This window comes from Lissotriton vulgaris, chromosome 7 (genome assembly GCF_964263255.1).
Source record: "Lissotriton vulgaris chromosome 7, aLisVul1.2, whole genome shotgun sequence".
NCBI classification, from domain to species: Eukaryota; Metazoa; Chordata; class Amphibia; order Caudata; family Salamandridae; genus Lissotriton; species Lissotriton vulgaris.
The window spans coordinates 1,012,114,835-1,012,259,013 of NC_141695.1; the positions used below are offsets into that span (position 1 = coordinate 1,012,114,835).

Genomic DNA, 144,179 nt, shown 5'->3' on the forward strand with positions numbered 1-144,179 from the left:
ACACATTCCTAATGGCACCTCTGGGTGCCTCTCCTCGCTTCAGCCGCCACTCCAGCCTCAGACCGTGCGTGTATTTCCAATGCTTAGGTAACATCCTCGGGCAGCTGCTGCTTGTTAACTTCTTGTGTCCTGTACATTTATAACTATTGTATATAATAACATGGTTCATACATTTATACATTTGTATTTTGTTCAGAAAATAAGGCTTTACTCTTGTGTTAAAGAATCTTCATTCAATTAAAAAAAAACATTCACATCTTAAATATGAAGCAAATTATTTTTTGTTGTTGCATAAATTGAGACAGTAAAATATAATTTACTGTGTTGTGGTGTTCACCAGGTAATTTTAATTATTAACATTACATTGATATAAAACAAGTTCTAGTTGATCATCTTCTCTGCTCCCCTGTACCTCTCACCTTCCCGGGAAGTGTTCCACTGAGATCACAGAACACTGAGAAGGCGGTATGGGCTACACATACTATGATTGACTACAAGCTCCTGTTAACACAAACTTGCTTTCATCTACTGAAGGCAACATACATGCATGTTCTAAATCAGTGGGAGCATGCCAGGGGACAGTTCCTCGAGTTGATTATACACTGTGCACTTCGTAGCAAGTTACATGATAGCTCATTGGAGCAACAACTGCCTGCCAAGGTTAAATGATTTCTTTTCATTGTGAAATCCAAAAATGAGACTTCACGTGAAATGTCTCTTCCCCCCCCCCCGTAACCCCTCCCACACCCACCTTGACTTCTGCCCCACCCCGGCCTGGAATTACAGTGGCTGCCTGTACATGCCCACCAAACCTCTGAGCAACCCACTTTTTTTTAAAAGTCATGATTGTCCCCAAATGGGAAACTGGCTAATGCCCAAATTGGTTTTCCAAAAGCCAAAATGTTCCAAATTCCTATAAAATACTGAACCACTTCTTAGTGATTTCTCCTACTAAGGCGCAGGTTTGCAGGGAAAAAGCCAAGTACACGCATGCATTTTTATGTTGCCGCACGACTTACACTGCTGCACGCATCACTCAGTACCACTGAATGCCACAGCACCCCTCAACGCTCCACAGCACCCTTCAACGCCACAGCACCAATCAATTCCACAGCACCACTCAATGCCACAGTATCCCTCAGCGCCACAGCATCACTCAACGCCACAGCATCACTCAACGCCACAGCATCACTCAGCGCCACAGCATCACTCAGCGCCACAGCATCACTCAGTGCCACAGCACCACTCAATACCACAGCACCACTCAATACCACAGCACCACTCAACACCACAGCACCACTCAACGCCACAGCATCACTCAATGCCACAGCATCACTCAAAGCCACAGCATCACTCAGCACCACTCAACACCATAGCACCCCTCAACGCCACAGCACCACTCAATGCCACAGCACCACTCAACGCCACAGCACCACTCAACGCTACAGCACCATTCAACGCCACAGCACCACTCAACGCCACAGCACCACTCAACGCCTCAGCACCACTCAACGCCACAGCACCACTCAATGTCACAGCATCACTCAACGTCACAGCATCACTCAACATCACAGCATCACTCAACGTCACAGCATTCCTCAACACCACAGCATCACTCAATACCACAGCATCAGTCAACGCCACAGCATCACTCAGCACCACTCAATGCCACAGCACCACTGAATACCACAGCATCACTCAGCACCACTGAATACCACAGCATCACTCAGCACCACTGAATGCCACAGCATCACTCTGCACCACTGAAGGCCACAGCATCACTCAGCACCACTGAAGGCCACGGCATCACTCAGCACCACTGAAGGCCACAGCATCACTCAGCACCACTGAACGCCACAGCATCACTCAGCACCACTGAACGCCACAGCATCACTCAGCACCACTGAACGCCACAGCATCACTCTGTGCAACCATTCAACAACAACTGGTTCTAATATGTTCTCTCAATGTTTCAAGCTTTATTACAAATGTCACAAAAAGATGTTAATATTTCACTGCTGTTCTTGGATTTTCATCACAATAAAATACACTGAACATAATCTTCCCTAAAGTTATTTTCAAAAGTTTAAGCTATTGCCATTATAAATTACAATAACTTTTATTTAAGTATTAATTATTTTAAAAAATCAAAGCCATTGTTATTTGTAATATTAATACATCTAAGTCATGTAAATACAACACATATTGCATTACAACTGCTATAGGTGTCACGTTCGCGAAAGTTAAAACCATTGTAAATGACAAAGCTATTAATTTCGCTATTTTCAAAACCAACACATAAATAAAATATTTGTCATTTACAATACCAATAGCTCAAACTTTCCTAATGCGAGACCTATTGCATTGCAAATGCTTGTTAAGTATTGTGCTTGTCCCCCGGGTGCTACTAGAACAGAGGGAAAAAGTTAACAGCAACACCACTCTTTTTGAGATTACAAAGACTATAAGCATTCTTGCATCTAGCAAGACTCCAGGCACAGAGAGGTTTCCTGAATTTTGTAAAAAAGAAGCTTCCCTCCTCGCCCCATGCTCGAAGACACTATACGACGAGACTGTGTCGGCTGCTTGTCTTCCACCCTCACCTCGCAAAGCTCTTCCTATCCCTATCCCTAAACCTGGGAGAGATCCCACTGCATTGGAGTCTTATCGACCACTTGCAGTCATCAATGCAAATTACCCAATTCTCACTAAGATCCTAGCAGATCGTACGCCCCCTCCCACCCCTAGTCCCAAAGCTGGTCCATCCAGATCAAAATGAGTTTGTGCTGGCCAGAAATTCTTCCCTCAACTTGTGCAGGTTCTTTCGCCTACTGGAGTGTGCCTCCGCAGTCTGGCACCAGGCAGGTTCCATAGTATGAGATTTAGAAAAAGCCTTTGCTTCACTGGCGTGGACCTACTTGTTTGAGGGGCTTCTGAAATATGGTCTGGGAGCCCGCTTCATTCTCCAATAAAACTCTTTTATATCCAACCTTCTGTTAGGGTAAAAATGGGCTGTCTCATTTCTGGCCCTAAATCGATTAACAGTGGCACCCGTCAGGCTTGTCCACTGTCCCCATTAAATTTTTCTTTAGCAATCGAACCTTTGGTTCATGCCCTCCTTATGCAGGGACAACAATGGGGCATTATGTTAGATAATGGAACTCATTCAGCCTCACTCTACATGAACAATATTCTTCTATACCTTAGGGAGATCCATGACTCTCCATCAGACATAGAGCTAACACTCAGTAAGTTTGCATTTGTATTGGGTCTCAAAGTGAAATGAGCTAATCATACTTCTTCGCATTGTCCACTTTTCTGGCCCTTAAAATAAATGGTGCCCTCTTATGCTAGCAACCTGTCACTTTCCGCTAGTTATGTATAAGAATATATCAGAGCCCTACGGACCTCCTGTATGGTAATATTACATGGGCAGTGACCTCACTGAGGGCACAGATTACTTTCTGGTGCACCCTACCGATTTAAGTGGCATGCCGCATAGCCCTCAAGAAAATGGTGATGTTACTGTGCCTACTGTATTTTGCTGCTAATCTCCCTCTTTATGTCACTAAGCCATTCTTTCGCTCACTCCAACAATTGACAGGGTATCTTATCTGGCATGGTACACAACATAGGGTTGCACTCACTACGCTTTACCTTCCGACTGATCAGATGGATTTAGGAATCCCAAAGTTTGAGCTCTACTATCTGGCCTCTCAGCTGCAGTGGGTGGCCAGATGGTTATCAGGCTGCAAGCTAGATGGCACAGCAACAGCCTCCCCCATGGGAATGAACACGTCTACCACACCTTTTTCATCTCTTTTCCAAAACAGTATTGCCCTGTTCCCGTTTCATGCTGGTTGCATGTTGCTGAGTCCAAAGAAGCCTTTTTCTTACCCGTGTTGTGATGCTGTATGTATGTTCCGACGCTCCGGCTGCTTGGTGCACATAGAGGTAGCTTGGGGCCATATGTATCAAGCCTTTTGTGAATCGCAAAGGCCTTTTTGCATGTTTTAGGATGTATGAAACATTCGCAAAATAAGGAATAGCAAAGTTTTGCGATTCCTTATTTTGCCATAGCATTTAAGGAATCGCAATTTTGCGATTCCTTAAATGCTATGTATGAAGCTTTTAAGAATTGCGATTTCAGGTTTAGAAATCGCAAATTATCACCAACTTGTAGTTGGTGGTAATTTGCGATTTCTTGTAAATATGCACAATTGTGCATGTGTGAGGGTGGCATTTGATGCACATACATGCCCTTTGGGCATGTATGTGCGCCATATGCACACACATGTAATTTACAGGGGTGCAGCAGGGTGTCCTTGAGACACCCCTGCACCCTTGCAATAATTCTCAAATTGCGATTAGCAAATTGCGAATTCGCAATTTGAGAATTATTTGGAAATCATTCCTATGGGCCTCCTGGCCCATAGGAATGCATTGGAAATTATTCCTTAATAGCGAATTCGCAAAATGCGATTTCGCAGTTAAGGAAGCTTAAGAAATCGCTAATGAAAAGCGATTTTCTTCATACATACCATTTTGCGATTCCTAAATAGCGATTCCTTAAAAATCGCTATTTAGGAATCACAAAATGGAACTATGATACATATGACCCTTGGTCACTTCCATAGGAGAGGTGAGCCTTTGGCATGAAGTGGGACTCCATACCCTTGGTGATCTTTATAAGGAAGGCGTTCTCCTTCCAATGAAAGAACTTATCACAGTTGCGGCCTTCATCCAGGTCAACTTCTACTATACAATTCATTTACTTGGGTGTTGGGGTGCACTGGGGTGCAATTCATCAGAACCACTTGATGCATCTAGTGATTCAATATTTGCATGTCATGGGTTTGGGCTGTCATCTAACAAAATGGTTTGTTAGCTCTTTACATCCCTTTGCCACCATTGGGACCGTGAGCTGGGTCGTTCCTGTTCAGGCAAAAAGTGACAGAGCATCCTGGCATACCCTGACTTGGTGTCCCACAACGCTTGTTTCAAATTAATTCATTAGTACATAATACATAGGGCCTACCTCACTCCAGACAAAATCAACCACTATATTTACTGTATAGATGCTGTTTGCCCCTGATGCCTCTTGGCAGAAGCTGATTTCCTGTATATGTTCTGGATGTGCCCCGCACCCTCCTAGTACTGGCTGGGTATCTCAGCTCTCTTAGCCGCTGTCCGGGGAAACCCTCGCCATACCAAAAAGAGCAAAGTATCTGAGCAGTTCTTGGACCTGGCTATTTTACTAGCTAAGCGTTTCATTACTCGCAGCTGGGAATCGCCCACCCCCCTACACTCTCTGCCTGGGCGCACTCCATGGATGCCTGTGCTGGGGCTGAGAGCACCACCCTACACCGGGAGGATATTAGGGGCCTGAGTAAATACCCCATCTCTGCCAGCTGGGACGCCCTGCTGTTTGATCTATGGTCTTCTTTGAAGGATGATACTCTCGCTCATTGATGTCCCTAGCCCTATGCCCAACCGCGGTTCTTCATTTTTCCAGATTGCCGCATTCATTTCTGAGTGATGATGTCTGAAGGAAGCTATAGCATGTCACCTTTAACTTTTTATTGACAATCATATTTCAATAATGATATTTTAAGGCTGCTTTTAACTATTATTGTTGTGCATTTAATGTGCTTTTATGATTTTCACACAAGAAATCGAATTAAGCTTTATTGAATTGAATTGACTTGAATTGAGTGATGTTGTCCACCCCTCCAGTACAATTAACATGTATTTCCATGCTCTGATATTGTACCGGCGGATGTATGACGTTACAACGCGAAATATTACGCGCACTCTGTTACAACACATTTTTTACAACGCAGGATCCATTACATCGCATGGCTTTACAACGCATGACATTACATAGCAGATGCTATTACAACGCATGCCATTACAATGTAAGTATAGGTAAGTATATTATTTTTTTAAAAAATTTAATTAATTTAAATTTAATTATTTTAATAAATTAAATTATTTTTAAATAATTATTTTGTACATATATTACTTTAAGTTTATTTTAAAAAGAACTATTAATAATAAAGAACTATTTTTTAATAAATAATAAAATTATTAAAATTAATTTTTAAAATTATAATAAAAGATTTATTTTAAAACTAAACCCTAAAAATACCCCTGTACCCCAAAACCCAAACCCAGCCATGAAACCTAAAAATACCCCTGTACCCCAAAACCCAAACCCAGCCCTGAAACCTAAAAATACCCCTGTACCCCAAAACCCAAACCCAACCCTGAAAGCTAAAAATACCCCTGTACCCCAAAACCCAAACCCAGCCCTAAAACCTAAAAATACCCATGAACCCCAAAACCCAAACCCAGCCCTGAAACCTAAAAATACCCCTGTACCCCAAAACCCAAACCCAGCCCTGAACCCTAAAAATACCCCTGTACCCCAAAACCCAAACCCAGCCCTGAACCCTAAAAATACCCCTGTACCCCAAAACCCAAACCCAGCCCTAAAACCTTAAAATACCCCTGTACCTCAAAACCCAAACCCAGCCCTGAAACCTAAAAATACCCCTGTACCCCAAAACCCAAACCCAACCCTGAAACCTAAAAATACCCCTGTACCCCAAAACACAAACCCAGCACTGAAACCTAAAAATACCCCTGTACCCCAAAACCCAAACCCAGCCCTGAAGCCTAAAAATACCCCTGTACCCCAAAACCCAAACCCAGCCCTGAACCCTAAAAATACCCCTGTACCCCAAAACCCAAACCCAGCCCTAAAACCTAAAAATACCCCTGTACCCCAAAACCCAAACCCAACCCTGAAACCTAAAAATACCCCTGTACCCCAAAACCCAAACCCAACCCTGAAACCTAAAAATACCCCTGTACCCCAAAACCCAAATCCAGCCCTGAAACCTAAAAATACCCCTGTACCCCAAAACCCAAACCCAGCCCTGAAACCTAAAAATACCCCTGTACCCCAAAACCCAAACCCAACCCTGAAACCTCAAAATACCCCTGTACCCCAAAACTCAAACCCAGCCCTGAAACCTAAAAATACCCCTGTACCCCAAACCCAGCCCTGAAACCTAAAAATACCCAAACACCCCAAAACATATACCTCAGTACCCCAAAACATATACTCCTATACTCATACTTATTTTTTAAAATTACTTAAATTAATATATTTTATTTATAATATAAAAAACATAAATTAATATATTTATTCATTATTAATAATAATTACATTAATTAAATAATGTAAAATAAAAATAAAAAAAATGATATACTTACCTATACTTACATTGTAATGGCATGCGTTGTAATAGCATCTGCTATGTAATGTCATGCGTTGTAAAGGCATGCGATGTAATGGATCCAGCGTTGTAAAAGTTGCGTTGTAATAGAAGTGCGTTGTAAAAGTTGCGATGTAACGGTTGTTTCCCGTACCGGCTCTCCTTGTACACTGTGTAGGTGGGGGCTCGTTCTTTTATTTGGAGTGAAGATATGTTCTGTCTTTTTAGTTCTCTAGTAACCTTATGCCTTTTCCAGTCTGACGCTGGAGTCTGCGCATTCTATTAACCCTGTTCTACAGACCTCTGTAATTCCTGCTATGTCATTAACAGGTGCGTATTGATTAACGGCACGGATAACATCATCTTACATTTTCAGATTACATTCTACGCTGTACGTATAAAACTACAAATAAGCTAATTAAAAATATGTTTTTTCAATACTCAGAATAGATTGGGCAAGTCAGAATCCCCCACTACCAGACAGGGACGGCCGCTCGACAGGAAGCAAGCTGCACAATTGGAACCTTATGCAAGGTACCGAATAGAGTAAGATTCAGACATTTTAAAAAAGATTCATCATATCCAATCCTATGATACTGATAGGAATATCTATAAATACAGCGCACTCTTTCTAGAAACCACAAGGGGCCAACATTGTGCACATGATAATGGTTAATAGGCTTGAAGACAAATGTTATTTAGCTGGGATAAATTAAAAGCAGCAGGTCTAAGATTTCATTCTGCTCACATTTTGCCCAGGAGGACCATAATTATTCAGGAGGTTTTAGAGAATTAAAAAAGCAGTGAGAGGGAAACAAATCTCGCATAACCTAATGGTGAAATCCAGGTTTTGGATAGATGTCAACAGAAAAGACAATAAAAAGGTAATGCAAAGTCGGTGATGAACAACAGGAGCATGGAATCAAGTAGGCAACTGACAGGTGAACTGTCTAACAAACAGTAAATGGAAGTGCTAAAAGGCTGATCAGTTGTAAGGGATGGATTAACTGGGTTGTATGTGCATAAGTGCTCGACAAATGGTGGAGGAAGTGGGGGCGGGGGGTCAGATGCTGATTGTTAGATTTAAAAAAAATACATTGTTGTGATCCTTGCGACCGATGGTGTATCCTGGAGGGCACTTTTCAGACAGGGAGGAAAACAGGCAAACAGTGAAAGGCCGAATATTTATGGCTTTTACGGTAATCGGTTAACATTAAAAAAAATCTTACCAGTTATAGTCAAAAATTCTATTTAGCTGTCATACACATGTAGTGACAGGCAACAGCAATCATTATGCGGTGAAGCAAAGACAGCAAAATATGATTTGTCGATACATATTTTTATATCCTCCCATGTTATGTAGCACTAAAATGCAGATGAATAAAGCAAATCGGAAATGCATACACTAAATCAACAATTAAGTTGATATAACCTATCATCTTGGAAAATGTAAACATGAAACACATCTACTCATCCTTTTAAAAGCAGGAGCATAGCACTGGTCGCTGCCATTGTGAATGAGTAAGGCAGCAATGCAAGAAAGATGTTCATTGTTTCTTCCTTACCATTTTACAGGCACACATAACGAGATATAAAGGTGAAGCTTATGCAGAGTGGACTACCAAACAACTCAAGGTTGATCATTTGTAGCACTGTGAAAACAGCAACTAGTATGTACCAGTACATATGCTTTAAACAGCTAGTGGTGCCACCGACACACAGCTTTACATTTGGCATACAATTTGCCTTTTGTTGTTACAATACGTGTCTTGAATGTGTCTCCTGATGTGAAAAAGAGTTTTTTTCGCGGATTCTAGTCCTGCAAATGAAAACTCCACCAAAAACCGCTCATAAGGGATTTGTTACATGTATAACCGTACATGGGAGATAGCAGATACAGAACATCAACCTGTCTATTAAATCACCACATTCTATCTGCTTGAAGGGCTTCCTTCATCACTGTGAACGTTTTTTTTGTTCTAGCGAGAGGTGAAGAAAATGTCTTCCAATTAGAGAATCAAGAAACCCATATTATCACAGGCTCCACTATGAGAATAAATATGTGTCGTGCATAATTGTCTTTGACGGCTGCCAGGTAAGTCTCAAAGTACATTGAAGCACTTGAACAGTGCTTTTATGGCTTTCTACAGCAAAACTCTAAAATATATGAAGATTACGATGTTGGCTTTATCAACCAGTTTGATCAATGTGCTATTAAGATGCACATTTGATAAACATATTCAGATTTAGGTAGGTCAGAAAATATAAACATATTTCTCCAGGATAGTCATTGCAAAGCGGTCCTAAGATAAATAATAGGTGTAAGAAAAGGAATTGAGCTTTACAAATATGAATGGAATGCAATGCTATACCGTACTCAGACTAGCCAACTTTTGTAGATGACCACTGAAAGTGGAAAAGATAATTCTAGTTAGGTTAGAAGTCAGTGCTTAGTATTTGAAAGAATAAGCCAAAAGACTCGATTCGAAGCCCGTGCCAGTCCTATTAAATGTTGGCGCCAAATACCAAGGCTGCGCAGTCTTGAACCACATCATGACTCTTAACGCACTACACTCCCTGCCCTTTTAACTCACTCTGCCAGGTTCCTGCTTTCTTCATTTGTGACAATTTTTCCATCTTTCTCTTCCTCCATCTTTCTTTCTCTTTTAGTTTTCCCTCTCGTGCTCTCGAAATTGTCTAAAGAGGAAAAATAAGTGCCAGTCCACAAAAATGAGCGCCGGTGGAACCCCACTGGCAAGCACCAGCTGAAATTAAGCACTGGTAATCATAGTTAGTAAAAAGAAGGATTGAGTTCGGCTATGACTAAATTAATTCGATAATATAAAATGGCTATACACTACCCCCCATAGTGAGACCAAAATACACTACAAAGTGGTGTCAGATATCTATTCTCAATTTTACTAACAGTATTTGCCATTCCTATTGAAGCACCATTTGTCATGAAATAAACTTGATATGGTCAATTTGGGGGTAGAAAACAGCTTCTTTGCAATGTGTGCTCATGATATCTTATTTTCACCGACACCTCTTGGCACAGTCTAAGATGTCTTGAACTTCATGGCATTCATTCCATGAAAGAGACAGTCCCAAAAGAATGAGACTGATTATGAGATAGGCCAACATATTCAGACATGCAGGGTGCACCTCTTAGTTTGTCCTTTTTGCGTCTTGGATTCAGCCAGGTTAAAAGACACGATGGCTAAGCATGAATGTATGTTTCTTGTATATGCCAACATTTTCAATAAAAAGATTTAATACTGAAATGAGCTCTAGGCGGGTATAAATGCATACAAATGTTAACGCAGATTTGATAATACTGGAACAAAATCTGGAACTGGATCAGGAGGCCAAATCATTAAACAGCAAGGTATCTCGTAATCATAATGGTGCTACATACATGTATGTAAATAAAGATGAGTAGGCCACACTAGACAGATCTGATTGGTTAGACTTCATTATTAACTGATCAAATTAATTGTATCATGAATGATTAGACAATGTACTAAGTATATCTTAATTTTTATTGTTGCTGCATCACCTTCTTCGGATATTGCTTAATTATGTCTTTCAGCTCCAAAGTCTTTTTCTCATAGTGATCACTTTTTGAAGTTCTTATTCTTCCCTTGCAAGGAAACATAATACATGAAATAGATATGAAATGCAAATCTGAACTCTAGCTTTTGATTTAAATTACCATCCTGACGGGACATTTAAAGTTCCCCCATCCCACTCATAGGTACCACTGTTGAATGACCCAACCAATGGTGGAGCCACCCTGGCCGTCGATCAAAGACTGCAGCCAATCCTTCACATGCTTTGCGTTTTACATGCTTTGGATTTTTCTCGCAGGCCTGGCCAAATCTGGCAGGTAAAACAAATAATGCCACCTCGGCATTGGAGGGAGCTCCCTGCACACCAGGACCATTGTTTTTTTTTATTTTTCCAAAGAAAACCCCTACTTTGGCATATGTCTCTGTAAATTAAAAGAAATGACACAAAGACCATAAAAATGGCACGGTGATTGGCATTCATCTTTTCTGAAAGTACTTCCACCACATTAGCCAATGCACTTATAGCAAAGGAATCCCTGCCAGGAAGGTATACACATCTCAAAACAATAGGCTACATTCTACACCAGGGAGTCAGACTGCACGGTCTCCTCTAATTAATCATATTGGCATGACGCCTAAATTCCCTCTTGAACTTAATTTCTTTTTTGAGGCTGATACCATTCCACTTATATTGTGCTATAAGTCATAATACCCTTCATACCTTTCCTTTTGGGATATTTTATATGGCAGGTAGTCGCCGATGTCCCCTGAAGAGACCCAAAGGACCCCACCCCAGCATACCTACTTGAATGACAAGAGGCACAGTCAAGCTCTCTTTTGGGATAGGGATTATAAGACCCCCGGCCGTCTTTATTAAACATTTAGACAAAACACAATTTCAAACATTATTGCACAGTAACCCACATTAATTACATCTTGTTCACAGAATTATGACCTAGCCTTAACAGAGACTCCAGTAGATGGGATTTACCTAACCATTACTAGGTTTGTTCCTATGCAACAAGAAAAAATCGAAAGCATTCCGAGTGAGATCATGACTGGTTAGGGACCCTTCATCTTAAAACTCCTCATCCATAAAGGACAATGAATTGGTCCCTCTCTTTGTATTTTTAGAAACCTCTGTGACTGTTTTTTAATTTTCTTTGCTGTTCTAACTCACAGCAGTGTTGTGTTCCAATTGGCCAATTTCCACCAATCGGAATCGTGCCTGGGAGGAGCCCGTTTTCCACCCCCAGGTACTTCATGTGCCTATCCGTGCCTGGACGTCACCAAGAGCCAGGCACTCTGCCTGATTGCCCCCCATAGGTTAGTTTACTCGTGCAAGACTCTGCTCACCCTGCAAAGTGACGTCCCCTGCGTGGGAACCATTGCTGGTCTCCTACCGCCTGTCACCCACACTGTATTCAATGCAACTTCAGGGTCAACAACTGCTCGCACCCCTCCTTGTGCACAAAGGAGTACAAAATCAGCAGATTAAACTGTATTTCCTTGGCCAAACACCATGCAAAAGTGTTTGGCCAAGGAGCCGAACAGTCCCTGGATGTTCTATTCTCGACAGAGACATGGCTCTCTCAGGACTCTGCTGCTCTCCCTGCCCTGGCCATGCCCACAGGATACGCCATGAGAAATGTAAATAGAGGGACGGGGAGAGGCAGGGGCATTGCAGTGATATTTAAAACTATCCATGCATGTAGTCTCACTCAAGAAACCCTTCAGAACTGTGAAAGTGCTAACTTTATAATTGCCTAACAGACAATTTCACGCTTTCAGGACACTAATTTACCAACCTCCAGGTCCATCCAAATCTTTCAGAAAAGCAGTAGTGAATGCTGCTACCACACTGGTGCTTAAGACAGCCAGCTTTACAATCACTGGAGATCTGAATCTCCACCTGGAGTCCCAAAGCGGCCCGATATCCACAATTTCTTACGTGATATGGCAGTGTGCCAATTGTCACAGTGGGTTCCAGGGTCTACTCATGAGGCTGGCCATTTCCTTGACCCCGTTTTTTCCAACATCCCATCCCTGGAGGTCCTGACCCCATTAGCCATGGCATGGACTGACCATTCTCTGGTCCATTTCTCCTTACACCTAGCAGGCTCCAAATCACATCCCCACCGTAATCCTCTAAACAAGCGCCCATGGCACAAACTAGTGCCATCTACCTTCTGAGACACTCTTGGCACTCTAAAACCATCACTTCCCCCAATATCAAGATGGCCAATGACTGCTTCAGGGGGTGGGTCAATCAGGCACTGGACAAGTGCATCCCGGCCAAATGGACCTATCCCAAGAAAGCATGGGCCAACGTTTGGTTGGACAAAGCACTCTCAGCAGCCAAAACGAACTGTTAGGTTTTGGAACGTGTCTGTAGGTGCTTATATGACCACCACAGCCAAAACTCAATATAGAACTGCTATTAAAGCCTACCATAAACTGGGTTTGGAATTCCCGCATTGCTTACTTTGCCGAGAAAAGTAATACAAGCAACAACCCCTCTAATATGATCCTTTCTCTTTTAAAGGATATGGTGAAATCCCCTTTGGCCTCTGAAAACACCATATCGTCCAACTCTCAATGTAAGGTACTGTCATAGTGTATCTATGACAGCCCCTGCCTGAGAGGACTGTCCTTCACCCTCTCGAAGGCCACCATATAAGTATTGAGAATTACTCACTTTCAGCCTTCCCTTTGATTACCACCGAAGGCCTCCAGGACCTGTTCACTAACATAAAGTCTGGATCTCCAGACAACCCTCTAAAACTTGACCTCTTTATAAAGTTCCAAGACTGTCTCGTACCCAGCTGCCTGGAACTCTAATAATAATCTATCCCTATACTTAGAACCGCCTCCGCAATCCTGGAAGTATGCTAATGTTATCCCCCTACTGAAAAATCCATCTCTAGATGCCTCTAGACAAGAGAATTTCCGCTTGATTTCTCTGCTCCCTTTCTTAGCTAAAATTACAGAATCTCATGTGAACACCATCCTTACTCGGTACCTGGAATCTCATTCCGTACAAGACCCTTCACAAAATGGCTTCAGACCCCGCCACAGTACTGAGTCAGCTTTGTTGGTGGTTACTGAGCAACTCAAAGCCTCCCTGGATGAGGGCAGAACCTTGGCACTGATTCTACTCTATCTCAGTGCCGGTCTCCCATACCATCCTGCTTTATCGGCTGCGGGAGATCGGTATCATTGACAAAGGCCTCACCTGGGTCACATCGTTTTTTACTTATAGGACCTTTCAAGACATTGCTCCACCCTTCCACTCCCCTACCCATTCTCTATGCTGCAGCGTCCCCCAGGGTTCAGCACTGAGCCCTACCCTGTTAAATGTTTACATCCGGCCACTGGCTCTGTTGGCCAGAGCTCTAAATATTTCCTTGGTGTCATATGCTAATGACAGGCAGCTGGTGCTTTCTTTTACCAATGATCCCAGTCAAGATGCCGCAAAATTTCAGGAGGACCTGACCACAATCTCTGCCTTGATGGCGGATAATTATCTTCAACTAAACTCCACTAAATCTGAGATTCTTCTTCTGGACAGAGGGCCTCTTCTCTGGGGCAGCAATTGGTGGCACCAGGAGCTTGGCACACCCCCTCAGCCGAAAACCGTTGTAAAAAATCTAGGCATCTGAGTCGATAGCGCCCTCACCTTTGAAGACTAGGCCAAATCTGTAGCAGGTACTTGTATTGGCCTGCTCTGGTCCTAAAACTCATACTGGGCTTTTTTGACCCACATACTCGCCAGCTGATTGTTCAAGCCACTGTCCTAGCCAGGCTGGACTATTACAATGCACTGTTCCTCTGGTCCAATAAGTCTGTGACCAAAAGACTACAGTGCACTCAGAACGCCGTAGCCCCCACACTTTTTGCCCTCTCCAGGCACTGCTCGGTTGGTATCCTATAGAGCAGAGATTCCAATTTAAGGAGCATTGCTTCACCCACAAGATTCTCTCTGGCTCGGGCCCAGTGATTTTGAGTGATCTCTGTCTTCCTTACATCCTGACGCATGATCTATACTCGGCTGATTTCAATCTGGCGCGGGTTCCTCGGTTTCACAGAACCAGAACCGAAGGGCGTTCATTTAAGGTGCTCGCGCTGGCCCTCTGGAATTTCCTGCCTCTGTCCATCAGAAGCATCTCCAACCACCTGACCTTCAGAAGTGTGGTGAAGACCTGGTTCTTTCGCTGACCATTGGTTTCTTCCCTCTCCCTCCTCTCTCTACCCCCAGTGATGGGACAACCCATTGACAGCCCAGCTATGCACTTTACACATTTTATAACAGAATATAACCAACCACCCTCCTATACTAGTAGTTCCTGTGCAGGGGGCCTGGCTGCCCTTAGGTCACGCCCTTAACCCACATTCCTTGTCCCCCAAGGGCCTGTGCCAGCTTGTGCCAACTGAAACTGTGCGGGTGGTTGGCAGGTCAGCAACTGCCCGCAACCCCCCGGGCCACTGCAACCTCCTTTCGACTTGCTGCTAGCACCCCTTGGAGAGTCCTGTGACGCTGTTGTTAACTTTGGTCTAAAGTGATGCCGTCCATAGACCCAAAATGTCCCCACCAATCAGGACCTCACCCGCCAATCACATAATTATGACATACCATTACAATGTGTAAGAGGAAAAAAGGTGTTAAATATGACATCCAACAAGCACAATGACTCCTGTAAAAAAGCAAAGGTTAATCACCTTATAACTAAACATCAGTTCAAGCATGCTTCCTCCTCATCCTTAGCGCAGCCCCGCGATCCTTGTTTTGGGGATGGTGGGTGGGAAAACATATCTCAAGCCTGTGCAGCTCCCAGGATGCCCTTGGGCTGTGCAGGAGCTGTGGCGCAGAGTTGCTGCAGTGCAAAGCGTGTAAGCCTGGGCAGAGTGCTTTAGATACATGCAGTTCTCTGTGATTTTTTTAGTGCCGGGTGCTTGTCTGCACTGTGCAATCAGCACGAACAGCATCATGCACAGCGCAAGCGGACGCTGCTTCCTTTCTGCCGCTCAAGTAGATTTTTACTTGAGTGGCAGCTTTCTCAACATGAACAGATGGTCTCTCAATGCGAGCAGTCACGAGCATACGCGACCACTTGCAATAAGAGCTCTGACCACCCACGTTGAGAAATCTCACCAGGAGGTTGATTTTCCACACTCGCGCTCACTAACTTGATGTTGACAATTGCGAACAAGGAAAAATCTCGCCGGGAGGTGGATTTTCCTCACTCGTGCTCGCCAACTTGACGTTGACGAACGCAAGTTTTACAGAACACCGCAAGCTTTTCTTAACACACAGTGTGGAAGACTCAGCAAACTCTGCGATTGGAGCGGAATGGAGTTCAGCGCCAAAACTTAGAAACGTGCAGATTCAGGTGTGCCTGAGTATGGAGTGAGGAGGACTCCTGCGTTGCCAGCTTGCCATGCGTGCCACCTTTTAAGGGGCAGGCCGACGTTGCTAGGTGGTCCCGACCCCGGAAGCACTTTAGTGCTTCCGTACGGAGTGCACTACAGGCCAATCGCACCTGAACGGCCCGAAACACCACTGCACTTTGATGCCGCATTCCGGGTTTGGAACCCGGCTCCCCACCATACATGAGGCTCCCTTGAGTTGGGGGAGCCTCTGCCATATGGCAGGTAGTCACTAAAGTCCCCTGAAAAGCCACAAATCCACATCTACCCCAACATACCCACTTCAATGAGGTGTACTCATAGATGAGAACCTTTCTATGAAACAGCACGCCAACCAAATCTCTAGTACATGTTTTGTTCTTATGACTCAGGAAAGTCTTTCTTTGGATCCTTCGCAGACCAGGGAAACACTTGTCCAAGCACTGGTAGTGAGTCGACTGGACTACGGAAATGCTCACCTGGTCGCAATGACTGAAGGCCTCTTTGCCAAACTCCAAGTTATTCAGAGTGCAACTGCCCACCTGGTCTGCAACCTTGCTCATAGGTCTCCATCAGAACCTATATTACAATCCCTTCATTGGCTTCCCATAAACAGTGTGCCCTCTTTAAACTGCTCTGTCTGGTTTTTAATCTTTACATGGGTGTGGCCGACACTGCCTGAAAAACAAGCTGCAGCCATAGACTCCGGATCACCACCTTTGAGCCAGGGAATTATTTATTTTATGTTCTAGGCATATTTGTACAGCCAGGCATGAGGGCCACTTCTTCTTTTTCTTGACCCCTCAACACTGGAGCAGCTACCCCTGCAGCGACGCTCTTGTTTGGAACTACCTTCATTTAAGAAATCCTTAAAAAACATGGCTGTTTGATCTCTAATGTTATCATAAACTGTGACCTGTGTTGGCTGCTCAAGTACTGTGAGATGTCCCCAGGGATGATTTGTGCGCTTAACAAATTCATATATCATAACATAACAATGACAAAAGGCCTAGTCCAGCTCTCTTTTCGGATCGGAGTCATGAGACCCCCAGGTCGTATTTACTAAACCTATACTCAAAGCACAATTTCAAACATTATTGTACAGTAACCCACATTAATTACATCTTGTTTACAGAATTGAGACATAGCCTTAGAAGAGACTGTAGTACATGGGAGTTATGTAAGCTTTGTTCCTGTGCAACCAAGAGAAAACATAAGCATTCTGAGGGCGATCATGACTGGTTTAGGGACCCTTCCATGTAAAACCCCTCATCCATAAAGGACAATGGATTGGTCCCTCCTTGAGGGAGAACCCCACCTACCACATACATGTGGGTGTAGGGGTGCCTGAGGTAGATATCCTAAGGGCAGCCAGACCCCCTGCACAGGAACTCTTGGTATAGGAATAGTAAGAGTTCCTGTGCAGGGGATCTGGCTTCCCATAGGATATCTACCTCACACACCTCTACACCTACATTCCTTGTGCCCCAAGGGGCTGTGCCAGCTTGTGCCAACTGTGCCTGCTCGGGTGGTTGCCAGGTAAGGACCGCGTATTAGTGACCGCCCCCAACTCCCACACCACTGCAACCTCCTTTTGACTTGCTACCAGCACCCCTTGGAGGGTCCCGTAATGCTGCTGTTAGCTTTTGGTCTAAAAGGATGCCATCCATGGACCCTAAATGTCCCCACCAATCATGACCTCACCCAACACAGGCCAGCATAGGTCACCTACTATCTGGCCCTCCACCATACCGTGGACATTGCGCTAACCATGCCAAAAAATGTTTGTGAAACATTGCATTACCTTCCTTAAACAAGTGGCCTCCATCCTACAAGAAGAAAGTTTCTCATTTGATGCACCCAGGTGGTATAAATGACAACCAAACTGTCCTGAGTAACTTATCAACCTTCCTGTTCAACCGCTTAACAGTCATTGAGGACTCTGACAGACTTACCAACCCCTATAGTTCAACCGGGGAACCATGTGGGACAATACGATCATGGTCACGTTTTGGTGAGCCAACCAATCTCAGAAATAACTAGTTCAAACAAGTCCTTCCTCCCAAGTTATTCCTGCGTTTTGCCTCCAAGGTGCACAATTATAATCACTGGGAGTGTAAGTTCCAGGGCAGGAGTCTGTTAAATGTCATCCTAAGTTGGCTAAGCGTAGTCCTCTTGGACCACACAAGTCAGCTGATATTCTGCTTACTTTGCCCTGGCTGCTTAGTCACCTGTAAAATTGAAAACTTGCATGCCTCACATATGAGTGGCCCAGCACCAACACTTCTGTAACACTCCTCGCTGCCACGGTGACATGAGGCAATAAATGATTCAGTGGTTGCATCACTCCTCACAACTTCCAGCTGTGGCAACAGGAGTAGGCAGAAAAGGAAGGAGAGATTAGTGGTATAACACCTACGAGATGTTCAATGTCATGTAGCGCTTGTAGCAGTCAGACTTCCGCCTGCCAATTCTTTCGACTGCTGGCCCCTCTCACCCCATTCTAACCACAACGGAGACTGCCCAATCCTAAATGAATGCGAGCTGTACTCCACCGGGTCCAAACCTGCAGCCCTCAGGGCACTGATAAGCACTCTTGAAAACTGAAACCTAGTGAATGATGTCCCGTCCTCATGCATTAAAAGGGGGCTAATAGTCCCTTTTGACCGGTGGGCCAGAAAAACCTCCAAATTCAGTAGGGTACAACACACATTCTCAAGGCTTTGTGAAATAAAGCATGGTTGCCCCTACCCATCTGAACAGTTGCTCCCGCCAGAGAGCCATTTAGTCACTGAATAGCTGCCACTGAAGACCACCACTTTTGACCCCTTTTTTCGTGGCCACTATCTCCCCCACCCAAAATGCCAGTGAAATGCTAGGGAAAAAGTTGCTTCGAAAGGTCAGACCTCGTCTTGTGACCTACAAATGCCATCCAAGCTGGCCATGATGGCAGTTAACTTTATTGCATCTGTCAGGTGCCTGGAGTCTGACTTGCTTTCCTCCAAATGCTGCCAACCCTTTAGCGCCGTCTGCAATAGGCGTGTACTGCAGATTCCTCACAAAGATGGATACTGCACCAAAATGGTGCTTGACATAGGAAACCATTTACCCCTCTTCCCTCAAGGACTCCAGAAGCACTATTACCAACTTGGGTGAAAACCACTCCGGAACCCGAGCACACTCATGAAAATTTCTGCATGTGCAATATGCCCCATCATAGGCACACCTCGTTCTGGGAGCTAAGCTGGCAGCCACAAGGTCTGGTAAACTTGGGCACCTGGCCACAAAAGATGCTCCAGGAATGGTGCTGCAAACTCCGCTGTTTCTGGGTTGTGGAACCTGAAGGCCTGCAACTTAAAATGAGACAAAGCATCTGTTGCATTGTTCCATACACCTGACATGTGCTTGACTTTAAAAATGACATTCTATTTCCAACACAGAAATACGATCTTTTTCCGTAGCCTTAGGATCATCCTGCACTTGGCTTCCTGTTGATTAATGCATTCAACCACTTTTATGGTATCCGATCAGAATATTGCGGGCTGATAGCGGAACTGCCCTGGCCAAATCATGAGGGCCACCAGAATGGGAAAGAGTTCAAGAAAACCAATGTTTGCCACAAACCCAGACTCCACCCACTCCTTTGGCCAACTTTGAGCACACCAGGAGATACCCAAAATGGTACTGTCACCCACGCTGCCTGCAGAGTCTGAAAACAAGCCTATCTTCTCAGTAGTCTTGGTTGGGCTTGGCCACACCACTGTACCATTGAAATCCCTCAAAAACACTTCCCTGATTCTCATCCTAGTGGACCTCACACGATATCCTACTATGGTGGTGTCTCATCTTCAGGCCAGACATGGCCTGGGCAATAGACTGGGAAAAAGCTGACCCATGGGAATGATGCAGAGAGCAAAATTCAACTGCCCCACCATAACCTGTAATTGAAGCAAAATCACATTTCTGACTAAAAGGCAGTCCTCCAGCGCCCGTGAAAAGGCCCTGATTTTTCTTGGGTGAAGCTAGAGATTCCCGCCAGAGACCTCAATTCAATCGCCAGGAACTCAATTTTCCTAGCTGGGCCAAGGCTTTTTTGTGCACCAAGGGTAATCCAAAAATCCCCATAAATTCATGGAAAGACTGTAAGGCCCTTCACACTCTGCTGTACTGAGTGAACCCACAAAAAGGAAGTCATCCAAATAATGTAGTAGCTACCGGTTCCCCGACCACTGTCTGAATGCCCACTCCAGGAAGGCGCTGAACTTCTCAAAATAAGAACAGGAGACAGAGCAACCCTCAAATTGGAAACTCAGTGGATGGAAATCATCTGGTTGTACAGGTAGCAGCGAAAGGGGGCTTCTATGTGTGCCTTCGCTAGCAATGTCACAGGTCCCAATTCCTGCAGCATCCCGCTTGCCCAATCCAGAGAGGCATATTTGACTGAGCATAGTGCTCCTCAATAGCCTCGTTCTCAGATTGACCCCAACTTGCAGATAGTTTGTGGATCAAGCAACAGTCTCCTGGGTCCTTCTTCGGGACCACCTCAATGGGGAACAGACAACGTTCTCAAGCAGGACTGACTTAAAAGGACCAGCCACCCTCCCTAGGTTCCTCTCCTTCCATATCTTCTTAGCCCTAGCAATGCTATGGTTGACCCTAAGTGATTGTTGTTTTTTGCAGTATGGGACCACCATACATCCTGCCACCAGGATCCTGAATCCATGTTTTAAACACTTATACAAGGGCTGTGCAGCTGCTGAGTTGTTATAGACATTGAACCATGGCATCTTGCCTGTGAGTTAATCGGGGGAGGGCCTTCACCAGGAAGGAGTGACCATTTCTGTATTTTGGGATGTCTATCATTTGACTTTTTGATACACTTCGACTCTGGGTGGGACGACAGGCCAGAGACAGAACAACAATTGTTGAACTTTCACATTCCAGGGGGTCTGGAACAGGATCTATTTGAAATACCAAAAGGACCCCTTCTTTGTCCAAACTCCCGGACTACTAATTGCCCCTGCCCACCCAAAGGGCTCACTAGGAGTAGCCTCCAGCCTATGTGGCTTTCAGAAAGCACAGCCAGTCATTAATATCAATCTGATCCCATGCCACTGTAGGCCTACTTGCCTTCATTCCCCTGAAATCCTTGTCATAATCTGTCCCCGCTTTGCCGCCAAATTCATCGTGGGCATATACTATCGTTTTCTGGTAGCATGCCAATTGCGCCCCTAAGGTCGAGAAACGTTCTGTCATGATTGCTTGAAAAATCATCAAGCCTTTAAACCAATTCAACAATGTCTCCTCAACCCTCTTTTTGTACGGGTCTATCTGCGCTCAGCTCGCACATATCAGTATAACTACCTTTCCAAATCTTTTCTGTCACCTCCATCGGCATGTGCCTGGACAACTGATCGTGTTCAGAATGTACTTTCCCCAATCCAATGCTCTGCAATAGCACCACTGTACCAATAAATGCTGTCTCCTGAGGAGGGGCTGCACACCGCATGCGAATGAGGTACTACACACTGTTGACTCCTGTGTCATTTGACCAGCTGGTACCATCCCACTGGCCACCCCCACGCATGCTCCAGCAGTTTGTGCTTGAATGAATACCCTGTCCCCTACACCTTCAATGCCACCAATTTGCAGTCAGAACTTACCCTGCATTGTGACACCGCCAAACAGCAAGTAAACAAGCCACTCACTAAATTCCTTGGACTGTGCAATCAGCAGAGATACCCACCCAAAAACACTGCAAACAATTCCTTTGATAATTAAAAAGCCCTAAGAAACTACTGGCTCCTACCCTGTGGTACAACAACATCCTAAGCTGGTAATGAAAAGCCAGGCTGACAGGAACAACTGGATAATATAGTGGAAGGTCACAACTGCCCAAAACACAACGGCTCACTAGAATAAACACAAGAAAACACCAAATAAGCCCCAATCAGCCCCCCAGCACCGCTCTACTATTGATGCCAAACAGCCTGCTTCCAATTAGCCCACAACTACTTACAATAAATGGCAGCCAAAGCAAAACAACTGAAAAATGGACCGAACGGCACCCCCTGCACCCTACTTAACTCAATAGCCCTGCTAATGGCCCAACGCACCTACCGGAGCCATCACCGCGTATTTAAAATGCAGGGGCCAGGTGGGACAGATCCTAAGCCTGGCGGCCCCTGGGACACATTTGCGCTATGCAGGGGCTGTAGTGCACATTTACTATACTACGAAACATTGTGCGGGTGGGGCGGGGAGTGAGGAGGACTCCTGCGAGGCTTCTCAGGTGGCGAGTGGGAACCAAATAGGCCTGCTCGCAATGTGTACTGACTTTTAAGGGATGGGCCATCCGTGCCAGTTGTTTACGAACCAGGAAGCACTTTAGTTTGCAAAGTACCGGTCTGCTCTGCCAATCACACCTGGCTTTCCCGCAAGAACGCAGCGCTTTGCTCCCCACCATTCTTGAGGCTACCCTGGGTTGGGGGAGCCTCTGCCGTTTACATCACAAGGGCTGAGGAAGAACCTCAATAGATACACCGAAGATTCCAAAGAATATGCACACAGCAAAAGAAAAGATTGGTTAACTTACCCTGGTATCTTAGGTGTGGTAACTTAACAATTCAATTTCTCTTTCGAATATGCGTTTCTGTGGTTTATTTTGCATTAAAGTTGACTGTCAAACATTTGGGTAAAATGTGTTGTATTCCTCTGCACAATCCCTCTGAAACATTTACTTCACATGCACATTGTAACTCTTCTCTTTAATCACTCTCTTGATAAGCTATTATTATTAGGAATCAAAATTACTCCCAGATATTTGGAACTTTCTCTTTAAAATGGACACCATGTTTGCCTTAAAGCACCCATTTTCCTCTGAAACTGCCCTGAGCAGTTCATAAAACATTGACTTCAGCAACTCAGGACTAAGAGCATATTTTTCCTGAGGGGCTCATGGTCCAATCCTTTCGGTTCAGGAATTTTCACTTGTACTCATTACCTTCAGATGGCTACTTAATCTCTTTCTGCAAAGTAATTGTCCACTGAATGATGTTTTGAAAATGCTTCTCACATTGATTATTTCTTGCTAGAAGACGGTCATATGTGAATATTGATGAGAAGGTGCCATTTAGAATTTCCATTTTTATCTTCTACTCCTTCTGATGCTTTCCTCCACCCTTCCTGCTTTTGAAAACATCCGTGAAACACATAATGACTTCTTCCTTCCAATCCCTTGGCAATACTTTCTTTGCTTAATCGCTTACCTTCTCATATAAAATTCACTTAAACATGACAGAAGCATATTCAAAGCTCCCCTCTGCTCCATCGTGTGACAAGGCGATCTTAGACTAAAAATATATGGAAACCAGTGCATGTTGTGAAGTGTTTGACACCACACTTAAAAAGCCTATTTTAAAGAAATTATAATTTTTTTGTCACCCCATTGTTTTGTGGATGATCAATTTTTGATACATGCTCTTGGTGTTTAAAAATCTCTTTAAAAGTCTGACCTTCTGGCAGGTGTCAACAGCCTTTAAATAGTTTGTTATAATATTGTTGGTTATGTTAGACATGTTTTAAATATTTTAGGTTTCTAAAATCATGGACTACAATTCCATCAATGCTGCTGCTAACAGAGAAAATCTTTTGCTAAGGTGGTGTTTCCCGTCTGACTGTTCATCCCTGTATCCGGTGTTATGGAACAAGAAATACATACACCTCTAAAAGTCCCATATTTGATATTAAAAGTAATATGACTTACCTGGGCAATATTAAATTTCTTTGCTGAGACAATTACCAAATAGCCAGAAAACTGAAAATAATCTAAGGAACAGGTGCAGCCATCTTCCCAACGTTATAAAAGCAATAACATGTATTCACTTTGAGACTTAGAACGGGCAGTCTTTACATTATTGGAATTAATCTTTTCTGCTGTTAGCTGAACTTGAAAGTATATATGTATGAACAGTTTTATTTCATAATACTCCAGTATCTTTTACATACTGAGTACTAATCATCCATACTTCCTTGGAATACATTGTAAGAGAATGTTCATGTACTTACTCAATTAGATTAAATCAGACCTCAAAACGAACTAAAATATATTGAACTAGAAAGTATAAAAAGATTTGGAAATTGTAAACATACGCCATATTTCAGACTTGATTCTTGAAAGCCCAAATAATTATGTAGTGATTATCCCACCTGATAAAATCTGATACGACGGTCTTTCATACTTATGGCTGGTTACGTGTTTAGCACCTTAAAAATGAGGCATAACGTGGATTTGATACTTTCCGTTCCAAAGTCTCTATGTCCAGATATTTACCAGGCCTTTTTCAACTGTTACATTTCAGCTTGTTTGACCTGCTAAGTCTATAGGGAACTATTAAAGGGAGATCTCCACAGCTGATGGTCTAGTACTTAGAGGCTGCTGTAAACCTTTTGTAATTAAGATTCCTCTGCTAACAGTTCAGGAGATGTAAAACTTTGGGGCACTAGTAACCATGGCCTTAAGGGATAAAGTCATCATATATATTTAGGACATAATGGTTAATTTCTTAACTTCATGTTCCTAAACTTCTTGAATTCTTAGATATTTCCTCTAAAAGAGAGCACAATTATGGCATTCATTTGGAAAAAGGGTTTCAATCAATACAAAATAGTTAACCGCCCCAAATGTACAAAATAAAAGCCAAGCAAAACGTGAACTCTGTAACTGAGATTGATAATTGAATAATGGTTTGGATTTCATTTCAAGCACTAATCAATATACAATGGCATAGAGCTCAGTAGATAATTATTAACAAATACTTCTAGAAGGCAAATATTTCACTGCATTAGGTAAAGCATTTTTTGGACTTTAGGAAGCTGGTTAAAGCAAGACTAACAAACACGGGCAATTTAGGCATTGTAATTCTTAAAGACGTCGGGGCAGATTTATGCGCCAGTTATTGTGCGCCGCAGCTCCGCCACCCATGGTGCGCCGCATTTACAATGCGGCGCACCATGGGGCAAACACGGCACAGATGCGTGACGTATCTGTGCCGTAAAGGCGGCACATTGCTCCAGCAAGGCTCGTGGGTGACCTATCTGTCCAATGCTGCATCAAGCCTGCGACGCAGCATTGGCCTAAAAGTGACTGAGTGAAATCTTGTAGATTTCACTCAGCCACTTTTGCGAGGTGCACCTGCCCCGGAACGCCCACCCTGCGCCGGAACGCCCACATGTGGCGCAGGGCTTTACAACGTGACGCATCCCATTGTAAATGCCTCGCAGGCCTTGCGTGACGCAAAAGCGGCATAAACGTGGTGCAAAGGGCTTGTAAATCTGCCCCGTCGTTTTATATCAAATACCAGGGTAAGTCAGTTCAAGAAAGATTGTTCAGAATATTAAGCTATGCTGATCTTAATTATGTGTTGCTTAACATCCTGTATATTAAAATATAACTAATAAACTTTAGACTTGTCTTCATGTACATAAAATAATACTTGAGAACTATCCAATTCAGATATTGCAATTGATGTGCCTCATGCAGGAGGAACACAGGCGGTATGAGAAAATATGAGCTGACTGAGAAGCAGAATCTTAAATTATCAGAATGGAGTCTAAAATCACGATAGGTTTCCAAAATTAATCACACGGATTAAGCACTCTCGCATCTAATTCTAAATCAATTAATTTCAGAATGCATTTAACTTTCGCATAGGCGTGAATCGGACTCGTTTTAAAATGTCACATCATGGAGGCGCAGGTAGGTGTGCTATTAGGCACATAGACGTAACCCTAGACAAATTAACAATTTACCTCACCGTTCTCACACTTCCTATAGCACTTACACCTCGGTCATTTGGGTGTAGGCTTATCAATGTAAGCGGTAAAAGTGCTACAAATATTTGTGAATAGCAAAAAGATAATGACCTTGTGGATATTCGCCTCATGTGCATTTTATTTTGGTAAATTCACATTATACTTTTTATGTGAAATTTCTGAAATTACGCCTTTAAGCCACTTCATATAAGTTTGCAACATTCACTATAAACGTTTTCTGTTGATGCTTAGGAGAAAAATGATTCTGACAGCTGTTGTTCGTGCTCCTTTTGTTTTAATCTTATTTTAGTGCTAATTGCGTCTTCTCATCTAGAATTAACACAAGGATGCGTTTAGCACAAAACAATAGTGCAAAATAACAAAATGGGAATTTTTATAATCAAAATGTAATTCGGTATATTTTGGCAACATTTCGCATAATTATGCAAAGCAAATTATTTACATTTCTCCCTTCCTCTAGGTACTCTCACTAAGAACCCTCTAGCTGTAAATTATAAATGTAGAATAATCAGCATGCTTTATGTAACTTCCTCACTTGAAAATAAACATCTCTACCAATAAAAATCTTATGATTCAGGTTTTGTTTACCAGTACCAGTTCTGAGTTTTGAATGGATGTACCACTTTCCCAGCATAAATCACACGTACACCTGGAACAGTATGGGGAATTAACCCCTATTTATTAGATATATTGTTTTTCTTTTTATCAAGTCTGGGTTTCTTACACTAGCTTCCACCATTCAGCTCAAGGAGCATTGTCAAATTAAAAAAAATCATCATAGTTCAATTTAAAACATTTATGACACGTTCTACACTTTACAAGATTTTAACTGGATTATGCGTAGATATTCTTAAATAAAGATTTAAGCAACTTCAAGGTTACTCCACCAAATTGTAGTACGTCAGACATATTGTATTTAGTGCATCATTTAGAATTTGGTGTAGTGGTAGTCTCTCTAAACTTGCAGTTTGTCTGTCTCATTTAGAGGTTGGCAAACCGCAGAGTTACCACCGACTGAGCCACAACCAGCTCAGCAGGTAACACCTATTTAGCAGGTCTCTGGTCTGCCACTGGGCTAACAAGTCATATAGACGGATGCTCCACTCTATTTAGGATGGGGTGACTAAGGGGCAGATGTATCAAGATTCCAATTTGCGATTTCTAAATAGCGATTTTTAAGGAATCGCTATTTAGAAATCGCAAAATGGAATGTATGTAGAAAATCGCTCATAGGAATGATTGTGAAAATATTCTCAATTTGCTTATCGCAAATTGAGAATAATTTCAAGGGTGCAGGGGTGTCTCAAAGACACCCTGCTGCACCCCTGAAATCTACATGTGTGTGCATATGGCGCACATACATGCCCTATGGGCATGTGTGTACGTCACATGCCACCTTCAAAAATGCCAAATTGTGCATTTTTAAAAGAATTCGCAAATTAACATCAACTACAAGTTAGTGGTAATTTGCGATTTCTCAACCAAAATTCGCAATTGTAAAATGCTATACATAGCATTTAAGGAAGCACACATTTTTGCGATTCCTTAAATTGCGAATTTTTGATGCATTTCAAAACATGCAAATAGACCGTTTGCGATTCGCAAAAGGCTTGATACATCTAGGCCTAGATTTATCTGCCCGTGGCTGCCATGTGTGGTGTGGTAGTCCTAAACAAGAAAATTGATCATTGGCCCCCATGAACAGAAGGAAACTCTGTACGTCAGAGGAATCAATTTGTTTTTTAAGAACAAACTACTGCTGTAGGGGTTTTACTCTTCAGAAAAATTCATCAATCAAGATCAACAAGCATAGCTCCCACTTGGCAAATTCTTCAGCCTTCATAGGAACATTCAAAGCTGTGGTTAGTCAGACGTCCTAGAGATTCTTACCATGCAGGCAGGGTTTTCTAAATAGGGTGGGTGGCCCCTCAACATGGAAGCATCTGCTCATCTGGCATGCTGCTGGGATGCCCACCAGGACTTTAATGACCCCGTTGGTCATAAAGTGTTGACTGGAGCATCAATGACATCTGGGTATGATACAATTCAAGGCAGAACATTGAGATAAGAATTAATCAATTTCTATTTGGGGGAATATTTGCTGTATCTTAGAAAAGGATAGTTTGTGATTCATATACTGTGTAATATCAGAAATAATGTTACATTCGTATTATCTGCTCATCTGTCCAATCATACATTACAACTGAACATTGTTGTGTTTAAAATGGATACCAGTGACATCATATTAAAATATTCTGATCACTTAAAACAAGATGTGTGCAAGACACAGAAGGCTTGGGCCAGCCTCAAGCAAGATGTTAGGTCCAGGCTTCACTCAGGGTCCTTTAGACCCTCAACACCGAAATGAGCGGAACCTTCATGTGGCTTCTGCCTGCCACCTACACTCTAACCTCATACACTAAGAATTAAATACAAATAATGAGCTTTTGAGATAAAACAAGGGAAAAAGATCCCTATCTTGTGGCTTAATTACACATTGTGAAACAAAAGAGTTACAGCTTCGCTGGCTTGATATTTGTCAATTATTTTATTTCATCATGCCTTTTTTTTCTTTATTTTTACATGAGTTCAAAGTGCCTGCTGTAAAAAATCTCTCCAGTGATTGGTTGAAAAGACTATAATGTTTCTCCTTGCATGATAACTGCCTATGTCACATAGATGATACATATGACTACTAACTTACTTCTTAGTTTACTAATGGTATATTCACCACAGTGGGGCAGGATAGAGCATGAATGTTTCTCAATTATGTTTAAAACCTACCAATTCTCATAAATGCTGGGTAATGCTGTGATGTATTTTGATGCATTTAGGTAATATGTTTCCTCATGTCAAAGAAATACATTTTGAAAGGGCTTTCTAATAACTTTACACAATGTTTGATGTACTATGTACATGAGAACATGTTTATGGCCCAGAAAATGTTCCTTTTAACCTCTATCTTTTCCTCTAGAGTTTTTTATGAGAATTTGTGGCAATTATTCCTTAATTCACTACACAATTTCTAATCATATTAACACATCCAGAGTCTTCAGCCTTAGGTTCCTGATACTGTCTTTTGCTCTAAATATTTACCCTTTCCTGTGGTTTAGTTTGAACTATCTGGTTCTGGTAGGATTATTCACTTTTAGTGCTAATGGATACTCAATGTACCAAGTCTATGTTAGAACTCTAGACTTGTCGATAGCCTGAACCGGGTCAAAGGGCCTCTTGCACCCTTTGTGGGCGATGCCTAGAAAGCCTACAGAACGCTGTAGAGCTCAATTCACAATGGTATTTCCATTCACAAACCTATATATATGGCAAGAAATACCTACACTATACCAAGCAGGAATTCTTAAAACTATTCTTGCCATTCATAAATGTATTTAGTACTGAGGATTACTCCTCCACGAGTGCAGAGGAATCTGCAGTATTAAATCCCATATCAAGAGTGGGAAATCAGTGTTACAAGGAATGGTTTACCTTGAAAGCTTGGCAATGCTCACAAACTGATGTTATCTGGTGTTACCAAACTTGTTTTCAACTCCTTAACTTAATTTAACTTGCCAGAAAGGCACTCTCGCATAGGAAAAGGAATGTATCACACATGCTCCAGCAGAGAGGTTTTGGGCCATTTTTTTCCCCGCCAACTACAATCTATTCAGGGAGTTTGAGGAATAAAGGAGTTAGGTTTCAATTCAAATCAAACAATACAGTGCACCCATTTGGCTACACAGTAGTGCTCCAAGTCAGGAAGTCAGGTTAAACATAGATTTATAACAAATTCAAAGCAAACGTATATAAATCAGTCTCAGAAATATTGCATAGAAATACAGAATTATTAAAGACTTCCAACTCTGCAAACAAAATTAAATCTCAATAGTAAATAACCAATGAGAACCTCAGTAGTGATGTTACATAGTAAAAGGAACACAGCAGAATGAGAAGATTGAATAGTCTGATCCTCCTGCCTATGATGCATTAAGGTTTATAATTTCCCAATTAAACAACTCTAAAAATGCTAAACTAAACTTTAATTAGATCCAAAAAATTAAGAGAAAGATGTCAGTGTAAAACTTCAGTAGCAGTTTCTAAAAAAATATTACATAACATGAAGTCATGCAACGAGAATAAAGCCTAAAATGCAAGGCACAGAGGTCTAAACCTCTCCTATCCTAAAGAAGTCTCAGTGTAATGTGCATTCAAAGCCACTGAACAGTGAATACTTATACTCTCAAAGACCCTCCTAAATTATCGTCATGGGCCCAATTAAAGACCACCTTCAAACAATACTTTTGACAAAACAGTCATAATTTCTTCTTTTTTGATGTATGTTTCACACCTTAAATTTCTGCCATCCTTCCACACAGAAAGCCTTCCATCTAGTTTTAATTTCTTTTGCCCTTGACTCCCTTCTCGGTTCCTTATCTGTTTCACGCAAAAGAGCCTTTCATCCATTCATTAGGTCATCGTACCAAGGCACTTGGCAAGGAGAGAAAAACACTCCATCTGAGAAAACATTCACATTGACAGTTAGACTATGCAAACCCCAAATGATTAAGACCTTTGGTCAAGTTAACAAATTCAGAACTTCAATGCACTTTATAACTAAATACATTCTAATACATAAACATTCATGTAATAAGAGTAAAATAATTTTTTCAAGAATGCACATTCCATTATACAGCAAAAATGCGAAACATCTTCTTATAAATACATACAAACTATATCTTGTTATTACTGAAAACAAATTATTAGCGAACACATACATTTATAAATGTCATGATTACCTAGCACGTGCACTTTGTATGTGGCTTTAAGTGCACTTTTCTCTTGCAGGTTACATTATATCTCATGAATACATAAGGCCTCAATACACATATGTGGCCAAATTAATAATAATGAGGGTAGAGGCAATTATCTGCTGCTCCAACACACAGGTTTGATTGCGATGAAGGAAAAGGATTTTATCAATGGGGAAAGGTGTTGTCTCCATGTAGCAAACAAACTAACATGAAAACATGTGCATCTGCCAGCAGGCTGCGTTCCACCAGTGCTTTTATCCATGCTATATTGATTTCTGTACGAGGGAAATCAGACTCAGAGACAGAGGTCGGATCACATTCCCATTAGTACACCTGGAACAGCTACACCTGGGGTAGCCTTCCAGTCATGCCTTTGGGAATGTTAGTGAATTAAAAACATTTAAAATTACGTTCAGGTGTAGATGTAAATCTCCACAGTTACATTTATCTTTTGTGTGACACTGGTGTTTTAGTTTGCTATTAATATTAGCCTGCACCAAATACCAGTTAGTCAGATCTATCTTGGACTGCTCCGGGACATTACGTAGCCTGCTTTCACATGGAGGTGTCAATATGAGTTGGGTGGGCCTTTCTCCCCAAAATACAGATCTTTTTGTACTTAATGAGAGCATCTCATGCTTCTGTTTTTATTCCAGTCTGATGGGGAAAAGCAAACTCTTGTTCCTGTTACAAATGTGATGCTTCCGCCATTGATGTTGCCCCTTCTTCTGAAAAGGGTGTGTCTGATTCACACACTAATGTTGCATCCAAGAGCTTAATAACGTTTCTTCAAAAGACAGTCATTCAGCATTTTATTGGAAGAGACTGATACTTTCTAAAGACACTCTGTTTGAGACTTGCTCTTTTATCCAGTAATAGAAAAACCCATTTATTCTTTCAGCACTACTCTCAAGAATGGATATAAACTGACATTTAAACAAGCAGTGATTTTTAGTGTGCTCGTTCCAAACACGTAATACCGCTGTTGTGCTTTGCATTAAGCAAACAAGAGATGTTTTTTTTAAAGAAAATGAAAAAGAAATGCACATGAGCACATTGGGAGTGTAAATGTCATAGTTATTCTATCCACATTACCCAAAAACAACCATGAGAGGCAGTTACTGCACTAAAAACAAAACAAGGAAAAGTTACCAGCAAACTGTGCTGCCTCACATCAGCTGGGAGGGTAGGGCAGAGTGAGTTACCTTTCAGTCGGGTATACTCAAATGCTTTCAGTCTTGCCTTTGGTCTCCATGATACTCTTTTGAGGGTCTATGATTACAGCTTCAAGATCGAGACAGCTCCATGATCGAGGCAGCCCCCTGTGAATGTGATTGTGAACTCCTGTTCATGCAGGGATGTTGAGCCAAATGGCCCATCCTAGCTAAGTAAACAGTGCTTCCCCAAACAACTGCCTTTCTGGCTTAAGAAGTTGCTGTTTTGTTTCCTTGCAGCACAATTGCTACAAATTGTGTTTCTGGTACTGGTGTAACGAAACTTGTGGGGGCCCCCCTGCAAAGTGTTTGGAGGGTAGCCCCCCACCGTCCGGACCGAGTTACAGCTCTCAGGCCCACCCGTTCACAGTGCTAGAGGTGCTTCCCTGCAGCTCAGGCCTCCCTGTACCACTAGGGCTGCAGGTGGTATTGCTACACCACTGGTTTTTGGTTGTCTATGGCATTCACCTAAGCCAGGCAGAACCAACTACTTTAATCAGTGCAAGTAATTTACACACCAAAGATAACCTGTACTCACCCTCTGGTAGCTTGGTGCAGAGGAGGCAGGCTTATAATCAGAGCCAATTTGTAAAGCATTTGCACATTGCGCTCATACGCAATGAATACATTGCAAAAGAGACTTCCCTCAAGATTAAATCAAAATATATGTAGTGTAATACATCAGGCTCGTGCTAAAAGCTGTAGATATTAGTTGCCCTCCTGACAGATCTTATATGCGGTGTGCCAGTGTCAACAACACTACAGGTCTAACGTGCATTCAACAAAATCCTTCTTTGTATTTGTATATGTAAATGTATGACCACCGTATATGTTAACGTTTCCTTTTCTTTCTTTAGGTTTGCTACGCTAGTGAGTCTAGTGATTCAATTGGCATTTTTTCTTTATCATAATCAGAAACTTGTACTTGGAGAATTGCATTTATTGTCTTTCATGCTTCTTTGCTCCTTATTGTATTGTCTTGTGCTTTTCATTTCTATTCTAAAATAAAAATGATTTGAAATAAAAAAAATATATGTAGTGTAAATTATACATAAAACATAGATCAAAATTACATGAAACATACATATTTTACACACTATGCAAATACTGAGTAGTATTTGTTTTCCTGACAATGCAAGGATCCAAACGACATACATGATGACAACAGTGAAAGAATGCAGCAGTTAGGTAAGGGGGGAAACACATAAATTATCAGTTATCACCATAAGTACTTTGCGTGGTAGGTCCCCCAAAGGCAGGTAACGCAAAAGTATTTTCCAAGGTATGCATTTTAACATTGGGTTAAACATTATGTAGATACCACTTCACATGCATTTGCTATTAAGGGAAATTTTTGGGAAAAAGAGCTAAGGTCATCTCATAAATTACAGTGGACACTCCGCTCCGCTCCTATACCACTTTATACAGTACAGGGGCGGCCTTGGGCATGTGCAAGCTGTGCACCTGCACAGGGCCACCAAACCCCAGGGGGCACCACATCAATATATATCCTTAATATAATAATCCTCTGAGGATGGATACATATTTGCGTGGCGGCTCCTGGCAGGGATTTGGTGGCCTCCGGCTCTGTTCCACTTCCAAACACCCTGACCACCCCCCTATTCACTGGCCTCCTTGCTTCGCCCGCCTGGACCCCATCTTCTGGGGCCCCCTACCTACGCTCCCTGCCCAGGGCCACCATGAGACTAGAGCCGCCCCTGTACAGTATCAGTGGTAAGACAATGAGGTTCTTTGGGATAACTGCGGGTTTTAGAGTTCAGCATCTCTGCAGCATGTAAAGTCAGAAGCCTTGTGCTTCTTTTAGACTTATTACGGTAGCCTCTCCATATACTTCTGAGGTGATGAGCCCTTCGGGAAGCACAACATGGCTAAGGACATACCCGCTTCACTGGAGCTCCACTGTATCTCTAGCAGCAATCCCCGTCGGACCAACCACTGGACCTCCTCACACCCCAAGCTATGGCCCCAAACACGGGGGGCACAAAACAGCATGGGCTGCCACACAGGCTACCTTCACCCCCACCTCCAGGGTGTCATCACCCGAGTTTGGGTGGGGCACAAGGATAGTAATATCGGCAGGGGCTCCAGTGGCACTGTGGCGCTGAAGCACAGAGAAATGCCAACTTTTTAAAAGTTTTACAAAAAGGAATCATCCGGCCACCTTTTTAATGTTGCTGCTATTTTATGTAAGCAGACTACGAGCCAGCATCTTTATTTTACTTGTTCCCGGTTATTTCTTTACTCTTCTTTAGGCAATTTTTACATTAATTTTTACATGTTATATACAAGCCTGAAACTCAATGATACACTATTCAATTCAAAATGAATTATAAACAACACACAAAATAATAAACAAAAAGATCAAACAGTGCTAAAATCATTAACAAGTGATTTGAAATCAATCAATTGGCGCTTGAATAATGACAATCATGTCAATTACACCGAAAAATTTGGAGTTAACCTGCAAAAATGGCCAGGTCCAACAACAACTTTTGACACCTAGTTATAATGTTAGTTAAAGCCACTGAGAGGAAGGCAGACCAGCAGATCTGGTTCAATTCTGCTTGCTTTCGGGCACGAAATTCTCTTTTAAAATTAAACTTTTCCACCACGGATACAAAAAATACATTTTAAAAACTGAATTAAAGAGGTGTGGCCAAGATGGCGGAAGTGTGAGATGCGTTTTTCGGTCTCTCCAGCCCCATTGCCTCCCCAGGAACCCACGTAAAGCATTGTACCGCCCCCCCTGGGGGCCATCACTAAGCGGGGGTGACCAGGAGGAGTTTTCTCACTGCCTGAAACTACCCACGGTGTCCAGCAATCAGTGGCTTTTGGCTTTTGCAGGTGCGCTTGAGACTAAGAACGTTGGCCTCCTGTACCAGCCCAGTGGTCGGCCAGCGGAGCCGTTGAAAGACAAGAGAAGCCTCAGAGCTGCGTAGTCATGAGATGCAGAAAAACAAGTGATGTCGACAGCGAGAAAGGTGTGGAAAAGCTGCTGGATATGGGGACATCTCCCCCTCAAAGCCTTGGGACGTGGGGTAGGCCTGGCTTGATCGCACAGACCCCAAGGGTCTCATCAGCCCTTGTGGGCCCTGCGGCGCCCCGCCCCAGCGGGAAACCACTGCAAGCAGAAGGATGCCCTAGAGCTGCAGGTCCACGAGGGGCTGAGCCTATCATCCAGCGAAGCCAGTTGAAGCAGAGGGAATCCCGGGAGCTGTGCGGCAGTGAGAGGCTGAGCTGAGCGGCCATCCTTGGCGAGAAGGGCGGGAAGGAACCGACGGATTGGGAGACGTTTCTCCTGCAACGCTTTGTACCGCAGGGCAGGCCCGGCCTGACTGCCTGTGCCCTCATAGCTTCACTGGCCCCTATGGGCCCTGCAGTGCCTGCCCACAGAAATTGTACAGCAAAGCCGCCGAACATATAAGGATGCCCTGGAGCTGCTCGGCAGTGAGTGTCTAGTCGACCCTACATTGATGTCGGAAAAAAGGTGAGGGGGAGCCCCCATATTGGGAAAGTCACTTCCGCAATGCATTGTGCTGCAGGACATGGCCAACCTGATTGTCTAGCCCACTTGAGATTCTCCAGCCCTATCGAAGGCCCAGATAGGCCTAGGTGAGCAGGGGTACAACCGGACCTGCGCGACCAGGGAGTGTGGGTGCGGCGGCTGGAGCATCACCATGCAAGTTGATACACAGCTCCTGTGCCGAGAGGTGTCCCTCTCGCAATACTTCCAGCTACAAGGCAGACTGACCTGAACAAGTGGGCCTCCCACCAACGAGGCGACCTACACAGCACTTTGATCCCAAAGTGAGAATGCTGCCATCGCACCATCACCTATCTCCTTTCCACGATCAGAAGCAGTCGGGAGACTGAGGAGCCGCCGTATTTGGGAGACGTCTCTTCCGCATCGCTGTAAGTCACAGGGCCTGACTAGACTGAGTGGCTGGGCCCCCTCTATAAACTGCGATTACCGAGCTGAGGCCCACAGTTTAATTGTTGTCCAAGGCTCTTCAAACCATCCTCTACACTTACCTCTGGAGGCCTGATCACAAAGTGCTTCCAGCGGACATCCCCTGGGGCTCTGACTACTTGTTGCACTGCCAGAAATGCACGCCAACTGCGTCCTGTGAGGAGGGAGATGCCCGCTTGTCCGGACTGGGAGGTGGTTGGGGCGCTAACGAGGAACACCGCCTCTGGACTGTCCGGTGAGAAATCACTGCACCTATACCCACCACCATCACCACTGATCTGCAGAACATACACTAGCCCTATCGTCTCCTGGCGATTGCAAATATGGGCAAGGCTCTGCAGACTGACGCAGTGCAAGTCATATAATGGTACTGGTTGTGGTACCAGAGGTTAGTGATGCATGGAAATTTGAGTGATGCAGGTGGCCACATAGCTACCCCCGAGAGTCAAGAAAATCACAGACCTCCGCAATCGACTATACCTTAAGGGGAGGCCCCACATAGCTTAATAGTGTCAAGGTGAAGAAATTTGGCAGGTTTGCAGAGGCCCGTGCGAACCAAGCACCCTTCCCACTCCTGACACACCTTCAGGTTGGCACAAATGGTTTGTGGAAGAACAAAGAGAGGGGGTTCAATCAAGGACATGCTTACCCACCTCCCTGAAGGGGCTAGTAAAAGGGCCACAAGTCGCACCACATTGTTAACAGAAGATGCCGAAGCCCCGGTCACACGTCTGTACCTAGAAGTGCTTTCTCCACCTTGAGAGATGACCTCATGTCAGTAAAGAAAGACTTCACATCCGAGCTCCAGTCAGTCCGTAAGTAAGTAACTGACATTGGGGACAGAGTCGATTACCTGGAACGCTGAGAATCCTCAGTTAATGAGGAAATAGAACAGATGCAAAAAGAGATTATCCACCTCTCCAAGCAGCACCTGGATCTCCAGGCCTATGCAGAAAATCACTCTAGGCATAACAATATTAGAATACGGGGAGTACCCCTGGGATGCAGAAGGAGAGGACATAGAGGTGTATGTCCAGGAACATTTTGCACAAACACTGGGGGACACCCCTGCTGTGGACATTTGCTTGGAACGCACACACAGGGTTGGCAGATGGACCTCAGGAGCCCCCCATCACTAGACATTCTGGCTTGTCTCCTACAGTTTTCCTCTCAAAGAAAAGATCTTAAGGCAGCCACTGCTTTGACCTTGGTGGTCTTCCGAGGACACACTCTCCACTTATATCAGGATCTGGCGGTCTCAATCCTACAGAAACAGCAGGAATTCCGCCCAGTCATGAACCCCCTAAGAGACAAGAAAATCACCTACTCTTGGGGCCACCCCTTCAGACTAATTTTTCACTGGCAAGAGAGGCTCTATCAAATGCATTCTCTAAAAGAGGCCTGTGACCTGCTACAAATAGAGCCACAAGATGAGGACAACTCGTTGTCAACAATTCCACACACGCAGGCCGGAGGACGGCCTGCAATGGTGACAAATACCAACGGGACGTAGATCCACTAGGCCTGATACAGCCACAATCGCCTCAGAGAGGAAGGCTCTGCTGGACAAGCTGGTGGAGGGTACCACATCTAATGATCCTGCTGAGGGACAACAGATTTGCTGTGGGTTTGTTGGGGGGGCTGGGCAGCTGGGGTGGGGGAGAGATCGATACTTCGAAGTCGTCCACTACCCTAGTCAGAGACCTCACCGCTGGTAAGTGATTAGACTTTCTGTCTCTTTCCACTCCAGGGACTTTTGATGTTATTTGTTTATGTTTTGGTTTTCTTAGGGGGTGCCAGCAATTTCAGTAAAATCTATGACTATCAACAAGTAGTGTCCAAATGCACAGATATAATGTAGCATTGCTATGCTTATGGGGCATCCGTGCTCGGGGCCAGCAGGATGGGTGAGGGTGAGTGGGCATGGCGACCAGAATGACGCCCCTGAGAGTAATAACTCTTAACTTGAAGGGATTAAATAACCCTGTAAAGAGGAATGCAATCTTATCATATTTAGAACATTCTCAGGCTGATATATGCTTGTTACAGGAGACACACTTACTACATAAGGACTGGCCAAGATTGCACTCACTAGCCTTTCCTCAGCAAATCTGTGTGTCTCCTTCACACAAATTAGCGTTGAGTGGTGCTCTTATTCTCCCTCACCTTTCAAGGGAAAGTAGGGACTACGGTGGCAGGGATCAAGGGCTGCCTCTTAGGTTACAGTAGTCACATAGGTCCCCTCTCTATCATCATAGGGTCAGTTTACGCACCTAACGAGGCCCAGGAAAAAATTCCTAAAGGGAGGGGTGGCAGATGCCATGTCCACTCAGGACCGATGGGTTGTTCTGGGAGGAGAGCTCAACCTAGTATTTCACAATGAACTAGATAGTTCAAAACAGAGACATTGGACAGCAGGAGCACTTGAGCCAGCAGGGACTCAATGGCTACAGGAGCTGGGTTTAAAAGACATTTAGCGTGCCTCCTTTCCCACGGCTAGGGGGTATACATTTTACTCTCATGCCCACAAATCCTATGCAAGACTTGATTATTTTTTAGGTTCTCATTAGGTGAAGGTTGCAACCAGTTCCATAGAGATAGATCCCCGTTCTCTTTTGGATCACTCAGTGGTCCTGCTGGACTGCGACATCCCACCTTGGTGCCAGGTCCCCCGCTCGTGGCGGATGAGAGAGACGTTGCTTCATAGGCCAGAAGTCATCTTGCAGAAAGATAAGGCCATTAGACATTACTTAGAAGCTAATGATAATGCTGAGACACCCATCTCTATAATTTGGGATGCCCTGAAGGCAGTGATAAGGGGAGAGTTTCTTGCTTACTCAGCAGCAGACAATAAGGTGAGAAGTGAGAAGCGCACTCAACTCTGACAACAAGTTGGAGAACTTGAACAAATACACCACCGCACAAGGGTCTCCAAAGGTTGGCGCCAAGCAGGTCTTTTATGTTGGTGGCAATAAATGCGGGAGAATGCTCGCTAACAAACACTGTAGATACTCGCTTATCTCTCTCCACCCAGCCTCCCTGGTGCCTGATCGTCCATGTGCTTCTTCCTCATCCACTCCATGTTCCTCACTCCCCTGTGTTTTCACCACTCCTTGCCCTCTGTGTGGCTTGTAGCCCTCACAGCCTACTGTGCTGCTTCAGCCCCATGTTGCTTCCCCCTACCCACTTAAAAAAATGCTTTAGCACATTTTCTTTTTATTTTAAGTCACCAAGCCAACTCAAATTGATAACTAAACAGAAAAAAAAGACAGGCTTCATTTTGTAGGTGTGCATTCATGGTGCCCGAACACATAAAATGACATGAGCAGCAATGTCAAAGGCTTTTGTTTTCAATCCTTTAGCTGTGATGCACAACATGAGGATTGATGTGCAGCATAGGTAAAGACCATTGGCAAAACCAGAATCAGAATCATATTACATGTCATTGTTTAGTTAGTTGAAACCATAACAATATACCAGTACGACATTAAACCATTAAAATATACATTAAAATATACATATTAAAAGTTTTAGTTTGCATCAGAGCCATAAACACAGTCAATGTATACCGCGTAAAAAGTTATACAGTTCATAAGATGCCGGAAAGAAGACGTGGAAGTAGTCTCTAAAGTGCCAGAAAGAAGACGTGAACGTAGTCTCTAAAGTGCCATTGTTCTTCGCCACTATCCGTGTTTTAATACTTTCTCATATTTGATTAAAATCGTTACTAAGTGACGGTTAAGCTGTGGCTCATTGGCAAAACCAATTGGTTTCAGAGGTAAGACTTATTGGCTTTTCCTCTGCTTGTCTCTCAATGCAGCCATCCAGAAAGTAATAGTGTTCCCTGTAGTTATACATTTTAGTCATACATGTGGGAGTTGTAAATATACACCATGGCCTACATATGACATTTAATGTCGATGCAACTGATGTCTTCCTGCTCGAATTTGCAATGGCCATACAAGAAAGTCAAGTAGCCAATTAGGTATAAGCTTATATTTGAAAGGGTAGAGCACATGCACTGTAACATTGAATGTCAATGTCCGGTGCACAGAACCAAATCCCAGCAAAAACTAGTCTGTAAGAAGCAAATAATCTGTTCCGAGTTTGAGAAATTCCAAACTGCTTCAATATCTCTCGGAGCAAGTCAGTGCCACAGGTTATACATGGTTTGGGATTTTGGTGTCTTTTATTTTTTAAGCACTGCACAACTCTAAGCAGTGGTGGCTCCTCGAGGGAGTGCTGCTAGGCGGGGCCGGGGGATAGTAAACTCCAGAATTGGGCCAAACGGAGTTGAGTAAAGAAATAAATAAATAAAACGAATTACATTGCGTGCACTGCAACGCCAAATTGGTGATACATCGCGCATTGTAATTTGTTTTATGTATTTATTTCTTAACTCAACTCCATACGGCCCTATTCCGGAGTTTACTACCCCGCACCCTGCCCCTCCCCGCCCCGCAGCACTCCCTCGTGGAGCCGCCACTGTCTAGCAGGCCAGCATGTGGGTTCCCTGTCAAAGCAACAGGTACAGCAGAAGTGCATCACTTTTTCCCAGTATTGGCCCGCGGATTTAGTTCCATGGGGCGGAAAGGCGGGGCGGATGATTGGAGGTAATTAAATAATTAAATAAATAAAACTAATTTCGTTGTGCGCGCTGCATTGCAAAATGGGATTCAGCCTGCGCTACGAAATTTGTTTTATTTATTTGATTGTTTACTTACCTCTGTTGTTTACTTACCTCTGATCATCCATATTCCGGTGTTTACTACCCCCCCCGCCCGCCCCGCTTTTCTGCCCAACGGAACTCCACGGGCTGCTCCTGTTTTTTCTCACTGTTCCAAGCACAGGCGCTCTTCCTCACGAGGGAAACAAGCTGTGCATCAGCAGAATCCCTTGTGCACAGCAGAGAACACACATGTATGAGACGCCTTGTACCACTCTCTTTCCAATAGACATTAGCCTTTCTGTCATCATCTCTCCTCCTCCCACTTCCTGATTCCTGACCCCAGCTTTTGCGTTATAAACACTTTTTTAGAACCATATGTCAACATCAACCTTTTACCATACATCCTTTCCTCAATAATCCCCCAATTTGACGGAAGAATAAGGAAAGTGCAAATTTGCAAAGTATTTCCATTTCTTGGAAGTTACCTGTATATTAGCGCATGTAAAGTGTAAATCACTAGATTAAATCTGAAATAAGGGCAAACACAATTAACCTTGTCTGATTTATTTTAAAACCAATAAAATAAGTACAGCCAAGAAGGTTTTTTTTATTCCTATGTAAATAGAAACTTGAAGTTAAACAGTTATGAGAAACATTTTTGAGAAAAAAAATCTGAATATAATTTCTTCGAAATCAGTACAAGTTAGGGTAGTTTTTCTGAACGGAAAGCACGAAGAAATGCCGGCTAATCTTCACCATCATGATAATTGAAACCCCACAGATTAGCATAAAGGTGGGCCAAATCAAGGACCACAGCAACGCCGTCCAGCTATAAAGTTTGGTGAGGATAACAGTTTCAGGGTTCAATGCTCGATTATAATAGCAAGGGAATCGCTGATACCTTCTGAAATTTTTTGCAATGTCGTCCACTTTCTCCTGTACCTCTGTATAGTTCTGCGAGCATTCGGGGATGTAGGAACACTGCAAGAGAGTGCGAGGGGGTGGGTTAAAATAAAATATTGCGAAAAGTAAGGAATTATGCACACATTTAATAAAGCAGTCCGTTAGCAAATTGTGGCCAGTTCATAGCAAAACACATCAACTTAATGTAGGATAAAATGTAGAATAAATGCTCAGTATTATGCCTGTATCTATTTAGCCACTTTAGAGCTTGCAATGCTCCATATTCATTTATCATTAAACTCTAAGCTGAAACAAACTATTTCCTACAAACCTGTTTGGAACTTTAACCTCCAATCCCCTATTCACTGCCTCTGTTCCCTCCCAGTTAAAAAAAAAACTGTTATAGGAAAAGAAAACCTGGTCCGACCCCTGCCAACTTTTATCTAAGTTGTCTGCTGCAGTATAAAAGCAGAGTGTTCGGGATATCAAGAACCTTTTCCAAAAACTAACACCAGTTTTGACCAACAAAGGTTATACTGTAGTAGGCTGTTATCCAAATATTATTTTAGATTAAGAATAGGCAAGGTCAATAGGTCTTGCATATGTGAGATCTATTGGCTTTGGTGGAGCGGCGTGGAATAGTGTGGTGTGCAGTGCAGTGGCATTATGTGGCATGGAGTTGGGAGGAATTGTGTGGCATGGAATGGAGTGGAGTGGTATTGCGTAGGGTTGAATGGAGTGGCAAGGTGGTGCATGAAGTGTCCTTTAGTGGCGTGGAGTGGAGTGGAGTGGCATTGTGTAGGGTTGAATGGAGTGGCAAGGTGGTGCATGAAGTGTCCTTTAGTGGCGTGGAGTGGAGTGGCATTGTGTAGGGTTGAATGGAGTGGCAAGGTGGTGCATGAAGTGTCCTTTAGTGGCGTGGAGTGGAGTGGCATTGTGTAGGGTTGAATGGAGTGGCAAGGTGGTGCATGAAGTGTCCTTTAGTGGAGTGGAGTGGCATTGTGTAGGGTTGAATGGAGTGGCAAGGTGGTGCATGAAGTGTCCTTTAGTGGCGTGGAGTGGAGTGGAGTGGCATTGTGTAGGGTTGAATGGAGTGGCAAGGTGGTGCATGAAGTGTCCTTTAGTGGAGTGGAGTGGAGTGGAGTGGCATTGTGTAGGGTTGAATGGAGTGGCAAGGTGGTGCATGAAGTGTCCTTTAGTGGCGTGGAGTGGAGTGGAGTGGCATTGTGTAGGGTTGAATGGAGTGGCAAGGTGGTGCATGAAGTGTCCTTTAGTGGCGTGGAGTGGAGTGGAGTGGCATTGTGTAGGGTTGAATGGAGTGGCAAGGTGGTGCATGAAGTGTCCTTTAGTGGCTTGGAGTGGAGTGGAGTGGCATTGTGTAGGGTTGAATGGAGTGGCAAGGTGGTGCATGAAGTGTCCTTTAGTGGCTTGGAGTGGAGTGGAGTGGCATTGTGTAGGGTTGAATGGAGTGGCAAGGTGGTTCATGAAGTGTCCTTTAGTGGCTTGGAGTGGAGTGGAGTGGCATTGTGTAGGGTTGAATGGAGTGGCAAGGTGGTGCATGAAGTGTCCTTTAGTGGCTTGGAGTGGAGTGGAGTGGCATTGTGTAGGGTTGAATGGAGTGGCAAGGTGGTTCATGAAGTGTCCTTTAGTGGCTTGGAGTGGAGTGGAGTGGCATTGTGTAGGGTTGAATGGAGTGGCAAGGTGGTTCATGAAGTGTCCTTTAGTGGCTTGGAGTGGAGTGGAGTGGCATTGTGTAGGGTTGAATGGAGTGGCAAGGTGGTGCATGAAGTGTCCTTTAGTGGCTTGGAGTGGAGTGGAGTGGCATTGTGTAGGGTTGAATGGAGTGGCAAGGTGGTTCATGAAGTGTCCTTTAGTGGCTTGGAGTGGAGTGGAGTGGCATTGTGTAGGGTTGAATGGAGTGGCAAGGTGGTGCATGAAGTGTCCTTTAGTGGCTTGGAGTGGAGTGGAGTGGCATTGTGTAGGGTTGAATGGAGTGGCAAGGTGGTGCATGAAGTGTCCTTTAGTGGCTTGGAGTGGAGTGGAGTGGCATTGTGTAGGGTTGAATGGAGTGGCAAGGTGGTGCATGAAGTGTCCTTTAGTGGCTTGGAGTGGAGTGGAGTGGCATTGTGTAGGGTTGAATGGAGTGGCAAGGTGGTGCATGAAGTGTCCTTTAGTGGCTTGGAGTGGAGTGGAGTGGCATTGTGTAGGGTTGAATGGAGTGGCAAGGTGGTTCATGAAGTGTCCTTTAGTGGCTTGGAGTGGAGTGGAGTGGCATTGTGTAGGGTTGAATGGAGTGGCAAGGTGGTGCATGAAGTGTCCTTTAGTGGCTTGGAGTGGAGTGGAGTGGCATTGTGTAGGGTTGAATGGAGTGGCAAGGTGGTGCATGAAGTGTCCTTTAGTGGCTTGGAGTGGAGTGGAGTGGCATTGTGTAGGGTTGAATGGAGTGGCAAGGTGGTTCATGAAGTGTCCTTTAGTGGCGTGGAGTGGAGTGGAGTGGCATTGTGTAGGGTTGAATGGAGTGGCAAGGTGGTTCATGAAGTGTCCTTTAGTGGCGTGGAGTGGAGTGGAGTGGCATTGTGTAGGGTTGAATGGAGTGGCAAGGTGGTTCATGAAGTGTCCTTTAGTGGCGTGGAGTGGAGTGGAGTGGCATTGTGTAGGGTTGAATGGAGTGGCAAGGTGGTTCATGAAGTGTCCTTTAGTGGCGTGGAGTGGAGTGGAGTGGCATTGTGTAGGGTTGAATGGAGTGGCAAGGTGGTGCATGAAGTGTCCTTTAGTGGCTTGGAGTGGAGTGGAGTGGCATTGTGTAGGGTTGAATGGAGTGGCAAGGTGGTTCATGAAGTGTCCTTTAGTGGCTTGGAGTGGAGTGGAGTGGCATTGTGTAGGGTTGAATGGAGTGGCAAGGTGGTGCATGAAGTGTCCTTTAGTGGCTTGGAGTGGAGTGGAGTGGCATTGTGTAGGGTTGAATGGAGTGGCAAGGTGGTGCATGAAGTGTCCTTTAGTGGCTTGGAGTGGAGTGGAGTGGCATTGTGTAGGGTTGAATGGAGTGGCAAGGTGGTTCATGAAGTGTCCTTTAGTGGCGTGGAGTGGAGTGGAGTGGCATTGTGTAGGGTTGAATGGAGTGGCAAGGTGGTTCATGAAGTGTCCTTTAGTGGCGTGGAGTGGAGTGGAGTGGCATTGTGTAGGGTTGAATGGAGTGGCAAGGTGGTTCATGAAGTGTCCTTTAGTGGCGTGGAGTGGAGTGGAGTGGCATTGTGTAGGGTTGAATGGAGTGGCAAGGTGGTTCATGAAGTGTCCTTTAGTGGCGTGGAGTGGAGTGGAGTGGCATTGTGTAGGGTTGAATGGAGTGGCAAGGTGGTTCATGAAGTGTCCTTTAGTGGCGTGGAGTGGAGTGGAGTGGCATTGTGTAGGGTTGAATGGAGTGGCAAGGTGGTGCATGAAGTGTCCTTTAGTGGCTTGGAGTGGAGTGGCATTGGCACAATTGTGTGGTGTGATGTGTCACATTGAGTGGCAAAGAGTGCAGTGGTGTGGAATTGTGTGCCATAATGTGGTATAGAGTGGAGTGGAATTATTTTGGCATTGTGTGGCATGCACACAAATCTCTGGCACCATTACTCTGTTCTGTCTAGATTGTACTACAGCTGTCACATTTCACCGTAGCCGATTAAATGGTTGTATTAACCTTGTTGCAATAGGATGCGCAGTTCTGATGAAAAAAGGTTTAAAAAAATGCATATAGCATTAGTAATTAAAATGCATAGAGCTTGTGTTTTCTACAGATGTTAAACAGCGCACGTCATCAAAGATGCAGGATGTTTGTACATAGCTAAATTATTGCAATGAAACGCAGCGTGCCCAGCATACGAGTTGCTCACTGCGGATGTTAATGAAACATCAGTGTCTGCTTATTAATGAAGCTCCTGCCAGTTTCAGGATAAGGTAGAGCATTGCAGCAAGCATGTGGATAAACAAGGCGGATGAGTTTACAAGGACATTTTTAAAACTGTGTCTACAGTCTTTAGATTGAATGAGAACACATGGAGAAGGGGTTAGTGGGAGAGGGAAGAAGTACATGGACAAGAGGGGTGGGAGGGTAAAAATAAATAGTACCGTTTGGATGGACACTTATCAGGATGAATCAATCTGTACCTGTCCATGCTCCACAGAAAAAAGGAACATGCTGGGCAATTAGGAGGTATCAAAGAAGATTGACAATGGTGCCAATGAATGGTAAGCTATGGCGGTCTTCAAGCCCTTTATTGTAAACAATCCTCATGGTAACTCGAGATTTAGAATTTCAAATTCAAATAAAATGTTTCTTTCTACTGCGTTTTTGTAGAAACATCAATAATTGTGGACATATTTTAAAATATTATTCGAAACAGAAGGCTATTTGGACGGGTTTATTTGAAAAAATTTGAAGCATCCTTCAAAGTAGTGATACAAAAATATTCATGTATTATAACAGAAGTATTGACTTGAACCTTGTCAGGTCTCTGCACAATGGTGATAATTAGATTAGATTCTATAAATGGGCAGTGAGGTCTCTACTGCGCAAAATCTGATGGTCTTGCTGTCCTAATTTGTAATATTTGTGGTGTGCATACAAAGGGAATTTAAACAGCCACCACCCTGTGCAGTTAATTGGCAATTGCAAGCAAATTGCATAAAATACAAATGTTATTAAGAATCCCTGCGCAAAATATATTCTCGCTATGTCATACAATAAAAGTTTCCAATGATAATTTTCAAAAAAAAGAAATTCAATATAAGTCTGTGTTTTTTTTATTTGTCGTATTTTTGCAGTCTTCCACGAGGACTTGTTAACACATTCTCCAACCCTGGATATTGAAATCAATACAGCAATACAGCCAACAAGCGTGTTTCGTGTATGTAAATTGTCCAAAAGACTTCATCAGGGCTATAGCGACTAATTTACTGAAATTTTGTTTTCAATTCCTACTATATAAGTGTTAATTCAATACAATTCAATCTTCAATATTTATAATAATCCAAACCTTCCTGGCACATTGGGCCGACATCCAATTGTGGCGTGACTCCACAATTGTCTCAAATTATACATGCCGGGAGTAGGCGTGGGCGGAAAATCCGTTCCGCTCGCGGATTTTGCGGATTTTCGGGAAATCCGCAATCCGCGAGATTTGCGAATTTCCCGCAAAATCCGCAAATCCGCGAGCAGCGGATTTTGCTCGCACTGCTCGCACTGTTAGCGTGAGTTCGCGCCCCGCGAATAAGTGCGAAATTGCAGAAATACGATCTTGGCAAAACTGAAAGTAACTACTTACCAGGTTCAAAAGTTCAGGCACATCATTAGTAGCCATTTCCTGTAGGGCTTCCTGAGGGGCCCCTCCAGAGTTCAGTTGCCAGTTGAAACTATTATGTGACCCTGCTCTGAACCTCAGAATAGTTACACATATGCCACAAAGGTCCTGAATTACAGCTAAGGGAGACAAGCAGGAGCCAGGCTGGAAGTTAAAATCCATTAATCAGCCCCTAATTCATTATTGTCAGTTGGGGCAGGGCAGGTGTTGTAACTAATTTTGCAACAATGAAAGCACTTAGCAAGTGCAAAAGATCACTAATCAGGGCGCACTAAGGAAGCAGGTGCCAGCTAAAAAAATATTCTGTGACACATTAATCAGCCCCAAATTAATTCAGGTCACTTGAGGCAGGGAAGGTGTGCTTTGCTTTGCCGAAAATAATGTACACTGGACAACCAGAGGGTGTAGTGATGAAACAGAGGGTGGCATGGGTGGGCCAGAGGGTGGCATGAGTAGTCAGAGAGTGGCAGTGGTGACAGAGAGTGGCAGTGATGAAGAAGAGTGTCCCAAACAGGCTGGACACGTAGAAACAACAAGTTCGCAAAACTTGCGACCCGACAGGTAAGTTCGCAAATTGCGAAATTGTAAAAACCCTCGCGAACTGGCAGAAACACGGGCGAACACAAAAAAAAAAAAAATCCGCAAATTCGCGGGAATTCGCGGATTTTGCGGATTGCGAATCCGCAAATCCGCAAAATTCGCGGATTGCCAATCCGCAAAATCCGCTCATGCTTAGCCGGGAGTTAAATACTGAAATACAGGGATCTACTGCCCTGAAGGCAGTGATACTGTATGTGGATGTCGGGCCAATGTGCCAGGAAGTTTTGGATTATTATAAATATTGAAGATTCCTGAGGTGAGTAAATTCACATTGTTTGCAAATAGACCCTTTATTGTGTAATGGCTTTGAGCATCCTTTGCTCCCCAAAGAGAAGTTCAATAATTCAACTGTGCTAAATAATTTTGAGTATCAGGCCACAAGTCATAACAAGACATGCCTCTTGCTACCAAGGACCAAAGTCAAATATTACGACATCTCTCGATAGCTAATGAAACTGGGGATTGTGTTCAGATAAAGTAATGGTGTCTGATAGATATATGATTAAAATGTTATCTCTCCATGCAAAGCATTACTAAATACTAGAAAAATTGAAAATGCATACAGCATTTTCCTATGTGTCATAAACAACAGGGCAAGACATTAAATTAGCATACCAAACACTATAATAACTGGCATATCCATTTAGCGAATATGTAAAGGGGTATGAATGCTTTACACAGATACCATCTGAAATGTGCTTTGACAAATGTACACTTTTAACTAAGGGACCTTAAGGAATCCATGTGACAGAGTAATATTACATCACCAAAACTAGTTAAAGAGAAACATCGAAAGTTTATGGAGGGTATGTCAGCCAATTAATATTTTAGATAATACACTGACATATGTTATAAGTACGCAAGAGAGTTAAATTAATAATCTACTCCATCCATTCACCACACAACAGGCAGACCAAAAACTTTCTGGGTCAGGTTGAGTTTATTAGTTTGTTATCAAAGTTTGTGAGGGATTACAGACATTAAAATAAGGAATGCCTACTTTTAAGAGAATCATTCAATCAGATTAGAATTGAAAAAAGTGAGTAAGCGACAATGTATGTGGTCTGACTCCTAAAACATGGTGAAACTAGCTAATCCCTAATTGACAAATTTAACTTTCCAGTAAGGCCATTGTGTGTGGTGCAGCTAAATACACCAATGGAATGGAAAAAAGAAATGTCACATTTGGACTGCAGGACATGTTGTACCATTCCACTTGATTGACAAAAGAAACATGGTATCAGGTCAACCTGCTTTTAAACCTACTGGTGAACCTGTCAAGTGAACCCATTCAGACAGGAAAGTACTCTACTTTGAAATATTGAACATTAAACATTACAACCCTAAGTAGGCATTTCTGTCCACAAAGTAGGGTACCTAATTTACAAACATTGCAACATGCAATAATTTAGAACCCTCAGAACAATTTTTACTGTACAAGGCTGTAGTTGCTCTATGAGGAAAACTCAGAAACGTTTCAGACACTCTGCCCCAGTCACAGATCTGGGTTGAATACATCATCTTTCTTTAGCTCACTTCGCCACCCCAGTTCAGACACAACTATATGCAAATCAGTCTTAACCATGTGCCTCATGGGAACAGTCCATCCGGAACTGCCAAGCCATGTCTTCCCTGGACCAGAAACAAGCCTCCAGGGACCGGTTTCAGGCTAACAGCCCTAATCAGCCAGGCTTGCTTGAATCCAGTGGCAAAGTGACCAAGGGACCCACGTCTTAGCATACCCTGCCAACCTAGGGCGAACAAAGCAAACACAAGGATATGATGGAAGGATAGCTGAAACTTTTCGTACACTAACCCCCAGTCACAGATCTGGGTTGAATCCATCATTGTTCTTTAGCTCACTTCGCCACCCTAGTTTAGACACAACTATATGCAATCAGGGAAGACCTGGCTTGGCAGTTCAGGCTGGACTGTTCCCATGAGGCACAGGGTCAAGACTGATTTGAATATAGCTGGGTCTGAACTGAGGTGGTGAAGTGAGCTAAAGAACAATGATGGATTCAACCCAGATCTGTGACTGGGGGTGAGTGTCTGAAAAGTTTCCGCGCTCCGTCGAATCATCGCCTTGTGTTTGCTCATGTTCAATACACCAAGAATCAACAAGGGCAGGATTACTCGTTCACAATTTTAGAACACCTATTTATGATTAGCAGAAGCAGAAACAAGTGCCATAAATTCAGTGTGGTGTTTCAGCACTAGGCCACTAGTGCAACAATTAAAATAGTGATGGAGGTTAATATGGCCTCCCATATGTCCTCCCAAGGAAAGTTAAGGTTAACTTAATTGTGTCCAAATAGGCATGTGGAAAGGTTTTATTTATACAGTCAGTTTGAAAATCAACATAAGAACAGATTCTCTCTTAACGACTTGTGAGTTCGGATGTTTCTCCCTTTCTCTCATTGATTCAAAGTTAGCTTCAATCTATCGTGGTTATTCAATGGAAAGAAACCTTCAAGCAGATTCAGTTTTTGTTAGTAAGTAAAACGGATTCCCTCTTTTCAGATCGTCACTCTCACATGGATACAGGATTATACTTGTGATGTAATCATTCTATTGCTTCTACAGAGGTCACAAGGTCGCAAAGTGTATTTCTGATTAGCATATAAAAGACATTTCAATCTGATATTTCTTATTAGGTATGGTTATTTTAGGCATCAACAGTGCAGGCTTGGGCTAGCCAACTAAGGCAAAATTATCCATTTGAATATTTTCAGTTATTGAGGGGGGAGATATTTAACAGTAAATCAATAAAATAAAAATATGTGTCCTCCAAAAGATTTGGAATGAAGAGAACTAACCAGCACCGTTGCTTCAATTGACACTTCCCGCGAGATGTTATAGCAAATATTAGTCTTTTCAGCTATGGGCTTGGCCCCACAAGAGTTGTTTAAATTCTCTACCCCAGAATAAAAGCAAAAATAAAGTGCTAAATGCTTCCGGAGAAGATAGTAGGAAGAGACAGATTAAAAGTACAATAGACACTTTGTCATGTCTATTTTGGAGTCTACATCACATAAAGCAGAAGACAAGATCTGAATTGGTCTGGCACATACATGAGTCTAGTCTCCATGGTCTACTCATCCAATGACAGTTATCCAGCTTTGGTGAAAAGAAGGTTGCGGAGTCTTTAGCCCACATCACCATCCCTGTGTAAACCTTCAACTGCTCTGTCTCTCAACCATGAGCGCCAAGCGTAAAGCAAGCTTTGGCAATGCGAATGGATCTGGCTTATGAATGAAAGTGTCTTGACATTGATGGGTTCAGGCACTCTGTCACTCATCTCTGCATTCATGCATTCATTCATCAATCCACCGACTCATTCCTGCATTCATCATTTGACACAACTGCAAAAAGGTGCACACAAACTCAACAGCATATTCAAAATAAATGAAAAGCGTGCAAGTAAAAAGAATGCATGGTGTCATACAAACCTGATGGGCATAGGCTTGCAAAAATAAACAAGCATTTGCAATGCAATAGGTCTCGCATTTGCGAGAGTTTAAGCTATTGGCATTGTAAATGACAATACATTTTATTTATATGTTTTGATAATTAACACATAAATAATAGGTATTGTCATCTACAATGTCAATAGTTCAAACTCTTGTAAATAGAAGACCTATTCAAAGCAGCAGCTGTCACTGCCCCGGGCTGCTTAGAAAGTGAAAGCTCGCATGGCTCGCTGAATGTTGCAGGAAAGCATGTCGTGCCTGCAGTATGAGTAACTGTTTACAGAAAATAGTGCTTACCGACTAAAAAAGACTCACCGTATAACAACCAAAGTAAAAGGGTCAGTCCTCATGGGAGGTTACGATTGAAGACAAGGCAGTACTAGGGAGAGACTAACAAGCCTATTAATGATTCAGAAGGCAGCATTTACGAAGGACAATGACACAAGCCAATGACAAATATAGGCAGAGAGTAGTCGGGTCTTCTATTCCATATTCCAATACAGCAAAGCTCGCAGAGCAGCGCATGCGTGTGCGTTGACCAGGTTCGACGTAAAAAGTTAGAGAGAGGTGGCCGGTCCCTTGAAATGAAGAAAGCATTACCTGGTGTCAGTGTTGTAGCAAGAGCTATGGCCACTGATGCAAAAGTAGAAAATTGTGCCCCATCCCCGGTTTCAGTAGTACAAATAAACAGCATTGTGGCACAGTGAGCCACACAACACTTGTTGCAACACCGACAGCTACTGCCCTGCTTGGAACCTTTGCTAGTATGTTCATGCTGAAAAATTCCAAAAAGGTGCATCCGTTATGATAAAAAATGTCAACATGCCTTGAATTATGGTTACATCTTAAAACATAATACTCTAATTAGTCAGCGAGACCATCAACCATTTTCTTTCCTTCTAAGTAATTGTGTCACGCTGAGTACTTGCCGACTGTGGCATAGTCATTTCCTGGGCTCTGGGCATCCCGGCCAGTACCTTTCAAAATAACATTTTGTTTCCTGCCAAAACCATTCACGGCCTCCCTGGATTTCATGTGTGCCTAAACAATCTCGAGCAATGAAAAACAAACAGTTACCATGGAGAATAATTGCATCAGTCTTTTAATTACCTCCGCATTCCAGCAAAGGGATTGTTGCACAACTTCTTACCACCGGTCAAAGACAAAAAAAATGAACTCTCTGAAAACAATTCAGCTAAAGAAGGAAAGTGATACAACTGAGCAAAATTATTCAAGATAATTTCCTCTCGTTTCCAATCCAAACGGTCTCTCAACCTCTCCTTTGTCTTCTTATCGTCTCCTGAGATGAGGTAAAGAAGCTGTAAATAGTAGCCACAAAGACCTTAAATGAGCGGAGAAGTGGATTAGTACAGCAGTTATCATCACAGAACTTTCTGTCTGCTACGGCTGTAGAGAGGGTGTAATTGTATTGCACTTGTGGTCTGCTACACCAACAGCTTAGCACTCTCGGAAACTTTTAAGACCACCATTTTGGATGCGTCACGAAGAGATGTGGATGTGCGGGCAGGATCAGTAATTTAGCAATGGTGCTATGAACCCTAATGTAAGCGTGGAAAATGGTCCCCATCTCCTGATTTGGTAGTGAAACAGATATAACAGAGGTTCAGTAGGCTTCGTAGACTATTTGGCACCAGCACACACATGTCCCTGTCGTGATATTTGCTGGTTCATTTGTCAGCGACATGTCCAATACCCGTCACCAGTGGTTGATATTTTAGCTCTCGCCGTTGTTGTGCCCTTGGGTTTTTGGCCTCTAATTCCATGTACATTTTTTCACTGGGAAGTACAGAGACAAAAGTACTGGAGTCCAAGCTGTGTATCTTGACTGGAAAGAAAATATTATTTGCAATGCCATAGGTCTGGCATTTAAATTCGAGACCTATGACATTGCAAACAAGCGGCCACCACAGTCTCAATAAAGAAAAAGTACAGGTCCCGTGTAACAACCAAGTAAAGGGGCCAGAGGCCATTGGAGGATGCAAAAGACGACATGGCCATAAAAAGGAGGACTAACAAGCCTTTTAAGGAATAGAACATCAGCATTTACAAAGGACAAAGACATAAGCCAATGAAAAATAGGGGCAGGGGTTCTCCTCCGTACTCCGTACAGATTGCCAGAGCAGCGTTTGTGCGCTGGCTCAGCCTCGACTTAAAAACAAAACGTAGCTGTGGATGTCTGTGCTGTATAAGTACTGAAAATAGTCTATTGTTGCTGGAAAGTTCCAGCGTGGCCACCACATTTATGACAATACTGTTGCCATCTTACAATGGTAAAACAGTTATACACTATTAACAAAGGCACTCCATAACCATCTCCTGATTAAGAGGAAGTGAGCACGTTTGATAACGCGCGATCTAGATGAAAGGAGAGACAATCCAGTTACCTGTTAGCACTGATTGAAGAGTTGTATTATCTTAAGGAAAATGAAAATAAAAAGTGGAGAAGCGAAGAATCGATAGGGGAATTGTAAATGGAGAGAATTGAAAACTAAACAACTGCACAACCAACTCTTCCACTGAAGAGTACTCATTTTTAGGCGAATGTGCACATGTGATCAGAAAATGTCATCATTCATAGCGCAAGAGAGACAATTACCGATATGGACTGAACTACTACCCCATGTAACATGCGGTCAGGGATGAAAACAGAGGGTAAATGACACTCAGGCAGACCAATACCAGAAGAGAGGTCACCCAAAGGCCCTCTATGTATCTATATGGATATGTATTTATATATGTGGATGTATGTATTAATTAGTTATTTTTTTACTGCAAGATCCTAGCAGACAGCTAAGCCTGTCAAGTGTTCTGAGGAAATTCTAGAAATAACTATTATACTGCAAATCCTCTACCCCTATGGTTGTCAGAGGCTATAATCAACACCAACATCCTTCCAAACAAAGGTAATATGTGACATTTCATGTAACAAAATTCCTATCTGTAGGCTTTCATAGAGAAGAACTAATCGACCCTTGAATGCCTATTGACGTTAACATTTGCTTCTCACAATGAATATGATACTCCTACTACCTTTACCACCGGATCATAATAAAGAAATAAGACCTAGGGCTTCTGAAAAGTCTATTCGTAGTGAACAATGAGGCTTTTAGCTGTTATCACTCTCTTGTCACCATAACCTACGCAAGCTTTCTGTATTGAGCTTAAGCTTTCCCATAACATAACCATCAAGTATACCGTAGTAAAATTACAAATATCTACAAAGTTACAGTTGTCAAAACAATATAATATCACTAATAATAGCGCCTAATAAGGATTAGTACAAATCTTCTATTACCATGATTTATTTGGGTGGGTTACTAATGCCAAAACCCTTGGCAACAGTAATCTGCAAAAGTCTGTGTAACAAAATACCTGGCTAAAGGCTTTATCACAGTGTAATAACAATCCACTCTAAAAGGTCTAATGCCTTAAACATATGCTTTTGACAATAGGTAAGTAAGGCCTAATTGTTTTGTCATAACCTTTCATTATAGACAGATGAACCTAAGAAATTATACATATCCTCTCCCAGTGAAAATACAAGGGTAACAATCTTTAAAATTGGATTGCCACAAATCCAACACAGGCCTTCCGAAGTGTGCTTAAATTGACAAGTACCATGCATACAGGTATACATTTACAAATATATATACAGAACAGCAGTTGGTAAAACAATATACAACCCCTCTCAATAGGTCCTAACACGAATTACAACAGTGAAAGTCTTCTACTCCAAGAGTTTGTCAGAGTTGGTGACCAGCATCAAAACCCTTGCCTGCTGTGGTAATCTGTGAGATTACATGCAAGAACATACCTGTGCAGAGCCTGTGAGATGATGTGATAGCAATTCACTGTTAGAGGCATATTTGCTTACACAGGTGTTTTTCCTAAAATGCCAGGCCTACTGCAGTTGTCATGACTATTCATATTAAACAGACCTAATTTATGACTAATGGGATAACATTTCCCTGTGCACTAATCAGGGCTATAGCTGTGATCATTGGCTTCTCACTATATTCAGCTTAGGCCTACTGTTTTGAACGCAAACATTTCTACAAAGTAACCCTAAGGCACAGTCATGAAAGTAGATAGGTATTAAAAAAAATCCAGTTGTCTAAGATAAATTCTATCTCTCATAAGGGGCACCGTCAAGGATTCTCACAGAGCAAATCCTCTGTATTTACAGTTTGAGTTTGTCATCGGGTTAACCAATACCAAACCCTACTACAGCAATTTGTTAGATTCCACATAACAAATTACAAATACCTATGTTTTAAAATAGAGTAATAACAATTCACCCTTAAATGTCTATTGACTTCATCATAAATATGTCAGACCTACTGCCTTATTTGTAACATTTCATAATATACAGATAAGGCCTATAGCCATCATTATAGGCGTGCAATCATAACAAACTTTGCCCTTATGTATTGAGTATAAACTTATCTGCAATCCACAAAATACAAGCGTTTTTTTGTGTGGCACCACACATCACATAAGGTCAAACTACAGCTTCCCTACCAAGCCAGACCTAAAAATCCATGTAGATTAGCATAGCCCTGGGCAACCCATACTACTCCTAAACAAAATACTGAACTCTGAAGTCTAAAGTTAATAAAGGAAGGGCAGGGTGCTGGGACTGGAAAACATAAATACATTCCCCATGAATGCCTGCCTCCCTTCTGTGCTGCTGCCAACATACACCATAAAAACTATACACGAAAGCAATACTGTGCTGGATGCCCCTTGAAAAGTCAAGAAAACAATTGTGTTGCTGGCAAAGGCTGCTTCATAAATAAACAAAATAATCGCTGCTGCGTGAAAAGGGAAGCACTTTTGTCATGGAAGAACAGAATGTATGTCAAATAAAAATATGTGCTCCTGTTCTCCAACCTTTGGGTGGTGTTAAAACCCCTCTCTGTAGTACTCTTGTAAAATCTAGTTCAGGTTGACCATATAAGGACTGGCGTCAGCTGCTCTGTCAAGCAAGACCTAAAAAGGTACTTGGTTCCCAGTTAAAGACTCTGAAGTTTGGGTCCCCACGACACCAGTGGCAAAATACCCTGATGTTACATTTGAGGCACAGTAACCCCGTCTCATGTGACTCTCAACCCTGGATTCATGACATATACAAAATGTGCTTGTTCTAACATTAAGATGGATAATGTAAGTCTTCCAAACTAAAGATGGTGATTCAGTGCGTTCAGGTAAAATGCAGGATATTATTATGTTTCATGTTCCCAGATTGAATTCCAACGTTATGATATGTGATCTGCCCAACATTTCTGCAGTGTAAAGTGCTTTGATGCTCCCGTGAATTAAATGTAGAAATATAAACGAATGAGAGGGAAAATTATCATGATTTTAAATATTGGACTTGTAGTGAATCCACAGCAGTGTCGCCCCCCCCCATACTTTAGCAGCTTGAGGGGGCGGAGTGGGGGGGGGTGCTGACTTTCACTGGACAGATCTCCCCTTGTCTTTGATCTATAAGAAGCTCATAAATGCAATATCTGCGAGTGTAAGGCAGAGAGGGATGAACAGGAGGGACTGATAGAAGGATAGGGAGTGGGTAGAATGATAGATGGACAGAAGCATGGATGGAGAGAATTAAAGATGATGGATGAGAAAGGGAACAAAGCAAGAAAAAGAAAGGACAACGAATGGAGAAGAGAAAGAAACAAAGAAAGAAAGAAAGAAAGAAAGAATGAAAGAATGAATGAATGAATGAATGAATGAATGAATGAATGAATGAATGAATGAATGAATGAATGAATGAATGAGTGGATGGAATAAAGTACAGGAACATTGGAAAGAACAGGAAAGAAGGTGGCATAAGAAAGAAGGTTGGAAAGAGAAGAACAAATACAGAAAGGATACATAGAAAGAAGGATAGAATACTAAAAAATAGAATAGAGAAAAGAAAGGAAATGTCAGAATTTCCTCAGGAGAGCAATCTGCTGAATGTGTTTTTCTCCGTTTTATGTAGCGCGAACTTGACCCGTAGGTGCTGAGTATCAGAGCGCTTTACATGAGCACCAGTTAACTTACACAAGGACACATTCTTTTTTGTTAAGCAGAGGGAGATGAAGTGATTTGCCCATAATCACAGGATGTTGAGCGCATTGCTGAGACTCGAACTCGCTTCCACTTCTTTACCCGGTGCCTAGAGTTATTTGGGACATGGTTGACAGTGGGGGATTTATTATTTTGCTGGCTCTTCCCTTAATCAATAGGCTAACCAAATAGTCAGCTTGCTCGTGTACAAATAGATCATCAAAACAGTGAAGTGAATAACATAATTACAATTGTATTGCTGTCTACTCCTTCTAGCATTTCTTTGTTGACAACGAATTGTATACAAACCAGTAGTCACAACTTCGAAAATTGGTGTCGTACTAATTTTATCTGATCAGGTTTTCTACATCTATACATGTGTTTCCTTTGACGAGCAGTGTATAAGAAATGTTAAATTATAAAAAATATCGCAAAAAAATACAAAATGCATTCCAGATTCTTTCCATAGCAGCAGTCACATCAGCAGGGCGTCACACAAACTATCCAGCCAGCCCTAATGATCCCCGTGGTGTAGCTGACGTCCCCGGGCAGCAGTGAGTGATAATGATTAAACTCTGATTTACTGCTCAGCACAGCACAGCAGTAACTGCCTCCGTTTGATTCCTCGGGGAGTAAACATCTCTAAAAATGAGGCGTAGCTCTCCTGGGAACACCTTAGCACGCATTACCACAATGTGAAAAAGAGGAACAGGATACATTCAAGAAGCCAAATGGGACATCGCTCGACAGCTCTCAATGGGTAGTAATGAGAAACCACGAACAGATCAGCTGAGGGCAGAAGGGAGTGAACAGGTTAGAGCAGGTTGAATCAGCTGAAGTAGGAGAAGATTGTTTTAACGAGAGACTGTTTTTTCATATTTATGTTTCAATAAACGTGTTAATTCAGCCGGCAGCGTAGCAGGCTCTCACTAATGAAAGAACAGCGCAGCAAGCACGTCGGGCGTCCAAGCCAGCAGAGCTGGCGGCAGAAGAGGCCGCATAAACGAGTTACTGCTCGGAAATGTGTAAAAGGGTCTTGGCTGCCAGTAAACAAATACAGCTGACAATGAGGTCTCCAGCAAATTGTTACACCGCCAGGGTACATTCAGTAAAATCTCCCAATAATGCACTCTATTGACAGAGAGCTCCTCCTTTGGACTTGAGTAGTTGATGTTCCACCACTACCTGAAGCAGTCACTCATTGAATACCCGCCTTTGCATTTGCCATCCCTTCTCTTTGTTGCATGTCTGTTTTTTTTTTAATTTGTTGTCAGGTTCAAAGAATGAGGATAATCAAATGCTACATCACTACATTAAACATCCATTGTGATGCAGCGTTAACTTTACTGCAGGCACGACCCACACCACAATTACAGCAACCCAATAATAGTGCTGCTTGGCAGGCTCAGAAATAACACTGAGATGCGGGTAAGTTTGGCTGGAGAGCTGACTACTGACAGGTTTGGGTGACCCTTTCATTGATCTGGACGTGGCATGGATGGTGATTGGGGTATTTTAAGTCAGACATCCAGTGATGGGAACATGGCACATCCCAGGGAGTGTAAACATGGCAGGAGTGACAGCATATTGAGGTTCCAACTGCGGATTCCTCTAGGAATGCACTGGACTTGCCTAATCAACTGACATTGGTGATTATCACTTTGAGCAACACAAACAAGCTCACACCGTAATAGAAACCAACCTCCCTCTACTTGAAGAAAGCTAGTAGATTGCAAAACAGGGCAAAGGTGACCTGAGATTTTGTAAATACTGACATCTTCTAATGGTCAGTAGCAGCAATATGCAAAAGTGATATAGTGCTGGTAGTAGAACATTTCAATGCCATGACCTTTTATCAGTTTTTGCTTGTGAAGAAGTGTATTTTGCCATTTCAGATGAATTTATCTCTGTGTATACAAGTTGACTGATGGCTAAAGAAACAGTCATTGAGGCGAGAAGTTGTCTAGATTACGGGGTGTTAGGACTGTCCTACCTTAAATGACTCAGATGTACCATTCATCTCTTGGCTGGGCGCAGTGGTCCTTGGACGCTAGTTGAAGAACGGGATGGTTTCTAGTGGAGCTCCTCAACGGAATGCAGAGTGTGCTAGCTGGTGTGTTAGCTGGTATTCTTTGTGAAATTGGCAGCCCTCCTGACACCACTGGTGGAGTGATGAACCTTAACGCTCTGAACTAGGGGTTTGCAACACATTGTAAGTTGCAATAAATCTTGCTTGTTGGGTAAAGTGGTCTCAAGTATAAGTGGAGCAGTTGCTTGTCGACCTCACTTGAGGTTGGTAATGCTCACTGTGACAATGTACTCCAGTAACCCAGTGAGGATTGTTTGGAGATAGGAGAATGTGTGAGCTTTTAACTGATTTCATGGTGCTTAGAAATATAGTTCCCAAAGTGATATGTTTATGTCAGGACAGAGATAAAGAACTAGCTGGTGACTTAATATAAGGCAGGGCTCAATTTGAACCAGTAGTTGCCGGTGGTGGGCTGCCAGCAATTATTTTTGGGGACCAGCACATATTATTCTGTATCTGATATTTACAGAGAGCAAGTGAGGAAAAACACGCAAATTGGAAAGACGGAGGAAGAGAAAGACGAATAAAACATCACAAACAGAGAATGTAGGCACATACACGAGTGAGATAAAGGGGCAAGGATGATTTGGTAGTGGACTAAAAAGGAATGAGGGGGATTTAAGACTATCCACCTTGGTATTTGCCATGCAACCTTTAATTGCACTGGCCGTGGGCTTCTGAACAGAGTTTCAGGCACCAGCACTCTTTATTTTCCGAATTAAGCACCGCTATAAGCCCATAAAATGGAAGTGGGCTCTTGTACAATCACTGCCTTGATTATTCAACTAAGCGTGAATGGGTAGGATCTACGCTGCATACGCCAACTAATATTCAAAACCCCCCTGCCCACTCTTCGAACCCCAACCAAGCAGCCATTAACTTCACTCAATGGCTAACCAACAGCGCCGACAACCTAGCACCTCTGAAAAAACGTCAAATCAAACTAGGCAGCAAAAACGCCCCCTGGTTCAACGATGATCTTAAGAAATCCAAGAAATTCTGTCGCTCCCTTGAGAAGGCCTGGAAAAAAGACCCAAACACCAGCACCAGGGACGCCTTCAAAAACGCCACCCGCATACACCACCAACTGATCCGGACTGCCAAGAAAGCCGCTTTCAAAGACCGACTAGACAACAACGCCCACAACAGCAAGGAATTATTCAACATCGTCAAAGAGTTTACCAACCCCACTGCCAACTCCAACGACATCACTCCGTCTCAAACCCTTTGCGACTCCCTAGCTTCGTTCTTCCACGACAAAATCGCAGACATCCACAACAGCTTCGACAACCAAACCGGAGACCAACCCACCCAACCTTCTGCCCCACCTTCACCCCCCTTGAACATCCTCAATGACTGGAACATAATCTCCACTGAGGACACCATCCGCCTGATGAACTCCATCCACTCTGGATCCCCAACAGACCCATGCCCTCATCACATCTTCAACAAAGCAGACTCCATCATAGCACCACACCTCCGAGACGTCATCAACTGCTCCCTCAATTCCGCCACCTTCCCGGAAAGCTGGGAACACGCCGAACTCAACGCCCTTCTGAAAAAACCCACAGCGGACCCCACCGAACTCAAAAACTACCGCCTCATCTCGCTCCTTCCATTCTCGGCCAAAGTCATCGAGAAAGCTGTCAACAACCAGCTCACCGCCTTCCTCGAAACCAACAAATCCCTTGACTCCTCACAGTCCGGCTTCCGAGCCAAATACAGCACTGAGACCGCACTCATCGCAGCAACAGACGACATTCGAACTCTACTGGACAATGGAGACACAGTCGCCCTCATCCTCCTCGACCTCTCCGCAGCCTTCAACACAGTCTGTCATAGCACCCTGTTACAACGCCTCAGAAACATCGGAATCCAAGGAAAAACACTGGAATGGATCACCTCGTTCCTTAACGGAAGAACTCAGAGAGTCCGCCTCCCACCATTCAAGTCAGAGGCCACTGAAGTCATTTGTGACGTGCCATAAGGATCTTCACTCAGCCCCACCCTCTTCAACGTATACATGAGCCCCCTCACGGCCATCGCACGCCAACACAACCTCAACATCATCTCCTACGCTGATGACACTCAACTGATCCTCTCACTCACCAAAGACCCTAACACCGCCAAAACCAACCTGCATGAAGGAATGAAAGAAGTAGCCGAGTGGATGAAGCACAGCCGCCTGAAACTGAACTCAGACAAAACAGAAGTCCTTATCTTAGGTACCTCCCCCTCCGCCTGGGATGACTCCTGGTGGCCAGAAGCCCTTGGAAAAGCACCCATCCCGACGGACCACACACGGAACCTGGGCGTCATCCTGGACTCCTCACTCTCGATGACCAGACAAGTCAACGCCGTCTCATCATCTTGCTTCAACATTCTTCTCATGCTCAAAAAAACATTTCGCTGGATCCCCACCGAAACTAGAAAAACGGTCACCCACGCACTGGTTACAAGCCGCTTTGACTACGGAAACACCCTATACGCCGGTACCACCGCAAAACTTCAGAAAAAACTCTGACGCGTACAGAACGCATCAGCCAGACTCATACTTGACATCCCGCGTAAAGACCACATTTCTGATCACCTGAAAAACCTCCACTGGCTCCCCGTCAATAAGAGGATAACATTCCGCCTCCTAACCCACGCACACAAAACTTGGACCCGAATGCCTCAATACACGACTTTCCTTCTACACCCCCTCCCGCCAGCTACGCTCCTCCAACCAAGCCCTTGCTGCTGTACCTCGCATCAACAAAACCACCATGGGAGGAAGATCCTTCTCCTACCTAGCGGCTAAAACCTGGAACTCACTTCCCATTCACCTTCGCCTCACTCAGAACCACCTAGCATTCAGAAAGCAACTTAAAACCTGGATATTCGACAAGTAGTCCCCCACCCTTCCTCAAGCGCCTTGAGACCCTCTGGGTATGTAGCGCGCTATATAAATCTAATTGACTTGACTAATATAAGCTTTGACAACTCATGTGTTACAGCACTGGGACTCTGCTCTGTGTTGCAGATAACTGTTCTCTAGATATCTCTGTGTGTGAGCAGAGAGTGAGGCAGATAGGGAAGTGAACCACAAGTCATTGGTTGGCACTGGGCATGTTGCTTCCTGAATATAGCATCCTACCCAGAAGGCATACCCGCTAATGACTACACCACACATGGAACTTAATATAACACATCTCTATTCTTCTGTGTGTAACTGCGAACTCAACATTCTGAACTTGCATTTACTTCACTATGTTCTAACACTTATGTCACAGTTCTACGGAGTCCATCAGGAGCAAAAACGTTTTTTTCATTGCTAACTTCCATGGCAATACATCTTCCCCCTCTGATAAATAAAACATTAAATGTTTTTAACAATATATAGCATATTCTCTCAATGATTCTTCATGGCGCTCAGATCACACATCCCATGGTGTCTTCAGAAACTGGGGATAGGCAGTTGAAGTGTCCATGATCTACGTTGGTAATTAGGGAACAATAGTAGTCAGGGGTTCTCCAATTTTCCTTTCAGATCCAGTCTCTGAATTCACACCAGCGCTTGATGAGCGATGAGCCACATGGCGGAAATGGGAATAATCTCGCGTGATAGACTTCCCAGGATGTTGGGCAGTCACCATGTGTCCTTTGCTGGTCACAACATGAAATGGCTCAGCATCAAAGGGAGCATCACATTTCCATTTTCTAGGTTGATAGATAAGCACGCGATCTCCTCTAGTGAACATAACATCATTTGTATGTCAACGTTTATCTGCATAGGCCTTCTTTTTTCTTTTATAATCCAAGTCTCGTATATGGGTTTCTTCCCCAGTACTTCATCATTTGTTAATCCTTCGATATAACTTGGTTGTCATGGCTCTCCCGAACATGAAGAATGCAGGGCTTTCACCTGTGGGCGAGTGAGGGGGTCAAACAATCAGCTCAAAAGGTAGAATTCAAGACGGTTTTAAGGTCAAGCTTTTCCAGTACAGTATGCTGAACAGCTTTCTTAAGAGTAGTCATGCAACCTTTGACAAGGCTTTTTGCTCTTGTGATGCTTCACATTATCATGACTGAGAAAGCCTCTGAAGTCTCGACTGTTGAAAGATGTGTGTTGTCAGATTTTAGGATTGCAGGAACCCCCTATGTTGTCTACTCTCTTGATGACTTTTTCTTGAGTGGTGGATGAAAGATCTTCTATCAATAGAAAGCGGTAGTATTCATCAACAATCACCATCAGGTGATATCCATCGTCAAGAGGACTGAAGAATTCAACAGCAACTCTTTCCCATGAATGCTTTGGTAACTCTGACATGTTTAGGTTGCATTGAGTGATTTTTAATGAAAGGCAATTGCATAGATGACAGGCCTTCAATTCTCTTTCAACTCTCTCATTGAGATGGGGAAACCAAACTCGGTCTCAGAGAGCTCATTTTGTGGCAACGATTCCAAAAAGTCCTTCATGGTCTAATTCAATTACCTGCTGCCACAGACTCTTCAGAATAACAATTCTTGAAATTCACAGGATATGACTTCTTGAGTAACAGACAGTTCATCTTTGACATTTTTAATCTTCTGGTATTCACTATCACTGGTAAGAGGTTGAGCATGCTGGTTCTAACACTGATGCGCAATAATGTATTTCATTTTTAACATGTGACTATCTTGACTCGTGGCAGTGACAATTTGTTCCAACGAAATGGCAGATGGTGTGCTGCATTTCACAATGAAATTAATGTAGGCTTCAGCTGTCCTAGTAAAGGGGCCATGGCACTGTAGATGCACTTGTGAGAAGTAGGCGACATGGTTTTGATCTTTCCCTGGACAGTGCACAATTGTGTAGTTGTAAACTTGTAATTATAGGCTCCAAAGTTCATTGTAAGGAGTCATCATAGCCTTTTAAGTGCCAAAGATGGTCAACAGCACTTGATGATCCATCAGAAGCACGAAAAGCTTTCCATATAAGAATTCGCGGCCATGTTCACAAGCCCACTCCACTACCAAATTGATTTTCTCAGGTTGGAAATAAGCACATTCAGTTTGGGACAAACTTCTGCTTGCATAAGCCACAATATGCCTTTGAGCATTTGGGTGTCTGCTGTGCAATAATTGCGCCTATCCCGACTGGTCTAGCATCAACAACAACCTCAGTATGAAGCTTTGGATCATAGTATGCCATTTCAGTAGCATTCTCATTAGCTTGTTTTATCTTCTTGAAGCTTTGCTTGCATTCACGTGATAAATAAAATTAAACATTCTTTTTCATCAAGTCTTTCAGCAGAGCACTTACAGGGCACAGTCGGGTATATATCTAGAGCAGTAGTCAAACAAGACGAACAACGAAAGACTGACTGTCGCTTTCGAGCAGAACCTTTATTGGTCACCCAGCAAAAGGGCACCATGATAACAGCAGAGTCTGATCAACGACGAATTACCAGAAATGTATCACACTTTAAGAAGTGCCCTCCAGACATGAGGGAGGCCTTAACGAACATGACTGGATTGTCCGCCCTAGAAGGGCCTGATCATACCGAACAAGAGAGCGAGAGTCAGATAAGCGACCCTTCGGTGGCCGACATGACTGGAACCATATCGGTGCGGCCTCGCCGAGACATTCAACGACCAAAGAGACTCATTGAAGAGATCTGAACTAGTTTACTGTTTTATTGTCATGTTAAGAAAGGGAGATATGTTATGTAGTCAGCAGTCTAGTAGTTAGGTGGGTGGAGCTAGGAGGGAGCCAGAGGAAGAGGAGGAGTGTAGACAGGAAAGGGGCAGTTAGAGTAGGGACATGGAAGGAGAAGGACGTGAGAAATAAAGATCATCATAAAAGATATATCGTGTCTGTCTTCCTTGAGCCAGGACACGACAGGGGCGCTGCCTTACTGCTTTCTCGCAGTGCTAGAAGGCAGAAACATAAATGGTAATAACTACTATTTCAATGCTTCTGCTTCTCACACTGCGAGAAAGCAGAAGTGCCTGGTTGGCGGTGGGCTGTCCTGCTCGAGGGCAGGACCACACATTCTCCCTTTTTCTCTATGTAGGCTGCTGCATGCAGCAGCGTACATAGAGAAAATGACCTGGGTGGGGCGCGCTCCGCTGCACCTCACCATTCACAATGCTGCCATTGCAGCGTTGTGATTGGTGGAGGGAGGGAAGGAGGCTGCCATGACGATGCAGGCATTGGAAAAGGGCAAGGCAGGACCCATCCAGAACTTCCTGAAGCTGAGGTGGCAGTGGTGCAGGACGGTATGTTAAGTTTCTTTTTAATTAAACAAACCCCTCCCACCCCCCCCCAGCGACGACCCCATTTCCACCCCCAACCAACCCCCACCCGCCCGACATGCCAGCCACACAAATTTAAAGAAACACAAGGCCAGACAGTCAGAATCTGGATGAAAAGCATATCTTCCTAATTGTTGCAGTACTTTATTTAATTATATTTTGGGGGTCATGAGACATGATCTGGTCCATGCGAGGGAGGGCTGATGAGGCCTGTTTTTTTTTAGGGAGGGCTGATGAGGCTTGATAGTTGTCAAGTATCTGATTTTCTTGTGAAGACAAGTGCGTCATCAGCTTAAATGAGAGCTTTACATTCTCTGTTCCTGATCCTTGCATCTATGTATGGCTCGAGTCTAAGGACAGCTACCAAGAGTTCTAAAAGCTCTTATCAGGTTTGTGTGCACGGTGCCTTTCTACATTTTGTGTCCTGGTTTTGTAGGCTGGGCATGTTTAGCCGGCAAGAAATGGCAGATTGTAGAAGGGCCGCTTTGAATGAATTGATGAATAAACATTTACACTGCAGAGATTTGAAGGTTGAGCCACTGACGAGTTTTGATGTTTTATGTTGTAAGAGATGGTCAGCTGACCTGCAGGCACTGAAGAGCAGTCACACGCAATTCGCCTGCCTGCCTCCGTTTCGGTTGCAGCGTGTTTGTGGGCTCGGCAGCAAGATTTTGGTTGGTTAATCACGGGAACCCTCAAGGGGTGTAGTATTACATTTTAACCCCTTAAGTGCTGCTGACGGCCAATGGTCGTCAGCAGCGCTACCTCCCCAGTGCTGCGCACGACCATTGAACGTCCATTCAGCACTAGTTCTAATGGACAGCGTAGCACTGGGGAGAAATGTTTACACGCAGCTAAGGTGTTAAACCTGAGGTTGGATGGGGCCTTCCCACGGCCACATTTAACCACAGGCCGGCTTCCAGGAAGAGGTGAGTTTGGTGGCACACGTGTGTCTCGTACCCGGGGATATGCAGCTTTCCTTGTGTTTGTGAGCCTGTAGGGGCTTTCGTACGTCAGGCTGCCCTTAGACAGACTGGTATTTGCCTATGGAGGAAGACTGGCTCAGGCTCGTCTGCAGCAAAAGTGGGTCTGCTGCTTGTGGTCCTTACGGGCGGTACACTGGGAGGCAGAGCGAAGGCCTCTGAAGGCCAGCATGCCCTGACGTGTCATCAGGGCCAGAGAAAGTGTGTGCACCCCAGACGGGGGCCTGAAGGAAGAGACAGCTGGAGTGGCGGGTTATGTGCAGCCCTCCGAAGCCCCTTGGCCAAGTTTGCGCTGTATAACAACTGCTAAAAAGGCCATTGACCTGCCTTTCAGGTTAGCACGTTCTGTTGTCTTGCTCAAAAAGATCATTATATGTGGAGGGCTGCAAGGCGTTTGAAAATTATACCAATTTGTCACCCTTACATATAATTTCACTTTGCAAAGATCTTCATTTGTTTATTTATTTTACATGTTTGTTGTCAGGTTTTGTATCAGTCAAGATTTGCGAACTAACATGCATCGACACAAAAGTTGCATGGATTTCCGCCTCACCACTTTCAAATGTCACCAGCTGCCACTGCTAGCTTTTGTTGGATTTTAAGATTACTGTGTGTGTTGCTAGTTTTAAATGGACTTGATGATAGTGAACTGAACTCAAGTGGAAAGAGTCACTGTTTCCCTGACCTGAAGATTTTAAGAAACTCTTACAAAGGTTAATCTGACTTTACCTGTTTTTAAAACTTTCAAACCATGATTCACACCAGAACACAACATGACATTCTTGCAAAGGCTCTCACTTTTAACCACATTCACCACTGGATGTAGCTTGTATCAATTGAAGGTCGTTAACAAGATGTGCTGCTCCTAGCGGAGCGAGCGGGTCAGTACAGAAGGGGGGAATATAGCTCTAATAAGGAGCAAGGACCCTCACACACCCGGAAGGTGTAATGCTTCATCATAGGGCAGATCTTCGTTGTGCCGGTGCTGCAATGCCCAATGGCACCCACACGGGGCTTTTTACCAGAGATCTTTTACCTGCGGATTTTGCTGTTGATAAAGTGGGTGTTTGTGGGATCTGTTGTGTATGTACAAAAGTGAGTAGAGTGTGGGGTGAATAGAGGGAAAAATAACTATGGGAACTTGTGGAGTTTGATTTATTTTGGGGGTTCCATGTTATGACTAAAAACCTGTGATGCTTGTTATCGGAGATTGTCAATGGTCACATCAAGCGTAATGGATCAGGATAGTGGTCAACATGTTCCAAGCCTTGTTGGTTATATCGATCGTGGCATTTCGTCAGGGCCTAAGTACTTAGTTTTCCACTCAAAGAGGGATGGTGAGTATAAATGGGTATACATTTATAACCATACCCTCACCTGAATACCCCATCTGCAACCAGGCTCCTCATGAGTAGGGACTGTGGTGATGGTAATGGGGGGCCGCCACTCCGGAGTGGCTGGATGCTTACTAGCATCACTGACGACTCATGATAGAGGTCGTCTAGCCCTGTTAACTTACCCTCCATCATTCCGGAGGTCCATTAATGTCTAAGGGCCCTCAAAAATTTCGCCTGACCTCATTTATTCAACATTGAATATAGCCAATTAGATTGGTCCTTTTTTTTTTACTTCTGTAAAAGAATTACTTAGTGGGACAAACCACCTCATTCGTGCTGCATTCATGGGGTCTAGTTCATTTCATCACCACTAAAACAAGCTTGAAGAAGGGTGCCTTCAAAACATAACATTCTTGTGGTGATTCTGACAGCAAAAGCAAACTCTCTTTCATATAATAGTTTTATATTTTATTTGCAATTACCTTTGGGTTTGTCTCAGGAGTGTCTTCTGTATGAAAAAGAAATTTCCTCTGCCCTGAAGAACTCAAGTTGACAAACACTTGCAAGCAAGGGTACTGCAATGTCCTACAGCAGTCTTGGCTACAGTCAGAGGACCAGCTTTCATTGCCCTTTATAGTAGCTTGGAGCAGCGTGCACTCTAATTCTTTCGACCAAACACTGGAAAAAGAAGACATCATTACAATTCAAATAACTAAAATGAAATGATCTTAAAAGTACTTAGACCGCAATACAAGATCATCATAGAAAGTCAAGGATTTAGTGTTCAACGTTGATGAAAATCCGGGTTGCCCTCATTCCACACATTTATTATACTCTTGTCTCTTTCCATCTTGTTGCCCTTTTGTGTATGAGACACTAAATTTTAAGTTAAAACCCCGTGATTTCATTATCTGAATAAGGATGCAATATTGTCTTAAAATGTGACTCTTGTCAAAGTCTCTTTGCTGTTATGATAATTTTTTTACGAATATTATTTTGTCTACTGCATGATTTCCAAATTTACATATGGTTGTTACCCTTCTGCTAGATCTGGCTTTGATTTACAAAGCAGCAGTCAACATAGGTAATGCCCCTAAACTATTGCAGCTGCTTGACTGACCCATGCATAGTAAAGTATTGGGCAGGCAACTAATGTGTTGAAATGGATTGGTTGCCAGAAATCTATTGGTAGAATGGGGGGACATGATAACACAAGCATGACGTTCTTCTGCTTTCCCACCCACATGGGTGCTTGAGTGTATTTCATGTACATTTCTTTAAAGCAGGGAAGCCTGGAAACCAAAATCAGCACTGGCAAAGATGTTCAACCAGCCCCAGATTGCAGGGGGTCATGACTAGATTGGGGCTGCCGGATTTCCCATGGAAGTTCCACTTTTCTGTAAATACCATTTCCCTTGGTAGGTGAACTAGCTGTGCATAAGGATGAACTGTAAGAGTTCCATCAAAAATATTTGCATGTCTTGATCATAGTTACTCTCCAAAAGCGCTTTCTCTGTTGCTTCTAAACGCTTTTAACGAACAGCGAGTTCATAATTAAACACGTATAACAGCACTAACTAGTCCACCTCACATTTAGATTAGAATCATTGACATGTCAACTTACTTTACAATGTTCACCAGGTTTTAGTCACTGTAGTAACAACCAGGATCTATTTCAACAGCTGTTATGTGAAAGTATTTTTGTTATTGATTTGTACTCAACAATTGCTGAGGTATTCATATTAGCGAACCATTAATTCGAGAGTTGAAAAACGCTTTTGATTTTATAATTTGGTGGTATTAGTATGCTAAACAAAAAAGTAAATGTAAGCCATTATTTCTTTGACAGATCAATCCCTTGAGAAAGGCGCTAGACGCCGAAATGCATTGGGAGAATATCTATATGAGTTAAACATTGATGTTTATCAAGACAAAAACCGAGATGGGAAATAAATGTTAAACATAAAGATGTGAAGCGAACATCTACATTAATGGAAAGATTTTTAATAAAAGAACTATCACAAACAATCAACTAAGCGTTATCTTTTACATGGAACGAGAGCTGGAGACACAGCACATACTGTGCCCAGGGACGCTGACCAGTAACTCAGGTTCTGCTAAATTCCTGACTGGTAGAAGAGCCAGTCTCGCTCTGATTTGGAGGTCTGCGCTGACGTGCCAATGATTTTATTAACAATGTTAATAAGAAGAGAGAGACAGAAGCATGTGCATGAAAATATATGCAGATCATGAGCTTTTGTTTATGACTCGGGCCAATGTGTCCACTGTGCTCATTGTGCCGTCCCTTAAACCAGGTCTTAACAGCAAGGAGGGTTCCTCCGTTGGAACGGAAGAGCGTTATCCCACTTAATTTCCCCCCCAAATCCCAAATTACCATTTTATTTTTCATCATCCCACACTGAGCCAAGCATCAGGATGCAGTGGGGTCTACTGAGTGACAGCAGGGAGGAGTGGTGAGCAGAGGGCTGCCTTTGCACTGTTTAAAGGGTACTTGTCTCTTTGGCCAGTTGTATTGTGACAGCCACTTTAAACCTCTCAGCCCAGCTGTCTTAAGACAACCAGGTTGAGAGCAAGTGCAGGCCTCCAAAGCACTCTAGAGCGCCGAGTAGGGCCGCTCCCAGCCATCAGGGCACTGGTCTTACGCTGGTTAGCAACCACAACATGAGTGTTCAAGGGAGCAGCCGCATCCAGTTCCTGTAGGTGAAAGAAGAGGTCCGTCACGGAGGGCGTAATGTTTGGTAAGTTTTTTTGTTTTTTTTGTGCACATGTCCCTCGTACCTGCAGATGCCAGCTGCTACTGCTTAACAGGTTCTGTGAAAGGCAAGAACAGGATATATATGCATGTTATTTGCTTTAGTGAATCTTGGATGAATAATGGATGTGCTGGAGTGGTGTGGCTCACTGGTTAGAGGCGGCAGACCCGGAAGCAGAGGTCGGCTCGGGACCAGGGTTCGATTCCTGACGCGGCAGGGTCTTGGGCCATGATCAGCGGACTCAATAATTCTCGCCTCGGTGCCTACTCCAACCATGAGCCCCACTCAGCCACTCTGGGCAATAGCTTGTTTAATCTCTACTAACGGCCCCATCAGCGCTGGGGATGCTTGTCTTCACCTTGGAGATGCCCAGGAGGGACCATCTCACAGGGAAAGCCAGGATGGGTTCCCCAGCGGTATACAGCGCCGGGACGCCCCTTTGCTGGGGCAGCTGTGCGCTTTACAAGTATACAACATTTAACATTTGCCCCTGACCACTTCTCTGGTCTTACATCATAGCGAAGAGTTTGCATTTACTCAATGCAATTTAAGTAAGCGCAAATCAGCTTTCTGCAGTTAGGCATGCACAAAATATGCCAATCTGTATTCATATTTTACATGTGATGTTTGTGCCTTCCCGGAATGTAGCTTCTCTGCTCTTTTGGGATTTGGTTCATGTCTAGGCACTAGTCTGGCGTGTGATTTACACTGATCTTTCAAAGATTTAGGTCTATACATTTGATTCTCAATACTGTCAGGCCAGCACAAGGATAGATTATAATGTTTGTAGCTTCACATGAGCATCCCTTTTGGGCAACATTAAGGGCCACTATATGATTCATACATCGTGGTATCTTCGAGGGATATTTCACCCGCCATGGTTACCGGGTGCGTGAATGTCTCTTGACATTTGTGGCTATTCTGAAATTTCTTTTCACGATTTATACTCTATGTACATACAATTAATTTACATGTAGATTTTTAAATTGCACAATAAGGGCTAAATGCAATGTAAATGGTTGTGAACGCCCTCAAATGTATGGATCTATGGGCCAGATATACTAAGTGACAGGTCATAATAAGTGGTTGTGAATGACGCACTGTTTTTTTGCAATTTGTATCTGATTTTGCAATGCAGCTTACATGCTAATAGGACACGTCATAAAATCTCTAGTCTGGAGGATCACAGAACAACTTGCCTATTGAAAATTAATTAGAAAGTCACCCACTGTGAATAGCTACAAACAACGGGATGGTGGATTGCTGAGAAAAGAGGCCACGAAGCATGTGGTTGCATTCCCAAACTGGAAAATAATATATATTTCTATGAAGCAGCATGTGTTTTCCAGGAACTGGAGCTGCTTTTTCTTTACAAGAAATTCCCATTTGTCAAAAAGTTCGGGGTATCACCGGCCCCTGTAACCTGGAACACTAGTTTAACATCAGTTCCTAATTGCGATTTGCTATGTGTTGCTAAACACATTTTGCAAGTCGGAAAGGCTTTTCTGAATCCAAAATGAATTTAATACATAACAAATTTGTGATTTTAGGTTCACAACTTTTGTACATCTTAGAATCTGCGATTGCATAACGGCTTTATGCATCTGGTCATAAGAGTATTACAAAAACTTCATTTGCATAGAGTGTTGCCATTGACTGCCAACAACATAAACAAATGCAGAAATATCCATAGTCAGAGTGGAATTTACGCAGGCATACCAGGCATCTCTGTATGTAAGGCTGGCTTTCTGACTCGCCTACCAATGGTGCGTGTGTGAAATTTCCAACTTTTCATGTGTTTAGGTCTGAATTAGAAATAGAAAAATATATTGTGAATCACTCTTTTGGAGTGTGGCAGTCTCACATTTAACTAGCAGTGTGGGAAACTGGAATGTTGTCTACTATGCTAAGTACAAAACCGAAGTTTACAAAGAATGTGAGCTCTAGGAGTCATACACAGCAATCGAAAATCATTTTCACTGCTGCTCAGAACAGTTGGTAGACTCGTCCTCATTGGTAGCCATTCCATGTCACCTGCTCTGGACTTCCCTGAAAGAGCCTGGAGACAATTTCCCTTTTTTCCCCTAAAAAGATCCTCCTTCCAGGATACACAACTCACCCTTGCAGCATTCTATTGCCTTTCCCACTGTGCACCTGCATTGTCCAATTCTCGAACCTGTACAACATTCTATAGCTGAAAATTGTCACTGTCGACAGAGGTGGCTATCTTAAACTTCAGCTGAGGGGACTTAGAAATCTGTATCCACTATCCACAAGGGAGATGTTATCCAAATTCAAATGTGAATCATAACACTATGAGAATGTTGATGCTCTACTCATATTGTAACCTGCAGTGTTACTTATTAGACTTTGCAGCACATTATATTGTGTTGTAATGATTTCATCAAAATAGTACATATCTATCTTCATGTGTCATATGACAGTCTACCTGGTAACACTTCAAATTCTAATTCTGCTTATTTGGTTTAAAGTTGTGCACGTTTTATGTCTGTTTTTTGCCTAGCAATTACAGTTACAATTTAGGTAACATCCATAAAAAAAACGAAAGTAATCATTTTAAGAGTTATGTTTGTGATATACATCTAATACCATATTTATAACTTACCCCTTTAGATAGGATCCAAGTGTGGTAAACCCAAATATAAGGTACATCATCACAGAACATAAGATCATCCCTTGTCCCAGGCGTATAGCTCGAGTCTCGCCCCGCTTATATGCAGTGAAGAGCTTTTTTCCCATCCTGAGCTGAGCTTTTGCCATTTTTTGAATGTTTTCATTCACTCATTTTGTGTGTGGTTGTTATTACTAAAGGAGACAGAAAGTATAAAGATACTGAGATCAAAGAATATCATTAATAATTGACAGCCTACGTAATAACGGATTACTGGGAGTAGGTGTAATACAATAAAAAATATTCCAGAACCTTCAATTAGCACATGGTAGAGAATAAAACATTCTTACTACAGAACCTTCAACTAGACCATGGTAGAGAATGAAACATTCTGACTGAGAGGATGTACAGGAGGAACCTTTTTGCATCTGCTACCAAGATTATATAGAAGGTAATGTCCTTATGTGGGAGAGGTAGATCACATTTGGGTCCATATGTATGAATGTACACATTTGCGAATCTCAAATAGCGATTTTTAAGAAATCGCTATTTGAGATTCGCAAATTGGTATGTATGTAGAAAATCAAATTTTTTTGCGATTTCTTAAAATTCCTTAATTGCGATTAGCAAATTGCGAATCGCAATTAAGGAATACTTTCCCATTAATTTCTATGGGCCTGGAGGCCCATAGGAATGAATGGGAAGTTATTCTCAATTTGCGATTTGCAATTTGAGAATCGCAAATTGAGAATAATTGGGGAGTCCAAAGGACACCCTGTTGCACCCCTGAAATTTGCATGGGTGCACATGTGGTGAACATACATGCCCTAAGGGCATGTATGTGTGTCACATGACACTTTGAAAAATGCAAAAATGGGCATTTTTCAAGGAATTCGCAAATTACCACTAACTTCAAGTTGGTGGTAATTTGCGATTCCTTCGGGACAATTTGCAATTTTTTTTTGCATCATATATTGAATTTAAGGAATCGCAACATTTGCGATTTTTGAAATGCAATAGCAAAATAAGGAATCTCAAATTTTGCGATTCCTTAGTTTGCACCACATTTTCCTTTATACATTCCATTTTGCAAATTCGCAGCCTTAATGTAAGACAAACAAGTTGCAATCACTCCTAGAATGAAAATCAAATTAGCAGAATCCGGATTTATAAGTGCCTTTTGAAAGAGTTACACAAACTCCACTTATGTGGCAGGAAAGGAAAAGAAAAAAGAAAGAAGGGATAGGAATATGGATTTGAGGCAAACAAATGAAATGTTTTGGAACTGCAACAAAATGAGAACTTATTGGAATACCAAATGCTTGACAGGCAGGTTTCACCCTGTGAACACACATAATATTTACAGCCTGATTCATCAAAGACCTGTTTTGCGAGTCATTAATAGCGATTCATAAGGAATCGCTATTACAGACTCGCAAAACGGGATTCATGTAGGAATCGCAAAATAAAATGCGATTCCTACATATTCCTTATTTGCGATTAGCAAATTGCTAATCGCAAATAAGGAATCACTCCCCATTCATTCCTACGGGCCAAAAGGCCCATAGGAATGAATGGGGAGTATTCCTTATTTGGATTAGCAATTAGCTAATCGCAAATAAGATAGCGATTGAAAGGGTGCCAGGGGTGTCCAAAGGACACCCTGTAGCACCCCTTAAATGCAAATTTAAACAGGTGTTGCGCACACACACGTCCAAAGGACATGTGTGTGTGCAACATGCAACTTAGAAAAATGCTTTTAAAAGCATTTTTCTAAGTTTTCGCTATTTACCACGAGGTTTGACCTCGCGGTAAATAGCGGGCCGAAATTGCGAATTCGCAATTTAAAAATGGATGATGAATTGCATTTAAGGAATCTCAAATAGAGATTCCTTAAATGTAATTCCTCGCAAAATTGCGAAATCGCTATTACCGATTTTTGCATTTGGGATGATGAATCCCAAATGCAAAAATCGCACTCGCAAAGGGCCAGATTCTCAGAATCTGGCCCTTTGCGAGCGCAATTCAGCTTGATGAATCAGGCTGTTAATCTATTGCAAACTGCTTCACATATATGTGCAGAATTGTACAGAGAATGTTTTAGACCTGATCTTAGGGTGGTCTTTCCACCAACGTGTTGTCTTTTGCCTCCCATTTTTGCTGATTCAATTGTTGGCCTTAGTACTCTGAGCACTTTGCCACTGCTAAACTGTGCTAAAGTGGAGGTGCTTCTCCCCTAAACATGATGACATGGGTGTATACCTGATTGGCATATTTGTTGTACTGATAAGTCCCTTGTAAAGTGGTATACCATATTCCCAGGGCCTGTACTTCGAAATGCTACTAGTGGGCTTCAGCACTGATTATCACACAGACAGAAGTAGCCTTTCATACCTGCCTCAGGCCTGCTACTGCAGGGGCTGCTTGCAGTTTTCTGTTACTTTTACTTGGCATTTAAAACTGCTTTCCAAGGCTTAAACTTCCCTTTCATAACATATAAGCCACCCCAAAAGTACGCCCTAAGTAAGCCCAAGGGAAGGGTGCTATGTAACTAAAAGGTAGGACAGGTACCTTTATGTTTTGCATGCCCTACTAGTGACAAACAGCCTATTTCGTTTCAAACAGTGAGGCCTACCACTCTCATAGAAGAGCACTCAGAATCACCTAATATGCTTTTAAGCTGTAATTCCTGATCAGAGAGGAGTATCTTTTTCATGTTTGATATGCTTGGAATGGTGATGATAAATCTTCCGTACTGGTTAAGTTAGATTTAACATGACTGTTTTAGAAATGCCACTTTTAGAATTTGGCCATTTCTCTGTACTTACTATTCTTTGTGCCTGGCAGCCTGTCTCCAATACAGGCCTGGGCTGGGTGACAGCAACGCTTTCTGCATTCTGTCTATACAGCCCCAAACACAGGAAGGGCTGGGTGTGACTGAACACTCATCTGCATTCTGATAGACCTCCTGGACGGGAAGTGGGAGAGGTGCCTCACGTTTACATCTGAATAGTCTGTGTCCTGGCCTCACACAAAGCACTGATTTCCCCCCCCCCCCCCCGGGTTAGCCTGGCAGACAGCTGGACTGAAAGGGATCCTTGTAAATTTCAAAGAGTTTCTTTGAAGTCACTACTTACATCAAAGGGACTTCTGGGTATAAGTACTGGGTCTCTGGCACCTAAAATCATAACACTTCTGGGTCTTGAACTAAACCTTTGTTAGAAGGCCTGCTGTCCTGCTTAAAGAACTCAAGAGACTGATTTTCTGGAAGGACTGCTTTTCTGCTTATCGCCCTGCTGTCTGCTGCTCCCTGACTCTGATGAAAGGAGAGCCAGACTCTGCCTTCCCTCCAAATCATATCCAAAGTCTTGCTGCCTAGCCTCCTCTTTTCTGAAGTCTCAGGAACACAAACTTCCTCCCACAATTCTGCTGGTGCTGATGGACCCTGTCTTCTGTGAGTCACACTTTTGCCTGAGGTGCCCGCTCACAGATCTGGGCCTTAGAAGTGGATTATACAGCTGTTTTCATCCCCTATAACTCCAGGGCCCCTGAAATCAGGCTTTTGGACTCTTCACAACTGTGAATGGGCCCGTTCGTACTAGGAATGCACCACTTGCTCAAAAGATCATAGCAAGCTACCACAACATTATGAAAGAGAGAGAACAGTAATGCACTATATCTAGCAAGATATGATGCATTCATGTCCTCTGCCAGAGCTGGCACATAATTAGCAGACTAGCGCCATCTCTGGCACCTCTGCGTCACAGTGCAAGGTTGCCTAAGTTGTAGGCAGGATTGTTTTTGTGCTGGAAGGTAGGGGACTACTTATCTTTCAGTGGGTGAGTCTAAGCCAAATATGCTCTTGGAAGCAACCAAGAGATGGGCTACCATCTGCTGGAATGCAGCACTGCTATGCCCATATCGTCTTACTGCACTGGCATTTCAGTTGTGATTTTTTCCTGTTTGCCATGCAAGTAATGCTGGTGGCGACCTAGTTGAGTCTATTTGATTCAAAGATTCTACACCTAATGTTTGGGAAGATTTCAACTTATGGCTCACTGACCATCTAGCTTCTTTATGTTATGTTATGTTAATAACATTTATTAGGCGCAACAGCTGCCCCAGCGAAGGGGCGTCCTGGCGCCTAGCTGCCCCAGCGAAGGGGCGTCCTTATACTACTCTATCCTTTTGACATGGGTCTCAAATGAGGAATTCAGTGCTGCCTTATCTTTTTAAAGAACATGGATAGCCTGCTAGACACTAGCCAATCTATTGCATGATCAGTCATGCTAATATTGGCTTTAACCCCAACACATGATACACTGCTCCTCATACACATCATCTCTTAAAAGCAGAGCTACCATAACTGAGGGATCACACAGTTTTGGAACTCACAAATTAGAAGCTCAAATGGCCACAACAGATGTGCCCTCTTGCTTTACCTTATATCTCCTGTACATTAGCATATAACATCTTTTTTTCTCACATGAAGAACTTCCTTACACAGACCAACACATCTATAAAATTGAGACAGCATTGTCACCATGCTGCTTGATTTACTACCAAACTCAAGGATATGAAAAAAGCCAACCACCATACTGTAACAAAGTGACAGAAACAGCTACGTCCAGCAGACAGGCTTCCCTTTTTAGCGCTTCCTAAAGATTACAAAAAGACTTTAAAACTGCCAAGCAACACAATTGGGTTCAAAACACAGGCAAAGGCAAAAATCAATTTCGAGAATGATATATACTGGCTAAATTTGCCATTAATGATTCCTTGGGATCACCCCTTCACTTCATCTCTGTAAATAAATTAACTCTTTCTTTATAGATACAATAAAAAACTATTCAATACTATGCCCCAGAAAATGTTAGCTGTGACCAAATTTCTTCTCCATTGCAGTTCCACAGATTCCACTTCAGACTCAGCCCATTCTCTGAAGGGATCATAATACCAGATTGGAACAGAGGAATAATGCTTACCCATTCGAAAAATAACAACCTGGACCCTTCTGTCAATAAATGTATAGGTGAATCACCAACTTACTAACCCTGAGCGTAGTTCACAAAGTAGCGCTACGCGTAGCTACGCGAAGTGCACTCGCGAGCTACTCGTAGCACTACGCGAACTGCGTAGTAACCTGTTCGCACTGTGCAAGATGCCGTTTTCAATGATTGCACAGTGTGTACAAGCATCTGGCACTGTGCAATCCTTGAAAACAGCATCTTGCACAGTGCGAGCTGTAGTTTTCTGCTGCTCGAGTAGATTTTTACTCGAGCAGCAGCTTTCTCAACACAGGCTGGTAGTTTCTCATCGCGAGCGGTCGCGAGCATACGTGACCACTCGCAATGAGAAACCTGACCTCCCCGCATTGAGAATCTCACCGCGAGGTTTATTTTCCACGCTCGCGATCTGCAAATTGATGTTGCTGATCCCGAACGAGGAAAAAGTCTCGCCGGGATAACATTTTGCTTGCTCGCGGTTGCCAACTTGACTTTGAGGATCAGGAGGAAGCAAAAAATGACTGCTGCACTACGCTACGCTACGCATGTTTGCACTGTGCTACGTGCAATTCGCGTAGAGCGAAGTAGCGGAAACTTCGCAAACTACGCGAGCGTAGCGTAGTGCTTTGCCCCGGGTTACAAATTACCAGAGACCCTTCTGTTATGTATATGTTTGGCCAATCACTATCTTAGCAGATCTAGCGAAAGTTCTTGAAATAAGATGCCATCAAACAGTTTCAGGAGGCTTTCTTACAAATTGGCAATTGTCTTTCCCTAATTTAATCCTAGTTTCACCCTCTAGATGACAAGAAATGCACTGCTCAGCTTCTGGGCTCATGCCTTCTGGTTCAAAGATGATTGGATTAAATGCCTGCTGGTAATAATGGGTGATAATGGACCTTTCTGCCACATTCAAAAGGGTGGGCAGTGCCATCCTCTTGCACAGACTTGCCTCTGTAGCTCATTCCTATAAATATACATTGTTGGACATGGTCCTTTTTCCAGGGTTTTCCCCAGATTTTTGCCTTCTGTTGCTGAACCCGAATGTTGTTGACATTAGGACTCAGTGCATTTTTTCCCTGCTACCCAGTGGTAAAGTGCATGTGCACTCTCCCTAAAACATGGTAAAAAATGTCTGGAACTTAATTGGCACATTACATTTATTTATATTCCCTGCAGCCAGTAGTGCAGCTTTAGACAGCCTTTTTGACCAGGCAAAATAATCCTTTTTCCACGACTGAACCCTTCTGTTTTAAAACCTATAAATATAAAGTAGGTCCTAAAAGCAACCCCTGCACCATCGGACTCATAAGGCAGGGTGCATTGTATTTAAAAATTAGGTACTTACGTTTTACATATACAGGCAGTGAAAAGCATCTGACTAACAATGGGTTACCTAACTACATATAATAAGTGATAACTTGAGCTTATGAACAGATAGAAATATGTTCTTTAGACTCAAATTAAATGTAATTTAAAATCATCTTTAATGGTAAGCTCGGACTAAGTTACAGTCATGAAAAGGTTAATTTTAGAAAGTTGGTGTTAGACCTGTGAGCCTTAGGGTGATCTTCCCCTCAACTTTTTGCCTCCTGATCTTGTATTTGCTGGCATTAGGACTATGTGCACTTTACCGCTGCTAAACAGTGCTAAAGTGCTTGTGATCTCTCCTCTAAACATGGTGATATTAGCGTATCCCCAATTGGCATATTTAATTTTCTTATAAGTCCCTAGTAAGTGGTACTACCTGTATCCAGGGCCAGTAAATTAAATGCTAACAGTGGGCGTGCAGCACTGGTTGTTCTACTCACTTAAGTAGCACTTAAACATGTCTCAGACCTGCCATTGCAGAGCCTGTGTGTCCAGTTTTAGATTGCCATCTCGATCTGATAAAATAAACCTTTTTCCAGGCCAAAACCTTCCTTTTTTATATATATGATTCACCCCTAGGGAAGGCACTGGAAGGCACAGAAGGCATGGTGGAATGCATTTAAAAAGAGGGACATATACTTTTACGTTGTACATGTCCTGATAGTGAAAAACTCTTATATTTGTTTTTCAATACTGCAAGGCCTATCTCTCCCGTAGGATAACATTGGAGTTGCCTCATTACATTTTAGAAGTGTCATTTCCAATTGAGAAAATATAACCAGTTCATGTTTGGTTTATCTGGAATCACAATTTAAAATGTTAACCCATGGCAAAGTAGGATTTTAAATTGAAATTCTGAAAATGCCACCTTGAGAAAGGTATCATTTTCCTATTGTATCCATTTAGTGCCTGTAGCCTGTCTCTGTTCACATTACCTGGTGTAGCTAACAGTTGGGCTTTGTGTATTCCTCCTGGACAGCCACACCTAATGGAGAGATTAGGTGTGTCTGGTTGGGCCATCACTGACAGGATGGGAGGAAGGAGTTGGGCACAGCCATTTACACCTGAATAAGCTGTATTCTGCCTCTGCACAAAGGGCTGCATACCTCTTCCAGTTAGAGCCAGGACAGGGAAGGTAGAATACCTGAGGACCTCAAAGGGAAACTCTGGAAGCTTATCCACTACTTCAAAGGCACAACAGGGTATACATAAGGGACATCAGACACCAGATCTTCAGTACACTTCTGGACCTATGGGTACTTTGCTAGGAAGAAAGATTGATGTGCTCCTGAAGGACTGGCACTCTGCTGAACTACACTCTGTTTGATGACCTGATGCCTGCTGTCCTCCTGACTGAGGGAGAAGTACCGCACCTGCACCTCTGGAACCCAGAGTCCAGAGTGATCCAATGGCTAATTTGCTGGCCTCCTGATCTGAAGCAGCAGGGACATAACAGACTTCAAACAAGCTTGCCTCTGCATCTGTAAGTCTACCGTGCCAAGTGGTGCCACCCCAGTTCTGAACCCTTGGAAGTGGGAGTATGGTGCTTAGCCAGTCTCTGTAGATCCAGCGGAACTGATGCATATCCTCTGCTGTGCAGCAAACCCCCAGGAGAAACAACACATCTTAACTGCTGTGTGGATTAGACCTGTCACAATGTCTCACATTGCCACCTCAGCCCACATTGCCTTTGTAACCGATGCTGCACAACTTATCCTCGTCGCAGGCCCACACATCTCTCATTGACGTCAGCTTTGACAATGACACAACTTGCCCCAACTGGGCTGCACATCCCTGACTACGATCTTCGTATTGCAAGTCTTATCAATGAACCTCGATGTCGAAGCAAAAGCAATACACACCACAGTCTCGCCACAAATCAAAACAGATGCATTGCTTCGGCTGCACGTCACATTTTCGACTCGGAACCACACAACGCTCAACAAACCATGATTTAAGTTACTATGTTCAGCTGGCCCAACTAGATCCCTGTAGCCAACCCATGCTCTATTGCAGACGACCTGTCCTTGTGGCTTTGACCCGGTCTGGCATGTCCAAATATCCAAAGTTGGGGGTTTACACCTTCGGGTGCTATTTTCTCTAAATAATTTCAAATTCAATATCTGTGATTCTACTAATTCGATTTTTGTTGTTTTGGTCTTGTTTTATTTATTAAATATTACTCTATGTTTCTAATACTGTTGTGGGCTCCTTTTGTGGTGTGATTTCTCTGTGTTACTGTTTGAATTGTTGCACAAATACTTTACACATTGCTAAAAGTTAAGAATGGCTGCTCTGTGCCAAGCTACTAGAGGGTGGATCACAGGTTAATTTGGGGTTCGCTTGCACCTTATCCTGACAAGGATTGTTGTTGCTGCTTTACCAGGGCTCACACCCAAGTCAACCAACAACCCAATTTATTAGACTTGACATTTTCATATAGAGAGTTGTGCTTTCTGCCAGCCGTGGGTCATGTGACTGTGAATGACTCTGCAGTTAGGCTTTGTGTGTTCTTCCCAGGTGCTAACACAAAAAGAGGACTAGTTGTTGGCAGGATGGGCCATCCATGCATGATGGCTGGGCTGTAGCAGTGTCCTTCCCCACTTGTACTACAAAGGGTTTACCTCCAGCACATGCAAAAGATTCTGACACCAGACTTTTGTCATCCCAGACAGTTTGGAGCCTTGACAGTAGAAGGGGAAGAACTTACCAGAACCATATGTTGGAGTAATATAAGGAATCCTCCCAAATAAACGCTGGCACCAGATAAAAATATTGGACTTAGAGAGCCACTCTTCAAAACACTGCTAGCTTTGTTAACATTATGGAAAGAGGGCTGCCCTGCTACCAGATTACTGCCCAACTGCCATATTACTGCCATGCTGCTGGAGGGGCTTCTCTGGTGTTTGAGAAGGAAGACTGTACCTGCTTGCCTTCAGCCCAGGCTAACCTAAATGACTCCATGGTCAGTTGGCGGAACTGCGGTTTGAGCGACAGGGACAATACAAGCTCCAAAAGCCACCCTGCAACTACCAGGATGACCTGCTGCAAATGGACTTGCCTAAGCCAATATGTTCTTTGTTCGAGAGAGTTATTGATCCATGAGAGGTTCCCCCCTGGTCCTTTGCTGGCATCTGTCTGAACTTCTCCCAAGAGGAAAACTCAAAATCCTGAAGTTTGGTCTTTTTGCGAATGAGAAGAGGCCTCTTGGTGCGAAACTCTGCCACCCATGTTAATGGCCAAGGCAAACCTCCAGTGAAGACCTGCTCTTCGAGCTACAGAAACCACCAATTAATACTGGCAATGCCAGATATGCACTTCGCTCTACAGACACAACAGCCTGCGGTGACCACCACCACGAAGCTCCAGAAAAGACCATCCAGAACACCTGAGTGGCTCTTTGTGCAGTAGTGATGACAGTCTGCAGCAACAGACCTGTTCTTCGCACCACAATGGGGACCACCCACTATTTACTCCTGCTCCTTGTGGCCTCCTACACCACAAACCGATCTCTTTCTCCTGGACCTGGTTCAAATCCGACCCGTACTGCACTTGGGTGGGCCTGACCTTGTGACTTTCCCCTAGTCCAGCAAGAACAGATGACTGTGAGCGGGGCTTTGTGCTTTCAAGTGCTGTATTTACTCACAACTTTGACATTGCTTAACTCTGATTCCACTGATTGGATTTTTTTATTTGCTCTTTTACCATTTCATTTATTTAAATGCACTCTATTTTTCTACGTTTGTTTGACATTTTTTCTTGTGTTGTGTTTTCACTTTATTACTATGTGTGTGCTTCATAAATACTTTAAGAACAGCCTCTGAGTTAAGCACTGCTTTGTGCCAAGCTACTAGAGAGTTAAGCATAGGTAAATGTAGTGACTTTTGTGGTTCAACCTGATAATGATTTCGGTTGTTGCCGCAGTGGTGGTTCCACCCCCTCAAACAATAACCCAATTTCTTACACACTTTAAAATAGCTCACCACATCCCTCCCCCCCACACCTCCAATGGGAAGCTGTAGCCTGTTTTGTGTCAGATGAATCTGCACCCTGCTCTGGGGTTCCCCAAGGCTCCTAAATTTCCCAATTCTGTTTACAAGGTTCCTCATTTAAGATCTTAGATAATTCTCAGGTAATGGTTTCAATCATGTGCAACAACACTCAATTATTTATCAACTCCTACTACCCTTTTCAATAAAGTACAAACTATCCTGGGCAGAGTGGTCACAAAGAGGAAAGAAAATGTCTTTAAACTCCATAACAACAAAAATTATTAATTCTGTTTAGGGCTGAACACAGAACTAGCCTCTCCCCCCTTCTCAGTCCAAGCATTCTAGGACAATAACTGACAGTTGATTATCTCAAAATAAAAAATTAAGAATGGCTTTTGAGGCGGGAACAACATTTTTTGAATATGTAAATTAATATAACATTTTTTAATAAACGACGACTTTTTTTTATTAATCTTTGCATCGTGTTTAATCATTGTTATTGAATAAAACAAATATTTTTTTACTTTAGGTGGGAATTTATTTTTTAATTTGAATCTAAGATTTTTTTTGTTTGCATATTTATATTAATTAAACACTCAGGGACCTATTCACAGGCCCCTTTCACCACCCGAATGTCACTTTTAACAACGTTCCTGTGGTGATATTTGCATCACCTTATTTAGAAGGCAGAGTTAAACTCTTAACGTGGCTTAACGCCACCCTGTAAATAAGGCAGTCTTTCATGCTATACCTAGTGTGAAAGGGGTGGACAATGGTGATTGCGGTGGGCATTCCGCCACAACATCCATTGATGTAAACACTGCCCCCTATTTACAAGTGTGGCGTAAATAGGAGGCAGCGCCAAAATTATGACCTCGGAACACCTGGTCTTAACATGGAAAATGCTTTATTTCTCCTTGTTTTTGCCGTTTCTATGTGTGCTGTATGGTGCAGCACACATAGAAACAGCAAACCGCCATGAAGGATTGTTTATCTGCCTCAACGGACACCTTCCTGCATGTATACAATCATTCCCTCAACTCACACACCCTTGCACTATGGTGCAATGATGTCTGCATTGGCGCTAGGCAGCTTAGCGTCAGCGCTAGAGAACACATAGGGATGTGCTGTGTCCTTCTAAATATGGCTCATCCCTGCGTTTTCGGAATGGCACAGTGTAGCGTTAGCATTTTGTGCTTACTGCCATGCTCTGCCATTCCCTAGTGAATATGCCCCTTAGTTTAACTAAATAAAATTAATTTACAATAATATTTAACATAAACATGTTTCTACATATTTACAGTAAAGATCAATAAACGTTTTTACTTTTCCCTATATATAGTGAGTGGAGAGTTCCCTATGGTAAAGTATAGGGAAAATGTGATGTTTACTTAACTCAAAACAATGTAAACTTATTTTTATGTTACCTTTGTGAATATCCCCCTTATAGTTTATAGAGGTGGGATTTTTCCTTTGACCAATTAGCACACTGCCTTCTTCATAGCGACGTTGTTCCTACAAGATCACTTCCTCCTCCTTGAGGATCAGAGCCTCTAGGATCAGAAAACGAAGAACACCCAGAAAAACACATCCATCCAGAAAATCAAACGCGAGAAGGGCTGCATATCTGAACATGAACATCCACATTACAATCAAATTCAGATACAAATAACGTTAAAGGATCAGTAAGGTAGCGATAATCACTCCTGTGTCTGCAATAGAAGCTAAGTTTCATTCACGCTTGTTAGAAAGATGATGTTACAAACTTGGATAATCTAAAATGAAACTTCAAAGCACATCAACCAGCTTTTGAACTTTCAAACACAACACAGGTTTTTTAGCAATCTGCAACTTTATATCAACATGCAGTGACCCTGAAAGTTCAAGAATATGCTTCTGCGCAAATGGGCGAGCAGAGACACACAGGTGATGTGTTCACTAAAACTGGTGAGACTGAGTGAGCTATTCCAATTTGAATGGGAACTATATAACCCGTAGCATATTTTGACTTTGTTGGGCCACGTCATTGAGGTGTCCTTGAGATGTTTTGCAAGATCGGTGGTTTTCCTATTTTAGATTCATACTATGCTTAGTGTCGTGCTGTGTGCTTTTCACAATCACCACCCTCTTCCTATCGCCAGACCATTCAATCTTCCTCCTTCCATATTCCGCACTCATTGAAGTCTTGCTCATGATCTCTTTAGCATCCTTGTTTGCCTACATTGGACATCATTTACGAGGCCCTAGCGGAACCTTTGCGCTGCCAGAGCGTCACTTTTTTGACACTCTGGTGACGCAAAGTGTCGCAGCATGTTTACAAGGCCATGCAAAGTCACTTTACGTGGCTTTTTATGGCCTTGTAAATAAGTGCCCCGTACATGGGTGAGGCTGTGGGGGTTCTCACTCAACATCCATGGAAATAGAGGCATTCCCAGATTTACGAAGAAACATAAACCTGGGAATGCATCAGAATCCTATGCCTCCTCAGGGGAGGTGTGGGAGTGGTGCAATGAGGAGAATACATTTATTTATCTTTGTTTATTTCCTTTTTCATGCATGCTACATTGTGCAGCACGCATAGAAAGTGGAAAATGCCATCAATTATTGTTTTTGTGCAGGAAGGTGTCCTTTCCTGCACAAAATCAATCATCCCACAGTGAAGACACTCTTGCAACATGACACAAGGGTGTCTACATTGGCGTACGGTTGCTGTTTGTGTGCCGGTGCAGGGGAGAAGGACAGAATGCGCTGTCTCTTGTAAATACATTGGATTCCTGCCCTTTTCTTTTGACGTAACACAGCAGGAAGGCCTGCTGCGCTGCACTGCATCAAAAGTTTGTAAATTAAGCTGATAGTTTGTCTGCCACTCCCACTTTTCTACATTTAGATCCACCTATTGGATTATTCTCTTGCATATTGGTATGTGTTTTGTCATACACCTACATTTCATAAACCTTTACAGTTTTTACGATGTGTCCAAATTATTTCAATCCATCTGAGAAATATCTGCAGGGAAAAAAGTTGTTCAGTTGGACAACTACTAATATGTCATATGCTAATGAGACATATATAGTCGCATTTTGAATGGTAATATCTTCTTAACAAAGGCATAGTTCGCATTTTCCTAGCTTCCTCCTAAAGGACATCTTAAAAGAAGAGGTGTTGATGTTTTATTACACCTTACAAAACATCTTCCCTGAAGTGGTTCAGTCCAAGATTTGACAATGGACTGCAATGGCAAAGAAGGGCTTAGGAAGGAGATGAACAGCTGAAGTAGAATATTTGAAGGGAATCCATATGAATTTGTGCTCAAATTGCATTACTGTTATTGATCAGTATATTTTAGCTAAATGATCCTTCCCTAAATTGTTATTAAACTGAGATTGTCAATTTACTGGGCCTGCTTAACATCACCTGCATCGACAATGTGCCAGGATTGTCAATTTACCTCTTAATTATTGTTACTGTAATGTCATCTACTGTCATTGTAAATAGGGTTAGAACGTTGTCCAAAGATTTGTAACCAAACGTTATGCTAAAGAATGTTAATGATCTCCAATGAGTGCTCTGCAGCCCATCAGCGAAAATATTGATTTATATTGCATTTCATGTGACTGAATGGAAGGAAACCACGTTTTGCTCAAAATTGATGTTCTGAGAAAATATTAACCTGAAGCAGGTACAGTGCGGGGATCTAGCTAACAATCAAGCAACAACAAACTAAAGAAATAATGATCCAAAGGGGCCACAGTACATAAAAAGGCACATTTTAGTGTGCAAAACACTTTCAAAGAAGTAACTTTTGGATAATCGGAATCAATGTTGTAGAAAAAATAAAACTGATAAAAAAATAAGTAAATAAAACAAGTGCTTAACACTAAAGATTCTCCAAGGGCATCAGTGTATTGAGGCTGATCCTTGAAGGGGCAGAATCAAAATCGAGGGAAATTTCAACAGGCCAGACTGACTGGTTGACAAGTAAAATACCTTCATTTCAATCACATTGTTATTCTAATCTGGATGTCATAAAAAAGATTCAATTGTTTTTACCTGTTTTGCAATATTTTGGTGTTCTGCATGACTTTTGCAAGACTCATACATCATGGGAAATTCTTAGGAGGAACCATATAAGAAGACATGTTGGTTCCATCCATTTCAGCACCCTGAGGTAAACAAGAAATTCGTCTGGGGCGCAAGACAAAACTCACAGATCTTTAGAAAAAAGTTTCCAAGAGTTTATCTCTCGGTGGTCATCACTTCTCTTTGGTTCCAGGATGTTTGCGGATTCCAGGCACACAGATTCTGAGGGCAGACTTGTTTCTGCAGGCAATTTCGTGAGCTCAGACAGAGTCAGATATCCCTGTGGTCCAAGATCTGGTAAACAGCTCCGCCAGGTCTAAAACATGTTCTAGGTAACATAGAAGGGGAGAGGAGTTGGCCTAACGGCTAGGGCGGGAAGAGAGGAGTTGGCCTAATAGCTAGGGTGGTCGACCTCGAATCTAGGGAACCGTGTTCGAGTCTCGGCAATGAAGCTGAACATCCTGTCATTCTGGGCAAATCACTTAATCTCCCAGTGCCTAACAAAAATTAATGTGTCCTCATGTAACGCAACTGGTGCTATTTAAAGCGCTCTGATACCCAGTACCGCGGCAAGTTTGTACTATATAAACCTCCGTAAAAAAAAAAAAAAGATAAAAGTCAGAATATGGAGCATTCTTTCAATGCTCCACTCACTGGTTTTAGAGAGTGTGCTAGCAGCAGTCAATTATAATTTTTTTGCTTTTTATCTTTTTACATATATATGTATGTCAAAATACACATGCCATGTGCTCGAAATGTCGTGATGCCTCTCAGTGCCAGTCAGCATTTATCTTAGAAGAGAGATGACTTCAGAGCTTTACAGAACAACTGTTATTTGTAAGAGCGCATTTGTGAATAGTTGGCTTACAGTGTATCACCTGTATTTGTACTATGAGTGTGCACCAGTAACTTTCCCTTTGTGTGACATCATAAAGCACCCTCCTTGGCAGCTTTACACTGGCCTGTCCTGGCATAGCACGTCTTAATAGCTTGATATTACACAAAATTGTAATTTCAAAAAGGTTCTTCTATATAGGTGAGCTGCTCACCAGTATATTCCTACTCTAGGAATTGCCATGTGTATAGAGGTACTTTTGTAAGAACATAGATTACTGGCTCCTTGAATCTCACCTTCAACAAGATGGAAGTACTGGTCTTCGGAAACAAGACCTCCCCATTGGGACGCTAAATGGTGGTCGACAAAGCTATGACCAACACCCACCAACTATGCTAGAAATCTGGGGATCATCCTGGACAACAAGATCGATATGACGGGACAATTCAATGCAGTGAGCACTGCTCACTTACACATCCTTCGTATGCTACAAAGGGCCAAATGTATCAAGGCAAAATGGGTTCGCAAACGCCGAAATTTGCAGAATTCCGGCGTTTGCAAACCCATTTTCGCTAAATGGTATGTATGAAACATTTTTGGTGCAAAATAAGGAATCGCTAAATTTGCCATTCCTTATTTTGCGATTGCATTTAAGGAATTGCAAATTTTGCGATTCCTTAAATGCAATGTATGAAGGAAAAAAACATTCCAAAATGCCATTAAGGAATCGTAAATTACCACCAACTTCTAGTTGGTGGTAAGTTGCGAATTCTTTTAAAAAAGCATTTTTTTTTAATAATCAAAAGGTGCTATGTGACGCTCATACATGCCCTTAGGGCATGTATGTGCGCCATATGCGCACACATGTCATTTTCAGGGGTGCAGCAGGGCGTTCTTGAGACACCCCTGCACTCTTGAAAATATTCACAATTTGCGATTAGCAAATTCCGATTTGCAATTTCCCCCTCAGTCCTATGGGCCTCCTGGCCCATAGAAATGAATGGGAAATTATTCCTTAATTGTGATTAGCAATTTGCTAATCGCAATTATGGAATTTTAAGGAATCGCTAAAAATAAGCGATTTTCTACATACATACCATTTTGCGATTTCTAAATAGCGATTCCTTAAAAATCGCTATTTAGGAATCGCAAAACGGAATGTTGATACATATGGCCCAAAGTCCCTCAAATGATTTCCACACCAGATGAACCATCATGCAAGCGATCACAAAGAGACTTGACAACAGCAGTGCACTCTATGCCGGAATATCCAAGCATCTCCTACACAGACTTCAAACCATCCAGAGTGTTGCTGGAAGTCTCATATTCAACAGCCCACACTGCAGCCACATCTTATCCCACCTCAGAGAACTCCACTGGCTCCCCATCTACAAATACAGTCAATTCAAACTCCTCACGCAGACATACAAAGCTTTGCACAACACTGGAAAAGCATACGTGGACAGCAGCATATAGTTTCACCACCCTGACAGCCACCTACGCTCAGTACTCACTCGCACACACACCCTACATTCACAAAAAGCGAGCGGCAATTCAGAAGACCTGGCTCCTCTAATAACTCTGAAGTAACCTCAGTGGTGATTAGTGCGCTAAGCAAATCAACATACCATTAAATGAATGCTTGTCAGGGTCATTGGAATAATGCACTTCTGCAGACATTCGGTTTCCACATGATTGTGGATTTCCCCCACAAAATCCATCTTCTTCTGCATAATTTGCAGATGTTAACAAAGACAAATTCTAAAATGCTACAACGTTGCCGCACAATGGTAAGTCCTTTGTAATGCAAAGAGAAGCCATCTTTCAGTTGCTGATTACTGGATTTAGATGTCAGTACTGATGTAAATGATGTGAAATATTTACCCATACCTGGTTAACATGTAAAAGTGACAAAACAGTGAAATGGTACTCCTTCATAAAATGCTCCACAATGCCGCATAATTTCCATTTTCTTGATGCATAATTTAGTCAACCCTGCTGTCCTTCCCTGCTCCATAATTCCAGTGGGCCTGGCCTAGTTGAGACATGCTCATGATGCAAGAGGTGGACTGAGGTAGGGGAGTACAGGTAGATGTATAGCAAGAGAGAAGTATTATTGATGCAGTGCTCTGTCTGATGTAAGATGATGGGGGCAGGAGCCAGCAGACCAGGAAAAGGAGGTTTTGTGGTACCTAAAATGGGAAAAAGTGAGGACAGTTACAGAGCTTTACCGGGATTGAGAACCAGCAGAGTACATCTTCCCATGTTTTTCCAGAAATGAGGGGTGTCTGTCAGAATGATCAAAAGTCAGCCTGACAGACAACCTTCATGTTCAGGTCAGACATCCAGGCACTGTACATGTGCTGAATGATTTGGCGCCTGGCTGCCTGAACTGACTTTTGCCGGGCTGAGGATTTCACAGTCCAGTGGGTGTGAACTGCTCACCCTGGCAAGTCACCTGGAGGTCGTATCCCTCATGACAAGGGGGTGCAACCCAGATAGACTCGGACCTGGGCCCAGGGATAAGTATCGATCAGTGGCACCTTGTGACATAGTGGGGTGGGGTCAATAACTCTCACTCACCCTATCCCACTCCATGACCAATAAGGGACTGTGGCCTCCTCTGACTCGCTGACCCAAGGTCAGCCAATGAGAGGAGGCAGACATAACCCTGCAGAAATTTCAGAGGTTCCCTCCCACCACCCAAGATCACCGCTGCCAGTAAGTTAGTTGTGTCTGTGTGTGTATGAATGTATGTGTATTAGCGAGTGTACGCTGTGAATATGGGTGTGTTTATGTGTGCGTAATAGGGAGCATATGGGTGTGAGTGAGTGTGCATGTAGATGGTTGAGTGTGAGAATGTATGTGTGTATGTGTGTGGACCGCCCACCTACCTCCATCTGCTCAGTTTACTGCCTGCCACTGCTCGAGAATGGAGCATATTGTGTTCTGAGCATTGAGGAAAAATGTTAAGATTTTGTAACAGAATACACATTAGGTTTAGGATTTTAAGACTATGAACTACTGTCAGAAGCACGTGATTCATTTACATACATTTTATTTTTTCGCAGACATTGCCACTGAAGAAGTGACACAATGACTCCGAGATTTAAATAATCTCTGTTGGAATAGGCGGTGATTTGAAGGTCACAAGATTATATTCCTGCGCTCCAACCTTCTTTGGTTGGTAAATTCTGCACATTTGAAAAAATTAATAATTACAGCTGTTATATAGCGAAGTTATAAGCGGCAGAACTGTGGTATACCGCCCTATGGAAAAAGCACTGTTATTTATTACAACCGCTTTTTTCAGATTATGTGCTGAATAATGTACAAATATTTGGTAAAATATGAATTTAAGGGAGAAGACTTCTTCAGCACTATCAGAATTTCAGAATGACCTAACAGCTGCTTAAAGAACATATATAAAAATAGTTATACCGTTATAAAATAAATGTAATGATTGTACCTGCCCCTGCAAATGTGTTTGCATGTGTTACCAGTCTGATCCCCGTTAAATTGGGTGATAATTACACCTGTTATTTGCAGCGGTTAGAAGCAGCAGAAATGCTTTAAAAATCCTTTTTAAATATTTATTATAATATTATTCATGTTTTAGATATAGGTCAATTCAGCCTTCCTTTAGGAAACCCCATTGAGGCGCCGAAAGCTGGCCTCTCCAATCCTAGATGAGAGCATGGTTTCTTTTTTCAGGTAGAGCGTCCCTTTCCTTGCATTTGTCTGACTGTGGAAGCTTTAGCGACATCAAAAACCGAAGAGACATTTCAAAAGCTCTCTAATTAGCAGTGCAGTACTGCAGTTAGTCTTCTTTTAGCTGACACCAAAGACTATGGTGTCCCAGGAGGGACCTAACTCACCGAGTCTCTCTGCAACTCCGCTTTTCTTTGAAATACAATCAATCGATTGCCAGTTTTGCATAACCGGGTCTTTTCGGACACATTTGCGTTCAATAATCAATTCAGACTCAATACACCGCGTTTATGTTGTACACAATGCCTCCCATACAGTGTCCTGTGCTTCCATTAGTGACATACCCTTTATTTAACCTTAAATGCAACGAATGCAGCCTGCGTACACTTGCTTGCTACAATTAATTCTGGATGCGCCTACGACTCCGGCCATAAACTTACACTGCATCTTGTTGTTAAAACTAATTGAAAGATTTCAAACTAAATATGGATACGACCAGGATGCCGATGCAAAACTCTGCCGGTGTTTTCTAAATAAGAAATAAATCCTTACTTACTACATAGCAGAAACTAAGTACTGTCCAACACTCCATCAGTATTTTATTTTATTAATGCAAGTGAAAAGAAATGGACAATGCATTTGTGTACTGAAGTGCCTAGGAATGTTCGCTTTCTGTAACTGCACACTTATTGTGTGCTTCTGTAACAACTCAATAGGGCCCCAAGAAATTAAGCTCATGAAAGTTAATGAAACCTGATCTAACATTGATCTTTTTTGAGATCCCATTGTAATTCTTTTGCTTGAAAAACTCAAAAATATATCCATTACTGCAATGTGCGTATTTTTTTCTCTTTAGTTAAAATAGCACTATCGGGCCAATGTTATCACTTCGCCAAATACCATATTGTTTCATTTTTTGGAGCAATTTTGTATTGGCATTCCAGAATAAAAACATGTTGATAGACTATAGCCCCGTAAGACTCATGCCGCCTGATTCATCATTCTCCCGTTTTGCGAGTCCCTAATAGCGATTCATAGCGAATCGCTATTAAGGACTCGCAAAACGGGATTCATGTAGGAATCGCAATATTTTTTGCGATTCCTACACATTCTTTATTTGCGATTAGCAAATTGCTAATTGCAAATAAGGAAAAACTCCCCATTCATTCCTATGGGCCAAAAGGCCCATAGGAATGAATGGTGAGTAATCCTTATTTGCGATTAGCAATTTGCTAATCGCAAATGAGATAGCGATTTGAAGGGTGCCAGGGGTGTCCAAAGGACACCCTGTAGCACCCCTCAAATGAAATTTCACACAGGTGTTGCACACACACATGTCCAAAGGACATGTGTGTGTGTAACATGCAACTCAGAAAAATGCATTTAAATGCATTTTTCTGAGTTTTCGCAATTTACCACGAGGTCTTACCTCGCGGTAAATTGCACCTAGAAATTGCGAATTCGCACATTTAAATTGGATGTTGAATTGCATTTAAGGAATCTCAAATAGAGGTTCCTTAAATGTCATTCCTCGCAAAATTGCGAGATCGCAATTAGCGATTTTTACATTTGGGATGCTGAATCCCAAATGCAAAAATCGCTCTCGCAAAGGGCCAGATTCTCAGAATCTGGCCCTTTGCGAGCGCTATTTCCTTTGATGAATCGGGCGGATATAGCCAGAAAAGAAAATAAATGTGTACCGGAAAGATGGACAAGTAAAAACATTAGCAAAGGAAAATCTGAAGCATCAAAAGAAGATACCAGCCATACAGTGATACACATCTGAATAGTCGGATTTTTGCAGTCCTCAGAAGAATGACACAAGATCACAGCCCTGCACTGACAAGGCCACTCTCAGCTTCCCCCTGTCACCAATTACTTGAAGGCAGCAGGAGGAAGAGGAGGTGCGCCCACTAATGCTTTTGAAATGATGGGTGAATAAGGGATATGAAGAGCATAATCATTGTGGTACCAAGATTTAGCAGTGCTCCAAGAGTACGGATGTCAACCCCCCTCAACAATTCAATAAAACAAAACAAGAACTCTGAGCACATGCAATATTCAGTCTAAATGAAAGTACTACAGTAATCTTTAAATCCTTCAAATCTTCTTTTAATCACAAGTTTCACACCAGCCTTGCACTAGCCAACACATGTTTTGTCCTCGGGTTTAGTCACCCTATGACTTCCTCAGGACTGGAATATCAATTAACAAAAGTTGTCTAAGATTAACAAAATAATACTTATTTATAACACCTTACAACGGTGCTCATTGGAAAAAACCTGAAATTGGTGCTCTCCTCACTGTGAGCTCCCAGAGAGAAGCTCCAAATCAATATTGAGAATAGTGTCCATGTGACTGTCGATTAATAAAAAGTGAAGTAGATGTAATTGACTGAGCATAAAAGGTCACCATATGAACCAGACATGGCCCAAAAATATATTCGATTGCCACTGCTACCACAAAGAAGTGTTAGATGAATGATAGCTCGTCTATATTAATGTTATCTATGCCCATGCAGGGTAAAAGCCAAGAACATGCAAGATCTGAAGCTCTATATCACCAAAACTTGTGATAATACCTGTAAAATACTTCCTTATTCTAAAGAGAGCAAACAGGCACAATATTACATGATGATTGTGCCCCTCTTCAGTGTATCCCCAAGTGTTCTCCAGATGCACATAAATCTATGCCCTCCAAAAGGTGCATTACACAGTGCTCCCCTGGGGTGTATCCCACATGTTCCTCTGCTACTCATCCTTCTGTACATCCTGGTGTACTTTACTCTGCTCTACATGACCATGTGCCCATCACACATATTGCACTGTGCCCCCAGCTGCCTATCACCATATCCTCCTGCTGTTCAGTGCTATATTTGGCTCATGATATGGGTACACCGTTGCCATTATGTTTGTTGATCTGTGCATGGTGTTTATAGGTCTTACAGAATATATTTGTCTGCAAATGTGTTGGTCTGTGTGCATGTGTGATGGTCTGTCTTTTGAATTAACAAATTAAATGTTTTGTAATGGGGAAGTTCCCTTTCCACTCTTCAAAACACAATTGATCCCAAAGAAAAAACTGTGTTAGATATTGGGCCTCTAGTTGGCAGAGGTTTGCATCCTGACCAAGTAGGGACCACAATCCTAGTCAGGGTAAGTCAAATACATAACCTAAACTAACCAGTGCTCACCCTCTGGTAGCTTGGCACAGAGCAGTCAGGCTTAAATTAAGACGCAATGAGTAAAGTATTTTTGCAACACTTAAATTACAGCAACACAGAGAAAAAAAAACACAGATACTCCACACTAGTTCAGAAAAATAGTGAATATTTATCTGAGTAAAACAAGACCAAAATGACAAAAATCCAATGAGTAGAACTTGAGATATGAACTTTTAGAGATGAAATCCAAAAATAGTGCTTAGAAGTCAACAGCACTGAAAGATTACTTGAGGTCACACTAAACTAGAGTAAATGCAGGGCATGGCCGACCGCAATCCCTGCTGAAAAAGTACCTTGGATGGAGCAAGAATCAGTGTTGAAAACTTGATGCATCAGTTCTGATTCCCACAGTCGGGGCGATGCGTGGAAGTTGAGCCTCACTGTCAGTGTTGAAGTATTGCCGCTGTGTCAATGTTGAGCCTCACATCGGAATCTTTAGATCCGTGCTTTATTATAGTCGAACCTCGCAATCGGGACCCGCATCGTCGTCGAATCGCCACAGTATATGAGAGCACTACGTTGGTTCCAATCATTGCAAGGGCGTCACTTTCTTTATTTTTTTAGAAGATAGCTGCAGAAGTTACTTTTGAGGCCCAGGGCTTGAGGGGGTACCTCAGGCAAGGGTAGGACTCACAGATGCCAGAGTCCAGCAGCACCAGCAGAATTGCAAGAAGTCTTTTATGACCCTGAGATGTCAGAGAAGAGGAGACAAGTCAGTAAGCCTTTGTAGAAACTGGGATTCAAGGATCTAAAAAACAGGTCCAGTCCCTCTCACTCCCAGGCAAGAAGCAGCAGGCAGCAGGCCAAGACAGCAATGCAGTTAGCAAAGTGGCAGTCCCTCCTACAACACAGCAGCTCTTCTTCCAGGCAGAATGTCCTTGGTTACAGCAAGGTTTTGATTTGGTGGTGCCAGGAGTCCAGTACTTTTACCCAAATGTTTCTTTGAAGCACAACCCAATTCAGGTGCAAGTGTCAGCTCCTTTCTCACAATCTACCTCAGGAGGCCCATAAGCCTGGTAATGGGCCCTCGGGATGCAAATATCACACCCCAGCTCCCTTTGTGTGACTGACTAGAGAGAATGCACAAAGCCCAGCTGCCACCAAACTCAGACATGTATTCAGAGGCAGACAGATATACAGAACAGGTAAAGTAAGAAAATGACAACTTTCTAGTGGCAATTTCAGATTTGTAATTTAAAATCTGACTTCACCATAAATTGTGATTTTAAATTGTGAGTCCAGACACACCAAACTTCAAATCTCTATATTTTCCCAATTGGAAATTATACTTATTTGTTTTTGATGAGCAGATGTTATTGTTTCTTTATCAAGAAGGAAAGTTACAGTGTGACACACAAATGGCACTTCAAGTGGGATTACATATTTTGAAAAGAAATGCCATGAAATAGGTACAAGCCATCAATACAATCCAGTAATCACCCTGATATCCTGGTCCTAGAACCATACTTCAAATCTACAAGTCCAGCCATTTCCCACATACACAGCTGTATTTACGGGGACAGCCCTGAGTCTAATAGGAGGCTGTTCCTGCATTGCACACTAGTCTACCCGCCTTTTAGATAGAGTGAAAGGGCCGGAAGATTTCCGTCGGGCAGCAATATCCCTCTTCACGACCATAAGGGCTGTTCCCAGAAATGCTCGGTCAGCTCTTGTACCATCCAGGCCCTTGAGGACCCCCAGGAAAACTGCAAAGGGGGCAGGGGGTCCTCCCGTCCCAGCACCGTAGACAATTCAGCTACCAAAGCCAACCAGACCCCTGACTGACTGGGCACAATCACACCACATAGTAAAAATCAGTGAGAGCACCATCCGACTGGGAACAGGCAGGGTCTGGGACCAACTCTGCTTGGTGGAGCCAGGCCCGGAAAGATAGGCACCATACAAGTAGTATGTTTGGATCAGGGTAACTTAGAGGAAGTGGTGATTGTTCTGAGTGCATCACACCAATCAGCGTCCTCAAGGGAACCAACCCATGTTTCCCATCAGACTCTAAGATGGTCTAAAGTACCAGGGGTGCTAATTACCAGAGTGCGGTATATTTTAGAAACTCCGTCTTTGCCCAAGTTACCCATTAAAAACGTAGGCTCCAGTGGATTAAACTACATAAGGGATGTGTCATAAGGGAGATGTGATTGAAGTGCGTGTCTCAACTGGAGAAACTTGTAGAACTGTGTGTGGGACAGGACATACGTAGTTTGGAGTTCTTGGTAGGAGCACACATCTTTTTCCGACTATATACAGAAATATATACATGTGACTGATTGGGACAGTATATTGTTACAGGTGGCACTCAAAACATGAGCGTCAAAAACCACCTGCTGATTTTGATACATTGATATGAAATTTAATTGAAACTGCATGGATATAATGCTTACTACCCCTGACAAGGTGTTAAAGTCTTTACTCTGAATAGCACGCTGCCTAGGAGTCCAAAGTTAGTGCTCAGTCCTTTGGCTATCGGGATTAGTCTTGTGCTCTTAAAGAAACCATTCCATGCATTTATTCCAGTATCTTTGTGGTACATTAAAGACTTAAGTATGATCATTAGAAGGGGGTTATATGAAAAGCAGATGGCTGATGAAATAAATACATATTGTTAGGTTGCAGAGATATGGTTTCTAAGACAGGCATGGGATTTAGGGTAGTCTATATAGACATGAGGCATGCAGGAAGTAGACGTGAAGGAGCTGGACATTCAAAATAAATAAGGGAGGGAAAAATGAAAATTTTAAGTCAAGGTCACGTTTTCATACAGAGTTGTAGGTATTAGCAGGTGAAGATTTTTCGTGATAGCCTGCAATCTTTTGATGTAAACCTATAGAAAGAAATGATTTTTAAATTGTACTACAAAGGAATGTAGGTTTTACCAGTATTTCTGGGGAGACTTTTACTGTCAAAGAGGTAGATGTTACTTGCCCCTCAGCATAAAGCAATCCCGGTGAAGTCCCTTTATGAATAACCCTCAAGCATTGTGACATTTAAGCACATCCCAGTACCTGTATTACCATTTTACAACACCACTGAGCAAGCTCTTGTGTATGTCACCCCACTGTGGATGCGATAGAAAAGTTTGCAAAACAAGAAAGGGCAATTGTGGTTACCTACTACAGCAGTATATTCAATAATGTGAAGTACTATTATAGTATATGCATGCAATAATTTACAACACACATAAGCTACACATATAATATAAACATATGTTATGAAAATACCTGCAAACTTAATATTTAGTAAAGTAGTTGATAAACAGGTTGTCCCAATCATCATTAGTAAATTCAGTGCATCGTTTATCTGACCAATTCATTACCTGGTACGGAAGGGCCTCGGAAGATGCTTTATCCTGCCTCGGAAGGTGCTTTATCCTGCCACTGCCTGAAAACTGACCCCCACAGAACAGATACCATGAGCCATAGAAACGATATTTTGAGGTCACGTGACCCTCCAGCATCCACCTTGCCTTGTAGTGGAGCTCACCTGGTCCTGAACAGGAGGACCCCGAAGGCATGTGAGGCTAAGCTTGGACATAGTCCTGTCATTTTATGTTGAAACACTGTCAAATGTGCTAGTTTAATGTTACATCAGACACCAGTAGTCAGATATGGTTGTGGGTGGGCGCATTATTGTTGTTAACTTAAGGCTCATAGGTCTATACGTGACTACATGAGGCCGTACATTGGCAGGCGAGGCTGTATCTTGGATTGCTATGTTGAATCTGGAAATATGATGTTGCTGTTGGCATATGATGGAGGTACACTAGCATCAAAGGCATTTGAGGCCACCTATAGGTAGGCTGAACTCACAATCAGCCGCAGTCGGCAGTAGGAGTTCCTGCAGGGTGGTGACGTGGGGAGGGGTAGGGGCAGGGTGGGGGGTAGTAATGTATGGATCACGGAGTTTCACAGGTGAGTAAACATATAAATAAATAAAACGAATTTCGTTGCGTGCACTGCATCCCCAAATGCGATGCAGTGCGCGCAACGAAATTTGTTTTATTTATTTATATGTTTACTTACCTGTGAAACTCCGTAATCCATACATTATTACCCCCACCCTGCCCCTCCCTACGTCACCGCCCTGCAGGAACTCCTACTGCTGACCGCGGCTGCTCACAATATAGAGGTATTTGAGTTAGCAAAAGTGTATATGTGGCAATAGATTGGCTCGTGAGGCTACAGATAGGAAGCTGATTTTTTCGTATTATTGTTGTACAAGGACAAGTGAATGTTTACATGGGTAAGAGAGGCTAAACTAGACCTATAAGCCTGAAACTGGCTATTATAAGCTGCTTCTGAAATATGATACCGGTCCATAGATATTTGAAGCAGTACATGGAATTGGGAAGCTGAAAGTGGGCACTTGAAGAGCATACGCATCACACCATATAGAGCAGTATATGGAAATAAAAAGCATGTATGAGCATGTGAAGCTACACTAAGAAGCAGTTCCTGGTAATTGATCGTTTTACATGATCACATGAGTTAGCATATGGCCAAATGTAATAGTGCCAGGTCATACGAGGCTGTGCATGATTAGGGCAGTCCTTTTCACCAACTTCAGCACATGGGAGTATGAATCTTTACAGGACATGTGAGGCTTGAACCTCGGCATTGCAAATCATGTAGCATCTCTCTAAGCAGAGTAATAGTAAATGTAAATGAGACTATGTTATTAAAATAAATGTAGTGAATTAAAGGAAAACTCATTTTTGAGAGAACATTAGTATATTTTGAAAAGGTGAAATTTAAGGTTCAGGAAAACAATTGTTTATTTACTAAAATATAAAATAAGGCTGCTGGATGAAAACTTCATGCTGGTGTTTATGGAACAAATCCCTGTTTACTAAACCAAAAAATGGAGCATTTGGGAAATCATTTCTGCATTTAATGAAAATGGCAAAGTGATGTTTGAAGATGTTTGTATTGGAACCAAGATAGCACACACCTACTGGGTCATATGCAGTCTCCACTTGGCTGAACAGAGGTGGCCTCAACCCTGTCAGGGCAAGTTAGAGTTCAGAACTAAAAGCCACCTGCTACAGTCAACCACCTATCGGAAGCTGGCGTAAGTTGAAGCTAGAGGACTTCCACGATTTGCTAACCCCTTGGGACTGTTAGATGACTCTGAGTCTGATTATGGCTCGTTCTGTGACTGGATTAATCATGGTCTAGATTCCCTTATCCCTGCTAAATGGTTTAAGGGGCGAACTTCTACCACCAGTCCATGATATAATGACTTTTTGATTGCTTTAAGGAAAGCATGTAAAAAAGCAGAACGGGAGTGGAGAAGGGATTATGATCCAGAGAAAAAGTTATGCTGTCGCGCTAAAATTAAGCAGTATCATCTGCAAAGTTCGTGCTGCCTACTATGCTAGCAAAATTAAGAGGAGTCCTAATCCTGCAAAATGCATTTTTAAGATTCTTAAAGATCTTAGGACTAAGAAAGTTACGGTGCCCGACATATCGACCGCAAAGCAGTGTGATGATTTAGCTACCTTTTTTGTGGAAAAGGTGTGCGCTATTTATCAATCTTTTCCTCAAGTCTCCACCCATTCTATGTCTTCGCCTTTGGGAACTGGGTCTCGGTCGACTTTGGCAGCCATCCCTTGTATGTCACAGAAGGAGTTCACTCGGCTGAGTGGTAAAATTAAAACTGGTTCTCCTTCCGACCCTCTGAAGCCAACGCAGTTTAGGGAGTTACTTTCTATTTTTCGGGCTCCTTTATGCCAAATAGTTAACTCCTCCTTTTCCACTGCTACTGTTCTGGCACCATGCCAATAGGCATGGGTATACCCTATTCTTAAAAACCTATGCTGGACCCAACCAAGCCTGAAAATGTTAGACCTATATCTCTTCTTCCATGGGTGGCTAAGATTGCAGAGGCACATGTCAACAACGTGCTTACACAGTTCATGAATTCTAATAACATCTTGGATCCATCTCAGAAAGGGTTCCGACCAGGTCACTGTACGGAGAGGGCTCTCCTGGCCACTACTGAACATCTGCGGTCCATTCTTGATTTTGGTCAAAGTGTGGCACTAATCCTGTTAGATCTCAGTGCCGCCTTTGACACGGTCTCGCATGGCATTCTGCTTCAGCGGCTAGAGGAAGCTGGGGTGATTGGGTCGGCTCTGGAATGGTTCAGATCTTTTCTGACCGAAAGATCTTTCCGTGTGTCCACCCCCCGTTTCTTTCTCAGGCCCATTCCATCGACCAGGTGGTACCCCAGGGTTCGACGCTGAGCCCTTCATTGTTCAATCTTTACATTCAGCCTTTAGCTGCTGTCGCCAGGCAGGGGGACCTTATTATGGTCTCATATGCAGACGACACGCAGCTTGTTGTTACCTTGGCTGAAGGGTCTTCTTCGAATGCCTCTAGGTTCAGAGATGGGATGACGGCTGTAGCTGAATGGATGGCTACCAATTGCCTGCAACTAAATGCCAACAAAATGGAGGTTTTGTTGGTCGGGAAGAATGCGAGCTTGTGGAGCTAGCATTGGTGGCCGACTGTGCTGGGCGATATCCCAATCCCAAAGGTAGTGGTTAAAAATCTTGGGGTATGGATGGATTCATCTCTCAGTTTTCAGGCTCACATTAGGAAAGTGGCTGGCAAGTGTTTCAGCCTTCTGCGGGGTCTAAAGCCCCTTCTGAAGTTTTTTATCCATCGACATGTCAGCTGGTTGTCCAGGCGACCATTCTATCTCGCCTGGACTATGCCAGCTCTCTTTTGTTGGGGGCAAATAAGGCTGAAATACTTAGTATGCAATGGGTTCAAAATGCAGCAGCCCGAATCCTGGTGGGACTCCTGCAATTTCATCCCGTTGCTGGCATTATCCGGAGGCTCCACTGGCTTCCTATGGTGAAACGTATTCAATTCAAGGTGCAGTGTCTATCCTTTAAGATTGTGAAACTTGCTAGACCTGACTTGTTGAGTAACTTGCTTACTCCCTATGTCCCCTCCCACCGGCTGCTTTTGCCGGGGCAGCACCTGGTTGTTGTCCCGCGGGTCAAGCGCTGCCTGGCGGGAGGACGGTCTTTTCGCTGCCTTGCAGTTAGGTTATGGAATTCCCTGCCTGAGCAGATTCGCAGCATAGAGTGTCTGCTTGTCTTTAGGAAAGCTATTAAAACTTTTTTCTTTCCTTTAGTTTAGTTCCGGGGGTATGTTGGTCGTCACAGTTTCAGGTTGTTGTGTTTGTTATACCTCTTTGCTAAAAGCGCTGGGACGCCCCTTTGCTGGGGCAGCTGCGCGCTATATAAGATTCAATAACATAACATAACATCATCAACAGGAAGCATTCACCCAGTCACACACTCAAAGACACCCACTCACACACAGACGAAAACTTAAGTTTAGCTGAGACAAAATCTAACATTACTGATCATAAAAGCCCTTTGTGAATACTGAAGTTCTTAAAGTTAGTCTTTCCTCTTAGTTTGCCTTGTGAATGGGGCCCGAAATTGGGTTTCGGTTTTTATTTATCATTTATGAATTACCAAGTAAAGTGTCTTTATTTGTTTTTATCCTATTAAAATCTTTGTTTCCAGCACACTTCACAATTACAAACAAAACTGCTACATTTTTACTTTCCTGACTGTTTATTTTGTTGTGTTACAAAAAATATATTCAACAGCCTTTACTTTGACTCCCAATTTACCACAGCAAGACAGTCACATAATTCACTTTACTTTTCTTTCTTTGACTGCAAAGTGAGAAGTTCTAAACACGAAATCCTAATGTTAAAAAAGCCACAATTTGTCAGAGGACATAGCCTGATATTTGAGCTCTGTATCTGAAGTAGAGCAAATGTGACAAGATAAAAACAGAATTTAAAAGCATCTTTATTTACTGCTTGGACTTTCACTGCTCAGGACTCACCAGTGAGTTGGGATCCAAAATTTGGGAAACAATGGTCTAATAAAACGACTTTGGACATACATACAGGCTGAGTAGAAAAAACATCTTTTTAATTTTTTTCATCTTTAAATATGATTTTAATAATTTCTGGGATAAAGAATTTTATGAGAACACAAGTCCATTCTCAGTATACTTCATATTCTACCCTTATTTATAGGATACCATTCAGAAATGCTGAGATCAACATCATTGCTTTCACAGACAATTTCTGTTATGTATAGCTATCCCAGCAAGCCATTTGCATGAATAACTGGATTTTAAATCCAATAATTCACTGCTATGGCATTGCACCAGTGGGAAACAGAACTTGTTAACGACTTTTGCTACCTCATAAAGCAATGCCCGGCAGCTTTGGCTGGGTTCTCTGAGAGCCTTGCAGAGCGGCACTGGAAAGCCGAAAGTAAAGCTTTTGGATGGGAGGGAAGGGAAGTCACAGAAAAGAGTGGTTGTGGGTGAGAGGAGGCCATTTTTTTTAATTTGGAACAGGGAGGAGAGCCCATATTACGTATAGCTCTCCCGTTCCTCCTTTGCCCCTGCATAGCAGTGGAAGCAAGGGCAGATGATTTTGAGGGCCATACATAACATAAAATTATGGATGTATAACATTACAATGCATGCTTTTACCACGCATGCCTTTACATCGCAGGTTTTACAACGCATGCTGTTACAAAGCATAGTGTTGAGGGGTGCTGGATAGTGAATACTTTAATTTACTATTCCAACTCCAGTCCCCGTGGATAGTAGGGAAGGTGTTGGATAGTAAATTAAATCTATTCCCTATCCTAGAGCGCCACCCAGCACAATGCGTTGTAATGGCATGCGTTGTAAAAGTTGTGTCGTAAAGGCACTGGGTGGTAAAAGTTGCGTTGTAAAGGATGTTTTCCTAAAATTATAGCTTACTTGTGGTACATCTAGTCACCTGTAATAAGGAAATGACTTATCCGCTCAACAGGAATAACTTATTATAGTTGATTTCAGATGTCACAATACCTGCCAGGAGCAGATTGGGAAGGCAGGTCATGGAGAGTAATATAATATTATTGTTCATGATTATGAACATGAAAAATCAAATGTACCGTGGACCATATTTATGAAAAAGGGGCACAGCAAATCACCTTGCTGCGCTTTGCTGCGTCACTGGAAAAGGACAGGAATGCACCATATTTAAGGCAATACAGCACATTCCTGTCCTTTCCCCGGGGCTGGTGCACAATGAGCTGCCTAGTGCCAATGCAGGCACCCTTGCACCATGGTGCAAGGTTGCCTGTGTTACATGCAAGATTGTTTTTGAGCAGGAAGATGCACCTTCCAGCACAAAATCAATCCTGAGAGGCATTTCCCTCTTTCTATGAGTGCTGTAGAATGCAGCACATATCAGAAGTGGAAATACCTTGGGCAACTTATCATATTTCTCCTTGTTATGCCTCTCCTGGTGAATTGTATCTTTTTAGGGCTTTCCCAGGTTTGCAAGTTCTTGTAAATCTGGGAATGCATCAAAATTCAAGGATGTTTCATGAGAACACTCAAGCAACACCCATGGAAACACCACCCCAGTGCAGAGTGATGCACTGCAGCAATTTTATCTCCGTTCCATTACTCAAGATTTATGAAGTTACGCAAGGTGGCCTTGCGTGGCTTCATAAATCACATTTTTTGTTTCTATCGCTCTTGCACCACGAGCGATACAAATAAGCTCATAAACATGTCCCCAAGTATTTAAGTGGTTTGTGGGAATGGTTATGGTGTGACCATGTATTATAAGAAATAAAGTACCCCCGGCTGTACATTATAAGGATATCACAAGACGCCTCAAAGTTTTATAACTGTGTAAAGGTAGGCCTTGTGATTTTTAATATCCTTATGATGTAAGGCACTTTGTCCCACATATTACATGGTTTGGGGGCAGCAAATATTTAAAGGTGACATGCATAAATGCAAGCGTGGTCATCTGCAAAAAATATTCACATATGAACGTTCAACAGTCACACATTAGATTTGATCACTTTGTGATCATGACCCCATCAGTTGCACTCCCAGATTTGTAACTAACTGTAATTCAGAAGATGTTTAAGGTAATTCATGCAGGGGGCAATTAAATGAAATATTGTGCGGATATTCTCAGATACCGAGGATTACTCAGCACCTATAGTATTAAATCTTGCATTGAACTATTATTTAACATTTGAAACCAGTCATTCTTTTATTTGTGAAGGATAAAAGGCTGATTTGGCTTTGCCAGCTCCACAGCCTGTTAATCTTTAATGTTGAATGGGCTCAGCTGCTAACAACATACTCACCAGAACCACACACTGTTTGGACGGGTGTTTTGTAAGTGGTCGGTTGATTCTCAATGCACAACCTGGTCAGCCACATAGTTCCACATACAACGGAAAACCACAGTCAAGGGGGGAGGGTGTCAGGTGTACAACTACCATCAGGCACTTTGCAGTATCAAGTGTTGCTTTGCTGAGCCCGGTAGCAATAATAAATGTTGTCCAGTGAAATCACTGTCTAACCTTTCCAGTGAACAAACACTGTTACAGGAATGGGAATGTAAGAGCCGTTTTTCACAGTAATAGGGGAAAAATAACTGCACTTTTATTCTTTACTTAGCATTAGACACAACATGCCTGAGGCGCTCTGAACTAATGCAGTTTTCTTCTTTTCCATTCGCTCCCCATAGCTATTTTTACAGAGCACCGGATCACAGTGGCACTGCCTCTGAAAAGGTTTCTATTAAACCGCGGCTGTTAATGTGCGGCCTGTATGTCAGGGAGTGCATTGCATATTTACCATGTTGCACGTTGGCTCAGAAACATTTTTGTTGTCAGGAAAAACCAATACTCGAATATAGACAAATGCTTGAGCACCATGGACACAGCCGCGTAGCTGTTAATGGCGCAGCAGTTGCAGTAGCACCGGACCTTGGCGTCGTCCGAGCCACTCCCCTATTGGGGCTCTGCTTTCCTACCAAACCCCAAATAGAGGGTTGGGGTGGCGTTTGCCTTGCGTCAATGACAGCCCATGGCAGCCTTGTTACCCACTGAGGGGCTTATTGCACCCATTTTGCGTTACTTTGAACATGGGAAAAGTGATGCAAAAGTGGCGCAAGGGGCTTGTAAATAAGCCCGAGTGTACACCGCCCGCCTATTGCCAGCGCTGAGTTACAGAATCAAGTGAGAGATCCCTGTGTCAAGCAGTGGGGTAATAACATTAGCCCTCGCACCACCCGCGGCGTGGGGGTGGGGGGGCGAGATCTGCTTTAGGGGCGGCATGGTGCATGGGCGAGGAGCCTCTGGCCTGAGAGTTCCTGACTGGGTCTGGGAGGAGGGGGCCTCCAAGTACTTTGGGGAGGGGGTGGGGGGCTCACGTTTTATTACGCCACTAGTGCCAAGTAAGGTTCAGATACTAATACCAAAGTATTGCTTTTTGCAGAATAACACGCACCACGGGTTTTTGTAATTCTGACCAGTTTTAACAAAAACTGCGTATTTTGAAATCACCTATTGCCCCCAGGGGCGGGGGCGCTTCAGTGGAGTAACACAAAGGTATTCCCGCCTCAGCCCCTCGCATGATGTAATGAGGGGCCCAGGGTCTCCCATCGCTCGCAGATATTAATTGACCTTGCGCTGAAAGGGGGCTTCCTGACTGGTTGGGGCCCCAACTGTAGGGCTGGGGATGCACCTGCGCAGCGGGGGCCTGCGTTACACCACAAGGGTGGTTTGCACTATCAATAGTCAGTGGTTGTTTTTTTCTTACCCACATCAGAAGGATGAAAAGCTGAATGGACCTGACTCGAACCTGTGATCATGGGGTCAAAGTGAGACCCCAGCAGTGGAGGCATTCGTCCACTGCGTCACTCACCAGCGCCGATAAAGGTGCATGTGAAACACACAGGGATGCTATTCAGATGTTCAGCACAACACTGAAAATAATCTTCACACAGGCTCATAAGCAATTATTATTAATAATATTGATCCACTTACTTTCGCGTCGAGTTGTCGGTGGCTCCTTCACCTTATTAAAAAGTTTCCGATGAAGCAAAGCGCTCCCTGAAACGGTAGAGCCGGGATAGATTCATCCGGAAACTGTCTTTAGGAGGTCTTCGCTTCGTTTGTGGTAACTAAACGCTTCGTTTGTTTTGTGGTAACTAAACTCAACTCTAAAGTTATTAGAGGGCATTGTAATTTTCTTTGCCCTTAAAAGGTAAGGTATGAATGAGCGGACGCTTAAAATGTACGACCTGAAACCTGGGCTGCGGTTTTAGTAAACATCTGGAGATTAAATACCGCGACGAAGCTCGTATCATACATAAACTAAGCATTCGACTTTCAGCGAGAAACATGCCCGATGTTAAAGAGTTGTAAGGCTGGTTTTCATGCTGCCACTGCTTTTCTTTAGTACTTTTAGAATAATTTCTATTTCATGCATCTATTTATTTTTTCAGGTCTTTTCGATCGTCCTCACAGGACAATCCAAGTACCCGTCAAATATCTGAATGGTACATTTTGAAAAAGTTGATCGGACGGGTGGGTATGCAGATGGCAAGTAATGGGGCTAATATTTTGAGTCAGTGAAAAAACGCGAGATTTAGAAAGTGGGTGAGTTAGCGAATGAGTGTTTGAGTGTGTGATTGAACCAGCACAGCAACAAGCACCATATAACTTGAAAGCAGATCCATGATTCACACTGTAATGCCATTATACTTACATAGCGGTCGTTATCTCTAAAAAGCAGAAACGAGTACATGAGGGGACATCTCTGGGGGAAAAGACAAATCACTTATTTCTTGCGCCCTTCTCCAAACCCCTTTTGTGACCTAAATTCAGACACATACTATATTCCTCACATAAATGTGGCTCACAAGCAGATAAGTTTGCACTCTTTTCAAACCCTTCCTGTGCATCAAAACATTAGGAGTGGTTTGTATGTCTAATTGTACACCTCAACAGCAATACAGCAAATCCACCCTTTCTTCATGGTCACAGAGATTGTTCACATTTTTTTATCCTACGTTTGCTAGCTTTAGAACTCCTGGTATTTTACCACTTCTAAACAGAAGTGAAGGTCATGTGTTCCCTCTAAAATGCCTGCTGTACATTGGAACTCACCACTTGGCCTATTTAATGTCCCTTCCCTAGCCCATTGTAAATTGCTCCTAAACTGAAACAGTGGCATAGAAATTTAAATGCCATATGTTGCCTAAAGTGTGTATTCACATCACCCACGAATATGACAACAAACATTGGCAAAGCCAATAGGTCTGACTTTGTTCCGGTGTTTGCAAAACTTGATTGTCAGGAAGCTGCCGGGCCATAATCAATCTAAACAAAAACATTGACTAAGGACATAAATATGCTTTTGGTCTTAAAAAGCACACATTGCCATAGCAGTACATGGCACTGAAGACATCTGCTTTGTGTGTTGATGTACTCCTTGTTAAAGGGAAGCAATTCATAGCTCATAGTGAAGCCAGTCAATGGCTGAAGTGGGCTGACACATTGCCCCTTGCTTCAGCTGGAGTGGATGGAGGAAATAAAGTGAATGACATAACCATATACAAATGGATAAAATCTGGCAAAAAACCCATATAGATAACTGTTATACACATCATTTTAGCAAAATCAAAAGGTCTTGGCTAACACAGGTTTTAAAAAAACGTGGCATTGGCTGCCAGCCTCTTGCCTTAGGGGAAGAAAGAAAGGCAGACAAAAAACAAAGAAAGAAAGAGGAGGGAGAGAAAGAAAAATAAAAGAAAGAAGGAAAGATAAAAGGAAAGAAATAAGGAATGACAGACATGGTTGCAAAGATAGAGCACCCTCATTACACTCAGAGGCCACTTCATAAAGAATTTACAAGAGCCATGGTAGGAGACAGGCACTAAAAAAGCTAGAATGTACCCTGTAATCTCACATGGTGGAAAGCATCTTGCTGTAACATCAGGCTCTACAAACAAAGGTAACACCAAAGTAATAATAAAGTACAAACAAAAAAACTGGCCTGAAGGTAACTACCTTGTATGTCAGTGTCCTCCTTGTGAAAGGACTAAATGCAGTCACTCAAAGTGAAGTTAGCCTGTGGCTAAAGTAGGCTGACCCATTGTTCCATGCAATATGCCGTAGTGAGCAGAAGCAGTATGTGAATTAAAGAAGAACAATCCAATGGATGAGCAGAGGGAACTGAAAGCCCCTTTATGTAAGTAAATTATAGATATAATTCTAGTAAAATCAAAAGATCGTGGCTAACACCAGACATATAAATATATCTCTGACGGAAGCACCAATGTGCTCTAGCTGGGCTACAGTCTGAATGCACTGTAGTGACAGATAGTTGGGAACATGCATTTGCCAATAAGGAAAAGTCTATAATTTTTACATTCATAAATTATCCTTAAAGGGTGCCTTTTAGGCCTATTAGACAGTGTGCTAATTTATCAAAATAGTGCACACTACACATTAAGGTTAGTATGCCCTCACTTTGAAATAATAGTGCCAAAAAATATTTCACTGTATAGCCCTTGCTAAATCTTTTGTTAAGTAAACTGACATGGATTATAATCTTAAATTCATATTTTGGCTGAGGAAAAGGCTCGAGAAAAGTTTAAAGTTATTTCATGTTTGATTTTAAAAATCTAATTTAACAATGAAATCAAATTTTTGATATCTTAAGCAGGAAAATAGCTTTATAAAAATGTACTTTAGGCAGTAAGTGCCATAACTGGCAAATAACCAGTTCTGCTATACAGGATTGGGTGTCAAATGTTTCCAATCATCACTGACTAGAGCAAATCATAGATATAGTATCAACACCCCCTCTTCCTTTTGAACATTCCTGGACCAGTGAAGACTTCATCTGAATAATTAGGCCCTGCTGGAACAAGTCACATGATTCCTGCTGGAAGAAGATGACTCACAGAAGGACTCCAGGGACTGGAAACTCTCCAAGTGACAAGTGGATGACCATCTGTTTACCTTCTTCAGTGACACAAAAATCAGAAAGGCACCTGATCCCAAGAGGTCCAAGTTTATTACTGAGAACTAGACCTTGCAGAACCCCTGGCAGGAGAGAGACCAGGTACACTGAAGCCTGCTCTGAGGAATTGGAGCCTGCAGAACTGACCAAAGATCTTTCTCAGAGCTTTGATAAAGTTGAGATTAACTCATGTTTTCCATCTCTGGAGGACCAGGAAAGGTGCTGAGGATTGTCCATAAAGGTTGAAAACAAGGTGAGTAAGAAGTCCTGCTCAGGGTGAGTAAGAAGTCCTGCTCAGCGCTTTTGCTGTGCTGAAAACAGATTCAACTGGACATCACAGCAATGATACCTGGCCTCATGGAGCCCTGCCCAGCTTTGGTTCCACACCTTTCCCCGCTGGAGCAGTGACTAAGTTAAAAGATTAAACCTTAGACTGGGACAAGGTGTCAAATCTATCTGACCAACAATGCATTATTGGTGGCTGTGAAATTCATGTTTCTCTTTATCAGAGCTTTTGGTACTAAAACCAATAGCTCCAGCAAGAGTTCAACAACATCATCCTACATTGAGGGAGACTCTCTATCCATAGCCTTGGACCTCATCCTAGTGGAAGATGTATTGCTTCCTTTTCACAGACTGAGTCAGAAGGTAAAATCTTTGACTGTTACACCCAGCTTGGTGTATGCGACCATCCACTACATTTGAGTTGGCCTGAAACCATGACTAGGTCTCGGTCAATTGCGAACAATAACTTCTGATCAGCCCTCTTCTTTTTTTTCCTTCTTTGTAGAATTCAATCAATTGTGATGAGACAGTGATAAGATGATGTATTTTGAGTACTGTATATGTTTTACCTATTTATTTGTATTGTATTTTAATACATGGCCAGCGATGATGTGTGTAAACTGTTATGGCATGAATGCTGGAACTAAGTTATCAAATGGTAATGATTAGCCCTTTTTTGTCTCATTTTGCGGTAAACATTTTAAAATTCATATCTGTAACTCCCCGTAACCTAGTTTGATGGTTTTGGTGTTTTTTTCTGTTTATTACATTTTTTGCTATGGTTTTAAATTGACTTGAGCATTTTATTGTGCTGTGCTCTTTAATCTGGAGTTGTCGGTACTGCTGGAACTCAGTTTTTAAGGGCTGAGTTTTTATAATATTTGTTTTCGAAATGAAAGACTGTTTTGTGTCAATGTTATTTGATTTTCAATCCCATGATGCTGTTTAGGTCACACGTGGCTTATATTTATGCATTGTATGATGACATTTATTTTTGTAGAATTTGTTGAATTTTAAGTATTATGTAAGATATGATTTACTTTTAATAAACAGACAAAGATGTTCAGAGGAAATCATATTCATTCGAAATCTCCCTAGGAAAAAAGTTGACAATATTATGAAATAATATGCAAGAACATTTTCTGACTATGATATTAAATATTATTCAAGAAAATGTATCAGTTTGCCTGAGAGAAAAACACACTTTTAGTATGCTTATCAAGAGGTACCTTGATGACTGTGGTTTGTTATGTATAAACCATATTCTCAAGCGTAAGGTGCTTCCCCTTAGGAACTGCGAAACACTATAATGAAGTAAGAAGTAATACTAAAAAAAAAAATGAAACGTTCGTAAGACTTTACTCAGGCCCATTATCTACCACAGTGGCTATCATTGAAATGATGCATAGGTTTAATTCACAAATGACTAAATGGCCCAACTCGAACAACATGCACTGCTTTATAACCTTAGCACACATTACAATAGGCTGCTTGCCATTGAGAGGCATATGCGATGTTTCTGGAAGTCAGTCTGATCAAATGTTAGTAGAGTTACCAAGTGAGTTAAACACACCAGTGTGATATTATGAGATCTGCATGTCAAACCGCTGCCGACATTCCATCTTTCTGAATTCTGTGAAAGACGAAGCATAGCTTTTACAATGTTTGAACATACAATGCAGCTCACAATCACTCTGTGTAGCAATTACACAGTATGTCAGCAGACTTTAGCATGTGCCTCTTCTTCATGCTTCCCATGCTTATTAAAAAGTAGATCAAGCTGTTTAAGTATTGCCAGAAAAATTCATTTTTGTATGATCACCCTAAATTATTGTATACTAAAGCTGCTGGTTTTTAAGCTCTGCACTCTGCACCCCAGTGTTTGTGCTCTTTCCCCTAAACATGGGAAAATTGGCCAGTCCCCAAATGGCATATTTAACTTCCCAGAAAATACTTCGTAAAAAATACCGATAATACTCTCATTGCATGGAACTTAAATGTTTCCTGTGGCCTGCTTCACACATTGTGCCGCCCACTAGGCTTAACCTGAAAACATGGCATCAGTCCTACAAAGTACTTACAGCCCACACGGAGAGTCCATCGTTTTTAAAAGTAGAATGTAAGAAATTGGGCTACTGGTTGAGGGGGGAGAAACCAGGGTGAAGTCAGAAGCAGACCCAAAATTAACCTGCAATCAACCCTCAGGTATCTTGATTCAGAGCAGTCAACTTCACTCAGAGGCAATGTGCAAAATATTTGTGCAACAATTTAAACAGTAAGACAGTGAAAACACACCACAAAAGTAGCCCCACCACAGTATTAGAATAAATTAGTGATTTCTAATAAATAAGACAAGACCAAAATGACAAAAATCCAATTAGTAGAAGCGGAGATATTGAATTTGAAGGTTTTTAAAGAAAATAGCGCTATGGAAAGGGTAAAGTATCAACTGTAGATATCTGGTTGTTCCAGACTGGGACAAAGTCACAAGTTCAGACCGTCCGTGATGGAGCATGAGCTGGTGACAAGGACCCAGTTAGGCCCACTGACCAGGGTACCTTAAATCTTGATTTGCTGAGCATTGCGTGGATCCGTGTTGAAGATGTGTCACACAGTCGAAGCGAGGACTAGGTGCTGAGATGTGGATAGGGTATGGTGCCAAGACCTATTGCATCAATGTCAAGGATCCCCCTGATGATGGTTTACGATGTGAAGTTCAGAGTCTGAGATCTGTTGAACAGTCTGGGCAATGTTTTGGTCCTGATGAGCTGCAAGTCTGCAATGAGCCCTTCTGGGCTGCCCATGGCCTACACTAGGGGTGAATTATATGTATTAAAAAGAAAGGTTTGGGCCAGGAAAAAAGGTTTCTTTGGCCAGGTTGACATGGCAGTTTAAAAACTCCACACAGGCTGTAATGGCAGACCTGAGACATGTTTAAAGTGCTACATAAGTGGTTTGCACAATCAGTGCTGCAGGCCCACTAAATTTAATTTACAGGTTTCTAGTGACTTACAAGTAAAATATATATGCCAATTAGGAATATACCAATTTTGCCATGTTTTACGGAGAGAGCACAATGACTTTAGCACTGGTTATCCCAAGTGATTGCCAGACATTAGACTTATTACAAAAATTCCTCCATCACCTTTTGTGTGTTTCATGTAATGCTCCAAGTGCCAAGGTTATGCCCAGATATGTGTCCAGTACAAGCTATATCACTGAAACTAATCTATACCCGACTGATGAGTCCTAATATGGATGAAATTGGTCTTGGACTGTTTGTGTTCTGGTTCAGGGAGGCCGTGGCCTGGAAGTTCAGGCGGAAAGGTTCCTATTGGAACAGGATACGATTGATTTGCATTTCACTGGATTCAAACTAAGGTGGCATGGTGTGCAAAATAACCATGGAGTGGGATGTGGGCTTGTTAATAATGACCAGTGGCTCAGATTAATTTAAGCATTCCATTCATCACTTTTTGTTTAATTGTATTTTGAAACTATATCACACGACCTGTCTCTGTGTCGTATTTGTTACTCTATTTACTTTTCACAAATCAGCATCTTTGTCCCATGCCTCAATAATCTAGTTAAGTTTGTGTTCCCCACAGTAGCTCCATTTCATGGTATGTACCATTTCTGTCCTTATTTATGGTTCTTTGGCTAAAAATGTCAGGGTGCTCATGTATAAAAACTAAATACCAAATATACAGCTATAAAATACTTGCATTATTGATTAAGCAGTTTTCTTCATTTTTCGGATTCCTTTAATAGTTTCACAGTTTTGAACGATTTTTCATGCTAATGTCATTAGAAAAATAAATGTTTAGGATTTTTTAATTTGAGAATGTTGATTACACTTTTATAACGTAAAACATATTTCTAATCAGTTGGAATTATTTAGGAAAATACATATTGAGAATTTTAAAATTATTGAAGTATTTGGCAAATCATGGAATAAATGTAAAAAAAAAAAAAATTCCTGCAAGTTAAAAAAATCTTGGGTAAATTAACAAGTCAAAGTTAGATAGTTGTTTACATTTTTTTATTATTTTAATTCATTATTTTAAAGTTGCTCAGGATTTACTGAAGGCTGGAATTAATAGTTATACACTTTAAAAAAAAATAGATAAAAATATGTATTTCTTTTTCTAATGAATAAACTAAACAAAGTGTTTTTTTAATGTTGGAGTTGTTCTAAAAAACATATGACTGAGTTTTACTCAAGTTAGAAATATTAACTCTTACTTTCTAATGTTTCCAAGTATGCTTAAGAACATTTTCAGAAACGGTCTAAACCTTTTTTAAGAAGCCTCAGTAAAATATCAATGTTTTATTTCATGAATGTACATTTTAAAACCCCTTCTCCATGTCTAAAAATTTGAACCTGGCATATACTTCATAGAACAAAATGGCCCAATCTCGGTTGAATTCTTTTTTTCTTATTAAATAAGAGTGATATACCTTTACTCCACGCATTTGGGAAAGGTAAACACGTGTGCACATGTTAAATAAAATGTTTGTGTTTTGATTTAAAAACAGAACTGGACAGTTCTTAATCCTCCTTCAGCAGATATTGGCATGCAGTTCCAATACTGAGCATTCCTTTTCGACAAACTCTCCCACTCTTTTTGGCGACTTCACGTCTGGATTGTATTTTTGTTAAATATATATAATAATAGTTGAGTCTCCATTGTTTAGCTCCTCTGCACGTACATTCAAAGACTGCTATGTACATTTTCAATCACTTTAAAGTATTTAAAAGATAATTATTTGAAAGTGGTAATGCCTTCGATGTCAGCACTGAGCTGTGAAATTAGGATTGCTGTTCTGATATGTTTGAAGCTGTGTAATGTTATACAACTATTTATTTTCTGCTGCTAATTGAAACATATTAATAGTGGAGTAAATTGTGTGCTCAAAAGGCATGAAAAGTAGGAACGCTGGAACGTTGCAAAGCTGGTCAAAGAATATTAAGTAATTTGAAAAAAGGGTTCCAAAACAATGTACAAACCTTAATAAAGAAAGTTTTTTTTCTCAAAATATTTTCATTTTCTCACCTCCCTATCCTGTCTTTGAGCATTAGCTCAAGGCCAAAATAGTTATGTGGCTATAAAAACAGATTGCAATAAGTGAGTACTAGGTACAATGAACCGGGAGCACAAGGGGTTGCCCAGTTTAGTACCAGTACAGTATGCACAGAAGGTCTTTTTTCAACATAGGCAGTTTTAAAACTTGAAACCTCCTTACTAATTCCTGTGCTACTAAGTGAAGTGTAGAGCCTTTGTTTTAAATGACATACTGTATTGTAATTGTATTCATTTACAACTTACTACAGGTGACCAGGCATTGGCACACATTACCAGATTGCTTGCTGTTCCAGAAGCAAGGTTGGTGGTTGATCCAATGTTTATTGTTTGTTGTTGATTATTGGCATTGTTCTTGTGCTCCCAGGGTAACCATTCCATGCATTTACTAAAAGTTATTTGTGGAACATTTAATAAAAGAGCTAGAGGAGATTCATTATTGTTGAATTGGAGGGGTATGACTTACAAAGAATTAGAGGTTCTGATCTTTGAAAGGTGATGGGGACAATTTGGAGCTAGACAATAACATAGATTAATGCAGTTGTGCGTGTGATTTAGAGGGCTCAGATAGAGGAGGTAAGCAAAGGAAAGAAGAGAAGGAGAAGCTAATTTGAAGAAAAAAGGAGAGATCACAATTGGAAGGTTTCGGTCTAGGTCATCTCAAAGGGTTTTAGGTTTGTAGATGAGACTTTTGGAGAGAGCGTGCAATCTGAGGATGTAAACATATGGAAGAAATAACATTGTGTGCATGTAAGATAGTGTTTTATGCCATTCTGATAGGCAGGCACTAGATTCAAGTGAACAGTCTGCCCACTGCTAGGCTACCTCTATGCAACCATTTTAATAAAGAATAGCTAATCATCTCAGTGTTTGGAAGCCTAAATAGATGGCTGGAAGCAAATTTAGGGAAATATCAAGAACTTTAGACTGTGCTTAAAGGAAGCAGAAACCTCTTGATCATAGCAGTGTGAGACAATATTCAGGGTAAATAATGCAAATATTTGAAAAGGAGATCCTGCAAATGCTGGAGCAGAGGACTTCTAATGTTTATCCCTAAAATTTGACTCACAATATTAATTAGAAAGGCAAACCCTGATCCATTTTGACAGCCTTGGTTGTGCCATGGTTTAAATAACAAAGGCAATCCTATCTGCCCACGTGAACCAGGGTGGTATGTATTAATATAACAATTTTCCCATGAGAGTCATTCAAAAGTGGTCCCTTCTTATGTGTCTTGGAAGGAACCCAGAGTTACTAAGACTTATTCTTCGAACCAAAATGAATTACAAAGAAGACAAAGCAAAACTGATTTTGTTTTCATCTTGCAATGTTTTGATTCCAATCAAGTGTAACAATTAACAAAATAAGCGATCATGGTGGAGAAGAAGCAGTGCTCCAAAGTTGATTACGCTTACAAAAATAACATAAATAAAAGACACTGTACAATTCCCAATGGTTGTAATCATTCATTTATGAAAATCATAACAGAACTGGCATATGTCAATGTGGAACCTTTCAATGTTTTGACCCCAGGAAACATGCTTCAATGCAGCCAAGAAGATGACGCCGTCTGGCTCGATTCAAGCAGTTGCAATGCAAAATGATGAGGAGAACAGGCAAAAATATACAATAACAATAAATACAGCAAACACAGCAAAAAAATAAATGTAAAAAATTTATAAAAATAAATAAATAAATTAGCTTTATGTACAGCAACACCTGAAAGTCTGAGTTTCTAAATATTTATCCATACTCATACATATATAATATGAAATTCTGTCTCTTTATTATTTTCCATATACATGCATACCTATTTATGTAGTTATATATCCCTATATTTATTACTTTACTCCCACTGTAGAAAAAATAAAAATACATTCAACACTCCCCAACTCACTAATCTATGTCTCATTCTATATCTCTTTCAATACATCCTTTACCTCCACTCTCTGATTCAACCCAGACCTCATTTTGCTATTATTATCTCCCAAATGACCCTTTATAAATGGGAAACATCCTTTACCACGCATCAATTACAATGCAGTATGTTACATCGCAGTTTTGACTACGCAAGTCGTTACATCGACTTGCACTGGAGGGCGCTCTAGGCTAAGGAATAGTGTAAATTACTATTGCAAGACCTTCCCTACTGTACGTAGACTGGAGTTGGAATAGTAATTCACACTGTCCCTAAGTCCAGCACCCTCCAGCGCAAGTCGATGTAACAACTTGCATTGTCAGGACCGCGATGTAACATACCGCATTGTAATAGAACGCGTTGTATCGTCATTCATCCTTTATAGACTCTTCCCTCTTATTGACCTCCTTTGACTCATGTCAAATCTCATTTTATTACTATGATTTCCTAAATAATGCCTTCTAGATCTTTCCCTCTTTTATCCTATTCAATCTAACTAACAGAGTCACATGTCGACCACTCCAATTAACAACATATTTCCTTACACTAATCCACTTTGGGATCAGGTAGTATGCTACTCACCAAAAAGTGCTCCAATGCCTCATCAGGGGTAGTAAGCAGTATATCACTACTATTACAATTACTACTAACTGCTTATCTTGATGATATATCCTTAGCTTGGATTGAAGGTGCAGTGAAGTCATACTTACAAGAACTGATAAATGAACGGGAGATCACACTTTTCATTGGGAGTTTAAATGTTGTTAGGGCCCAGGATTTCGACTCCCTGATGGATGAATTTAATAAAGTGTTTAAGAGAATACTTAAACCGACTCCCTAACCTATATCAGGAAGCGATGGAGATGAGAAAGCTCCTTCCTCGGCCAGAGAGACTCTGAAATCTGTTATTCTAAAACCTGCCAAGGACAGGTGTGAGGCGGCTTGTACAGGCCTATGTCATTCATTAATGGTGATAATACAATACTGGTTAGGATAGTTGCAAACCAACTTATCCCACTAATGAAGAACTTGATGGTGCCAGAGCTGTTGCACTTTGTTTCTGGCAGGGCCGTGTTTAATAACCTGAGAACACTATTAACCCTCATCCACCAGATATGCCCGGAGTTCAGCACACGATTGATATTAGTAGAAGCAAGAAGGCATTTAACTCCTTGTAGCAGCTTTCTATGTTTGTGGTGCTGGGAATGAGCTCAACATTATGGGTCTCATAAGACTGCTGTGCACAATATCAGCAGTGAGAGTATGTGTTAATGGATGTACTTTACAGGCATTTCTGGTATACAGGAGCATTAGCAAGGATACATCCTCCCACCCCCTACTTTTCACCCTTGCCGTAGAGCCACTGGCATCATGGTAGAATACGTCCTTATTTCACAGAGGCATTGCACTCCCATACAAGTATATCCTGCAGTAACTTTATGTAGATGACATTATGCTCTTTTTCAAAGACCCGGAGACCAATCTAACTCATATTATCACTGAAGTTGTGAGATTCAGGACAGTATCTGGCATAAACATCAACTGGGGGTAGTCTGAAATGTTCCCTCCCACTGCTACATCTTTGAAACACTAAATTAACCACCCACTGCATTGGTGTGAAACATTGATCAAATATCTAGGAATTCCAATTAATAGAGATAAACCAACAATACTGCAGAACAATTATGGCCCAGCTTTGGAAAAACCTAATGAGCAACTGGAAAGCTGGATCACTCTGCCGCTCTCCATGGCTGGCCATGCTGCTCAATTAAATTTTTGGGAACGAACTAGATTCCTTTACGTATTCAAAATACATCAATCCCCCTTAGCAGATCCTTCCTTGCTAGGATATAATGCACTTATAGCAAGACGTCACATTTATGACAGAGTAACCCATCTGTCAAACTCTAAATCAAGCCTTAGAGAGGTAGGAGCAGATTTACAAGCCAATTGCGCCACTTTTGCGTCATTTTTAACATGAAAAAAATTACTCAAAAGTGGCGCAAGTGGCTTGTAAATCTGCCCGCAGTATTCTAATTGAGAGGAACCATATTATTATTATTATTATTAAAAGGCTCTTCTATAGCGCATGGCCACTCGGGAGCATCCCAGCGCTTAGGACTAACCAGAAGGAGATGGATTAAAGATGCACGTCTGTATTATCTAGCTTTTTGGGAACAGGAAGGTTTTTAACTTTTTCCGGAAGGCGAGTAGGTTAGGCTCTTGACGAAGAGGTGGAGGAAGAGCATTCCACAACCCAGCCGCGTTATGCGAGAACAGACGGCCCCCTGTACGGGCCCTGCTAATCCTGGGAGTTATCAGAAGGTTTTGTTGGTTTGAACGAAGGTTCCTAGTGGGTTTGTATGGCCTGATCATGTCATCTAGAATGGGGGGGCCTCTCCCGTAGAGTGTTTTATGGACCGTGCAGAGTGTCTTGAAGTGGATTCGCTCCTTTATGGGGAGCCAGTGCAAGGTGCAGAGCGCGGGCCTGGCTGATGTACGATGGCTAGTGCCCGTGAGTAGCCGTGCTGCGGAATTCTGGGCAACCTGAAGTTGCCGGATAACCGAAACAGGGGCTCCAAGATAGAGCGCGTTTCCATAGTCCAGCCTAGATAAAACAAGGGACTGGACTATGGTTTTCTTAGCTGTTTCGGGTAGCTGAGGGAGGATTTTTCGAATTGTTTTCAGCAATCCGAAGCAGGTGGCTACTGTCTTCCTTGCCTGGATCTTAAGTGACAGCTCTGCATCCAACCAAAACCCAAGACTCTTTATCTCGGTCTTTGGAGTGGGTCCAGGACCCATGCAGGAGGGCCAGTGTGTCAAATTGTTAAATGTGGCCTTTTTCCTAGAAGCATCAGCTCAGTTTTTCCATATCATATATTTAACCATATCACAGATGGTAACCTACACACTAACGTAACCTTGCAGATTCCAAAGTCACTATGATTGGTCCAAATAATACACTGCATTGGTCCCTTTGGACTATGGCCAGGGCGAGCGGCTTGACACAGATTTACTCCCAAGCTCTGCCACTTTAATATAATCCCTCTCTTCCACTCACATTGTACAAAGATCGGCTGGACGAACAAGACTAGGGCAACTTTATAATGACTTTGACCCTTAAGCAGTTCCGAGGCGGTAGGGTGGCAACACCCATTGACAGGTTTGACTACCTCGCAATCTGTCACACTGTGTCCACTGGTTGCCCACTGTTCCCTATTTAACTTTGCCCCCATTACTCAAATGCTTCCAAATCCTGATGCTAATGGCTCGATCTCCAGAATTTATAAGCCGTATACTGACTCTTGTTGTAACAAAAACAGCAGAACTCATGAGAGACGGGAACACAGCATGTGGGAAGACATTAGCAAGGCAGTGTGGAAGGTTTGTGGTGGCCAGGCCAAGTGTATCCATCAACTACTGACACAAGCAGCTGAATTTTTAATGTTGTACTTTTACCCTGTTTTTCTCCATAAAATAGATCAAGACAGGCTTTCCCCATGCAACTGCTCTGACCCAGCTAGTTTTTTTCCATCTAACAGAGGAATGACCCTGTCGTCTACTTACTAGCATGATATTATTCAGACACTTAGCCAAATTTTACATATCTCCGTCCAGTGTACACCTGAAATAATGATCATGGAGTGTGTTAAAGACTTTTTAAACCAACTAGGGGATTTATGGCAGTGCTTGCTTTTTTAGCTAAATGAAGGGGTTAGAAAGCTTGGATGGTGCCCAGCCAATATCTGAAGACTATCTGAAAGACTCAACAGTTGGATGAGGAATGGCTTCTGACTTAGTGGCATCTCAGACCCTCTAGCATAAGAAGGGGAGGGACCAGGAGTGCTTGTAGGTTCAGCATACGTGCTCCAAGATAAATCCTAACAATTAACGGTATGCAGTTCCTGGGGTGAGGAAGGAGGGAAAATATAAGGTCACAGAAAAAGACCCCGAAGTTGGGGGGACAGTTCCTTTATGTATTACATCAGGCTATTGTTACAACAGGAGCAACTTGCAACACCTTTCTGTACAAGTTCCGTAATGCATAGACTACTTTTAGCGAAAGCTCTCACTTGTTAACCAAGGAAATATTTTTTTAAATACTTAGCAAGCTGCTGGATTTCAAGACCAAATGAAAGATGCTTGATTGACCTTGACATATAAAAAAAACTCACTTTAAAGTAGAATGATGTTTCTTGCTTGGTTTTGTTTCCATAACACTGGTCCCACAGTCATGATACACATGTGCACCAGGACAGTTTGTTTAGTTTGAGGATCTTAAAAGCTGTGTGAGCTTTTGAAGGGGAGTTCCTGAGTGATTTCAGTGTGCACTTTGTTTTTTGGCGGTACTTTATGCCATGCATCTTTCATTTCTTTCTCAGTAAACAACTGAATCGAGTTATAATGATACGAGCATCTAGGTCTCATGTCATACCTCTAGCATCACGGATGGTATGCTGCACATGATAATAATTATAACTGACCATGTGTACATTCATAGAAGATAATCGTAGTCTAGAAACGCAGGTAGACAGCTATGGGGCTCATTTACAAGCCCCTTAGCGCCGCCGGTGCATCACTTTTACCCATATTAATAGTGACACAACTGCGGAGCAAGGGGTTTGTAATTAGGCCCCTAAGGGGAATATATACAAGCCCCTATCGGGGCTTTGCCTTATTTACAAGGCAGTGTTAAGCGCTGTCTTCTAAATAAGGCACCCTTTGAAGCTGTGCTCAGCAATGGGTGTTGCGGTGTACGTTCCATCGCAACACTCATTGATTTTGTCGCTGCCCCCTATTTACAAGAGCAGCGTAAATAGGAGGCAGCATTAAAATTAAGACCAGGGAAAACTTGGTCTTGCCCTGGCGCAACAAGGAGAAATGCTTAATTTTTCCTCTTTTTTGCTGTTTTCATGTGGGCTGCCTTGTGCAGCACACATAGATGCAGAAAATTGCCTATCAGAAAAAGAAAAATGACATTTTGCAATTTCTATTAGTGCTGCATTAAGCAGCACACATAGAAGTTTAAAAACGTCATGAATAATTGTTTATGTGCAAAAAGAGAGACCTTCAGCCATATAAACAATCATTTCCCCCTATACAGGCACCCTTACACCATGGTGCAAGGGTGCCTGCGTTGGCGCTAGACAGCTGACATCAGCACTCGCATTCTTGTGAATAAGGCGCATCCCTGCGTTTTCAGATTGGAGAAGCGTGGGGTTAGCAATGTTTGCTTGACCCCACACTTCTCCATTCTGTTGTAAGTATGTCCCTATGTTCTTTGTAAACAGGAACGAGGGTGTTACCTTGATCTGAAGGGTGGTTTTGTAGCACAATACGTTTATTTGCTCTCTCCATCCTGGCCTTTCATGCGTAATTGTCATTGTGCTGTCGAGGGAATTTAATTCAGGCCACTTGACTTCAAGACCTCTGCACCTATTAATCTCGCTGTCATCAGTTTCCCTGGAAACTATTTATTGGTCAATTCCCCTTTTGGCTATACGTTCAGTTTCAGTAAAGGGTGAAGCTAATCTACTGAGGCAGTAAATATGGCACAGAGGGATTCAAAGGGCCTTGCCCTCCCACTACATACGGAATCAAGTGGATTGAGTATCAAGACTGCTGACCATTTTACATTTGAGTGCTATGTTCCTTTTCTGCTCAGCTGGCAAGTATAAATGTAACATGTTACATACTGCCATCCCACAGCCAGATTGCACCTTTTTAGGTCGATGACCGAAAGGCTGCGCTTACGCAGTCTCCGGTCGGAGATTTAATGTTTTTAGTACTGGGCTTGAACCCGCCTCTCTCCTCCATTGGCTGGCTTCCTAAACGGAGGCCAGCCATTGGAGGAGAGGAGCATCATTCCAATCAAGCCCCGTCTCTTTCGGATTCAGGGGCGTGTTTTTTGCGTTCTTTCTACCTGTGACGTCATCCGTCACTCAGAACGCCAAAACACGCCCCCAAATCCGAAAATGTTCGGAGCTTTGCGGCCGCCATTTTGCTCATCATTAAGATGAGGTCGCCAGCTCTCGCTGTCCGTGTCCACGCTTCCGTTGTTTTCCGCCCCCTCCTGCTGTCCGTGTCTTTGTTCCCGCCCCCCTCCTGCTGTCCGTGTCCTCGTTGTATCCTGGATTTATCTCTGTTAGCTCCCTCGACTGTGTCCGGGCATCTCTCCATCCTCTCGTTGCCCAGGTGCTCGGTGTAAGCGGCTGCGGACATGGCGTGCGGTGCCACTCTGCCTCCCTCCTATCTTATCTTCTGCCCCCCCCTGCTGTTTCTTGCCTGCCCCATTCCCCATGTCCGGTGTGTCCTCTCCCTTGTCCCTCCTCAGATCTGTCTGTCCAGAGCCCGTACTGTAACTCACCGAGGCTCTCACTCGGCGCTCTCCACTGATATTCTCCGTAATCCTCTCATGTGGCTCTCTCCCCTCTCCCTCAAGCCAATCTATGGCTGGCTCCGGCCCGCGGGCTTGAACACGGGATCGATAAGTTATTAGCACCATTCTGTCAGCTCTAATGTGGGGATTGATCGGAGCCGCTGCCCCCCTCCTCCCCACACACACACTCACATCTCACAGAGCACCGCATTCACCCCTCAGAGCCCATCCAAAGCCACCCACAGCACTCACGGGCCACCCAGGACCCCCATAGGCGATGACCGACTCAAAGTCCCACGCACACCGCCGAAGCCCCCTTCCCCTGTTCCCGCTAGAGCCCGCACAACTGTCTCTGGAGCCCCCTACAGCCTCAGGACTTCACAGACTGCCACAGCGATCAGTTAATCCCCCTCCCCCACACACAGCGCTGCAGTGCACCCCCCCAATCGCAGCACCTCAAAGCGCTGCAGCCAGCTTTCTCTCTCAGTTCCCTCCAAAGCCCCCCCACAGCTTTCTGAGAGCCGCCTAGAGCCCTCCTTAGCTCTTGACTGACTCAGCACCTCACAGAGCCCCACAACCATTTTAATCTCAGTTGCCCCCAAAGCTTCCCGCCAGAGAGCCCCACACAGCCTCAGCACTTAACGGAGCGCCAGACCATCTTCGTCTCTCAGCATCCCTCCAAGGCCAAGGGGGTTTACCCAATGCACTCAGATAGTCACATAAATGTTGAGTAACAAGAAAAATAATTCAATACAATAAGAACAAAGCAACATAGGATTTATAGGAGTCTCCAGAGGGGGAGTTGTCCATTGGAGTCCTTTATTGTTTCAAACAGCCAGCCGACACGTGTTTCATCGCTATTGCGAATCCTCAGGGCTGATGGGGCTGTAGACAAACTGGTAGGTCGCACAGCTGGTGATACTTCCGACCCAGCCGGGCCCGGGACCATGAATAAGAATAATATTAAGCACTGGTCTCCGCACCAGTATTGTGAACGACCTATATGTGTGATTCAAACGTCTTAATATATGCCTGTGGTTAGTGAAGTCCCAAGTGAAGAATCTGGAACCAGTTACGCGAGTGTGAGATCCTACACTCAAGAGTCTTCAGTCGGGTACAACTGTAGACGGATTTGAGGACGCCGGCATCTGGGTTCGTGAGACCGTGCAGAGCGGAACGTATCCTCCTTCCGGGCCGTGTTCCTGTTTGGACCTTTTTTGTATCCTGAATCCCTCCAAGGCCAGCCACTAACCGAAAACCTTACAGGGGACACCGCCATAACCTCTCTGCGTGCCTTCACACCAGGGCAACCCAGAGTCCTGCATAGCTCCTGGTGACCTTTAAGCATTCTAGAAACAAAGCGCCTACCAGTACCAGCATCAACTTTCAGCGGTCCTTCTAAGCATGGGCGAGTTTTGCGAATCTGGCGTTTGCGAATTTTGCGAATTTGCGAACTCGCAATCCGCAAAATCCGCAAATTCTCGCGAATTTGCAGATTTTTTTTTTGTGTTCGCAAGGGTTTCTGCCAGTTCGCGAGGATTTTGTACCAGTTCGCGATTGCGAACTTACTTGTCGGCACGCAACGGTCGCGACTATGTTGTTTCTACATCTGGTTCATCATCACAGGTTCACAGCACCCTCTGTTTCAACACTGCCACCCTCTGTTTCACCCATGCCACCGTCTGGTACATCAATGCCACCCTCTGGTTCATCATCATCACTGTAGATTATGGGGGGGAAAAGCAAGCACACCTGCCCTGCTTCAACTGACATGAATTAATTTGGGGTTGATTTATTAATGTGTCACTGTTTTAAAATTCCAGTCTGGCACCTGCTTCCTTATCTGTCATTTGCTTTCTGTTGCAGTGCAATTTTTTTTCCAGGACCTTTGTGGCCTACTTGTAGCTATTCTATGATCCGGCTGTGAGGGTCAGAGCAGGGTCATACAATTGTTGCAACTAGCAACTGAACTCTGGAGGGGCCCCAGTCAGGAAGCACTACAGGGAATGGTTACTAATGATGAATTTGAACTTTTGCACCTGCAGCTGAGTGCTTTCAGTTTAGCAAAACTCGTTTTTCTGCAGAACAGCAAATGTAATTCCCCAAACAAACTTACTTGTGAAAGTTTATTTCTAATCCAAAAGTGATCCAAAGAAAGTTAAAAGGCCTCAAATCCAAAAAAGGGCAGGCAAATGTTAACCTGAGGAGTTATTCTGATAAAAATCATCATTTTCAGAAGGTCTATGCTACTTGCTAGTGGATTTCCTGTGCAGAATTGCAAATTTTGTAATTTCGCGAGTGCGAGATCGTTGCTGCCCGCCGCACCTACATGTTCACAATTGCGAACTTACACCGCACGCCGCAAAATTGTATCACCAAGAAAAAAAAATCCGCTGCGTACAAATTTGAGGATTTTTGGTAAATTCGTGAGCGTTCGCGGATCGCGAATTTACCGAAAATCCACGAGCGTAACGGATTTTCCGCCCACCCTTAGTCCCTTCAAAGCTACCAAGAACAGCCGTCCAGGGGCCACCGTAACCTCAACATCTCACAGAATGCCACTGCCACCTTCCTTTCCCTGTTTCTGTAGCTCTCTCCACTCGCGGGCTACAGGCAGTGGCGTCTACAGAAAGGCAAGCAAGGGCACAGATTGGGCCACAGAAAAAATGTGCTAAGGCCACCAACAAAGGTCATATATAAATGTGTGTGTCAATATGCGTGTAAATATATACATTTATAAAACATATACAGGTTTGCATAAAAAAATTGCATCTGAATTTGTATGTGTACATATATCTATATATGTATACTTAGCTATTGGCATTGTAAATGACAATGCCATTATTTAACAATTAAGCTATTGGCAATGTAAATGACAATGCCATTTATTTATGATTTAAAAAAAAAAGAAATGTCATGAGCAATGCCTATAGCTCTACCTTTAATGATGCTGAGACCATTGCATTGTAAATGCTTGTTGTACATGTACTCAAGAACTTTAAAAAGCATCTAGTGGTTGTCCCCTCGGAAATAAGAGTATCATCGCTCTCTGTGCTGAACCTATGTGAGAGATTGTTAAACACATGACAAGTAATATGATACAAATAAAAAAATTGAATCAAAAATATTTCGTAAGTTGTGAATTTGACTAGATGGCATCTGCAACTGTTCAAGGCATGTTCTATATTGTTTGACAGGGTGGTAATTTGTAAAACATTAGGGAAATGTTCTTCGGGACTCCTTAAAATCTTTTGGCTAAATTTTGATGCCTCTGTTAATAGAAGCTTGCCCAAAGATCGAAATTTCGAGTTTCATATAACACCCACACATCTGTCTTGTAATAGATTCCCGCACATCAAAAATCTCCTTTTCATGCAGAAAACGCGGAACAGGAGTATTTATTGCATCTAGTAAATATCAAGCCTTATTGCACCCACCTTGAAATAAGGGTGCAACATTTGTATCTGACTAAGGTTTGCCTATCCAGAAATGTGGAGTTGTGCACATGCTTTCACCTATTACCTGGTGTTAAAAAGAGCATCGTGCTCTTTTGATCTGTGGCAGGGCTCCTCTGGTGCGAAACACAGGTACACACTCCTGAGACTGCATGTGATTTAAAATATCAATATGGATGGAAAATGGACTTTGTACCTAAAACAAGATTTGTGGCCCAATCTTACAAAGGCTTATTGTGTAAATAAGAATATGAAATAATCAATTTATGGTTAACATATTCTCACCACGTCACCTATCAGTATTACTATCATCAGCTGAGACCAATTTTAACTGTTCATCATCTATCAAGCATGTTTTAAGAACTTGTGTTATTGGTTGAAGGGTGTGGAAGCCCCTCTCATGAAAAAAACACTGTCCTTATATTAACCTGTGCTTAACCCTCTGGTAGCTTTGTAGAAAAGCCACTCAGAGACAATGTGGAAAGTATTTATGCTGCACGAAACAATAATAAAGTGAAAACGCAAACAAAAAATACCCCAAACAAGCTCAAAAAAAGAAAGTAAATGTAAGATATAAAATGATACCAGAATGACAAAAATCCAATCAGTACAACAGGAGATAATCAATTTCAAAATTTTTTGTGCATTTAGTGCCAAAAAGAACAAAGCACTACTCACAGTGTGCTAGACCGGGGGAAAGTCACAAGTTCAGGCTGACCACATCAGAGCGTGGTTCGGATTCAGGGATCAGGCTAGTCTCACTGAAAAGTTATCTTCTAAGTTTGTCGCGAAGAGTTCTGTTTGAGTTAAAGATGGAGAGACTGAGCGTGACTAATGGTCATTGCTGTAGCATGAAAAGCCTGTAGGGTGTCATGGACAGTCGTTACTGTAGCGTGAAGAGCAGGTCAAGTGTTGTGATGGTCAATGCTGTAGCTTCGTATTGGCAGTTGTCGTGGGCTGTCATTGCTGTAGCATGAAATGCAGGTCTCACGTTGCCAGTCTCCACATACTTTCATTGCTGGCGCAAAGAGCTGGTCTCACCAAAACTTTTTGCTGGTGGTCGGCGTGAATGGTGGAGTCTTGGTGCAAACTGGCCTATTTGAAATTTTGAGGTGCTCAAACTTCAAGATTTCCACCTTTGTTTTTAGAAAGAGTACACTCTGATGCCAGCAAAGGGTCCAGGACCTGGGGAGGCACCACTTGGGGATCACCGACTCACTCCAGCAGAGGCTAGCAGAGATCAGGCTGGGCCAGTTGCAGGTCCAAGATGGTCCAGTTGCAGCAGGTCAGCTGGGCAGTTGCAGAAAGGCCCTTGAAGCTTGTTGTGTCCTTGTAGCTTATAACAGAAGGTCAGCCAACCAACACATCGAGGCACTCTGATTAGCCTGCATGAAAGCAAGCGGCCCAGTTGTCCTTCTCAGACAGTGAAGGCAGCCCTTCCAGTAGCAGGGCAGTCCTCTAGCAGCAGATGAGTATTTCTTCTGTAAATTCCACTGATCCAGAAGTGTTCTGGTGAGTGGCTCTGAAGGTCCAATAATATATTCGTGGGTCCAGCCTTTGGCTTCGAGGGAATCCCTGTCCTTCCCCCAAAATCGGGTTCTGGAAAGTTCTTCCCCTTCCCCTGTCAAGGTTCCAAATTATCTGTGGGTGACAAAAGGCAGGGAAGTCCTGGTGTCAGGTTTTCCTGTGTGTGAGGGAAGCAAAGCCCTTTGAAGTGTAAGTAGAGACAGATACAGCCCATCCCTTGTCATCCTGCCAGGGCGACCCATCCTTTCAACACCTAATACCCTTTCTGCCCAGGTGGAAAACATAAACCCCCACAGCAGAGCCATTGACATTCGTGTGACCCAGGCACAGGCATAAGGCACAAATGGTTGAGACAAGAAAATGGCAACTTTCAAAAAGTGCCATTTTCATAATTGTGATTTAAAACCAAACTTTACCACTAAAGAGGACGTTATATCACAATTCATTTCAGTATAAACAGTAAGGTTGGACAATAAATTGTGCTCCGCAGGGGGAGTTCATGGAGTTTTGCACACAACATGGAGCTCTGGCAAAACACGGCGGAGGAGTTTTGTCTCGTGCGTGGCTCACCAACTTTAAAGTTGGCAAGGTCAAGCGAGAATTTGCATCCCTTAGTACGATTTTCAAGCGCTAGAACGGCAGGCAGTCGTAGTAGGTTGTGACTGTTCATTGTGACAAAGAAGGAGTCCCTTTGGTATGCCGTGTGTTGCCATTTGCGCTGATTTTGCAGCATAGAACAAGTTTCCAGTGCTAAAAGTTGGCACAAGCAGCGCCACATGCCGAATTCAACCCACTCGTAGAACTCTTCAGAATCTCATTGAGTTTCTAATGTAACTCCATAGAATTCCGTGGGGCGAAACTCCATGATTTCCTCCCACCAATAGGAAACAGCATACCGTTATCTTCTCCTAATCCAAAATTAGCATGTACTAAATGTAATAAGGTAAAACAGTGTTAGTCCATGGGAAAGATAGGACTCACAACAGTGAAAAAAGACTTTACAACTTTCACTGCCTGGACATGTAAAACTTAAGTATACGTGTCCTAGCTTTTAAATGCAATGCATCATAACCTGAGGGCCTTCATGGCCTACCTTGGGGCTGAATTATAAGTACTATAAAGAAAGGTTTAGACATGGCAAAAAGGTTTAATTTGCTAGGCCATAATGGCAGTATAAAATTGCACTACAGGCTGCAGAGGCATGCCTGAGATATGTTTTAAAAGCTTACTTTAGTGGGTAGCACAATAAGTGTCTGCAGGACCATTTAATTTACAGGTCCTAAGTACATGTAGTACCATCTACTGGAGGTTTACAATTTAATTAAATGTGCCAATTAGATGTAGGCTAGTTTTACCTTGATTGAGGGTGGGAGCACACGCACTTTAGCACTGGGTAGCAGTAGTGAAGTGCACATAGTCCTAAAGCCAACAGAAATACATTGAGCAAAACAGGAGTAGTGAAGGCAAAAGGTTTGAGGGAATACCAGGCATAGGATGTCAGATCTAACACATATGTTAGAATATGTGTATTTCTAATGTAAGCTAATACCAGCAAGAGTGTCCTGGTGCTGAGCAGGAGTGTGTGTCTAGCCTTTCCTAGTGCACTGTGTTTAATTGAATAACCAGATCTTCAGCTTCTTGCAGAATTCAAGCAGAGAGGAGGTGCTCCGTTGCAGAGTGGGAGATCATTCCATGCTTTATGAGCCATGTAAGAGAAGTCCCTCCCTCCAGATCACAGTCTGTGCATACATGGAATGTGTTCAAGTACATCGTCTCCTAGCACTGCCCTGACCACACCAGTAGCTTGCCAATAGCCATAAAAAATGTCAGCAGCTGAATCACTGCATGGATCAACACCCTGGATCCCCTCAAGTAGAACTCTCTGGCAAAAGTCTGATCACAAGCCAGTTTGTACACAGAGGAACTCACGCTGACAAAACGTCACTGCAAGCAACTGGAGCACAGGTGGAGAATGATTCAAGGCACCGCAGACAAAAGCATTTTCAAATCTATCCTAAGACACTAACATCAGTAGATCTGGAACATCAATCAAACAGTTGTTGCAGACTGCATCGATGATGGCACGGACAGCAGTAAGGAAATATTCACCACCATTAAAGACTTCACAACACTTCCAACCACTTCCAGCACCAGCACCCCCTTTCAAGGCCTCTATAACAAACTCTCTGAATTTTTTTGTAACAAAATCACCTTCATCATGTAAGGCAACTTTGACCCTTTAGCAGACTCTGCCACCCTCAGACTCACTTCCCAAAGAACAAACTCTGACAACGTGGCCTGCCGTCACTGCTAATGAATCAGCCACTGCCATGAAGTCCATCTAATCTGGAAAGAATTGAAATTGAATCTCTTAAAATAAATTTGTAGCATCTCGTCGATGTCAAATTTCCAGTCCTAATCAATGCATAAAAATATGCAACAGGTATGAGTTGTCAACACATGGCAAGGTAGTTTCCATTCACCCTGCACCAGTTCTGCAGGAATCAATTCTATAGTGTGTGTGCTGGCCAGTGATATCCCCTGACTAAATGCTGAGTGGATCTGAGGCAGTGTGTCTTTGCAAGCACAGCAAATGCTACCAGAGAAAAACATTTGCATGGCCCTTCCAAATTTTATGACCTATCTAAACTCTATCTAATTTACGTGGCTGCTGCTGCACCTAACGCACCTCTAGTTTCAGCACAATTCCCCTACACAATCTATGCCAAATTTAATATCAACTCTCACTACATTCGGGGAGTGGCCATGCCTCCGACCTAAATGGCCGTGCGGCGTTGAAGCTCTGCCAGTCGATTGCAGACCATCAGCAATATCCCACTAACCAACGCACCACCGCCACTACACTCGGCTCTGGACGATGGCTCATCTTGCTGTGCCACACAGATATGCCCAGAATGTGATCTGCTTGGAGCTCCGAGAGGCGACAGCCGATTGAAGTGCGGAAAGGAGGAGCTTGCCTTTGCGGGAGCCGCTGCTATTCCATCGTGGCCTGCCCGGAATGAGGATGTCCGCTGCAGCTGAATCCCCAGCTTGCCCAGCAGCTGAGACACGGGGTGAGTCCGCTGGGCGCGAGTGGTGGTTGGCGCTCTCCCCCCCTTCAGGGCCCGCCTGTATACCACTGCTTTGTGGATGAATCGGCCATGTAGGCCTACACCTTCTGACCCTCCCCCCTGTCGGCCCTGTGGGGATAGGGCCGGCGGCAGGCCTGGGAAGCAAATAGCGCGCCCTTGGAGGGTAAAGGCAGAGTGGTGCAGGGGTGTGGAGCCACAGCACCCGCTGCCTAGTGGCTCCCTTACAGAAGAGGACGGTCGGGCGGCCTGGGGCCTTGCAATCCCTGAGGTAGCCTGGGACTACTGCCATAAACCCAGCGCCACCATTGAGGCACACCGTTGGAGCCTGCTCTCCTCGCACTGCTTGCTCCTCTATCCAAACTCCAGTGGGACACTGCCACGTGTGGGGTATGGCACCGCTTCTGCAGCATGCTCCGCTCACTGAGCCTATTACTATCATCGCCGCACCACACTGGCTCACCCTTGGTCGGCCCTGATATACGGCTCCTGGCCCGTCAATACAGGTCTCTGCTCCGCAGTATCAAAACTACCTGCCCGCTGGGCCGGCACTACTTCCAGCCTGTCTGCATCTCTCCTTTGCCTCCACTTGGCAAGCACACAAGCGGGGCGAGATCCTACTTCCCCATTGCGCTTCTACGCAAGGCCTACAAGCGCTGCAAACGCTGCTTCTGGCTCACTGTGGGAATGAACTCCCCCCCAACATTTGCTCATTTGAGGGTCTGGGCTTGCCAACGTCTGACGTACTATCACCGGCCCATTGGGCTTAAATATTTTCCTACAACATCAGCTTTCTCCCAGGCCTAACCAGCCCATGCAGCGTGGCCTAACGTTGCTAAATCCTATGCAGCTCGACCCTGCAGCGGCATGGGCCGTAAAGACCCTAAAGAAAAGACACTGCTGTTTGAAAAAATTGTAGAGCAAGGCCTTACCGACGACCCCACCATGGCAAAGAGTAGCTTGGGTACAGACAGCACTGACGGGCTCTCCGCGCAGATATCCACGCTGCTCCTGGAAATGAAGGCGGGTTTCCGTGCGCTTGATGGGCGCTTCATCACACTGGATAAGCGCCTGGAAGATATGTGGGCTAAAATTCAATCGCATGACTGACGCCTAGACGTTGCAAAGGCACGGATCTCCGACATCGAGGATGGAACGGCGCAATCACAATGACATGTTTAATCAATGGATTAAACATTCACTAGACCAAACCCTCCCTAAACAATTAATCCCCAAAAAGAACAGATCTAAGTTATCACCATGGTATTCCCCAGGCCTTCGTGAACTTAAACAAGCTTGGAAAAAGCTAGAGAGAGAATGGAGAAGAGATAATGCGTTATCTAGTAAACAAAAATATAGGGCCAGTATCAAAATCTACCAAAATGAAATTAAAAAAGCACAAGGCTCATATTATGGGGAAAGAATCACTCTAGCCACGAATGCACCGCAGGAAATTTTACATATTGCTAAAACTCTTACCAAACTTCCCGCACCACCAGCTAGCACAGACGGGGCCCCCATGCGCTGCAATGACCTGGCTAAATTCTACTATAATAAGATTCACAATATAAACCGCACATTACCAGGTTCAACAGCTCACGTCCACTCATATCCAATGGATATGCAACCCCTAGCTGTACAAGTAAAGCTAGAGCATATTCCCCTTTTGGACACGAGTGCTCTCAAATACATTTTCAACAAGGTTAAATCAGGTTCACCCCGTGACCCAGCCCCCCACACATTTTGAATTTGGCACAGGTTACCACTCTTCCTGTGATCCAAGAACTTATTAACAGTTCTATCTCCTCTGGAGTGGTCCCCTCACCATGGAAAAATGCCATGGTAAAAGCATTACTGAAAATGCCTAATCTTGATCCTAGAACAATGGGGAACTATCGGCCAATTTCCCGACTCCCAGTAGTTGGTAAAATCTTAGAAAGGCATGCCAATCCGATTTTATCTGGATTTGTAGAATCAAGCTTTTTGCTCCACTCCTCACAAAGGGGGTTTTGGCCCTGTCATGGTACAGAAACAGTTCTCCTAGCTGTGACAGAAGAGTCCAGGATGATCCTGGATCAGGGAGGTATTGCTGCCATCATCCTCCTGGACCTCAGCATGGCATTTGATACTGTCAACCATGCTATCCTGATGCACAGACTCAGGTGTTTGGGAGTGTCAGGAGATGCAGCCATGTGCTAGAATCCTTCTCGGAAGACAAATCTTTTCAGGAGAAGTGGTTTCTAAACGTATGGCTCTCAGCTGTGGGGTGCCTCAGGGATCATACCTTAGTTCCATCCTATTCAATATATATATATATGAGGCCGCTGGCCGACATATTACAACTGTTTGGCATAAAAATTGTCACGTATGCTGATGACACACAACTTGTCATGGCCTTAAATCGTCCTGAAAATTAATCCACAAGTTTAAGCCCCTGTTTAGAGAAGGTTGCACAATGAATGGAGCTCTCCTGTTTAAAATTGAACGGGGATGAGACCGAATTTATGCTCCTAGGAAACTCCTCTATCCCTAGCACAGGACCACTATGGCCAAAACGTTTCGGCCCCAAACCACCGGAGAAAAATCAGATTAAAAATCTGGGTATGTGGCTGAACCGCTCACTGACTTTTGGATACCAGACAGCCAAACTGTCAGCAACATGCTATGGCATCATGAGGATGCTTTGTAGAGTGCTCCCCCTTCTCCCGTTTTCGGCAAGAAGGATAATGATCCAGGCTCTCATTCTTTCACGAATGGACTATGGAATCGCACTATACCTGGGAGCCCCAAAGACCACGATAAACAGACTCCAGATCACCCGGAATTGTGCAGTTCGTCTGCTTCTGGGTCTCTCCCATATTCAATCAGCCAATCCTGCACTGAAGACTTTACACTGGCTGCCTATATCAGAAAGGATCAAATTCAAGGTGCTTTGTATTGCCCATAAGTCCTTTCAGGGAACGGGACCGGTGATCAATGAGCCCCTGATTATCCAATACCAGCATAACAGAAGCCTTGCTTGCAACAGTTCCAAAAATTAAGAGGGCAAGAAGCGGTGGCCTTTCTTTTGCTTACAATGTTGCTAAATTGTGAAACACCCTCCCCCTTGACATTCAACAGGAAACCAACCATCTGTCCTTCAGGAAACAACTTAAATCCTGGTGATTTTATTTTACCATTTAGCAGAGCTGGCCTCTAGGTCCACGTCCGCAGATAGCGCTGGGATGCATTAGGGTAGCTATGCACTTTATAAATGTTTATTTCATTCATTCATTCAAAGAGGAGCGCATGGAGTTCATCCTTAAGGATGTGGCAATGAAAAACAAAGACCTCAAGGCACACAGTCGGCGCAATAACATCCTCATTTTAGGGGTCCAGGAGACCACGTCAATGGGCCGCCTGGACCTCTTCGTCGAAACCTTGCTGGCGGACATGTTTGGCAGGGAATCATTTACCACAGGATTCGTGGTGGAACGTTCACAACATTCGCTGGGCCCCAGGACAAATCCGGCCCTTCCCCCGCGGCCCACCATTGCCCACATCATAAACGTCTGCGATCGTGATACAGCTCTGCGCCTTGTCAGAGAAAAAGGAGACACTGACTGGCAAGGCTCCAAAATTGCGCTATATCCAGACTTCACGTTCCTGGTACATGAAGCCCACCGCAAGTACAACGGGGTCAAGGCCACACTCAGAAACCTGGACATGAAAAATGGCATGCTCTACCCTGCGAGACTGCGAGTTGATGTAAACAGCTGAGCACGCATTTTCGACACCTCAACGGATGCTCAGGAATTTTGTCGCACTTACAAACTGAAAAATAACCGACTGGGGGCGGACAGTGACAGATCCTCGCCCTTGGGTGGGGTCTCCAATGCAAGCATGAAACTGTTTTCCAGTGCAGGCACATGCTGAGCTGACTGGCACAGCGTTGCCACCCCTCATGGTGTACACCTTTGGTTTACTTTCTTGGAATTCAAACATACCTTGTTGGGGTTTCCGCCATTGCAGTGCAAAGTTTATTGGTATATTGGGATACGCCTTTAGTTCTGGGGTATGCCTCTCTCCCTTTTTGTAGAGGCTGGGTGGGGGGAGGGGGAGGGTTCTGTAGGTCTGTTGCTTAGTAGATCACAGGATTATGGTTCAGACGTTCATAGTTGGATGCAGGTATGTTCACTGTCACAACTTCTTTGTTTTCATTGTTGTACTTACATGACATGTTCGATATGCACTCCCAATGACCCAGCTGGGTACTGTATATGGTCCTTCGGGCTTGTCCCTTATGTCTTGGAACGTCAGAGGCCTCAAGGATAACCATAAAAGAAGGCATGTTCTTCATTACCTCCTAAGACATAGAGTGGATGTTGCTTATTTACAGGAAACACACTTACCGAAAACTGACTCTCTCCGATTTGCTGCCTGTTGAGGGGCACATCGGTACTTTGTTAAATTCAGTAATTATGCCAGAGGGACGGCCATACTTATTCACAAACAAGTCCCCTTTAGCTTGGCCTCTGTGGTTGGGGATAAGGAGGGTAGATACATTAATGTTATGGCATCTCTCATGGGACACAGGGCGGCTCTGGTGTGTGTATACGCTCCATACACTGATTCGCCTGAATTTTATCATTCCTTACATGCTGAGCTATTAAAACTTGACCCTTGCCTACTCTTGATAGGGGGGATTCCAATCTGCTCCTCAATCATGTATTAGACTGCACAGCCTCAACCCCTGACGCTAAACCACGTTCTCGAGGCGCTCGCATGGCCATCTGCGAGCAGTTTTTCCTAATAGACATTTGGCGAAAGCGCAATCACACCTGCATCAAATATACACATTATGCTAGCCAACATAATACTTGGACAAGAATTGACTTTTGGCTAGTTCCCCCTGCTATTTCTAACTGGTTTCAGGCACTTGGGATGCTCCCGAGAACATACTCTGACCACTTTCCGGTTCAGCTCCATCTGAGGATCCCTCGTCCAGAGGAGTTTGAACACCAATGGTGCTTCCCGAGCTTCCCGAGCCGTACAATCTATGACGATCTTTTTAAAGAAGAAGTTCTTGAAGCCATAGAAGACTACTTCACTATAAACACTGTTTCAGTGGACTCTTGGGTGGTCCTGTGAGAGGGCTTCAAGGCATACATCAGGGGCATGTGCATAGCTAAACATTCAGGTGTGCTGAAGAGTCATAACAGGTCGCCGGTTAGCTCTTCTGATTGAATTCTGCAAGGCCGCAGACCGTGAAATACCTTACCTAGGCAAATATCAAACCGCTAGGCGGTACAGAGAGGGTGAAAGACAGGGCAGGGTGCTAGCACAGATGTTAAGGCCCCCTTATAGTAAAGCCTGCATCGCTGAGATACGCTCTTCAACAGATCAGACTCTCACCTCCACTTCGGAGATTTGTGAAGAATTCCTAGAATACTTCTCTGCCTTGTACTCCACCAGGGCAGAGAGAGACTCTTTGGCGCAGGAACCTTATTTGTCAGAAATTGCTTTGCTATACCTGGAGAAGGACATGCAAGACTTCCTCGCAGAACCGATACCCAAAACAGAGGTTCTTGGTGCTATTGGCACTCTCCGCTGTTCCTCTGCCCCCGGTCTGGACGGCTTCACAGGGGACTTTTGCAAGACATATAAAGACCTGCTGGTTCATAGCTGATTAAGGTTTAGCGGAGGCCCTTGCGAAACAAATACTGCCCCCCATGCTTAGGTAAGCGGTTGTGATCCTTCCCCGCAAACCTGGAAAAGATCTGACGTCATGCGGATCCTGCAGGCGATTATCCCTCCTGAACTTAGACTATAAAATATTAGCCAAATTCATTGCCAATTGCCTCTCCCAGTCTCCGACCCAATCCGGCTTTGTCCCCCACTAATCCACCTCTTTAAATCTTAGGAGGCTCTTCTCGGTCCTCCATAGAATCAACCCTGAGGTCCCGGCAGCCGCAATCTTGTTGGACACAGAGAAGGCCTTTGAATCTCTAGAATGGCCCTTCTTCCTTTCGATTATGCACCGCATGGGCATGCCAATGGGCTTCATAGCCACCGCCCCCTTACTATACAGCCACCCACAGCGCGGCTCCGCATAAACGGAACCTCTTCTCGTCCCTTCTCATTCTCCTGCAGCACACACCAGGGCTGCCCCCATCACCCTTCCTGTTTATTTTAGCCATGGATCCCCTAATCCACCACTTTCAGGACAGACATCTACAAAGGGGCTTACAATTTAACACTTGCCCCCTCCTAATTTCCCTATACACTGATGACACCATCCTTACAGGTTAACTTAGAGCCTTTCGTCAGAGAAATACAGTGGTTTGGCCTCTTCTCTGGCCTAGGCATTAACTGGCGTAAATCAATGATCTTTCCATTAACTTCCAATACGACACCCTGGGAGTGCGAATTCCCTCTGGAATGGTGCACGGATTCCGTTGAATATCTGGGCATTCATATACATCTGAACACCGCCCAGATCCTTCGCCTCAACTGCGGTCCAGCAATTACCACTCTTGAATCTCAAATTGAGAGACGGCTGCACTTGCCCTTGTCCATTGCTTGCAAGGGATTTTATTTTCTTTATGTTTGTCAGCACTGATAGGATCCGTTATAAATAATCAGAATACCTAACACTGTTGTTAATCAGTGGCTGTACTATTCTATTAGCTATTGGTATAGGGGTCCCAAAGGATTAATAAAACTAGTGTTACCACACTAACACAGTAAATATAGAAAATAATGAATAAATGCAAAAAAACTGGATTTTGTGTTGTCTGAAAGTTATTATTTGTTTTCAAGACAAAAAAAAAACATATATATTTTTATACAACAGAGATAAATATTCACATAAAATAGGGTGCATACATAGATATTATTTAGATATTCAAGGTGTCGATTGCTTCCTCCTTTGATATATCCAAATTATAAGTCCAAACTGCTCATAAATAATGATACATTGATTTCAACTCCTAATCAGAAGAAAATCAAAGATGACATATTAAATCACAATGTAGAATTGGACTAGATAGTCCTTTTCTTATAACAAACATTGCCCAAGCCCGCAAGGGTATATTGGGTTGTTCACCCACTTATCTTGCTTGTCCATTGCTGGCCGGGTCGCAATTCTCAAGATGATAGTGCTGCCCAAATATCTGTATCTCTTCAATAATACCCCTATCCCCCTCACAAATGGGATTTATTTGCAATTGCGTAAGCTCCTTATAAGACTGGTGTGTGGGGGGGTAAGCAGGCGTGCGTCCGCTGGCAAATTCTTACCCTACCATACGATGGAGGTGGGTATGGTGTACCGGATCTCCAACTGTATTACTTAGTTGCTCAATGCTGCTATGCCTACCCATGGTTTCACCCAGACGCGCGGATCCCCTATCTTTGCCCAAAGGTGGATTTTGTCAACCGTACTGCCCAAGGGAGTTCCCAGAGACCCTACTGACATACAGACAGTCACCACCACCAGTTGGGCCTGGGATAGGCTGCGACAGGTCCCTGCTGCCCCCATACTGTACTCCTCTGCCTTGCCTGTCCCAAACGCCCGTTGGCTTTTAATCACTGAAGAAAGGTTGATCCAGTGCACCTTGACCAAATTTGACATTACTACACTACGGGACCTCTACCCTTAGGGAATATTTTCTCTCCATCGGAAGATACCCGTTTTCAGGCCGTCCACTTTATGGACAGCTTTGTGCTGAGTCGTATCTGCTCTGCGCTGCGTGTTGCGCTGCCCAATTTCCCTCAAGAGCCAGACTCAGTCCCACCCCTAACACTAATAATCGAAAGCCCTGGCGGGGGGACATCTCATCTCTAAACTATGCAAAGCCTGCGCATCATTGAGGCCTGTCCTTACGATAAAGTTTGCACATACTGGTAGGTAGATTTAGGCCCCCCCCATCACGGACGATCAGTGGACTAAATGCTGCACAGTGACAAAGGATGTCTTTCTAAACAGCAGAGATAACCTGCTGCATTATACGTTTCTGCATAGAATGTATATTACCCCCGCCAAGGCACACAGGATAGACCCGGCTAGACCACATACCTGCCGCAAATGCGCAGCCCCACCTGCTGATTTTGCTCACCTCACATGGACTTGCCCCAAACTTCGCACATACTGGGAAGAAGTGCACAACACACTAGGGGCCATGACGAAGCTGCCCCTTACTCCCATACCGGAAATAGCGCTACTGGGATACACGGTGACCTTCCACGAAAATGTTAGATATTTTGTAACCCTCAGTTTACTGTTAGCTAAACGTGAAATTGCTCTATTGTGGGGCTGCAAATTTGCCCCTACCTAGGCAGGCTGTTTACACAGCTTGGCTTATTGTAATGCTAATTGCGAGGTCTATGCCGGTATACTACCAGGCTCTTCCCGTCCTAAAGACATTTGGGGTCCCTATAGACTGTATGCAGAAATGCTGCGGCAAGCCTCTAACTCTCAGCTACACCACGGTATAGTCCCGGAAGGCTTGGAGTGAAGTGATTGACCTCACACACTACCTGTATCATATGTTTTGCTTGATCCTCACGGCATGTCCCTCTTTCAGTCTCTATGGCTTATTATGAGTGCGGACATTTAAATGTGTCTAGAATTTGACGGCCCATCACTAGCTGTCAGGACACGCAAGAAGGGGTCGGCCTGCGGGACTGTTCGTTCTTTTTAATAAGGCATTATATTGCTGAGATTACACAGCCTATGACATGTCTGTTTTGTGCTAATGATGTGATGATCTTTTAAATTACTTTCTCCTTTGTTACTTATCATTTTAATGTTTTGACATTGACCGTGAACATGCAATCCTGCTTTATCTAGATTCTTGTCAAAGTGATAAACAAAGTTTAAAAAAAACTCTCACTACTTTCAATCTGTCACATTATCAACACTCATAAAGACAGAATGTGAAGGTGTACCACATATTACTCACACAGTGGTAATGATGGAGCCACAGCATTTTAGTCATACTTTGGCTAGTCCTGTCAGCCAGTGTTCATGAAATGCTCTAGGATTATATTTTGTAGCAGGAGATGCTATTTGGGCCATGTAGATGTTCTTGTCTGTGGTGTCCTTCTGTCCATTATGGAATAGTGAAAATAACAGAAATGTGTTTTGCACTGGCTGGAAACCAAGAGAGTATATTTTTTTGGATCACATTTACAGGAATGCATGTCACTTGAAAATGTGGACCAACCTGGGATGCATTTTGGAATTATCGTTTTTGCTGTGGCAGAATGAGCGCTACTCAGAGTAATGCAAGTAATGTTCTACTCTTAGTCTTGTCAGTTGTTTGCAGGGCTCTGTTGCAGTTGTGAAAGAGGTAAAGGAAGGGGAACCACTGTCAGCTTTATGGTGGGGCATTATAGGAGAGCAAATCATGTGGCATTGGGAGCAGGGCTGGCTTTAGCGTTGGTGATGCCAAATGCCACACTTTTTTGGCGTCTCCCCACCTCCCATGGCCTCCTTCTTTACGGTTTCCTCCACTCCACACTCCATCAGTGCCGCTCATTCTCCATAGCCCCTCACTCACATACATTTCATTTATTTTAAAGCGCTGGTTAGGAGTGACTTTACTAAAATGAATGTATTTCCACCCAAACAAACGCTTTTCAGCAACATTAGAAATAGATAATGAAAGACTGGACTGGGAAAAACATAAAGTCCTAACCGATACTATGCAGTTTTCATGCAGCTCTTTGGTGACAGTTTATAAGTCACTGTGTAATATTAGCAATGTAATTTATGAACTGCAAGTAACAAAAGGATATTCGTGGCAAATGCAGTTACTCACTGAGCTATCCACATAGAACACAGTTCTGTGATCTGCATAGTACACGTTCTTTCTCTGCCACAGTATGATAAGTACACTTCCATCTCTCTTCAGCAGGAACATTAATCACCAGAATTATCTTGACATTTTTATTTTTGACTGAAATCTACTGGACATACAGGAAACTCTGCAGCACGTACTTGCAGGCCCATAAGTTACTTCAAAAGACAGGGCCTCCCAAGGTCAGAGTGGCAAGCGGTGCGGCACCAGTCACACCACCATAAAGCTGGCCCTGATTGGGAGCACTGAACAGTCCTCTTCCCAGATCTAGTTTGAAATGAAGAATGCAATAATGAGGAAATGGAATGAACAAAGCACAAAGTCAGATATTTAATTTTATGTTAGGCTAGAAATAACAAAATGGTAATAAAGAATGCCATTATGAGAACAATAAGAACTAAACCCTTCTTGTGATCCTAATAGTGAATCTACTTCTACATCTATGCCTGCCTCTTCAACTACCTTCAAATATAATTATTTACCTGTCTCTACATATGCACAAACCTTAAGCCTACCTCTCCACTTCACCTATCTCTAATTCTTCACCAAACTCTTTTGCTATACCCATCTGGTCCTCTCCATTGACTATAATTATCAGGAAATGTGCACTAACTCCTTTACATACTTTCACCCCTACACTTGCTTCTATTTGTACATATAACTCTACCAGTACCTTTACATCTATTTCTATTCTTACCTCTGCACCTACCACTACTATCTCATCTACCACTACCTCTGAACTTAATTCTTATTACATCAAATCACATTTATAAGTAAAAAAATGCATATTTTTCAAACGTATAAATTTTTCAGTTTTTTTATTGTTGTTTTTCTTGTTATTTTCATTATTGTTGTTGTTATTATGGTATCTCTCTATTATGGTTTCCTTATCTTCACACGGTGTTCTTTTCTTCATCGGTCTAATATCCACTTCTTCAGAACAACAGTTGGGAATTGTCCGATAGAGTGATGAAATGGATAAACAGCTCCTTTGATCGCCTATTCTGGCAGGGGATAGGACAAACTGGTCCAATGCTGTAACATCCCAGTAGCACCTTGCAGTTATGATTTTGTCCCTCTCGATTGAGGAAGATCAGCGTGGACCCAGTTGTTCCAGGCATATTCTCTTTTCAGTAGGGATTGTGACTCACATTTACCACCTTTTTCAAGGGAGAGAGTAGTATGGCAGAGGAAACCATTACATGTCCCTACTGTGCCAGTCTACAATGCAGCCTATTACGAGAGCAATCTCAAGGGTCAGATTAACCGCCTAGGAAAACCGGGTGTCTTCTTCCTCTATTCGATAAATCCAGATGCAGGAACAACGGCCAATTTATGATTACGTCAAATTCATTATGAAAATTGTGCTCCATTCACGTCATTAATGTCAGTTCCGGAAACATGCACCTTTCTAAACCCTGTTGCCTCATAAACAGTCCAAGTATTTGTTATGAGCAAAGTATGTAGTGGGGTAGTGTTCATCACTATGCAGTACACGGAATATGGGTTTAGTATAATGCCGCTAGTGTATGCTGCATTACAATAGTGCTCTTTTTTTATTATAATGTGTCGATTCGAACCACACTCTTAGGTTCCTATGTTGATTGTGTTCGTGTTCAATTTAAATGAACCTGTTGTAATCTTGCATCCTTATCTCCATGGTCCTTCCTTTTCTTTTGGTGAAGGGGCTCCTGTCCTGTGGTTCTGTTACAAGTGGCTGCGTCATCCTCCCTCCTTTCTAAATGTAATTGGGGATCCTGAAATCCAATAGAAGGGTTGGCTTAATTTGTTTGATTCTTACCTTATTGCCATTGGGGGGAAAAATGTACTGCTCCCCGCAAGCAACATATTCAGCAACGCAACCTAGGGGTTCAGGGCAGGAAGATATATGACACCCTACCGGATCCTGACTTAGAGGATGAGGAAGTTGATTTGGATTTTTATAAAATCACCCTTTTTAAATTAGAAACATATTTTGAGGACAAAGTGAACGTGGTCCTTGAGCGGCATAAATTCTTTACTCGTGTACAAGGTAAACAAGAGTCGGTTACAAATTATATTGCCGCACTCAGGGGCATAACTCAGTTATGTGAGTTTGGTGAGCTTAACGACTCCCTCGTCAGGGATCAGTTAGTAAGATGCACACACAATCCCCGTATTAAAGAAAAACTTCTTTCTAAAAATCCTACCTTAAAAGAAGCCATTAGTA

General features: G+C 43.0%; 1 protein-coding gene across 3 annotated transcripts; it reads right to left on the minus strand.

The window, feature by feature from the left end:
- Window positions 1-26,751: 26,751 nt before the first annotated feature.
- KCNMB1 (potassium calcium-activated channel subfamily M regulatory beta subunit 1) lies at window positions 26,752-107,571 on the minus strand. Of its 3 annotated transcripts, XR_015297550.1 has the most exons (6): window positions 107,406-107,571; window positions 73,265-73,464; window positions 68,347-68,542; window positions 41,682-41,761; window positions 27,724-30,610; window positions 26,752-27,221 (listed from the first exon to the last, which is right to left on the minus strand). XR_015297550.1 is itself a non-coding variant. In XM_086931429.1 (5 exons), exons 2-5 carry the CDS (start codon window positions 73,417-73,419, stop codon window positions 30,568-30,570), a joined length of 474 nt encoding a protein of 157 aa, XP_086787555.1. In that variant the 5' UTR covers window positions 73,420-73,464; window positions 107,406-107,571; the 3' UTR covers window positions 26,752-30,567. The 3 variants fall into 3 exon arrangements, 2 of the variants coding, with proteins under 2 accessions (XP_086787555.1, XP_086787554.1); XM_086931429.1 differs by having other exon boundaries at window positions 26,752-30,610; XM_086931428.1 differs by lacking the exons at window positions 26,752-27,221; window positions 27,724-30,610 and having other exon boundaries at window positions 41,332-41,761; window positions 107,406-107,567.
- Between the last annotated feature and the right edge of the window lie 36,608 nt (window positions 107,572-144,179).

Coding starts and splice junctions, on each gene's coding strand:
- KCNMB1 (XM_086931428.1), bottom strand. CDS start 73,419: ATGGCAAAAGCTCAGCTCAGGATGGGAAAAAAGCTCTTCACTGCATAT. Junction 68,543..73,264: donor CTTGGATCCTATCTAAAGGG/GTAAGTTATAAA, acceptor TTCTTTTTCCAG/TGTTTGGTCGAAAGAATTAG. Junction 41,762..68,346: donor CTCCTGAGACAAACCCAAAG/GTAATTGCAAAT, acceptor ACTCTCTTGCAG/TGTTCCTACATCCCCGAATG.